General features: G+C 38.4%; 3 protein-coding genes and 1 long non-coding RNA gene across 8 annotated transcripts; 2 read left to right on the top strand and 2 right to left on the bottom strand.

Moving 5' to 3' along the window:
- Positions 1 to 3,212: 3,212 nt before the first annotated feature.
- On the bottom strand, positions 3,213 to 58,843 carry cfap74 (cilia and flagella associated protein 74). Of its 5 annotated transcripts, none has more exons than XM_028013107.1 (40): positions 58,749 to 58,843; positions 58,609 to 58,634; positions 58,293 to 58,390; positions 57,929 to 58,031; positions 55,947 to 56,129; positions 54,994 to 55,092; positions 54,674 to 54,778; positions 54,115 to 54,288; positions 53,835 to 53,945; positions 52,590 to 52,692; positions 52,139 to 52,296; positions 51,781 to 51,985; positions 50,661 to 50,828; positions 48,003 to 48,140; positions 47,761 to 47,879; positions 43,214 to 43,280; positions 42,699 to 42,788; positions 41,785 to 41,970; positions 41,001 to 41,097; positions 38,787 to 38,869; positions 37,306 to 37,428; positions 37,079 to 37,200; positions 30,078 to 30,206; positions 20,972 to 21,059; positions 17,620 to 17,793; positions 16,678 to 16,811; positions 16,319 to 16,580; positions 14,735 to 14,869; positions 13,292 to 13,410; positions 12,003 to 12,131; positions 11,596 to 11,705; positions 11,341 to 11,396; positions 9,606 to 9,725; positions 9,350 to 9,505; positions 8,367 to 8,505; positions 7,898 to 8,052; positions 7,598 to 7,730; positions 6,547 to 6,674; positions 6,074 to 6,208; positions 3,213 to 5,067 (listed from the first exon to the last, which is right to left on the bottom strand). In XM_028013107.1, exons 3-40 carry the CDS (start codon positions 58,384 to 58,386, stop codon positions 4,963 to 4,965), a joined length of 4,935 nt encoding a protein of 1,644 aa, XP_027868908.1. In that variant the 5' UTR covers positions 58,387 to 58,390; positions 58,609 to 58,634; positions 58,749 to 58,843; the 3' UTR covers positions 3,213 to 4,962. The 5 variants fall into 5 exon arrangements, with proteins under 5 accessions (XP_027868908.1, XP_027870492.1, XP_027869687.1 ...); XM_028014691.1 differs by having other exon boundaries at positions 58,293 to 58,424; positions 58,609 to 58,642; positions 58,749 to 58,832; XM_028013886.1 differs by lacking the exon at positions 58,609 to 58,634 and having other exon boundaries at positions 58,293 to 58,424; positions 58,749 to 58,841.
- Positions 58,844 to 64,346: 5,503 nt separating this feature from the next.
- Positions 64,347 to 89,004, top strand: gabrd (gamma-aminobutyric acid type A receptor subunit delta). Its single transcript, XM_028017959.1, has 9 exons — positions 64,347 to 64,414; positions 79,058 to 79,173; positions 81,937 to 82,004; positions 83,238 to 83,458; positions 83,607 to 83,689; positions 84,372 to 84,509; positions 84,934 to 85,089; positions 86,457 to 86,668; positions 88,033 to 89,004. Exons 1-9 carry the CDS (start codon positions 64,347 to 64,349, stop codon positions 88,354 to 88,356), a joined length of 1,386 nt encoding a protein of 461 aa, XP_027873760.1. The 3' UTR covers positions 88,357 to 89,004.
- On the bottom strand, positions 79,172 to 89,380 carry LOC114144789 (uncharacterized). The gene is made up of 3 exons (XR_003595541.1): positions 89,370 to 89,380; positions 83,736 to 83,741; positions 79,172 to 80,467 (listed from the first exon to the last, which is right to left on the bottom strand). It is a non-coding gene; the product is annotated as an uncharacterized LOC114144789 (long non-coding RNA).
- A 3,722-nt stretch (positions 89,381 to 93,102) lies between these two features.
- On the top strand, positions 93,103 to 98,962 carry LOC114145528 (transmembrane protein 26). Its single transcript, XM_028019157.1, has 5 exons — positions 93,103 to 93,296; positions 95,040 to 95,184; positions 96,888 to 97,179; positions 97,333 to 97,436; positions 98,906 to 98,962. The coding sequence occupies exons 1-5, from the start codon at positions 93,103 to 93,105 to the stop codon at positions 98,960 to 98,962; spliced, it is 792 nt and encodes a 263-aa protein (XP_027874958.1).
- The last annotated feature ends 25,021 nt before the right edge of the window (positions 98,963 to 123,983 follow it).

Genomic DNA, 123,983 nt, shown 5'->3' with positions numbered 1-123,983 from the left:
GTTTTCAAAGAACTCAGAAATATATTTGCTGCATGAATGGAAAAGTGGAAGATTATAAAATGGTAAATTGTTACCTCTTTTTATATGGTGTAAAAAATTTAACAATGAGAAATAATTTTGTCCTGTACAATTCAACTCAAAAATAAACCATTTAGTCTGAGAAAGAAACAACAACAACACCAAAAAATGCTGCAATAATCTGATTTCATTTCAACTTTATTTATAAATCAAATTAAACAACCAGTATAGGACTAAATGTTGTACAGTTAAATAGGCTAAAAACAAGCAACAAACACTAAAGCAAAAAGTACAAAAGTAAACAGCCCTTTATAAATGCATATATTATAACAACAGCATACTTATGAATGCATAAGTATTCAAATCCTTCATCTAATGCTTTGCCAAACCAACTTTTTTCATTTCATCGCTTATTCAGTCTTCAACACGAGTTAAAGACTCAATATTTGCCCTCTCTACCTTGCATCCACTATGACAAAAAGTCTTGTTCCATATGTTGATGCTACCACCATCATGTTTCAGGGTGGGCATAGTGTTGTTTTGGAGATGTTGCAGTACCAATTTTGTGCCAAACCTACAAGTTGTGCTCTTCAGAAACAGGAGGACAGTTGGACAGTTGTCCTCCTGTTTCTCCATATGTAATGGAGTGGTTATTATCAGACTTTTGTTAGTATCCTTGTCCTTTTCTGTTCTGTCTTTATCCATTATGGAGAAATATCAAGTTTTAGTAATTATCTATCTATCTATCTATCTATCTATCTATCTATCTATCTATCTATCTATCTATCTATCTATCTATCTATCTATCTGAACACGATTTCAGGGTTCGTAAGAGATAGATATCTATCTACTGTATCTATCTGATTTTGGGTTTACTCAATGTTTTCTTTCTTTTCAAATACTTATTTTTATCAATGCATTTTTTTAAAATCAGAGACACAAAATGTTGGAGACAAAATGTGTCTCACAAAAAGACATTTTGTGAGACATAAAAAGATAAAAGTACATTTTACGTTAGAATTTTAATTAATTGAGTGCGTGACAGCAAGTTACTTTTTATGTGCGATATGAAAATTGCGGTACGCTGAACTGCTACCTCAGAAAAACCGGCGCAGTTTCATTTGAAATTCAAAGCAGACGGGCCAGCTTTCCCCACACACATGCTGTCAGCCAGGAGAGTCTTTCCGAGAGTATGGAAAAATAAAAGTATTGAGTTCTAATTTGTTACAACAGTACATTCCCACAGATTTGCTTTATTTCATTTTGATCATTTTCTATTATTCACAGTCTCAGAATAAGCAGTTATGTAAACAAGCGTGCCTATGAATTGTATTTATCTGATATTACTCGTGTCAGTCTTTTTATTTAACAGATTAATGTGTCTGTGCTTTTGTTTTGGATAAAGTAATCACTGGGGATTTATGTCCTGTGAGTGGGCCATCACTGAAACACAGAGAGGACTTAATCATTATTACCGGTTCCTTCAGGCAGCATGCTCAGAGGAGGAGCTAATGCTCGGTGGGTTAAGGCGTTACTTGGAGACATGGAACACTTTGTGGTCCTCCGAGGCAACAAAGTGTGCTTTGGGTCCAGTCCAATGGGGGACGAGAGCAGCAGCAACAGGCTCGGTTTTGTAAGAAGAATGTTCTTGAATGTTCCTGATAAGTCTACCTTCATGCACTATATGAATAACACTAAATAAGAATAATACAAAAATTGGAGACTGATACTATTTCTTAAAATATTATGTTGCATATTTGGGTCACTTCTGTTTTTATCAGAAAAGTGAGATTTTCTCACATATAAATAATCAAAATGACATCTACCGGCATATAGGGACACCTCCTCCAAGAAGAAAACGTTAACACGAAGAAGAACATACACTTGTGTAAAGAAAAAAAACAAAAAAACCCCCACAAAAGCAAATATACGCGTCCCTGTGGAGGTATGCGAAGGAGTACCATCGTTTGATGTTCTGTTTTAATTGCAGTGATGCATAACATAGTTAGATTTTAAAAATAATAATAGTAATAAAAAAACATATATTAAAGAAAAGTTCAAGAGATACAGGGTTGAGTGTGGATTTCTAGTGGGACTCATCCGCCCAGGTTAATGCCGCTAAGATTCAGTTGTCCATGGATACGCCCCACGCCTGTTTGCATACGTGTGTTGTGGAGGGTCTTTAGCACAGCTATAAAACCCCAGGGTCTTAATTCAGTTACAACACATCCAGTTTTTGAACTGTGTTACTATGACGACCCTCATCGGCTAACACAGGCTGCATAATTTCAGCCTGTGTTAGCCGATAAATAAAAACTTTGCAAGCTGACATTGTTGCGACATTTTTTTCTAATCTTGTTGCACACAGTTAAGTTCTAGAGGATGTCTGTGTTTTGGTTTGGATTGTCTACATTCGTAGGGACACTGTTAAGAAGCATATCATTTGTGTGTGTTTTAAGACATTTCTGTTCACATTCATATTTACAGAGATACATTTCCTAGTTAGCCTGAGTGTGCAGCGTAAGTAGCACTATCTTAGCGTATTAGGAAGAGATCAGGGGAGAAATCAGATTAAGAAAAAAAAGAGAGGCAAAACAGCAACACAAATATCGTCTCATATAATCTAATAGATTTCATAAAACGAGTGACATTACACGAGGCTAAGCTCTTAATGACCTTGCTTTTTATAGGCAGGTTAGGATACAGTAATCTGATTTATTATAATCTCCAACAATCTCTGATAAATGCTTACTGCATGCATCTCAGACAGAGGTCAGCTCCTATTGGTCCATTACAGGGCATTAGTGACATCTGCTGTTCAGATGTGCAGGGCCCTTATTAAACAAGTTGAACACGCTTTCAGGGTTCGTAAGAGAGGATTTGATATAAATGTAATATATAATTCTGAACAATTCTGGGCTAAAATTTCTGCCAGACCTGCTGGGCACCTCAGAGTCCCGGAGACAAATACAAAGAACGTGTATGTATTACAGGAAATGACAGAGTACAATCCATATTGCATGTTTCCACCCTAGGAGGATTGTAAAAACTGAGCTGCCAAACAATTATCCGAAGAGGTTCTTAGAAGCAGCAATACTTCACTAAAACTTTAAAAGTGATGTGTTAGGGAAACACATGGTTTGTGTTAGTAAGTAACAAGCAAGAATAAGCTTTTAATAGTAGCGACTCACATCTGATGCACCACGTCATGTTTAATTGTGATTAATTACAGCCTTAAAGCATACTGATGCGCCATGTGCACCAAGAAAGATAACTATTTATTATGTTCACTATGTACATCTTCAAAATGTTGGCTTAGCATTCCTTCTTTATATTGTCAATTGAACTTCAACTACAATTCTCACCAGAATAACTGATCTTGTGAGAAATTGATCACAAGGCATTTTTTAAAAAAAACCCATTTCTTACAATGACTAGATTGTGAGTTAGATATCTCTGAATATTTTTCAACCACAACAGTTGATCTTTGCTCATCTTCTGTGAGTAGCTAAAAATAAACAGACCTTTCTGGCATATTAAATGCATTTAAAAAAAAACAGCTTGAGATACGTCTGTCAATTTAAACACATTGGAATAATAACAATTGCAGCACCAGTGTTTCTTAACATGGGATTCATTTCTACTCTAAATATTTGCACTCAAATAAGATGTGGATTTTTCTAAACTTAGTCTAAGAACGAGCTGCTGCTATAAAATTGTTTATTTTAAGACTCTTTTCACATGCTTTTAAAAGGAACTTCAGTAATTGTGAGAGGCACTGCTTTTGAGTTTCTAAAATGTAGAGCACACACACAACATTATGCATAATGGAGTTTTAGATCCACTTACTTCTGAGAAGGTCCATCACCACTGAAAGTAAAAGCTAAAAAAAAACAGTGTGGATAAATTTTTAAAAGTAGCCTGAAGCGGCCAACCCAGCCCCTAATGATTCAGCACTGTCTACATGTTGCCCGTGTTTCCATATAGATTTTTCTCTAAAGTTTCTGTTTATTAGTGAAATATTAATACTATCTATTTTTAATACACAACTTTGGTTTTACATGCCATAAGCAAGAATATGCCCTTGCAGCTGCACAAGTAAATAAACTTAAAATCAACCTTTTGAAACAACAGTTTTCAGATGGCAAACAATGCTATTCTTTTTTCACCAATTAAACCTGCATTTAATGCAAATATTTAAAAAAAAAAAAAAAAGAAGTAATTGCTGATATTTAAACTAAAAACGTCTCCAAAATGGCTTTTGGCTTCCTGGCTTCATCAGTATGACGCCCACTCAGCACACTTGATTTATTTTGTCTATCAGAACTGTTCATTTGGTACTATAAGCTCCCTCTAGTGGTGGAAATCACTTCTACAGTCTTTTGCTGTACTTCACAGTCAAAACATAGTGATAGTTTTCTTTCCCACTCCATGATGTACTTTACTGTAGTCATTCCCAACTATTATTCTAGGAAATCATTTGCATTTTTTATGGCATTCACTCATTATTCAGATTTTTTTATTTCTTTTTGTATACATTTAAACCAGACAAACATTGCTTTATAGTGTTTTTATATGAAAAGCTTTATAACAGAGGTACAGTTACAGCCTCAGCTGTTCTCATGTTGGGAATTTATTAAACTAAAATAGTTCAAATGACTTTGTGCAAAATCATTTTTTTCTGCACATACTGTTTAGTTCTTATGGTTCAATTTTTATATGGCAGCACTTTTACGACCACAACAGCAAATCCTTACAGTACTTCTGCTTTGTTTGTTTTTCCAATCCTAAATTTGTGCATCATCCGTGTCTTGACTCTCCAAACGACGCACAATTTTTGCTAACCACAAATAGCAAAAGAAAAAGAAAAAGAAAAAAAGGTTTAACTACCTGGAAATCAAAATAATAAAAACAGCAAAAATCTGCATCCATTTCCTGTATTGGTCAGTGAGCAGCAGATGAGACAAAGGCCATCAACGTCACTTTGTAAGACGTGGTCTCATCGCTCTTCACCGTGAGGGGGACGCACACCTGGACCACCTCAAGGGGCTGAAATAATAATCACATATTTACCACATAAATTCAAGACATTTTCTGCCAGAATAGAAATTCTCTATGTAACCAACCCACAGGCAGGGATTATTCAATTCACATAAAACAATATCTGCTTATACTTATATTGTTGATATATTGGTAATCACCAGGTTGTATTGTCTGGATAAAATATTTTAACCTCGAAACCACTGAAACTTAACATACAAAGAAATCTTCCGTACCCATCTTCCTACGATGAGTTTTTGTGTAAAACTCATTGGCCCAAATTCTTAGGACTATAAACAATATTTAAGTATTTGCATGAATTATGAAGTTATAGTCAATTTCTTTGGGAACAACAAGAATTCTTTTGGCACGGAATAACACTACCATGCAACAGTTCATACCTGCTGACTACCTATTAGTGTACCGCAGTTTGCATTAAATAAAGCAATTTTCTTTAGTGGATGCGGCAACAAACTCTCTCCAGCCTAATAAATATGTTTATTTTATATTTAGTAAAATTTAAGTTACTTACAATATCAAATTTATGTATATATTTTTTGTATAAATGTTATGCAGCTTATGGTTATACTGTAGTTGTATTTACCAATATTTAACACTTTGGATGGAGTAGCTGTCAGTATATAAATAATTTCCCCTTGGGGATCAATAAAGGATATTCTATTGTATTCTATTACGAGACTTTTTGATTGTTTTTCACCAACTTGAAAGAGGTTTTTTTGAGTGTCCTGAAAATTGAACTAAATTCTTTGTTACGTGAATTATAGACCCAACTACCAAAGGGATCTGATTGGTAAGCCTTCAGTTTTATGCAGAACACATGAGGTAGATTTGTAGGAGAAATCTTTTTATATATTTCTTTAAGTTTGAAAAATAGATTTATATGGAAAAAAAAAATACTGGCAACCAAAAAAATGGAAAGATTTTTTTTTGTGTGTGAATATTATTGCATCCCTCTCCTGTTGAAAGTAGTTATGCCAACTGATCTGAGCTTCACCTTGTATATACTTTGGGGCATCCATGTGATGGTGACAGAACAGCTGCTTCCTGCCTCCACTACGCCTTTAGCAGGTTCCACTTGAAAGCCCTGCTGCTGCACAGCTGCCAGGTCGTCCCAGTGAAACTCACCACTCTGGAGAAACACATAACACACAATTAGGAAGTAAGTAAGTAAACTTTATTTCTATAGCGCTTTTCACAGACCAGGGTCACAAAGTGCTGCACAAAGTGTAAAAAAAAAATAAATTAAAAGCAACATACAAAACAATAAAACACAGTATTAAGCTAAAAAGCAAGTTTAAAAATGTGGGTCTTAAGTTGTTTCCTAAAAGTGTCTATACAATCCAGACCAGTGGTAACTCCTTTAGTCATCTTTGCACAGCAACGTTTGAAGAAATGTTTCTCCCCTGCAGCTGATGAAACATAACATGTGTAAGTCATCGTTGGCGTGTTCTGCCAACATCCCGGTACCTTCTTATTGGAATGTGGGGAGCTGATGCAGCCCACCCGCAGTTCCCTGACAGCAGGCCTGATGACCCCTGCTTTGCAGCTGGCCACCAGAGTGACGAGGAGTGGGATATACGGCTTCTCCTCCGCCTCTGTTAGTGGAAGGAAGATTACAACTTCAGTCTTTCACATATATATACACTGCTCAAAAAAATAAAGGGAACACTTAAACAGGTGTTTAACACTTAAAGTGTTCCCTTTATTTTTTTGAGCAGTATATATATATATATATATATATATATATGTATATATATATATATATATATATATATAGCACCTCTCTTTACACACATCCAAGCTGATTCTGTGTAATCTACCTCAAATTGTTAATTTCCTGTACCTTCCAAAAGTAGTCACTCCCCCACCCTTTAATCCTTCCACATTCCGTCACGTCATAGCAATGTAATTTATTTACCGCCACTGAGTAGTTGTTTTGTCAACCGATTCTCTCACCTGAGCTTAGGATTTCTGCAGCTCCTCCAGAGTTACTAAAGGCGCCCTATCATCTAGCTTGTCGATTTAAATAGCTGTTGTGGGATAGTCTTTCAATTTTTGGCTTACAGATTGAAACATTAGATTGAGTTACACACTGGTGGATTTTATTAAGAGGTATCAGAGCAAACATGGTCCTGACAGAAAAGCAATTTCAACGTATTGGTGAAAAAGTTGAAAACCGCACATCATATTCAATCTACTTTTTCTTTATTACACCATGCTTAATAAAATCCCATTAAAGTTTGTGGCTGTAAGGTGTAAAAAAAAATTGTGAAGAAGTTCAAGGGACATGAATACTTTTTCAAGGCTCCCGAAGATGTCACGATGCTACGTTCAGCTTCCTATGACCGGCATAGATGATTTCATGGCAATGGCCAAATTCATCCTTTTTTATTGATAAATCACAGACTGTCTGGAAGACAGCCATCGCATTTATAACATTTTCCTCTAATAAAATACAACTTTCATCAGATCATATGCAGTCACCCTCAGGAAGAGACACAGACTGAGGCCTTGATACCTGTGAGATGAGGATGAAGTGGAGTGAAGACAGGAAGAAGAGAATCAATGGGTACTGTTAAAGGATCCACTCCACACAGATACATATTACGTGAAGGAACTGCACCCTTCAGATCTATCTCACAGACTTTACACTGTAAAACAGGCACATGGTTAAAGTAGTAACATCATGACGGCTACAGTGTAAGTAGGACTCAGGGCCATAGAAAAGTTTAAGTCAACCACTTCAAAAGAAAAGATCTGATTTTAAAAACAGAAAATGTGCTTATATGTCTGTGAATGTGTTTGCAGTTCTGCTCACCTTATTTAGCAGCTCTATGGTGAGTCTGTCTGTGTAGTAGAGGGAAGAATGGTCAGGCTGAAAAGTGATGGCGATGTCTTGTTTCTTTCCAGGAGCAAGGCTGCCCTCTAGTGGCAGTACACTGAAGACACTTAGCCCTCTGTAGTTCTGTGTTCCTGTTCAAGAAGGAGAGTTTAAAGTGGCATCAGGCAATCTTGCAGATCAGATTTATGATAGAAAAAGCTGAGATCAGAGAGTCAAACATGGCTTCAACATCTCAAGTTTGAATGACAATGATAATTTAAACCCTGAATCATCCATCAATTACTCTTTTTTACTCACTGGAAGGTTTATTCACCTTTTACTCATCAAATTAATACATCTGACACTGTTTTGATGGGCAAACAAAAGACAATAATTTCTCTTTACTTCTGAAAATGTAATTTTTAAACTTGTCAAGTTACACAGCCAATAATTTTTCACATCTTACCCACAGCTGGGTGGATCTGGGTGTCTCTATGTCCATCCAGCAGCAAGGTTACCCTGTCAGCTCCGTGCTGAGGACTGTTCAGAGAGTGACTGGCCAGCATCACTCTGTAATCCACGGTCTCAGCTGAGCGGTTCGTTAGCTGTTGGAGAGAAAAACAGAGGAACCACATTGACAAATTTCATAAGATCACAACGTCAGCAACTTTCGTATCTTAGTCTTAAGGCCCTCTAAACAAATAGAATATGCTTAGTTATTTTATTTTTTTCTTTCCTTTCCCACTTGTGCATATGTCTCACCCCTTTTTAAGACCTTTTGTTCACCCCAACCACACATCATAAGGTCACATTCACGTCAAAACATTTAAAATGGCTGGATATAAATACTAAATGTTCCCTACCTGTTCTTTAGAGCAGCTTCTTTTTGTGTGTGTTTGACTGGGTGAGATCAGGTTTGGTTCTTTCTCTTTGTGTTGTTTAAATAAAAATAGTAATTGTGTAAAAAGCCTCTGATTATTCAGGAACACTGGGGAAACTGCTGCGGTTGGAGATTTCTTTAACCTCATTTTTCTCTCCAGATTTCAGATATATAAATTTCAACACACATCTGCTTTGCCTGAATGACATGTTTACTAGTTTTTCCTATATCCAACAGTGGTTATGTCAAAGTCACAATATAAAACTGCCTCAGTTACATTTATTTTACAAGAATTGTTATCAGTGTGATTAATTTCGGCACCAAATTTCTTTAAAAAAATCTTCAAACTAGAATATTTTTTTCCCTCACTGAATAAAAGTACTCATTTTAAAGGCTGTGATTTATTTTATTTTATTTTTTTTACATTTTATAGGGAGAATTTGCTGCGGCATTAAGATGAATCCATTTCAATAAAGAAAAAAACAAACAAAAAGAACCTACTGTGTAGCTTTTGAATGAAATTAAACATGTTAAACAAAACTGTTCCGAACTAAAATGTGACAACTCACCTTGAAGTGTTGGGAGACGATGTCTTTCTCCAACGCGTAGACAACGTCAGGGAGATTTCCAGAGTGAGACGAAGAGACAAAAGGAAGCGCACCCTCCCCTCGAAGAATGATTTCCAAAACCATTTTCGGGGTTCGCACGTGGAGTATTTCACAATACTGAGGAAAAATAAAAGGCAGGGTGGGTAATGTACAGCTACCAATTCGTAATGGAATGCTGTTTATTTAAGTAGACTCAAGTTATCTTAAATTAACTCACCTTTTTATCCAAGGTTGGACTGAAAGCCAGGACCAAAGTATGTTTTTCTCCAGGATTTAAGCCTCTCATAGCATTGACCAGGGAAAAAGGACCATGTAAGTCCAACAATGATGATGTTAGCTTGCAAATGGTTAAAGAAAAGAAGTTGACAGAAAATATACAGTACAGACCAAAAGTTTGGACACACCTTCTAATTTAATGGGTTTCCTTTATTTTCATGACTATTTATAAGGCAAGAAATCCCACTTATTAACCTGACAGGGCAGGTTGACCTATGAAATGAAAACCATTTCAGGTCACTACCTCTTGAAGCTCATCAAGAAAATGCAGAGTGTGTGCAAAGCAGTAATCACAGCAAAAGGTTGCTACTTTGAAGAAACTAGAATATAAGGGGTATTTTCAGTTGTTTTACACTGTTTTGTTTAGTGCATATTTCCACATGTGTTATTCATAGTTTTGATGCCTTCAGTGTGAATCTACAATGTCAATAGTCATGAAAATAAAGGAAACTCATTGAATTAAAAGGTGTGTCCAAACTTTTGCTCTGTACTGTATATATTTTTAAAAACAAAATATTTCTGCATTATGTTTGAATTAAATTAAGGGCAACAAAGCATGATCCTTTCGTCTGCAGTTCTAACACCTGTCAGGACTTATTTTGGAGTTTTACTAGGTCAGGGGGCAAGTGTTGACCGCCAAACATTGAGTTTCAAGAAGTAAACAGGAATTTGCCAGTGGGCGTATTAAAACAACATCCCATTTTTACCACTGTGGTTGAGTACTAATGAGGTTTTATAAAATTGGTAGGGAGTAAATGATAAAGATCAGATATGACGAGGGGACAGATATGGTGAAACACACGGTGATATTTTAGATATGGATGTTCAGACCAGTCGGTTTTCATTCCAGTTAAATAAGAACATATTCACTGAGGCCGCCTCTTAGCGACCTGTGGCTCGGGAGCCACAGCCGGCTCTCTCTCCCTTACACAATGGCTCTTAAAGATTTCGACTAAAAATGATGAAGAAACAACTTATGTTTTAAAATTAGATATAACATCCAATGCAAACTATTTATTACATATTCAAGCTATTTTCTTTTAATAAAAAAAAAAAAAGAATAGTTCCATTTAATCTCCACAACACAAAATGACACTTAAAGTATCTGTCATTTTTATTTAGATCTCATTAAGCAGGAAACGAGGCACAAATATCGACATTCCACATAAGAAAATGTAGCCATCATCTTTAAACAAAAAAAAGTTTTATTTTTTATATGTTAAAACCTGAAAATAGGAATAAAATGGTTGCTCTTCAAAAATTTCAGCAAATTTTCTGCTATACTATTTATTAAAAATTACAAAATGTCTTATATAAAGGTAATATATGCGGCTTTAAAGCATCTTTATTTGACTAGACTTAGGGTAAAAGTGGCACTTTGAATAGTAGAAAATGCAGACTCCTGCTCTAATATCAAATTTACAGTGACAGGAGTTGTCCTCTCCTAAATAACACTATTTATATAATGCAGTTTAAACAGTTTTTATAAATGACATTTTCAAGAATATAAGCAAAAAGCTGTTGAGTGACTGAAGTGCTAAGAGACTGGCTTAAAAATGTAAATGCAAAAGTAAAAATGGATTATTTTATATTTCATTTAAAGCATATTTGCTCACCAGCATTTAGTAAAATCTGACTTTAATAAGCATGTTTACATTTTCCTGGAGAAAGGATACTTCCACAGGCTCCTCTGAAATGTTCTGAATTGTAAACCTTTCAACCACTCTGCTTCCTACAGATGAAACCAAAAACACAACATAGTATGTAAGGACAAAAAAGAAAAAAAAAACAGGAAAAAGGATGTTGGCGTACTTCAGATAAACATCCATCCATCGTTTTATCTTATCGCCCTCCAGGAGCCATTTCCATTTGGCGAGAGGCAGGCTACACGGATAAAAAGGCATATCTTACAAGATCAAACCATTTCTCACCTATGTAAACTTGACGGAAATCTAAGACGTTATTGCCATTGCCAGAAATCACCAGCAGAGGGGGCTGTATAGCGGGGCATTCCAGCTTCAGGTGGAGAGTGTTTATGGGACTAGAGATCAAAACAGGCATGAATAAGAACGAGAAACGTTAGTTTGAAACTTTGGTGGATGAATTCATTTTGGTTCATAAACTAGCAAAAAAAAAAAAACTTTTCAAAAGAAAACAAGAAGGCAAAACATGAATGTTTATTTGAAGCGTACCATACATTATGTTACTGTCTAGAACTGCAATTTCTATTACTTTATGTAATCTAATAGATACTCTGCAGAAATGAACCTTCTTTTTCTTTCTTAAGCACTCATTCACTCATTGAATCACAAACTATGAAAGCTTACAGTTGTATTACCTCCATGTTGGCTGGACATTTGCCTCTGGAGGATCTCCATCTGACACAAAGCAGCGAACGATGTACTCTTTGTAGTATCGGGTAAAGGAGCGCAGCAACGAGTCCCTGGCCTTCCCATACAGTTCACATCTTTAAAAAAAGTAAACATTACTATGTGAATAAGGAGACTTTTACTGGGTCTCATGTTTTATGTTTCTGCTAGATATTTTTTTAACTAGGGTAATTAACTTTCCAATAAAAAAACAAAAAAAACAAACTTCTTTTAGCCTGGAAATTTATTAGGATCATACTAATAAAAAATACAAAAAATATTTTGTGAGAATAAAGAAAAAAAAAAGGAAATAATACGAGGATAGTCGTAATATTATGTGAAGAAAGTTGTAATATTCTGACTTCATTCAAGTATTTTTCTTTTTTTATTCACCAATTAGTGTGTATACGATAAACATTACAAACTGACAAGAAGCAAGAAGGGGTATTGATCTACAAAATAATTGACCAGATAATGGAACGAGTCACAGCCGTAACAATAACATAACCAAACAAACAAACAAAACCAAAAGACAAAAAAAAGGAAGCAAACAAACAAGGAGGTATACATTAAAATTAATACGTTCTAAACAAGAATGAAACATAGAACATAATAAATTGGTGTCACAACAAAAATTAAATAGATTAATATGTGGATTAGGATATCCGTTTTTCTTTTACTCCTGGCAGTTATTTTTTAATTTGAATAATTTTTTTGTTCTCTCATTGATTAACTTAGTGTCACAGATAATTACAAACAAATAGAGAAATAAATAAACATATATGCTGGAACAAAGAATAAATAAAGGATAACTTAAAAAAAACAACCCAAAAACACTGTGACCTTATTATTAGGCTCTCCTATTTTCCCTCTCCTCCCCTCTTTACTTCTGCAGTGACATTAACTTCGAATATTATTTAAATTTCATTCTTTTATGACTTTATTATTCTTGTACTATGACTCTATTCTCATAATATTTTGACTTGATTCTCGTACAAGTTCATTCTCGTAATATCAAGACTTGATGCTAGTTATTTTCTGACTTTTTTCTCATTATTTTCTGACTTTATTCTCATTATTTTATTTTTCATATTTCCTTAAAGTGGCCCTAACACTACGTCATAGACACTTAACTCTCTTCCCAAAATAACGATTTCCTTTTTATTGGTTATTCCTTTATATGTAGTGACTGAATACTTATTTAATGCAGCTAAATAACATTAAAAGTGAAACAAAATCTTTCAGGTAGCAAACTCACCCTGGATTCAAGGCAACTCGATCAGCTAATTTGGAGGAGGGAAAGGACGTCTCCCTCCTCTTTGCATACCCAGGTGTCCTCCTCCCTCTGTTGGATTCAGCAGCAGTGTCTCTTTTCATCTTGGACAACACAACAAAGACGTAAGACAAGGAATACCGAAAGGCTCTGCTGGCGTGACACAGAGACAAGTTCAGAAGACGTAACCACCAACAACAGCAGGCGGTTCCTTTAGGTTGTATGACGCCATTGATCTGCCTGCAAGACTTACAACCACAGACAGAGATAAACAAATAATGAATAAGTGATCATTGGATGCAGATGATTAAAGCGAACAAGGCCAAAGGCCTTGCGAGAGCGACAGCGGCATCAACGCCTGCAGATAAAACCCCAATTAAAGCAAATTACTTTCGAACTTTACGACCTGTTTAGGATACAACAGGTGAAACGAGGACAGTGGCGGTTGGGTCTGGTATGAACAATTCTTCTGAGAACTGCTGCTTGTTAAATGCATTATGAACAGTGTAGTAAAGGTTAGCATATCCCTGAAATAAACACATGCCACAATAACCTAAAATCTTCCCACATTCCTTAAATACTGGAGACATAAGGTATTTTTTTTAAACATTTCAGATAGTGTCAGCAATCTGTTTCAACATTGTTAGTTTCTTTTTGTCGTCATCTTGGTTTTCTGTAATTTTTCTCTTCATGTTGAAGAGAAAGCATGAAACGAGCTCTTCATGTTGGAGCTTATTTCATTTAGATAAATTCAACAGAGCCTGACACAGGGACAGCTTCATGTGTTATCCGAACAGCTACATTAGTCCAAGTTATGTTTCAGTTCTTAAGGATAAAATCTCAACTCTCTGTTTAGTGTGTAATTCATTGCAACAGCTGCAACTATTTTCAATTTATTACATATTCAGGCTAATATTGAGTGAAAAACGTTAGTGAAAATGACCACATAGCAGCTGGAGGCAGAACTCTACAAGTGATGCACAGGGTCAGAGGTCAGGGCACTATGGGGGTCAGCAGTAGAACGGCTCTCTGACAGATAAACATAAGAGTTGTTGCCAGTTCCTAACTTCTTCCATTTTCACAATATTTCATAACACTCACACAGATGGTATTTGCTCCGTGTTTTTCTGCTTTCCTTGCCTCTTTCTTTGCAAACAAACCAAATAAACATTATCAAGATATTACGTGTCTTTGTTCAGCTGGTTGTTGTGTGCATGGCTTTTTCCCCCCGCCCCAACAGAATCACTCCCTCTTAAAGGTATACTCAAATATAGTTACTGTGATATATCAAAAATAATAAATGACTGTTATTTAATTATTGATGATGAATAAACACCAGTGTGACCTGCTATTTAATCCATTTTCCACCAGTTTGTTTTACATTTGTTAAGGTAAAAGAGGGGAACCGACGCAGGTGTTCAGCTGTACCTCCTGTTCAGTGAGCCTGCTCACATCTGGCTCCTTCTCGCCGGTCAACTTGGTGCTATGTTGCAGACGGAGAGCCTCCTCAGCGATCATTTTCTCCAGAAGAACAGGTCTGAACATCACCTGAACTAGACATCTCTGGAACACAGGAGGTAGAGACACGATCATTTCCCATCTGTTTTTGGTGAAATGGTGAAAAAGCTCGGTTTGCTTAAGGAGGATAAACTTTCTACTCGCTATATTAAGCTACATTGTTATCCTTATTCGTGAGCAGAAAAAAACTAAAAGAAAATTAATTGATTGTTTTAAGCTCTGTGACAGATTACAACCACAAATTTTAAAATATTTGATGTGGAGTAGTGCATCGCAAAGTGCAAGGAAACGATGGAGTGTTTTTCAAGAATTTTTACAAATAAAAATCAGTAAAATTTTCTGTGCATCACTAATCAACCTCATGAGTCAAAGTCTTTTTTTTCCTTACAACCACCATTCTGTTGTGGTATGTCGCTAACAGTTCTGCACATTTAGAGACTACATTTCTTTTCCTCGTTCTTATTTTCAAAAATAGCTAAAGCTCAGTGGAAATAACGTTTAAGTATTTTTTGCCAGGATTTTACCAAAACAAGAATGAACTTTGAATTATTTTATTGTAGCTTTAGCTGCATGATTAGGGCCATTGTCCTGCTGGAAGGTAAACCTCCATGCCAGTCCTGAGTCTTTTTCAGCCTCTACCAGGTTTTCTTTCATGATTGCTCGAAATTTACCTCCGTCAATCTTCCCATCGACTTGAGCCAAGTTTCCAGTTTCTGTTAGAGAAAAGCAACCTACAGAATAACACTGCCATCTCCACGGGTGTAGTGATGGGTATTCATGTTCATGTATACTTTTAGTATTCTGCCATACACACTAGATTTGCAAGGAAATGTGGGAACAAAAACTTAAAGGGATAATTCCTTTTGTAAACTGGCAAAAGTAGTTATTCTGTTAACTAATGGAAAATAAAAGCTCATCACCTAAAATTAAATTGAGATTAGTGCAAACAAAATTGTCTTTCATTTTCATCAAGTCTCCAGCAGAGGGCATCAACAGACTACAGAAGCGTCTGGCTTTGCAGCAGTTAAGACTGTTGCACTTTAATGGTGCAAAACTGTTTACAACTGTGTTGTGGCAAGATTACCAGAATCATCTTCCACAGACTGAAAATTATTATGATAAAATCAAAATACAAGTTCTTCTGAAAGGCTTGGTTTTCTTGGTGAGTAAAATGAGAGGTTAGACTGAAAAGCATGTCTTGCTGCATTTTTCAGCAGCTTCTTTTTTTTCTATCATGAACTAAAATCCATACCAAAATCATTTTAAAAAGAAGACAACGCTGCAAATCAATTCGGCATTGCCTCACGAATGTAAACTTATACCATTGCTTATGGGCCAAAGTTCATTGTATGCAGAAGTCCTAAAGGGGATGCCGATATGCACCTAAACCTTTGCATTACATGGATCTGCTCTCTTTGAGAGGAGAAAAAATTCTCCTCTCACCTAAAACATCCTTTACATTTACAGACAAACATAACAGATAATCTCATCCACCTCTCCAGGGAGAAGGCGTCCTACTGCAGGAGTTATGCTGATGTCGGAATCCTTTGGTAAGTTGAAGCAGAACAACCTCGGAGCTTCGACCGCTGAGACAACTTTGATGAGTCGAGTTGCAGCTTCTTTATCTTGGTAGTTAGTCAGGTAAATTGTGGCAGTGGATTTGTCGCCTACTGCCGTAGGTCTGAACTGAATCAGAGAGTGGGAAAGCACCAGCGGTGGATGAAAACCCACACCTCGACAAGGCAGCACAAAGTCTCTGATGAAACATAAAAAAAAAAAACAAAGACATTTATCATTCTATGAGCAAACATGTGGGACACTCACTCAAAATCAGAAAGGGAGTAAAAATGAACCTGTCAATTCCAGATTTGCAGCGGAGTTGGAAATCGTATTTTATAGGTTTTTTAGGGCTGAAAATCAGATCGATCTCCAGGGTCTCTTGAGGAAGCAGAGTGCCAAAGCCATCGTAAGGCTGGACCTCAATATACTGTAGAAACAGAAGCAAGAACTCAGACTGAATGAGTTGAAAGCGTCTACATTTCATTAATTGGAATAAGAGTCTAAAATTACGATAAAGATGTTTGCTTTCAAAGGAGGGAATCTACATGCATGTTTTTCATAAATTGGTTATAGCTAACTCTTTTGTACCGTCTAATAATACTAAGCGTTCCTTGAACCACCATCTTTACATAAATAAAGTGGTGCATTTAGAAAGGGAGGTTTTTACTTTGGTTTGTTATGTCAAAAAAAGAAAAAAATATCTTAAATACATGTGTCTTATTCTTATTTAAAATTTAAAATGTCCAGAATACTAACAGAAAAGTCAGTAGAAATTAGAGTTCTGACAGTTCTGCACATTTAACATTCCGTAACCTGAGAATCCAATATGGCCGACTTACGTGTGAAACAGCATGAAACAGCAAGATGTTTTTTAACTCATTAAATCTTTCACACAAACACAGCCAATCAGAATCTCCTTTGCAGAACAAGTTGGAACTATGTTTAAATGTACAGTTTGCAGAGAAGTACATTGCTTTTAGCTGGAATCTGTAACAATAATTAACATGGTCTCTGATGATATCAGAGATTCACCAGATTTCAAACAACAAATATCTTTCCCAAATCACAACGTAAGAAACCAATAGAACCGTAGTTCACTGTCATCCACTACATTATGTTAATCTAGCAAATTGTTATTAATTTTTATTTTTTGCATCAGTCAGAGCAATCTGGGGTCTCACTAGTGGTATTTGTTTCACGGCTTCAGAAGCAACAAGACATTTAAACTAACATACCTCAGGAACCGCCACAAAACCAAAGTCTTGAGGCAGGATGGACATGTTGGTGAGGCAAACAGTGGTTCTGACAAAATGGCAGATAGAACAGTGACCAAAGTCCACCTCGGTATGGTCAAACTGCAGGTCTGAAGATGTGACAATAGCATGTATTGTGTATTGAGCTGGACGCACCTAAAAAATAAATGCAAAAGCCTCCTTTTTAGTTATGGTAAACATGGTGTCACTTTACTTTGACTGGAACAATTCAGCATCGCTCGAGTCAACACATTTTCATTCCAGTTTCTTCTTTTGGATCTTTAGTTCATTTCACCATCATGCAAATGTTAATATACGGTATCTCAATACAGTTGGACTTGCAGGAAACAAATTCTTTGACTGTCCTTGAACTTGTATCACTTTTCAAGTCTTGTTCATGAATTTTTAATAGCATGGAATTAATGAAACATGGACAGACAGCACACATAATGAACAGAAGTTTCGTATTTAAATAAATACACACAGTATCCAGTGAAATCATGTTTAACTTTAGTCTTTCAGCTTAAGATAAATCTTTTTAATTCATTTTATTAATGTCTGCCATAATCGGGCTACAACATAACGTGTGTGGGTTTTTTCTGTGAGTGTATTAAACGTACAGTACTAGCTTAAAGTGAGTTATGAAAATTTAAATATAAGCACCAGATTACAGGGACCTTATTTTTTGCCTCCAGGCTTTTGTTACCCAATATTTTCCAATGCTCTAATCAAATTAGAATACAGGATATAATATTTAAGTCTAACAATACTAAAAGTTTTGCAAGAGCATTTACAGTGCTGTAAAAATGTGTAGCCTCTTACAGATTTATTTTGTTTTTGTATTTTTGGAACACTGACATGTTGAGATCACACAAATTTAAGTATTTAATTCTTCAAACAAAATACTGCAAAATTAATATTTATCTCATCAAGGAAAAAAAATCTATGCAAACTAACCTAACCCGATGTTAAAAACTAACGCCCTTATGTCAAAGGTCGCCTCCCAGCGTCTCCATCGGATTTAGGTTAAGACTTTGACTGCACCACTCAAAAAAGGTAAGGTCAGTGTTCCAAGAAGCATATGGTCAGCATTACAGAAATATATTGATTCAACTTTTTTCTGTCTCATAAGTGGGGGAATAATTATACATATGCTCGGGACTATTCTAGGAGGAGGATTAATAGAGATTGTTTGCCCCTGTAAATAGCAAACACAGCAGAATTAGAAAATAAATTCCACAGCATGTTGGCAAAAATGAATCACTGTGCAACATGGTGTGACATTGAAGCCTGAAAAACCTGATTGTTTTGGGTTTAATCAATAACAGAGCTCTAAAGCACTAAACTGTGGTCATCCTTAAAACAGATTTTTTTTTTTTTATAATTAGTAAGAATAATTAAACAAGTAAAGTTAACAAAAGGTCTTTATTCTCCTTGTTTTGACTCAAGATGGCATCCTCCTGAGTCATGTCAGTACTCAGCAGAGGACAGTGTCACTGTGGCATTTCTTGCCAGCTGCTGTGTTGTCTGCCGACCAAACGGTGAGTGTATGAATGTGTGCGACTGTTTCTGACGGTTTAATGCCAGGAACTCAGGGCCTGAGGCTGGGGGCAACAGCTTTGATGCTTCACAGGAACATCCTGGCTGAGTTTTTGGCTCCTCTTCGGTGCCACACACACCTCAGACCTCAGTCTTTTTGCCCTTGTAGAGAAATGGACCATTGGTTGGCTGGCAAATGAGAGCAAGGTGACGGTTTGGCAAGAAATGGAACCAGATTTAGATTTGCTCAAAAAAAAGAAGAAAAAAAGAAAAAGAAAGCTGGCAGAAGCAGTGCACAAATGTTTCAACGGCTGTTCTGGGCTCTTTTTTTATATCAAGGCTGCAGTTCACAAATTTCGAAATACCAGACAAAACCTAATATAAAAATTTGACTAGAGTTTCAACTTTATAACTTTTAAATATCCACCACAATCTTCAATAACTCTTTTTTAATTAACGAGTTACAGCATTAATTAATGTTGTAATGATCCTCTGTGATTATTAAAGTATTTTTGAATTGAATTGAATTGAAATTGTGTCTATATAAAAGACATATTTAGACCTACAAATGAAAAGGTTTAGTAAGTAGGCAGATTCATAACCACATTATGTAGCCTATGCCATGCCAATCAAAACCAGAAGGCTGTAGTTAGTATAATAATCTTTGCACTCTGCAGTCAGAAAGAGAACAGTTGTTAGGGCAACCTGCAGAGTTCTGAATTCAGACTGCATGCTCTGCTTTCCTGCATTATTCCAAGCAGAATATATAATTAGTATCAAAATCAAACAAATTTAGACAGAAATTTAAAGAGATTCAATCCAGTTTCAGAAGATAATCATTGCTAGTGTCATATTTGCCTCAGCTTCACTCACTAGTGCAGTATGCATCATGTATTAAAATTAAACAAATTACATTGATCATGTTGCAACTCAAATTAAACTTGAATACTTTTGAATTCATGCCAAAATCAACCAACTCACTCGTCCACCATAATATTTGCTGCTGCCAGCTGATCAGCTTGTGATGTCAAGCACCTGCTATATTTAGTTGTCATTTTTCTTCAGAGTGGTACTCAGTGCATTTTTTGTTACATGCTTTTGTTGAAATCCGTACTGCATGATCCAGCTGTGTTTTTTATTCTCAGTGTGTATTTACTAGCAAAAAAGAACCTTAACTGTACATTATCTCTAGCGATCAGAGACTCAAACTCCAGTAATGTACTTTTCTCTCTTTCCTTTAAAGACTGTCACAGATAGCACAGCAGAATAAATCAAGCTAAGAAATCAAGTAACTATGTTACTTTCAGTTGTTATAAAAATGCTGCATGTATTAAACATGACTTAGCAGAAATTTAACTTCACGGTTTGATGCCTTGAAATTGTCCTCTGTCACTTTAAGAAGCTCCTGCTCTCTCCGACACTGCCTTCAGCACGTCATCATAGCAACGCTATTATAAACGTTCAGCCTTCTGTCATTATCAGCCTTTTTAAAAAGAAGAAACTAATGCATTTGGCTGCTGCATGCCCATATGAAGCAAATGAAGTCATTTTCAGTGAAACAATGTGGGGTAACCTTTATGCTTGGCTTATTAGCGCCTGTGGAGTAACTGGGCCTTGAGGGCGTGAGATAATTTTAGCCTGTTACCAGCAAAATAGGTTACAACCTTCAGTGATGCTGCTTCTGTCAAAAAGTAGGACTCAAGCACCACCACACTTACATGGGAAGTGCACTTTCCTCAGGATCACAAGGAGGCTTCCTGTGAAATGAGTAGAACATGTAAAATATGATACAAACCTGTCCTGCTACTTGCACTGTCATTGGAACCTCCAGGACGCCTGTGTTACTGTCAAAATAATTCTGAGCATCTTTGGACAGGGATTGTCTAAGGAGAAGGCAGAGAAAGGAAAAAAAAAAAAACAACAGTGTGAGAACAGAGTCGTTTATATAAAGCAACGCTTTTTATAGTCACGAGCGAAGCAGTGCAAGAATCTAAAAAAAAATGCTCTAACAATATAGGTGCAACACTAACTTTCCCAAAATATGATTTTCTTTACAGATGCCAGATCTCAAAAGTCAAAAAGCCAAGAGCCGCTCGAAGGCTTTGTCAGGGTTAGATTCAGATTCAGACCCTGAAGACCCATTAAGTTACTGTAACCCACGACTGTTAAGATCGGATTGCCAGAGAAAGCAGGGGAGAGATGAAGAGTGCGCCTCCACACTACTGTAGGTTGTAGCCATGGTGATGAGAGACGTAAGTATGATTCAAAGAGGACACAGGCTTATGTAAAACTCCTTTCCCTCAATATCAGCAGGAGTTGAGTGCTGCTCTCATGATAACATGTACACTGGATATGTATTTATAATGTTTGCCTTACATTTATCCACCAACTCCCTTTCTTTTTAACTTGAATAAATTGTTTATTTTCAGAATTTTTATTAATACAAAAGTGACAACAGACAGATATACAGTAAGAGTAAGACAGCACTAACATACTACCAACCAGTGGTACGTCATATTAGCATGTAACAAACCAAATGTCGGAAGAAAACAAAGACAGGTGCGATTTATACAAAACACGATGTACATATTCTGGTGTATCACATCGATATCATGGCACCCTTATCTCATAGTAACAGAGCAGTATAATGCTACTCTGTGAATGATATTGTATTCAAAATGGGTGACCAGATTCTACAGTTTTTGCTGAACCTCATAGGCTACATCTAAATTATTCCATTTTGTAAGTGATTCATTATGTCTCTCATCGGACAAAAGGCGAGGGTTCATAATCCTTCCAGGTCAAGAGTATCACCCTGTATCAGTGAAGCAAAGGAATAATATTAGACTAGTAACATGTTCTCGTTACTAAATGTTAGCGTATAGCAACAACATGGTTGTTAAGTGAGCAGATGTGCACTCATTTTTGATGAAGGCAAAGAAATTATCGTATGAATTGCTAGTTTGTAGTTTGTTTGGCTTGGTTTTAGTGAAATCTAAAAAACCAATCAATCAATAAATCAAATTTTATTTGTATAGCACATTTCAGCAGCAAGGCATTTCAAAGTGCTTTACATCATATCAAACACAGAAACACAAAGTCATCAAGTGGGGGGTTCTTGCTTTTGCATCCATAAAAGGTTTACCGGTTACACTCCTACTGTGTTATATGGAACAAAATACCTAATGGTATTTTTATTCCCACTCACAATCACACAGTTTAAAATGATGTAAACAGCCTTTCAACGGGCTTCCGGCATGAGGCTCCGTACACCTCTTTCACAGAATTTCGAGCCGGGTCGTCCCTCACGGATTTTTGTGCAATTCTATGGTACCTGTTAGTGTCTGGAATTTACAGCAGAAATTAACTTATCAGACATGTATGTAATTGCTAAATTGGCTTTTGTAAAAATTTCAAAAATTCTCTATTCAGTTACTTGAATCCCTCCAAGGATAATGAAATGTGCATAGTTCCTCTGTGAATAAATAAATAAAAAAGTATAACAGTATAACCGAATAGAGGTAAAGCCAAATCTTTTTGTTGGGACACCAAAAATCGCAATGAATGGATATATTACAGACATGAAACATCTTTGCCAATTTGGCTCTAAGTAAATTAGAATGGTGAAGCCTTTAAACTGTATTAGGCAGTGACGTACAAATAGTGGATGAGTGAATACGATTGATGCAAGACTCCCAGATCTTGTCAGTAACCTGTATTCCCAAATCATCTTTCCAAGTCCTCCCAGGGAGTGAGAGAGACTAGCATGAAGCAAGGAATTGTATATTTGTGAAATTTGCCCCTTAGTCGTTGACCGAGCTTGCAAGCAATCCAATATTAAGAGTTCCCTTTGTGCTCTTCATTCTGTCTGAAGTCTTGAAAACTGTTAAATGTTTCAGAGATATCCACCCGGCATTACTGTCATACAAAGCAGCACCTTTACAGTCGCATGGACAGGTTTCTGTCTCACATTTTCCATTCCTCACCAATATTGCAAACCTGTTCAACAACAACAACAACAGCACCGCAAAGCCAATAAGACCACTGCCTCTCCCGGCAAAATGAAATCTCTGCAATTACGCAGTGATTTTTTTCCCTTCTCTCTTTCATAACTTGACAAATGAGCACAGAGGGTACATTTAAAGAGGCACCGTTGTTCTGCCTACTAATAGTGTCGCTGCTGGAGAGTCACTCTTGAATTAGCTTGGCAGGGCCGAGTGGAAAAGCCTGGTGGGGCGTCACCAGGCCCATATGTTCGGAGAGAATTTGTGCTACAGATTTGCCCGGTGTCCTGCACAGATCTGTCTTGCGTGCTCCTCTTCTTGATTCCCAGATTATCCGCATCAAGTCTCGGGTTTTTCAGTCTTTGGATGATATGTTTAAGATTTGTGGAGGACACAAGTGGAGAGAAATACAATAACTGGAATTTCAGAAGCACAAAACAAAAACATGTCTCCCAAGTGTTTCACAGAAAACCATAAAATATCCATGTTTCTCAGCAAAATCCTGTGTAATCCGAAAGGTTAGGACCATTTGTGATGCATAATAAAAATTAAAATAAGCATTTATCAGAATTGTACCTCTTTTCATGTCATTTAAATAATACTGAAATTTATTTTACCATTAAAAAATTGATTAGGAAGAGGATTATAAACAGATTATGATCATTGCTTGATTGAGGGTTAGAAATGACAAAAAATAATGAATAGTTAATGCCATTAATAAACAAACTAGCCATTTTGGTTGTGTCTTTCTATCTTCTAAGCCCTCTAAAAGTTTCTAGTAGTGACGTAAGCAGTGTGCCAGTGGCAAACAGCACAGGGGAGAGTCGTTCGCCGTAATCTGTAATAAATCATCCTTGTAATCTCCCTTTTATCAGCTGGAACCGCCGGGGTTGGCCCCGCTGCTTGCTCTTCAGAGATTACACCTAAACCGCTCAGACAAGCAATCCCATTCAAAGGATCCCGTCATCAGGTTTACAGAGCAAAAATAAGGAAACAGCGATCTCTTCATGCATTAGATTGGGTAGTTGTTTTCGAACCAGAAATCCGGGATCAAAGGAGTTGGATCACATGGGGAGGAAATAAAGCAGACAGGCTGAAAAAAATACAGTGGCTTACATAGAAAAATCAAGTCTACTGAACTTTTTTTTTTTTACAATGGAATCTAATTGTTATAGACCAACATAAAAGAGTGTATCACAGGGAAGTTAAAGAGGTTTGTTAGAAAAAGTGAGTGAACAAACAGCATTATGAAGACCAAGAGACACAGCAAACAGGTCAGGCATAGAGTTGTGTTGAAGTTGAACTTAAGGTATTTTAATGGGAAGAATAGGCAAAACTATTAACCTCTAAGTATAAAAAAGCGGTAGATGCACACCCTCCTTTCCCCTCCTAAAGACCTGTATCTTTCATTGCAACAAAAGGTGGTTATACAAATCATTGACCAAATAGAGTTGCATGTAAAAGCACATTTTCAGAATTTCATTTGGGAATATTTTGAAATTCCCAAATTTCAAAGGTGCTTTCCTTCCACCTTACAATTATTTACCTCTCTATGTTTGTGTATTGTTTTAAATCCCCCCAAAAGTACTGCAATTTTGGAATCTGCTTTTGTAAAAGGACAAGATGCAGCAAGGTTAAAGATACAAAGTATCTGCAGGTTTTAGCATGTCAAATTAAGACTTTTTAAGACCTTAATCAATATTACCTTGAGTGAAATTAAAGCAGAAAAACCCATAAATGTAGAGGACAGTTGATCGCGCTGCATAACAAATAAGAACAGCAAAAATTGAAATTTCTGGGTTCTCTTGGCAGCGGTTTTCTGCTTCTGACACTGCATATGGCTCTCTAGAGCTTTATCCAATGTAGTGTTGTCGTATTGGATGGCCACTTAAGTGAGCCAGTGGCAAAAACGAATGTTGTCCAGGCAACCAAAGAAAAATTTTGATAGATGCAAAAAAGCTAGCTAATTTACTGGGGTATTTTAGCAGCTACCAGTAGCCTTCAGTATCTTATTCAGAAGATACTGAATAAGTGGTGTATTTACATGTATTTGAGTATGTAAATTTGATAGTAAGGTATTGTATTTACACTTAGAAACATGAAAGTCTTTATTATTATTATGGAGTTTTTTTGTTGGTGAAATGTCTGAAATAAATTATCATCATCATCATCATCATCATCATCATCAAGATGTCTGCATACAACTCAAACTTTTGACTGACAGAAAAGTCCAGACCATCAGTTCCTAAAACCATACCTAAAAAACCTCGTTAAAGTGCACAGGAAGTCAGCGCAAACTCTGCCGGACCGTGGTAAAAAACATGTGGGGTCCAAATGACCCCATCTCTTAAGACCGAGGGAGAGTTAATGAAGTTTAAGAGAAAGATGATTCATTCTCCTTAACAAAAACAAAGAAAAAAAAAGAAGTCCATAAAGTATCAGCAACAGCTGCTCCACACAGCAATAAAAAATCGACAATTTAATGATAAAATTATAATGAAACACACAGCGATTCAATCAAAATCCTAGCAGGGAATAGCAGCATGTGAGATGGTACTCTGGATACTATGAAGAAGAAATTATGTAGTGCACATAATGCTTTGGATGTGTGAGGAAAAAGTGTGGGCTGGCTGGTGACAAATAAAAGTGGAGGAAGACAGGGAGAGAAGGGATGAGGCAAGAGAAGGCAGCTGAACGATGTGGGTAGCTTGAGCACAAACCCCTCACAGGAGGAAACAAGAGTGTGTTCACTCTCTCCCAGAAGCCTGAGGAGGGCAGAGAAGGCGCAAACACCTGTGTGAAGAATGAAAGCTATGAGTCATTTCAGAATCCAGATTTAACAGTGTGCGTGTGTGTGTGGAAGTGTGTGAGCGTGGATGTGACAGTGAGTGGAACCAGTGCAGATAATGAGGATTTGGAAATCCAATCGTGCTCCGGCTGGGAGAAATGGTGGTGCCATTTTAAATGACACACTGCCTCTGCATAAAACAAAAGCAAAGCGAGAAAAAATTAACAGATCGGAACAGAAGATCCAACCATGACAGAGGGAAAGGAGGGACACAGCAGGCTGATGTGCTGAACACATTATTTATTTTCTCTTCTCAGACTGTGTGGTGCCAAATTCTATTTTGGGTAAAGGATGCTCTTTTGGTTCATGAAGGTCCTCTTTTAAAAAATTGTTTCTAAATCTAATCCAAATTTGTTGTTTCTCACTATCGTCCTTACTGCTGAACTGCAGACTGAAGCTTTTATGTTTCTGATCTCCGAGCTGATTAAGAGGCCGTATGCCCTCAACATATGGAGACAGGCACACTCATATGTTCTTTCAGGTCTTAATGGGTCCATGACCCACAAGATCCCTCAGCATAACTTACTGCCTTGTTTTCTCAAGCCCTAAAAGACTTTAACCTTTTAATCTGGATTAAGAAAAAAAAACATCCTTACCATTACTTTCCATCCCTGTGGGTTGATGTACGATCTGGGAATTTAAGTAATCAGCCTCCAACATTATCCACCAAGAAAATGCAGTCAATCAAGTTTTGCACAGCCAATCTTTCTTAAATCATGGACTATTTTTGCAGCTTGCAAAATATTTTGAGTCATGCCATCAAGTGGTTGATCTATCACAGGAAATTACCTTCATGGTGAAAGTGAGACTGAATTCATTTAAAAACAGAGGGCAGATACATTAGCGTTAGCTTATCATTACACAAAAACCTTTTCAGTAGAGGAAGCTGCGCGTCTTTTTAAGAATGTAGCCGTTTGTGTCAAGTCTTAGATTTCTGGATGAAAATTACAAAGCTATGCATGTTTCAGGTGAACACTGCAGTAGCTTTCCTGGCCCTGATAGAGAAGGCTACGAGGCTGTCCTGCAGCAGTTGATATTTTGTGAGGAGAAGTTATACACCGTGGTCAAGAAAAACAGATGAGAGTTGCCATACTCTCCCCAAGCATGTGTGGGTTTTCACCAGGTTCCCTGCAGTCAAAAAATCATGTAAATTAAGTAGATTGGCCACTAGAAACTTTGTGGGACTGTGTACATGCATGATGGTTTGTTATGTGTCACTCTGATGATCTGTTAGGATTTTGGAGTAAAGCAAGAAAACATTGATAGGCAAGTAATCTCTGAACTACTCTGCTAAGTGTTTCATAAGTGAGCATAAAGATCTTTTTGTTCTATTCAGACATATAGTGCTTTAGTGATGTTGCAACCACAAGCTTTAATGTACTGGGATTGTATTTGATAAACTAACACAATGCTTGAAATGGAGGGACAATGATCAGTGGTTTTTAAAGCTTTTACAAATAGATAAAGTGGGATGTCAATTTATACTAAATTCTCTTTATTTTAATACCCCTGAAAAAAGTAATCAGAGGCTACCACTCTGTAATAATTAGCTAAGCTTCCTATTAAATCACTTTATAAAATACTATCTATGGCATTTCTTGTTCAAGACAACTTCAGATATTATAAAAGGCCAACAGTTGCCAGAACAACAACTAAGTGCAGTGAAGTGGGTCTGGAGACTTAGATTACATAAGCAGAATCAGCGCCAGCAAAAAAAACAAACTGTGGTGGATGGCTGAATGCTATGAGAAGTTTCATAAAAACAGGGAGGGACACAATGAATATGGAGAAGTAAAGGAGCTAACACACAGAGAAAGAAACCCAAAAAGTACAGTTAAGGGTGAGAGGCCAAGAAAAAGACAAGCATGAGAGTGTGAGAGAGTGGGAGAAGACAACGCAGGAGGCAAAGGCAGCCAGAGTGAAAAAAGTGTGATGCACAGGGAGTAGGGAGGGGGTGGAAGCTGTAGTTATGTTGGAAAGACGCACCATCACAGCAAAAGCAACAGTAGCAGCAGCAGCAGCACGAGTAAAGCTGTCCTCTAATCCTCGTATTAAAACCTCTGCTGATTCAATATGACAGATTACTGACATTTTTCCACTTTCCTCTTGAGTTCCCCTGCTATTTGACGACTGGCGCGTGCCGCTGACATTCTGTTTGAAGTGGAGGGAAAATTTTCTCATTGTTTCCAAAAAACACATCAGCCCAGCTATTGACATACAAAGCTGCCTAACTATGAAGAGAGGGGAAAAAAATAAAGAGGGTGGGCAGAGGAGCGCCCACGCAGAGGTTTTTACATATTGCACGCCTCTCACATTCACCCTGGGGGTCCCCTGTCCGCTCTCCTGGCTTTCAAACTCCTGCCACTCCATCTATATATAGAGCCTGGATTGTTGTTGAAAGAATTAGCAGGTCCTTCAAAGTCATTAGACACCATTATCAGAAGCCTTGATGGCTCTGCTGTGATGAAGTCACTTTTATATCCCCTGTCTGTCGGTTAGATACAAATGTATGCACTTTAAAAACTGAAAAAAGTTTCATAACGTCATGGTATGAACATAAAATATGAAAACAACAGTACACAACATGATCTCTGGTTCCAGAATAGTCGGTCTGACTTGGAAAGTACAGTAAATTCAGTCCAGCTTTCTTTTAGCCAGCTGACTCTTAGTTTACACTTTACAGCAGGCGTGTCCAAAGTCGGTCCTCAAGGGCCGGCATCCTGCATGTTTTTGTTCTCTCCCTGGTTGTAGTAACAACCTTCTCAGCTTGTCAATGTTCTCCTAAGGCCTCTAATGAGCCATCATTGGATCCAGGTGCGTTAAACCAGGGAGAGAACTAAAACACACAGGATGGCGGCCCTCCAGGACCGACTTTGGACACCCCTGCTTTACAGCAACAGGTGGGGGAGGGGCAGCAATGTGTAATTAAATGCTCCATGAAACCTGTGGAGAATTGATCCGTTCTCCCTGCTAAGTTCTTGATGTATGCGGTTGAAGAAGAGTCAGTGAGTTGAATTCATGAATTCCATTTAATAATACCAAAATACAGCTGGTCCATTTCTCATGCTACCGTTAGGAGTTAGCAGGACAAAATGGCGACAAGCAACAGTTGGTAACTACCTTTGTTAGCCTCTGTCTAAGCTACCCTCTAGAGAGGGCGTTCCATGTCATATCCTCTACCCTTAGCTTTGAGAGCGTTTCCTAACATGTCATTTCCTTTAGCTTTAGCTTCGCAACTAGCGAATAGAGATAGAAGGAAAAACGCAGAATTATTTATTCTCAACAAACCCAATTAAAACTCAAGTACTTTCTTTGGTACCCCATTAAAAGTACTTTAGAGATGGTACGACATTAAATTTGAAAGGTTTTGAAACTTGTTTATTTTCGATAACCCCAGGTCTACTAGCCAAAACCAGCAAAGTAGATTAACATCGGATTCCCATGGCCTTTGATTAACTTCTAATTAGTGGAAATCTTTCTTTATGTTTTTTAGCCTGGAAAAAAAATGCATAGCTTGAAATTAGCCTAAACAACAACAATAATTAGTTTAGCTAGCCATTTTTCAACCACAATTTTGACATCTTGTTTTTAAGTGGAAGGTTGCTAATCTTTTACTTTTTATAACCATTTTTACATGTTATTTGGATGAAAGACAGCATCAACACTTTATGGTGATCATTTGAAGGATTTTTAAAAATATATTTATCAAAATTAAAGCTATTGTACTTAGAACCTGAGATTAAAGTAACAACTCAAGAGTCTTTTGGCAAAGAAAATCAAAAGTTGACAAATAGCTACATTTTAAGATTTAAAATTTAAAGGTTTACAATTTTACAACCATTTTTTTTTTTGATCGCCCAAAACAAAAAAACTTTAAAAATCTCAAAGAATCAAAGCCTGAGGACTGACGCCCGAGTTTCCTCTGAAGAGCAAAACACTTTGCACTTTAATAGAAGGTCAACAGAATCTCAGCAACTTCCCTTTACAATAAGATTATCCGTGCTTCAATGGTTCCATTAACATTGCATCCTCTGTGTGTCCTTCCTTACCTTGGGATGAATTTCAGCTGGGCCTTAAAAGTTGACAGAGCCTGGATGAAGCCACGTTTTGGTATAATCTCCAGGTGCTTCCTCATCTCCGGGCACAGATCAAAGGTCAGTTTAAAAGCTCTGTTTTCTCTGTCATGCAAAAAGTGTACAGTCTCATTAGACGGCTGCAAAAAAAAGGTGCTTTCAGGTGAGAGACTGATTATATATGACAATCTATGTAGTTTATGAAATCTTTAAAATTACATAAATAGAAATAAAACATCTAAGTGGTTTATGAAATTTAAAAAAAACACAGAACTAGAGGTCAAACATCTGCCAAAGTAAATATATATAATATTACATGAGGTGGTATGTACCTCATGGTCAAAAATCAAATAATTAAATGAATGTCTTTTATGATTGGAGCATACTATAAGGATTTATTTAAAAAAATCTTTTATAGGTTTATGCATTGAACCTGTGAAAGGTTTACAGGTTGACAATCGTTTTCTTGATTGGCACCAATGTGCGTTGCCTTGTAAAGAATATAATCTTCAAGTTCAAATCATTTTCAGATGTTCAAACAGACGGCCGCAATAATTCAAATGTCTCTTCATTTTAAGAATTCGCAAAGACATCCAACTAGGGAGAACTGTTTTGTGAAGGCGGGATTTGTACAACAGCACATTTGTGTCTGCTTTCATCTTCAATGACACACAGATGAGAGAGGAACCCCAGAATACACCAACAGAGGTTTCCGTTTTTGACTCCCCTCCCTCAACTGAACTGACCCACTTAAACGGTCGGGTCAGCCAGATGCTTGCTTCCCCGAGGCAAGGGCTAAGAGGGACACTTGGGAGGTATTAAGTCTCGGTTTGTGCTCCATCTAAATGACAACCTTCAAATAAACCCTTGGTGGAATATTTATGGCAACATAATCAGTTTGGCCATTGAGCCATTCCAATTAACAGGATCATTTGGCTGATCTGTAGTTTTTACTTGCAGAGTGTGATAATTTTATTTCCAAGTCAATGCCAAATTTATATAACAGTGTGTTAGTTCTGATGAAACATTTGGCAATATAAATATCTGAAATACAAATGGTAATTTCTCAACATGTGTGTTTTTACCCTACTATTCAATAGAAGGTAGTAATAATAATAATTCATTGAAATAAATTGATATTTTAGATACCAGTCAAATTCGCAGAAACAACTTCAAGAAGTTTTGTGTGTTTTACTGCTAAATACTAGTTTAGAATTTAAATTTTATTATTTAAATTTAAATTTATGATTTAAATTTATGATAAATCATTTTTATGATTTATAAATCATAAAAATCCTGTCACATGTAAAAAATACAGAAGAACCCTTCTTATAATTATTCAATGGGGAAAATAATCCTACATTATAGTTATTTGGTTTTTAACAGTTCTCTGTACCACAATTATTGGCAACCCTTCTACTAAAACTTGGTACAACTCTCTTTTGTCGATAAGACAGAACTTAAACTTCTACTATAACATTTTCAAAGGTCCAGTTCCTCTGTTATGCTCTCTTTCCAAAGATTTCTTTTAAAAAACAAAAGGGATCTGTGGGCTGAAACAGCCATGGAAGAAGATTGATGTTATGTCTGCTGTGCATTTTCTTTGTATTTTATTGAATCTTTATCCTGCTAAGAAACCAAATGAAAATTCTTCTTTGCCAAAGGCCGCAAGATTTTTATTGTAAATGCCCTGGTGTTTCAAAGACTGTCCCCATGGAGTCATTGCAAGAGAAATAGCCCAGAAATATCAGGTGTGTTCGCACATGAAATCTAATCTTAGTCTGCTCTGACTGAGCTGGTTCAGTGTAAAATGTCTCAATAGCATCTACTAACTTCCACACAGTATGCTTGACATGTGAGAACAAAAAAAAAAGCTTTTTTTTGCAGCACAACTGCTTGGGGTGTAGATAACATCCAGTGGTTGTTATGGAGACTCCAGACATACTCTGCTGCGGTTCTCTAGCAGTGAGCTTTAGAGATTTTTTTTTAACCTTCCTTGCCATCTGCTTGACTGTGTGTGGTGGCAAAATAAGCAGCCTGTCTAGTGGCAACTGGCTAAGAAAATTGGACCCTTGTGTAAGAAAGCTAAATTAATTTATATAGCACTTTTAATGCAGAGGATTTGCAGCGCTTTTGTAATTTAATTACAAGCATATCTACAATATAAAAAGAAATACTGCAAACAAGTGCAAGTGTCAGAAACTCTGATCAATTTAAAGTGAAAAAATGTTTCAGTTACATTTATTTTCTGAGTATCTAAGCGTTATACATACGTTTGGCATTAGCAATTTTTTTTGTGAAAAAAATCAAAAAACAAACAATTATTGCTTAAGTTAGGATTTTTATCCCGCTTGAAAACAATGTACTCAAATTAAAGTTAAAAATATTCAACTGCAATAAAAGATGAATTTCTTGTCTTTTTACACGTTCTTACCAAAGTCACCAATGAATATGATTTGCACCTTTCCTTTCTTAAATGACAATCTCCTGTGAACATGCAAGAAAAAAATGCATCCTGAAAGTCCTCCAAAAACAATTAGGAAAAGTTTTTAATCTGAATATTCTCTTAAAATGTATCCTTACAATATCACTTAAAATGTTAGAGGTTCTTCCTGGAGTAAGCATGGATCTCAACCACCTCATTGGTCCTTTAATTAGGTTGTAGCTGTGGAGTAATTTTGGGAAACCAACCGCTCTCTATTTGAGCATAACAGCTTTCACTGTGGCTTGAATTCTACTGTCTTGAAATGGTTTTGTTTCCCTTTCCAGGCTGACAAAATATACATTCTTTAACTGTTCATGAAATTTCTTTTGAGTGGGGCATGCTGTGTTGCTTTTCTGAAATCATTTAGTTGACTCGGCGTTCCTTGGTAGGTTCTCTCAAAGGAAAATCTTTATTTCTTACTTGTGCAGGTCAGACAGTCATTTAACTCTTCCGCACAAACATAAAAATCCTACCTACTTATGTTTTATACCTGTGTGAGGGGGTACATCCAACTTAGATTGTGCACAAAGAAATTAACAATTATTTAGGATTAAACAAGGAGTACAGTTATATTTCACACAGAGCCTTGTTGATTTACGTAGCTTTTTAAACTTAATAAATCAATTATCATTTGCTTTTAGTGTCTTTTGAGGATGACAAAAAAGCAGTAATAGAAGAAAGCTGAAAGGGAGCAGATCAAAGCTGTGCATTGTACTCCATGTCATTGGATTGGGAGACATAATCTGCACTTTAGGGAACTAGTTAACACTCTCATGCTTTAATTTGAGCTCTAATTTGAATTAAGTTTCGCATATCATTAAATAAGCAACTCAAGAAGCAGGATTTTTTTTTATTAGCAACAGTTTACTGTTGCACCAGCAACACATTGATCCTACTCCAGAAAGCTATTTAAACAGGCCTCAGGATGCCTCAAGATGAGGTGTAGCACGGTCACTACAAACGCAATAAAAAGACAGAAACCAAGAATTTGTAGAAGAAAAAAAACCAAACAAGATTGTTTATTTTTTGAAGGCCTTAGTTTGGGCAGGAATGTTTAACCCCCGAACTGGTGCCAGCAGAGGAGGCGCCAGTTTCAATGTTTTCTGTTTCAATGTTTGAAACAGAAAAGACAAACTCTGCCAACTGTGCTTGGAATATTCAAATCACTGGTTCACAGGCAAAAGTCAAACACTGCATATCTTAAAGCCTCTTAAAATTCGTCCAATTCGTTAGAGAGACATTCAAATCTCTGGCACACAGGCTGGGTAGACATATTCAATCTTGCTTTGTGTTGCTCTCTTAACTAATCTGTCACAAGCTAAAGACTACTTGTGGGATGGTTATCTATTTAGTGGGGGAGCGAGTGACAATTTTAAATAATGAAAGCAGCGGCTCTCTCATTGTTCATCCCAAAAGCCTGCCAAGCTATTTTGTATTCAGATTATTGTCTTGGAGGCAGAGTGACATACTGCATAGTTTGCTGGTCCAAGCATTAGCATTTCTTTACTTGAAAAGCTGCACTTCATACTGACACTGTCATCATCATGTTGTCACATGTGCTGGTGTGCCAGCGCACCAGATGGCAGTTGTCACAAATCCCTAACCCTCACACACATACACACACACACACACACACACACACACACACACACTCCCTCCCCCACAGTGACATGACACAATGACTGTAGAGGTGATGGACCACTCTTCTGCAAATGGCACTGCCCCTGGTGCATTCTTAACCTTTGCTGTGCATCACAATGCATCATATCCATAATCAGAAAGGCTTTGTTTGAGTTCTGCGCTGCCGTGAAGAAAATCAAAGAGGATGTGAGCTTCCAGCTTACATTATCCCTAATTTCTGAACATTTATAAGCAGCTTCTACTTTTTTTGTTTTTGTTTTTATCTAATCCACGCATTGTTATAATGCCTTATCGTGGTTCTTTGGTACTAATGAATGTTAGAGTTTTTTTGTGTTGTGTTAAAATGTGTTGTGCTGTAATCAGTGGATTGCTGGTTCGATCTCTGGTTTCTGTAGTTAGCACTGAGAGAAGGCAGAGGAGTTTGATTTGTCACAAATGATCTGTCTCATTCTGTGTGTATGATGTAGAAGAACTTGACATATTCCTGACCTAAGTCAGTAGAAAATGTTTGGGATGAGTTAGAATGGAGATTGTGAACCAGACCAGAATATTAGTATCTGACCTCACAAATAAGCTTCAAGAAAATTCTAAAAAATTCTGAAAAACCTTTTCAAGAGTTTTGACCAGATATCATATTAAAGTCTTTGGATTAAGAATGGAATGTCGTTCAAGTTCGTTTGTGTATGAGGGCACCAGCAAATTCTTTTGCTGATATACTTCATGTTCAGGAGTTTATGTTTTGGGGATTTTGTGTATATTCTCTTTGATTTTATAATTTGCTCCTCAGTACCCCAGTAAAGGACTGGAAAGTCGTCTAGGGTGTATCCTACTTCTCTTGCTGACTCCAGGAGAAAGGCAGCAGCCCCCTGACAACCTGAACAGGATTAAATTGGTACAGAAAATGGTTGGATGGATGTAAGGTTGTCCCACTTGCAGCTTTGCAAAAACAATGTTTTCTTTTTTTTTTTAAATTTTAGTTAAAAATGTCTGAAAAGTGCTGACATTCTCTCTCAGGGCTCAGTGCCTCTTAAACTCTCTCCCACATGCTTGTCTAACAGCTGTGAATTAGACAGTGTTTAAAACAGACCTGTAATAGTCTAAGCCTGTTTTGTTACATAAAACTTGATTTATTGCAGACACGGTGCAAGTTTTGAAAGAAAAAAGTGCATGTTCAGTGTGAATGCTGAGAGGGTTGGAAGTGGAAAACAATAAGTATTCTGAGATTACACATCGAGGTGCAGAGAACATTATGTTTGGGAAATAAAGTGAAGTTACATTTATTTTTATATAAACATGACTACTGTTTTATTGTATTAATTACTAGCTTCACTTAAAGATGCAAAACTTTAAAACGGTTTAGTATTAAAATCAACTTGCTTATTTAGCGTATGACGATTTTCTTTAATTCAAAAATTACCTCATGAAGTATTTCACATTTTAGAACCACCAACTTCAATACATTTTCTAATTTTCTAATAATTTATATGACAGACCAAGACAACAGTAACACACACAACTCACACAGTGCAGGATTGGAACGCTGAAGGAAAATGATACGAGGTTTTCCACATTTTCTTTACCTATGTCTCCATCAACTTCGCATATATTGAGACAAAACATTGCTTAAACATATTCCTGTTGGATGGAAGGCATGTGTGTACATCAATTTTCAAGTCTTGTAATAGATTCTCAATTCGATTTAGCTCTGGACTTTGACTGGGCCATTCTAACACATGGATATTCTTTGAGCTCATCAGTTCCATTGTAGCTGTGGCTGTACGTTTAGAAAAGCTGTCCTGTTGAAAGGTGAAACTCCAACCAAGTCATGTCTTCAGCAGCCGCTGGAACAACATTTACACTGAGCATTGATCGTCCATTCTAGCCAAAATCTTTCCTTGTGAAAAGAAATCTCTGGTTGTGACCTTGAATATGTAGTCTTTTAGAGGGTCACATTCACTGACCACCAGTTTAGCTCTCATCCTACAACAAATATTAAGGAGAGTTAGAAACTTTTCTGGCATAACTATGCTGTTTAGCCGTTGCTGCAACCGGAGTCGAATTATCATCCTCTTTAGACCACACATTAGCGCTTTCATGACTGTCTGCTTTTCCTCATCCTCCTGTCTCTCTTTCTTGGATCTGAGTCTAATGTTAAGCTCGTTAACTCCTGTAACTTGCTGTCCAATTACTGCCGGACAGCTTTCTCTGCCAAACACAGCTTTTTTGCTCTCATCTGATCTGAGCTGAGCAGCTCAAGGAGAGCAAGCGTTTAGGCAACACTGAATGGTTGCCACGGGAGATTAAATGATTCCTCAAACATGGATGAAAAAAAATCAAAGCAACATTCCTGGTTTCTATTTGATGAGGAAATAACATTATAGCATAATGTAAAGCTCAAAAAAGTAAATTTTACATAATGTTGCCTCTTTACAAGCCCCACAAACCTTCACAGAACAGCTGTATTTGAACTAAGATTAAATGAACAGCTGAAATCTGTTTAGTAATTAGGCATTTTGTTAAGGTACATATTTGTGCTGGATTTTGTTAGTTGTATCAGGGATACCGCTTGCTATCTATAAGTTTATAACAAGTGATTCAGATCTTTTTTTATATAAAATAAAAAAAACAACAACTGAAAACCACGTATCATGTTATTTCCACTACACAATCATGCTCTACTTGTCTGCACGCCACATAAAATCCCAGTGAAATACATTAATGCATGAAATCATGATGAAGTATGAAAAGGCCCAAAGTCACTGTTTAGACTGCACCGCTGTCTTTTGTTTACAGGTAAAAAAAAAAAAGTTCAGTTGTTATGTTTTCAACTTTGTCTGTCTTTTGGACCCACCTGCTCTGAAGGACGATGGTGTATTGATAAAGGCAGTCAAAGGTGCAGATCTTCAGGTCAATGCTGGGATGAATAACCCATACAGGGTTGCTGACCGCCACGCCGCTGACATGGATGGGTATCTGTGTGAACAGGTCGTCAACCGAGACATACATTTTCATCAATAATCATTTGATTATATAATATTCTGCTAAATTCCCATGACATAACATCCACCAATAACATACTGGTTTTGTGTTTGTGTCGGAGAATCTGATGTAGAAGTCCATTATGGTCTCTCCAGGAATGGTTGGCTTGAATAAAATTTCCAGCTTGACACTTTGAAAGGGTCCAATTTCTCCTCCTCTTACCTAAAAAAAGTACACAACACAGCAGGCCCAAAAAAAAAAGGAAACAAATGTTTTTTTTAAAACTAATTTCAACAAAACATTTCTAAACAGATGTGGGGATTCTTCATAAATCTCCTAATCCCATTTTTCACTTGAATTTCAACAAAGGCTAACATAAGCATAACTTAATTTTGGTTTTAAGTCTAAGTTCAGCTTTGTCCAAGCACCAGTGCGCGTGAACTGGTTTAGTACACTGACATAGGTTTTAGCTCCCGTGTTCACAGATTAAAGCCCCAGACTGGAGCATGTCACACATGTCTGAGCTACAGTTGGAGCCATGAGCCATCTGCAGTTTTGTCCTGGTGCCTATTTGTTACATGGGAACTATGTGTCGGAAAAGCTGTTGTCAACAAAACACTCAATTAAAACACATATTATTTGATTTATGTCAACTGATCAGCAATCACCGTTGACTGTAATGTTAGTGTTTAATCTAACAGGATGTATATTCAAAAAAAAAAAAAAAAATCTAAATCCTCTTTGAAGTCCATTAAGAGGATAAGGAAGAGTTGCGTGCAGGTGAAAGGCTGGGCACTCCTCCATGTAACGTCAGTACATTGAGAACAATAAAAACATGCAGCGAGTGACTCAATGTTTTAATGGATAATCCACAATTTAAGATGCTGCCTTTAACCATTTGATGAGCACATATCTGTCAAAATGACAACAAAGCTGAAGGCATGCAGGCGCGTGCAACACACAGTCACAAAAAGCACAGAGGGAGAGGTGATGCACCATTAGACCCCCTCTAGAAAGATGTAATGAACCCTGATTGGCTTCACAGCTTCGTCTGGGCCACAAGGCATAAGCAGCATCATGGTTAGAACAAGAAAAGGAGCGCAGAGTCTTCAGTAGCACTGTAGTCAAGAAAATCAATCTTTGCACGCAGAATAGATCATACGTCGTGAAGCAGATCGTAGACAAAAGAACTAAACAAACGCATCTGTAGCTAAGAAAAATGCTCAGAAAATCCTCACTCGAGAGTGAGGGTAAATCCGTTTCTCGTGAGCTCATTGCTTCTCCTCTCCAATCACTACTGAAGAATCCACAGTGAAAACACATTCCTTGTTTCAAAATAACCTCACACAGCAGAATGAAATAAAAGTTTGAAAGCTTCAGACCATGAGAAGTATTATAAACCCAAAGCAGTTCTCCCACAGTATAAAAACATCATTTATATCAGGTTGTACAACTCATGCAGATACAGGCACACAGTTAGCAGCATGTGCTTTAAAAGCATTCCCCCACAACAATGTTCATTAAAGTTAGTTTTACATATTTTATTGCAATTCAAGTACGTGATACTATTCTACACTTACATTTCCAAGTATAATATCGCAGTAGTCCACCAAGGTCAGGTTTACGCGTGTGCCCACATCAGAGGAAAGGTGAGGCTTTATTTCTGTATAATATAAGAACACATTACAGAAGAACAGTGCAGGGTGACGATGCGTTGTGTTTTGGGGGAACAAACCGATCTATACATACAGACAAAATCAACCAAGTAACGGTGATAGAACAAAAAAACAGGCATAGTGCTGATCGGTACCTTCGGTTTCTCAACGTGAAGATTTAACAAACTGAAAACATAAAGTTTGGCACATTTGTATTTAAAGCAATGTTTTAATTTGACCAGCATGTTTTCACTGACTGGCAGCAATATTTACAGTTTGATAAATAGGGTAATGATGATAAAGACTGGAAGCTCATGAGAAAAGATGAATGGTTACCAATGTTAGTGGAAACACGCAAACGCTTGTGAGCAATTTTCTGAAGCATTTGGTTGTAATGCCAGCAAAATGTTTTACACTGAATTTTGAGAAGGGCTTAAGTAATTTTTCAACATTCAATAATTCATTAAAGTGTAATAGAGTAGATTTTGTTTTAGCAATAACAGCCCTAGAACATTGTCTTATTAAGTTATTATGCAGTTTAGGGACATGCACTGACATTCCCAACTAAAAACCATTTTTAAAAAATAACTTTAAATCTAAATATGGTGGAAGTATGAATAATCCAGTGTTTAACTTTATATGTAATGATGCAAAAGTGTGGATCTTGTTAGGATTCCTGTTTTTTTTTTTTCAGAGAAACCATTGAAAATAATTTCATAATTTTTCCCTTTAATGTGACAAATGACAATATGCGACTTTTTCCTTTAAAAAAGGAGCAAAACAAAAAGTCACAATTTCCCATGCCTGCTGCACATCACTTTAAATATTACTATATTCAGAGTGATGTAGCTCTGTTGTTTTATTACTTTGTGAGGCGGAAGCTCAGCTGGGAACTGATGCATTGCATAAGCAAGTGTTAATGCTCTTATTTGCCATAGAGGAGTCAAGGATTTCTCAAACATGCATGAAATAATCAAAGCAACATTATAACATGGAATAACAGGGAATAACATTATAACATGATATAAAGCTCAAAAAAGTCCTTCAAAGTCCTCCTTTAAGTATTAAAAACTCAGTATTTTAACAGAAGTGTGAATGTATACTACACATTTAAAAGCAAGTATATACTGTAATACCACAGATAAATAAAAAAAGTCACTAAAATAGCACTGCTTCCATGTTCTACACTCAGAAAAACATGACAAATTGTGAACTACTGACTTTCTGAAAATGTAATTAATTTCATGTGATTGACCAACGGAGAAGAAAGAGAGAAGAAAAAATGGAGATGCAGCAACACAACAGCCAAAGCCTGTAGAGCAGAAGAAAAAAAGCCCTGACTTGCTTATCAAAAGATTCAGCTGTGGAGAGTGCTGAGCACAGCGATGAAGACTTTAGATGTGCGAGGACACAAAAGAGGAGATGCATCCTTGTCGCCAGTAGGGAGAGCAAGGTGAACCCTGCGCTTTTACCGAGTCCTCCTTTAGGTTTTTGTTCCCACAAAGACCAGATGTCCCAGCACTGATGAAGAGATAAAGCCTCTGCTCTCGTCCTTCATTCTACAATCAGTGTTATGTAAACTCTCGGAGTGGAGCTACACAAAACATTTTTCAAATACAACTAATCTGCGTAGCGATTCCGGATTTAGACTCAACAGTACGCTGAGCATACATGCTAATATGCTGCTAATGTTTGCCATCTGCTAAACTAAAACGGTGCCCATTTCCGACACCTTTCACTCCTGCCAAACGCTTGGTGGTGCAAAATGAAAAGTGACAATTTCCAACTCTGCAGTGTCAGTCTGTTTGAATGCATACTGGAACAAATATGCACATGCCTGCTGCACTTTTGAGATTTCTAGTTGTAAGAACTTTGTGCAGTTTTAGCCTGCTAATTTTCAACATTTTTTTTGGCTAATTTTCTGAGTATCGGAACAAATTTAGGAGTATCTACATGAAATACACCAAATTTGAGGCTGTAAAGTGATCGGGTATGGAGACATTAAAGTTTAAATACTTTTGCCAGGCACTCTGCAATTTATCTCCGAAAGGAATCTTTTACATATTTAATAAGATCCTCCATAAGTCTTGTACTTGTTAAGCACTGTCATTCGTCTTGTACGCACTGCAGTATTTTTACCAGATTCCGTTGGAAGACTCTGCTGCTTTGGATGGACCTCCTCTAAACCCAGCGAATAAGAACTCTGGCTCCTGGAATAAGTTATGTTTTCACTTCCCTACAAGCACAAAAAAAAAGAGAAACACTTGTTCATTACTCATTCATTTTGTGCATGAAGGATTACACTGTAACTTCCCACTTTAAGTTAGAATAATGCTGAACTATTTGAGTCCTTTTACACAATAATTCATTTTACTTTGACTTACTTTTATTACTTATAGTTTCAATGTAATACATAAAAGGGGAGAAAATTTTCGCAACTTGTGACACAAAAATCCGTGACCTGCTGTAATAAATCTTTCTTTGAGTCAGAAAACAAAATCTTACCTGGTATTTTTGGTGTAGTTTCTAGTGCAAATATGCTTAGTACACTTGAAATATGGCAAAACTAACTCAGAAGTACATTTTCAGCACCACACAGAGGCTTGTTTTAAGTCAATAATTCTTTAATATTGATGAAAAGTAATATTTCAGAGGCAGATTATTTCACTTGTTAAATGGGAAAAATGTCTTTCTATAAATGAAATAATTTCCCAGTGGGACGAGTACTTTTTAAAATCAATGTTAAGAAATCATTCACTTAAAAGAAGCTCCTATAACTTACTGAAAAGTGACTTGTAAGTTAGTTTTGTCTTATTTCAAGTGTGCACTGATGTCTGCACTAGACACTAGACCAAAAATACTTCATAAGGTTTTGTGTTTTTGCAGTGTAGAGCAACTTCTGAGTTTTATACTGATGGCTGACCGGATCTGTGTTGGCAGAATCCTGGGATGGCATCTGGGCATGCTTCCTTGCCGGAGAGAGATGCATGGAGGTGCCCATGCTGAAGAAGCTGGCCAGCGCTCCGTTGTTGGTCAGGGTTATAGTCCGTGAAACACTCTGGCCGACAACGTGCGAACCAAAGTCAATAGACTTGCAGTCAACCTCCGGCTAGACAGAAAATATCCACAGATAAACACTGTTTAGTCAGATGAGTTAATTGCCAATTACTGACAAGCTGCCACCTCATGTTCACAAATGTTTTGATGCATTAACAAATAAACCGATTAAAGAAGGTGAGCTTAATTAAACTGGTGTACCAACTTAGTCATGAAGTGCTGTTCCTATGAAACAAGATGAAAAGAATACAGTGACTAATAGTTCAGTATCCTCCTTTTTCCTGTTCCTCTTCTGTTCCTTTGGACAGTGCTATGAAGTTTCACCTGTGAGTAAACATCTCTCCTGTGTGTATCTCTACCATATGTGCTTGTTTTTTCCTGTGCCAGGTTGTACTCGGCTCCACTGTTCTCTCGAGTGTATAGCCTTTTTTTTTTTTTGATGCTTCTTAGTTTTTATGCCCACGAGATTTAGGCTTGTTTGGACTGAGGTGCCGTGTACCAAACCTGTGAAGTTATCACTCGCATTTTTTATGTCGTCTCCAAGAGTACAACTGAGACTTGCCTGTGTCATTATTATTTTATATTTATTTATTTTATTATTTCATGTAACAGACACATATCTAAGTACTAGATGCACACTGTACATGTGTGGTAGAGTCAATACAAATGGACAAAAAAATATTGCATAAAAGAAAAAGGAGAAAATTAACCAAATCAGATTAGAAGGCTAATTAAACAACAGGTAAAAGCAATCTTTTGGTTTTTAATGAGTCTACTCACGTTGCATTTCTTTATGGTGCATCTGACCGGCACAGAGAAGGGACCAAAGGTTGATTCAAAATAACATTCTCCCTCCAGGTCTTCATTAATCTGCAGCGATCAGATAAGTGAAATTGGGTTCTGACATAAGAGGAAATAAACATTTCATTTCACTAAGCTTTTGCCCGTTTACTTTTTTGGGGTAAAAATGTATGTATTAGCTTAAATTTGTAGTTCGCATGTACGTTCAACCCAACAATATGGACCCACATGGCAAATGGTTTGGAACCACTTCAGTGTGAAAGATAACTCTGTTCTAACAAACAGAAGATATTATTTTAGTACCAAACTACTAGTTTAAAAAAATGATTTAAAAAAAAGGAAAGGCAAGACAAGACACTAAAAGACCTTACAAAGCAACAACAGTCATTACTTTGCATGTTTACAAGTGCGTCATAGAAAGTGTGTCCCAATATGCAGGACATTTTATGTTTTTCAGCCTCTTGGTGTCTGAATAAAGTGCTCACAGGACTTACCAAAGGATGGAATATAACCAGCATTTCACAAGACATCCCAGTAGATAAAGAACCAGGAGGCTGAAACCTGAAACAAATAAAAGATAGATTTTTAGACAACTTACCGAACAAGTAATGTTCTCATTCCAAATATGAACTACAGTCATTGTAAAAGGTTCTAGGGTTTAAATGTTTAAAGGATCTCACTTTCACCTGGTTCAAAAATGGTTTCTTCAAGAGTACAAAAACCCCACAGAACCCCATGATTTACTAAACAAGGATAGAGTCAAAATAAAAAAGTCTATGACCCAGAAACCTACATACGTAGTACAGTCTGGCAAATATGTAAAATAACAAAATAAAAAAGGGTCTACTCACTATTCCCAAATCTGGAAAAGTGTGATTTATTATAGATGTTCGCGTTTATTTTCATTCACAGCACAGAAAATTTTGATGGAACCTGAGTCAACGTATAATTCTGCAAACGGTCCAGTCAATTTCCAGACCTTAATCAAATCAAGAATCTGTGGCAAGACCTAATTGAAAATGACACTCTGCCTCACCTAACTTACTACTACTTCTCTGCAGAAAAACGAGGAAACATTTTTAAAATCATAAATTATATAAATTGCTTCGCATTAAAATTTATGCATCAAAGGTTTTGGTTGTAACGTGAGAAAACGTGAAAACATTTAGTGGACATTAACACTTCGAAAAACGTTTGTTCAAGTTAAATTTGCATAAAATAAATGGCCATGCCTAATTTGACAATCTGTAAAATCAACACACAGTCTGAATATCTTTCTGTACTTACAGAAAAGTACAGTAAGCAAATGGACCAGTACGGTAGGTTTATTTTGGCCTCCCATTTGAAGCTGTTGGTTCAGTCCTCAGTTGGGGAACTTGGGGCGGATACAGAGTTTACTGCTGTGAAATGGAAATGTATGAAAGGATCCCACCTGGTCACTAGGTGGTAAGTGGAAAACGTCTTATTGTACCTCATAAGCATTTCCCTTTTCATCTGCGGGTAAAAAAAAAAAATAACCAGTGCTTTTGCTATTTTCTAACTTCAAGACAGGTGGCATGAAAAGACATGCGAAGAAAAATAGAGCAGTTCACTTGGGATTAAATGCTGAGCGAGGCAGTGTTTGAAAAAGCCTGCTACAGCCCTATATAAACTGCTGCGAATGAGGCCAGCGTGTCCGCTGCAGAGGACTGAAACCATGAGGCTGAAAAATGTGGTTTTACAGTACCAGTGACAATCCTGTGTGTTGAATTACACAGTTGTAGCAATACCCCTCGGCTTCACCCACAGTAAATCGATAAGCAATCTACTCAAAAGCCACAGCTAGAGATCCTCGTACACATTCACAGCCACTTCTAAAACTAATCTACAGCAGCTTCAAAACTGTGTCGGATGTGTCTAAACATCTGAAATAAAACGTATTTCCAAAATACTCTCTATCCTACGTTAAATTAGTTCTTTTAGAGGGGGAAAAAACAGCTGAAGAGCTAAAAGAGTAACTTTTAGATGTTTTTCTTCCAACTCTAGAGATCCTTCTTGAGGCCAAATATTGCAATATTAATTTGATCAGAATTGACAATGAAACTACTCAACAGATTTTGCTGTTGAAATAAACATGACCCCAGAAGAAAACACTTAAACTCAGAATCCATCGTAAACAAGTGTACTAAAACAACAAACAGATCTAAGCATCAAATGGTTTTCTACTGTAAGTAAAATTAATCATACCTCATTTCAAGTATTTGGGCATACAAAAAAAAATAAACAAATCTTGTCTGTTTGCACATTTCAGAATTACACAAATAAGCCCTTGCATACAAATCTTGTGCATTAACGAGGAGCGCACCATTTACGGTCAATGAGAACATTTCAACACCTCATTAATTATTCAGTTCTTTACTAGGAAATGCTTAAATATATAAATGTAAAATTCTTGCAGGAAAAGTGATTTAAGTACACGTAAACAAACAAATTAACCCAATTTTACCCAATAAGAAAGAAGACATTTAGTTTGAACAACCTGCGTCCAGCAGGTTATCTCCTTTGGCTGAAATAACTTCAGTGAAATGCTTTTAGAAACATAGACCAGTCCCTGAGGAAATTTAGTTTAGATCTTTCAATGTTCCTTGGAGTATATTAAAAAAACCTGGGTTAATGTTTTAAACTTGTGAAAGTATTTATTGCCAAGATATACAATAAAGTGCTAATGTTTGTATAATTTTCAAGTATTCTTAACTTGGACTAGATGAAAAAAAAAAAATGTTATTATGTACTCAGATTTTTGCTCCAGCACTTCCTCTACAGGTTTATTTGTTATCTCACATCTGAGTTCAGGAACACACACAACCCAGAAGGATGTTTTCCGCTCAGACCCCCATTTCTAACACGTGCTAGGAAGAGTCACTAAACGCAGCATCTACACTGTGGCTTTTTACCAAATCTGGCAGAAACCAGGCTTTCCCGGTTTGTGTCTCAGTAGAGAAACGATGAAGTGGAGCCCACTCTGAAATGGGTGTTGGAGGGGAGGAAGCCATTTTTAGAAATTCAGGGGGCGTAGAGGAAACCATGGGCTGATGAGAAAAAGCCTCGTTTGTGTTGTTCTATGTGGTCATCACGACTGATCTCAGTATTGTAGGTTTGAATGTGTGACTAACCGGGGTTTTACACACTAGTACACATGAATAATCAAAGGTAGGTGTAAAACAAGATAATTACCTTCCCTGCAATTATAACCAGTTCTGGTTTTTTTACAATTAACAATCGTATTTCTGTGCTGTTTATCATGTTCTCTGGCTTTGATGTTGTACTGCGATTGGTTGTATGCTGCTTCCTGAAGTGATGTGTAAACATTATATTTCACCAGAGAATATTACTGCAAGAGAATCCATCTTGCCAGGCGCCAAGTTATGCCTTTGTGGCCACGGCAACGCTGTTTAAGCCACTTAACAGTGAGAAAAACGGCCCCTAAAGAGGAAAGTGTAAAATCTCAATAGTAAATAATTATACTAGAAATCTGCTGGGGGTTTTTTCTGAATTGATAGAAATAATGGTAAAGTGTCCTCAGAAAGTATTCACACCCCCAGGTTCCCACATTTGCACCCACAAGCTTCAATGTATATTGTCAAAATAATGTTATTGACAAAGTAGAACAAAGTCCAGAGGAAAAAGGTGAATGCGAAGAATGTAAAAGGTGTGGCAGACAAGCTAATTTAAACAGCTGCTCTACTGAGAATTTGTCAAAGTTGGTGTGTGGGTCGACTTCTTTTGCTAAAACACAACAAATTCTGCAGCATGTTAATGTTGTCAAAGTCAAGCTAGCTTAATTGACCTACTTCCCTCTCCCTCTGCATTTTTTTTATTAAAACTGTTTTCTGACCTTGTTATTTAGTTGGTTTGATAATTAGTAGCAAAGCACTGTGTCCAATTTTTAGAAATATATATATAACATGCAAAGACTTAAGATTTAGCGTGTTATGTTGACACCAAGACAGCTACAACCAATGTAGCTGGGATCTTTTGCGTGTTAGTTTCCAAATGTGGCCAGAAGTTCATGTCTGTTACATGTGAGTAAGGAATGGAGAACTAGAAGGTGATACATTCAGACAAGTGATCCCGCACCCGCGCTCCATAACAGTGTCAGTAGTTTCCAACTGACCCTTCCATAGCCTACAAGACTCTTCATCCAGTCAGGCAGAATGAGGAGAGAAGTCTCCACATCAAGCCATGAAAGACCTATTGGGAAAGCGATCCTCAGAGAGTGACCTGGAGAACAATGCATCTCTGCTTGGTCTGTGAGCTGCTGGCAGGCATCACAGAGAGGAGATAGAAGAAACATCGACTGACTCATTTGTCGGGGACTCATAAGAGGAGCTGTGCGCGTGGTGATCCAAGCCGGCGTCCATATGTGGGAGGACAGGCTTTGCGTTCACGCATATTCCATCATTTTTTTAAAAAATGACAAATGGTGGCAGGGTTTCTATCTGCTCATGGAAGAGAGAGTGCTAATAATAAGTGTTCTGAAGGCTTTTAACAGATGATGCCCATTTTTCCACATGTTAATTTAGGAGGCCACTATATCACAATTATGCTGCATTTCTGGAGCAAATTCAACACTCTAAAGATTACTAACTCTATAAAGTTTTAATAGCTAATAATAATAATGTAACACATGGAGCACGGTTGACTAAATATGATAAAAGTTATATGAGGTGAGCAGTGCTGTTGATTTGTGTTTCTTTCATCCACTGTATAAAAGAGGAACAGTACATTTTTCATCAGATTCAGTTTGTTGTAACTGTAATGGTAAACTATGTTGTTTTATTAACTTTCTTCAATTCAAGTCACTCTTTTATGCCTTTTTAAAACAGACAGTTAAACAAAAAAAATATTATTTTTTTTGGTTGAATGTTTGAATATTCAACCAAACTTGAGTATAAACTTCGTCAAGCATTACTGAAGCTAAGGGGAGCTTCTTAGTTAAACCAACTAAGAACAGCAAACAGCAAGCTACAGTTTCAGACAAACTATTTACTCTTTCGCTTACTTGACAGAGATGAACTCCATAAGCTCTGCAGAGATTCTGATAAACTTGCAAACACTAATAGTGTAGGAGATGTTTGTCAGGACAATTTTCTTCTTATACCTCTTCCCAACGTCAAAATCCTAAAACAGATCGCTTATATCAGTCAGCAGAAAAAAACGTAAAATTCCACATTGCACGATTAATTAACTGCTGTTATACATTGTGTATGTTTTTTGGGGGGGCACTTTTACTAAAGTTAGTACCTTAAAGAGGACGACTTCTGGCTTACTGGAGAATGGCGGCTGTTTCAGAATCCTTCTGCCAGTCGCATTTAACATCCCGCTGTCCATGCTGGATTCAGCTTCCTTAACTTCTGACTTTGCAGAAGATAAGACGGGCTTCTGTGACCACGAAGCAGAAGAAAAGCTATTGAAAACACATTCCACACTAGATGTCTACATAAACTGTAGAAACAGACAAATAATCTCTTTTTGCAGTCTGTCTAACATTACATGAGATTACATATTTCAGGTCCTTCATCTTTCGGTCATATTATTAGAAAAAATCATGCTCACAATACAACAGCAGCTGTACAGTATATGGAGCTCATTCCCCAAAATATGACAAAAAGGTCATGTAATAATTCAAATTACATCTAAAACTGTGTGGTCTGGTATCCTAGTATTTGGAGTTTTGTTTTTTTCAAACTACTGCAAACACTTTGTTACAAAGAGAACATCTAATCGCCATCCTCCTTCCCCACGATTCACCTCGTTAGCTTTGCTGTTTTGTTGTATTTGACTGCTGTACTGGACTGTAGCCTTTAATGAGGGCATCAGTCTGATCTGTATGTTCGCAGGAGAGATCCCTTCCACTTGACTTGTCACACGCTCAGATCTCTGAGCTGTAACGCTGTGTTCGCTCTGAAGCCTCAAAGGAACCAACGCAATGGGAAGCGAAGCCTGTCGCCCTTCATTTCAACTACTTTAGGATGCTGAATAAGACAGTGAGTCAACTCACCTCTGTGGCAGTGAGCTAATTCAGAGACACTCCTACTCTTGTTGTTCTTTCTAAACTTTTGGTGATTGCTGAAAAGTACATATAATAGTTAATAGTTACTTTAAGGAGTTCTTTAAGCGTAGTTCCACGAGATATTCTCTTGCTACCTACAGTTGAATTGATTTAAAAGTTTGAAAGGATGGTTTAAAGGTGACTGGGGATTTTCTACAAATAACAACCCTGAATCTTTTTCTTCTATTGTTAAATGTTACAGTACATCCAATGCTGCACTGGGTATTTGCGTCTGGTACATAAATATTTCATATGTTCCTTTTTCCAGTCCAGGAGCTCAGTAAAATTTTCGTAATGTTTCTGTTGCCTAAAGAAAAGGTTCCCAAAGTATTTATTTTAATTACCACCTCAGTTTATTATCAAGTTTTCAAAAAAAAAAGAAAAAAAAGAAACAAGTTGGCAGAACGGACACATTTTGGACACACTGATAACTAGGTTTGCTAGCATTTTTATTTTTCTGCTGTTTAAGTTTCCCTATCTCCTGTACATTTTGAATCTTTCTCATGAAAGATTAATGTTATGTTTGGTAATGTTATGTTTGGATACTGTTCTACAGTTCTACTGTAGAACTGTTCTACTGTTCTACAGTTTGTAGTCTGACTTTCTATTTCTGTTCTTCCATTCATTCCCTTTCATTCCCTCCATCACTGATCTTCTTCCTCAGCTGCTCTCAATCGGGTTGTTTCCCACATGTTCCTGTTTCACAGTTACCAGTCTGTGTTTTGGGGATTTATTTCAATTGCATGCCTGCACTTCTTGCCTTAGATTTTTTTTATATTATCTTGGCCCTGGACTTAGTTCTCCATGTGTATTACATCAATCTTTGCCTGGGTGCTTGAGTAATACAATAACAACATCTGTCAGTGAACAGACATGCAACATTGCATATTAATATCTGCGCAAAACTTTAACAGTTATAATCTGTAGTAGTGATGGAACCCAATAAACTTTTGTTTTGAAGATAAGAACTGAAACCTATATCTTTGGAAAATATAATCTCCCCTGTACGTGGAAAGAACAAGTGCAGGTTTAATCACCTACCTTGTTATCCCATGTCTGTGCTTTAATTCTCGATGTTTAGGTCTATTGTATTCTTAGAAAAATAATAAAAATACATTTAAAAATAAGCTTTAGCATAATTTGAGTAATTAAATAACCATTGTGTTTGTTATCGTCATCATTTTAGACAGAGATTTACAAAAGTAAAGTAGAAGTAGAAGCTGTTCCTAAATATAACACCGAAGCTGGCAGGTGGATATTATTGTCACTTACGAATAGTGTGTGTGTCAGTCGAAATGTGTGCCATCATCACAAAGTGTGCTCTTGGTGACACTGTAAATGTGATGTTATATTTATCCATCTGTTTTTTGACACACTGTGTCAACAGAAAAATACCAAAACTCTAGCATACACAGTGCCTAAACTTTACAGGTATGTATTTTCGATCAAGCTGGAGTCCTTCAGAGGAATGATTTTTGTAATGTGAACACACCTGAAATTTACTGATTAAGTTTGGTCTCCTGGGAGATGTCTATCCATGTGGGCAAGCATCTCAGATACTTTAGCTGAGTTTCACACAGGTTTGTGCTACCTGACCTGACAGATCGTGTTATTCTATGTCTCTTCACCTGCCAGAAATAAGATTCACTGTAAGCATGAGGTGGTTCATATGATATACCATCCTGATCCCAACACCTCAATAAAAACCTCTCCACCAAGCATTTGGAGCCTTTGCTGCTCCCTGCAGAATATTTACGTGGCTGCTGAATAGTACATGATTTATGGCTCTTTATATTTAGCAGTTCAGATGAATTTGCTTTAGACTGAAAGGTTGTGGTGTTTTAGCGCACCTTGCATTCTTGTTCCCACAGCCCGGAAAATTCCGGCTCTACGAGGAAGTCAGCAGGGGTGGTGTAGTCAGTGCGTTTGTGAACAATTTCCTCCATTTCCATTTCAAAGTTTTCGCCGTCAGAGGAGGTTGAAGAAGACTCGTAGATGGTACTGTACTCTCTCTTATGCTGGGAAAATGTAAAGAAACACATTTGTGACCTCACATACAAACATTGTCGTGCCAAGGTTCCATAATACCCCTTGAACCTTTTCACATTTTGTCACGGAACAGCTCATTTATTGTATCACGCTCCCATTTTACGTGTTAAACCAACCCATTGCTATGGCTTTGTGTTTAGAATTGCTGTCCTGCTGGAAGGCGAGCCTTCACACCAGTGTAAAGTCTTTTGTGACGTCTAAAGCTGAGCTTACACAGCATGACTCTTACAGTAGCTGTCTATAGCTCCAACTCAAACTGTACGACTACATCGCAGGGTTTAATAATTCACAGTTCACAAATGATAACTTCTCACATATTAGGGGCGTCGTACTCTTGAAATCAGAACCGCAAAGAACAAGAAGAAGAACATTTTGCAAATAAGGAAATGCTCGCCTGAGAATGAGAGGATCCTCCACAAAATCAAATGATTCCCAATCCTTACCATTCTGTGCGGTAAAAAGTGTAAAAGACATTCTTTTTGACTTCCACTTCCGTGTTGGCGTACGCACAGTGTGAGAGGTTCAGAGTTCGTTTTGAAGCGGACTGAACAGGGCTGGTGTGAATGCACCCTTAAAACTCTCTTTCATCAACCAAAACAGCTGTATTTGTACTGAGGCAGAGTGTATTTAGAAACAAGGCATTTGAGTTTCTAAAGGCGTATCTATTTAAGGGTATCTGAGAAAACATACCTAAATGCAAATGCACACCACACTTCTCAGACTATTTGTCATTGTTAAGAGGATGTTCAAATATTATCCTCTTTTCTTCTGTTAGTCACTATTTTCTGCTGTCAATCATATAAAATCCCAGGAAAAAGTATTGAACTTTGGCAGTTATTAAATGCCAAAATGTGAAAAACTTCTAGGTGTGTTAATACTTAATGGGACACAATAGCATCATAGACGCTGAGGCCTTCTCACCAATATTGTTGATGGAGGGGCTGATGGAGGCTTAGGCTCCAACTGAGACAGGAGCACCTCTTTTCCTTGCCTCAAAGATGAGAACTTGTCATGAGATGAGAGATTGGGAGGCGGTGCCTTGCTCCTCTTCTTGACCAGCTGTTCCTCCTGAAGCATTTTTGCAACAATCTCCAGTCTCTTTGACTTCTGGCTCTCTTCGAATTCCCTTAGAGGTGTAAATCAACAACACTGCATTATGCTGAAATGGGGTCATGTATTCCTCAGCACACAGAGAGAAAGCACCCACACGCTGCTGCGCAGAGTGGGAGTAGAGGACATACATGTAGCTAAGGAAAGAAGAGGAGAGAAGAGGACATACTGTTGTTTTTGTTTTGCCTCCTCTAGCTGTCTCTTCAGGTACACATGTTTGAAACCGTTGAAGCCTTGAGCCTCCAGGGAAGCTTTTAGTTGTCTTTCGTCTTGTTCTTTCTTCAGGACTTTTTTTTTGGCTCTTTTTTGCTGACCACGTAAACTCTCCTAAAGTAACAGAGCTAAGTTAGGAGTGATATATTTGACAGAAGCATAATTATCTTTAATTGGAAAATACATACGTCAGGGGAAGTATGTATCATTCACACAGGCTGCATGCCATATGCATGCATAATAAAAAACAAACATTTCATTAAAACAGACAAAATGTTTTCAATGTTGTTGTTCCTTTTAATAACTCTAAAATGACAACGTATAAATAGGCCTCATAAGGCATCTGCAGGAAAAAAAAAAAATCTGAAACAAAAAATAAAACACTTAGGTTCTGTTCTGCTGCTTACTTGATTGGCTGCTATGTTAGACTTTAGAGATTCAACAGCCTGTATCCTCCTTTCGATAAACTCCCTGTTCTGCTGCTCCTTCTCCGCCACTTGCTGATGTAACCTAGAAATAAAATGCACACAAACAGCGGCGTAGAGGTGTAGAGAAAACATGAGTGCGTTTGCTGTTTGGCAGAGGAGCAAACTCCACACGCAGCACAAAGCCTTAGACCTGAGATGTGATTTGACAAAGCTATCCGTTCTTTATTTTTACGTCTTGTGACTGTTTTGGTGATATAGGTTCTTGCACACTGAAAAGATGTGAATTTCAACACTTTAAATAAACACTCTAATTGTTATCACACTTGCCCTATAATGAATGTACTGGAACTGTCAAAAATGTTGCTTACCATTCCTAACTAAACAGCTGATGCAGACAAAGCAGCTACAAAGAAAGGTAAGCAAAGCTTATTCATACAGTAGCAACACAGTGTCTGCTTTTGAGTTTGTGGTAAATTTTTATTTGACCAGTTGTAAAAATCCTATGCTCCTTACAAACTAATGTCAATCTACCACAATTAGGTCCAGGGTTTGACCCATCTATATTTTGCATTTTCTGTCAGTGAGATAGTCTGATACCAAAAGAAAAACATTGAAACATCTCCTTTTTTGGATTCCGTAATACAGTACGGTTTTCATAAACCTGAACTTGCGTCGTAAATAATTCTCCATTTTGCATTATCCAGTTTGAATGATCCAGTTTGCATTTTAGCAATCTAACTATTTCAGATTTTAAACTAGAGATGATTAATTGTAGTGAAGAAAACAGCTAAATAACTCTTTAGTACTGCGTAGCAACATGAAAATTAGAAGCCAGTTGAGTCATTATTCAATGACTCAACTCATTTCTTACCGTACTTACACAGTGGACAACACAGAAAGGGCCTGTTTCCCATTGATGATATATGCAAATAAGCAATAAAAATCTTGTACGGGGCACAAGTGACAGATCAGTTTTATTTTTTAAAGTGGACAGAAGCCACGATGCCCATATTATGAACTAGTACCAGATTTTGATCCCTTTCGTTCTCATCTACAACACTGGTGTTGGAATCAAAGCACTTACATATGTCCTGTCTATTTTCCGTTTAATGCACTGACGCTGCACCAGTGAACAATCAATAGGACAGACCGACTCTCCTAAAAGTCATAGACAGTGACTGTCTTGTTGCGACGTAACTCTGTTTGGGGTTTATTGAGGATTACCTTTTATTGCTCTGCCTCAAGTACTTGGCAGCTATCTTTCGGTTTGCTCGAAACTCTTCAGTCTTCCTTTGACATTCGATCTCCTCCTTCCTCAGCTTGGCTGCCTGTTCACTATCAGAACACAAACAAGATTTCAAAACATTAAGGAAATGTGTTTTCCTTACTCCTATATGCCTGGAAAACAAAAGGGTTTGATCAATTGAGAAACAAAGATCAGGAAATGATAACGTATGCATTCTGTTTCAGTGTGATGAACGACGCAAGCTGTCGTTGGCCCTACTCCATGAAAAGCTTTATCCTGCGTTGACGGTTTTGGCTGACTTTCCTCTCCTGCTCCAACCTTGTTACCGCCTTCTGTGCTTTAAGGACCTCGAAGAGCTGCTCATCTTCCTCCATCTCTTGGTGGACTTTGGAGATGTTGCCAAGCTGCACCTCAATCATATTCAGCTCCATTCTTAGGAGAGGAGAAATTTGGAAGTAAGCAGAACAAAATGTACCGACGTCTTGTTGATGCGGGATTTAGTCTAGCTCTTAACATGGGACTGCAGATAGGAGTCTGCAAGGCTTTATCAAACATCAAAACTGAAAAATAGTTTTGCAATGTTTGGAAATAAAAACCAACTTCAATTTATCTACAACTCAGCAATAATAACATAAGAAACTCTCGACAGTAAAGTCCTTCTCTTGGTTGCGTCGTATTTCTCATTCCTTTTTGTTTACTTCCTCAAAGCAGAGGCAGTGGGCAAATCAGAGCTAATGAGAGAACTGCCCTTTTCATGCAATTGGAGTGCCTGTCAAACCATGTTGGAACAAACAAACCGTCTTCACGTTGAACCCACTCTTGTTGCCTCAGTTTGGTGTGGATTTGGCCTTCCAGCTTTTCTTCATTCTGCAGGTTTTGACACAACAACTCATGCTGGGTTCTCAGTCGAAACACCGCCACACTGTTAAATAAGAACAGGAATGAGTGAAGAAAATGCCATCTATAACCTTTTTTTTAGATAACTGTATAGCTGAGACTGCATGGCACAGCATTCGTAGCCTCACAGACACAAATACTGTTCTATTTGAAATAGGCTTCTTCAGGATGCTACTTACTTAAAGAACTGCAGTAAATGCCCACCCCTGGTGCAGATGAGTTTATTTATTTTATATTCACCTGTTGTCGTTTGCCTTCTGCTGCTCTATTTCCCACTCCAGTTGGTCCTTCTGCTCCAAGCAGCATTTTATATTATGACAGCAAATGTTCAGCTTTTCTCTAAAAAGAAAAAAAAAAAGTTGAAAAATGAAAAGCTACACTGGTGAAAGTTTTCTTTTTCATTTTACATCTTGACATGTTAAATCCACAAACTTGAATATACACAAACGTCCTTATTTTTTTTTGAAATGTGGCAAAATGTGCAACGGTTGAATCCTAAAAAAAAATAAACTAATTTAGTCAGTATATTCTGGAAGTTGAAAAATTTATTTTGATTGGTGTAAAATGCTGAAATTATTACTTGTTTTCTTCAGGGAGGGAAAAAAAAAGCTACATTCTGTGACTGATGGAAAATGCTCCTGATAGAGGAAACCGATGTAGACTGTAACATAACAGATGAAGACCGTTTGAAAGCCAGCTGTGCTTATGTTCCATAAAACCGATGCTTAGTCAGAGAGCACTAAAGCTCCACACTGACCACTGCTGCTTTGTGCTGAATGATGATGACTGACATTTCTATGGAGACTGCATCACAGTTCATCAGGTGCTTAATGGCTTGCCATGGAGACAAATAAAAACAGGAAAGAAAAGTGAAGGGAGAGGTCATTACTAGAAATGTTCGCTCTCTGGCAGGAATGATTTCCCACAAATTGCTGAATCAATTGGTCCAAAAATTATTTCCCCCATGTGATAAGGGCAACAGAGCGAAGATTATGGAAAACAGGAAAAACAAAACAAAACAAAGGGACCAACCTGTACAAAGCCTCAAACCTCAACACAAACCATTTGAGACAATGAGACCGGCGTGGATGTGTAATGTGGAGGTGTTTGCCAATTCCAGAGAGGCACATGCAACTTGATCCGGGCTAAACAGGAAAGTTAGCTCTAGAGGTCGATGAGTGGCAGGTCCAGACCTGGTTTTCTGCACGTCATGCTCCTTCTGTCGATAAAACGAGTCAATCTGGTCCAGGTTTCGTTTCAGCTTGAACATCCGTGCTATCTCGGCAAAAGTCCTCTGCTTGCTATTGTTGGCCACAGGTGCAAAGTCGCCGGCGCCATCGCCATGGCCCTCGCCCTCGTCCTCGCCCTCGTTCTCACTTGGGAATGACGAAGAAGGACACGAGGAAAATGTATTGCATAGTTAATGTACATCCTGGATGTGAGTTATGTAAATATAAGAATTTACGGTGCTGGCCACAGTTTTTGGTGCAACTGTGGCCTGGTTTACTGCAGTTACAGATTCTCACAATGAAAACTGTTAAGTAATCCAAGCTTTAATTAAGCAGATTTATCAAGTGGGGAGGGGGGACATCTAATGTGATGAAATAATACATTTTAGCTAAATTAACTGTATGTATGTATGACATTAAGGTGGAATATTCAGACAAGGAGACCTTAGAGTTGATTGGCAGAGGCAACAAAGATCCACCACAAAACTTTACAGCAGGCATGAGGTGCTTTTCCACATAATCGTCCTTGGTTTCATGCCAAATTCTAGCACAGAGTTCAAGTTAAAGTTCCAACTCCGTGTTTACATTAGTTACTGCTTCTTTTCTGGCAGAACTCCCCCAAAAAACAGCTTGGCATGTGGATAGCATTTAATGATTGTAAGGGAGACTTTGTGATCTGCAGATTTCATTGGTTTCCTTGGTTGGGATTATTATGTATTTTCCAAGCACACAATGCCATTATGTAGCACAATCGAGAAACGGTTAATTTGAGTTGCTGTAAGAATGCTATTTATATGTAATATAACTTAAAAGAAATTTGATTTCACAATTTAAAGCCTTGAAATTGGGCCTTTATCTTTTTAAGAACTCCTGTTCGTTCTGAAAATCCGCCTTCAGAAAGTCATCACACATCGCTCCTCTGTTGACCCTTAAAGGACATTTTTACCAAGGTTGCAGTGAGATTAGCTCCTATAGAGAGCTATAGTGAGCTCAGCAGATGCAGTTGTTTGCTGATTGCTGCTGGCTAGTCTGAGGGAGCTGAGCGGGGAGCCACGGGGGGAGAGCTGCCCAGTGAGGCGGATGCTCGGAAACTGCAGCTCCAAGGGGGGAGCTGAGCCTCAAAGGCAACGTTTGGTCCACCGAGGCATTTTCCACTGCTGAATGGTTGCCACGGGAGATTGAAGGACTTTCCACAAACATGCATGAAACAATCAAGGAAACACTCCAGGTATGTTTATGGTGGAAGAATCACATAACAAGCTCAAAAAAGTTGATTCTACCTAACACTGCCCCTTTAAGAATCAAATCTCTACCAGTAAGTATCAGCTACTTTTTATTCCCTTTCCATTCTGCTCACATGGTTGCACAATTAATATGAGACCTTATACAGACTAATAGCCACAGGATAAAGGAAACCGCCCTCAGTTTCTTGTTATATTTCTACTCCAAGGACACAATACAGTCAGTTAATAGTCACTAACTGAGATCCTAGAAATGCGTATCAAACAGTAAAAATAAATACATAATATTCACAGCAAATATATTGGGAGTGGAACCATTATCCCATAATTTAACTAAGCCACCTGTGGTTTTGATAAAAACAAAATAAACCAAATTAAAGATTGGATTGTTCTTCACAATGAGATTAGGCTACTGCAATAAAAGAGGGATTTGTTTTTTTTTTGGTTTGTTTGTTTTTTACAGCTCTTTAACTGGCCGTGCCAATAATTTTGTCTGGCACTGCACTTACTGCAGTTATTCTTGGAGAGTCTGGTTGCACTCTGAGCATATAATGGCGAAAATAGAAGCTGTCAGTGCTTGATAAACTAGATAATATAGTGTTTGATGTCAAACAGTTCCATACTGGGACCACTGTAACAGAGAGAAGTGGCAAGGTGCAGAACTGGATAAATATTAGTAAATCAATGAATAATAGAAATACTTACTCAGATAATTCCTCCACCCAGTCCAAATCAGGAGGAGGGGCTGGCTCTTCATGAAAATATACATCCTCCACCTCCACCACCTCTTCCTCTGCCTCTTCCTCCTCTGATTTTGAAGACATTAATAAAAGATAAATCTTTGACATATCCTTTCTCTCATTATTGTGACATTTAGCAAGCAGAAATATATATATATATTTTTGGTAAATCCGACTAAATCTGACCTAAAACAAGACAAGTTTGGTTTGATTTAACTTCAGACAAGGAGGGGAAAAAAATGAGTCTTTTAATTCTGCGTATGTACTTCAGTGTGTGTTGTTATTTTTTTCCATATAGCTTTAGCCTGAAGCCCGAAGCTGCTTCTTACCCTCTGTTTCATCAAAACTGCGGAGGATCACATCGAAGAGTCCAGACTTCAGAGACCCGCCTTCAGGTGCGCACTCGAACTCCTCAAAGTCCATCAAGCTTTGATTAAGATTCAACAGTCAAACCTATCGAACTGATAACATTGTGGCTTTCAATGAACAATCAAAATGAGCCAAATTAAGGAAAGTGTTGACAGAAGCAAAACAAACACAAAAGAGCCACATTATTATTTTTTATTATTGTTATTATTTTAAAACAACGCTAGTTCCAAAGTTCACAGAAACAAAGAATACCTGAGCAGACGGTGAGTGCTTTACCTGACAGGTGCTGCTAACTCGGAATGCTAGAAAGCTTAAAAAAACAAACAAACTAGTGTAGCATATGGCTATTTTTTAAAATGCTTCACGTTTAAAATAGCAAACACTTCAACAACTAGCAAAAAATACGAACCAAATACCTGTCTTAGTGAGGCTTTTCCTCACTGTTTCACCAAACAACCTTTTATGATGCAAGTTTTATCCTCGCTTACTGTCGCTGTTTCCAAGGAGACGAGTCGCAAGGGGGCGGGGCTTAACCCTGAAGTTGAAATGAAAAAAAAAAAAAAAACCCAAACAAATAAAACACCCTGTCATTTTCGCTCATGAAATTGAACCCCCGCTGAGAGGACGTTGCTGGCGTTTTGGTTAGAACATGCTTTTTTTTTTTTTTCATACTTCCTGTAAAGGCAAGAAATTATAATCCTAGAGAGATAAATCCGTTTGTCCTGCAGTGTTTTTGCCACGCACAAGAGTGGATGAGTTCCCACTAGATACCTACAGTGGTGGTTGACAACTATTTTATTAGCAATGCAGATTTTATTATTGTTGCAAAGGTAAATTTGGTTGACTGACTGCAAAAAAAAAAAGTTTGTACATTTTTCTTCCGCCAACTTTTCTGCAAATACATCTCTAAAGAAGGAGCCGACCGTAAAGCCATTTGTTCAGTTCAGTTCTAAAGAATGAATTTGTAAAAATCAGATGGTTACTTTGAAGCAATGCAAAGGGAGGATAAACGACAACTTTGATTGAAAATCTTTATTGATTTTTTAAACTCTTCTGCAATTAAAAATGTCTTAAAAATGAATATTTTCTTTGTGTTTCTTGTGACATTTTTCATGTCTGCAGGGAAAAGGTCAAAACAATTTTTTTTATTTAAAAAAACAGGAGAGATATACATAATTTATGAAACTAAAGAAAAAGGATTGATTTATAATTTTCCTCTGGCATTAATAACATATTTTTGAATTTGAAACTATAAACATTTATACTGATCTTTTCATTTTTTCAGAGCTGTAATCAAGCTACATTGTTGTATTTTTGCATACGTATATTCTGCTCTTGCTTTGTTGATAGTACACCTTGCTGTTTTTATCTAAAGAAAAACAAAATATCTTGTTCATCCCGGAGTCCCAGTGGATATTCCAGGATGTGCGAAAGGATTTGAATCACCAGTCTTTTTTTTTTTTCTCTCACAGCAGGGCGGGTGCTTCCTGCATTCACACAGAACCACTCTGACCACATGAAAAAGGAAGCCTTTCATGAATAAAATGCAAAAGGCATTTAGACAGAAAGTGAGACATAAGCAGTGGACATTAAAAACGCCTGCACACCCATGTTAAAATGCCAGATTTTTAAAGTGTACAATAAGGGAGCAAGACAGTTATTTTCTCAGCCTTTCCGGATATTGCAGTGAAAATGTATCCTGTGTTTATTCACCAGACAAACTGGTCTGATACAAAAAACAAAAATATACAATTACTTGGTTCCCTAATTGTACACAGCTTCTAACTTTCAATTTGTTGAACTTTTGATTTAGCTTTACCATTCAATCCTCATGGTTCACGCCTCCTATCAGCTATACTGAATCTCATTAACCAGGAAATAAGATTCAGTTGTCCTGGTGGCTTATAGTTTTAACATTGTGTCCAATTGCTTAAGCCATATTTTCAAGTACTTTACAAATCATCAAAAATAATCCTGTTATCAGTGAGGAGAAAGGGACAACTAAGTATACTTCATGGGATAACGGTGACCTCAACAGTGACGTTGCTGTACTGCCTGCACTGTATTATACTATATTATATTATATGTATTATATTATTGGAACTGTGTTCCAAATTATTATGCAAATTGGACTAAAGTGTCATAAAGATAATTTTTTTTGTTGTGCTATTAAATGTATAGATGGTATTGTGCATCAGGGCTCTTTGAATCACTATAATTAATTTCAGAGAGCTGGTTGATTAGTTTGTCTGGTGAGCTCAATGAAAGGAAATCTAGTTAAGAAGGATGTTCCACATTATTAAGCAGGCCACAGGTTTCAAGCAATATAGGAAAGAGAAAGGATCTCTGCTGACCTAAATCATCAGATAGTGTAGTGCCGTATGACAAGGTATGAAAACATTAGATATTTAACTAAAACTGAAGCGTTGTTGTTCTGTGAAGAGATTTGTGGCTGATTCAGAACAAAGATGGGTTTGTACAGATAAAGGCAAAATGAGGAAGGTTTCTGTTAGACAAATTCATCAAATTAAGAGAGCAGCTGTTAAAATGCCCTTACAAAGCAGCAAACAGTTATTTGAAGCTGCTGGAGCCTCTGGAACCTCAAGGTGGAGGATCCTCCAGAGGCTTGTGGTGCATCAACCTACTATTGGGCCCCTAACCAGAGCTCACAAGCAGAACCGGTCCCAGTGGGCCCAGCCGTACATGAAGATTAATTTTCAAACAGAAAATTAAAATTAAAATCATTGTTCACTGATGACTGCTGTGGAACCCTGGATGGTCCAGATGGACGCAGTAGTGGATTGGTGGTGGACGGCCACCACGTCCCAACACGGCTGTGACGTCAGCAAGGAGGTGGTGGAGTCATGCTTTGGGCCGAAGTCACATTGGTGAATCATTGGTGGAGAATCATTGGTCGGCCCCTTCAGAGTCCCTGAAGGTGTGAAAATGACCTCAGCAAAGTATATGGACTTTCTGACTGATCACTTTCTTTCATGGTTCAAAAAGAAGAACCGTATCTTCAGTAGCAAAATCATCTTCATCATGACAATGAATGCTGGAAGGAATACCACTGTGTCATTGGCTGCTATGAGAAACTCATGGTGTGGTCACCATCCTCCTCTGACCTCTGACCTATTGAAAACCTTTGGAGTTTCCTCAAGCAGAAGATCTGAATGCAGTTCATATCAAACCAGCAGCTCTGGGAAGGTTTTCTGACATCCTGCAAAGAAATTCAAGCAGAAACTTTCCACAAACTCACAAGTTCAATGGATCAAGAATTGTGCTGTGATATCAAAGAAGGTCCTATGTTAACATGTAACTCGGTCTGTTAAGATGTTTTTGATTGAAATAGCTTTTGATTTTAGTACATGTGAACACTTAATGCTGCACATTCAAAGAATGACTGTTTGCAGTTCTTTATAATCCATAAAATGTTTAGAAAATCTTCTGTGCATAATAATTTGGAACATTTTGCATTTTGAGTTTTCTATTTTTGAACAACTACTGTTCTCATGGGGAGCTTTGTTCAGTAAAAATTGATTTATACTGTAATAGTTCAGGACTTGAAAATTATACTGACCATCATTTGCATTGACCATTTAAGAAAATCAGAGAAAATATCACTTGCATAATAATGTGGAACACGATGTAAAGTCTAGACTAAGGAGAAGGAATGAAAGGCAGAAGCAATTTTCTTCTGAACAAAATGTCCAAGGCATTCTAAGCTCTCCCACAGTCTTGAATGTTTTATGGTCTACTACTATTACTAGTACTACTACTTCTTCCTAGTAGTTATCTGAAAATAGCTACTAGGAAGTTAAAAATGAATAAGAATTTTTTTTTTTTTAGAATCACAATGAGTTTAAATCAACCAAACCGTGGCTTTAAAGGAAGAAAGCAAAGGCCTCTTTTTGTTTTTGAGCAAGGTATTGTGAGTAAATATTTTTCAGTCATGATGTGTGACCCTGAGCAACTGTGAAACAAAAGCAATACAGTGAAAGCGTGAGGAAAATAGTGAAAATGTATGTGTGACATGTAATATTAGTTTGAGGAAGAAGGCATGTTATGGATATCTACTCCTTGGAAATGTTAACTTCTGAAGGTTTAAGCTAAATCATAATCAGTTTCCTGTGACCATGTCAAAGTTCCAAAAGAACTGAAATCGTCTAAGGTTCTGTGGAAGGATAAAATGTTACGCAGTTCGGAACGAGTCAATTAACCTGCTCTCCTTGCTCTCAGCAGCAGGCAGGGGTCAATCTCCATTGACCACAATGGAATGGAAGGAATAGAAAATTTGTTCATGGCATAAATGATACCTAAGATATGTTTTCTGATCCATATGCGACCCCTGATTAAATGCTGCCCTGGATGACTGCCACTATGGGATCATTTAAAAAAAAAAAAAAAACACACACAGCTATTCTTCTCTAACTTTTAAAAGCAGCTGTGTATTTACATTGTGGCTCACTTTAGGAAGATACAACATGGCCGAAATATTGCCAGAGACATACAGCGCATTGGATTTATTCAGTGTGCTCCATTTGGATCATTTGTGTAAGCATGTTTCCCTCTAGCATTTATTGCTGCTAGTTTGAAAGTGTTTTGTTTGCTTTTACAATAAATACACATCACATCCCACTTTTACCATTTAAAATAGCTTTTCTTTTCTTTTTTTTTTGTTGGGTGAAGCCAGAAATAGGGTGAAGAGAGAGATTTTCCAAAGTTGAGCCATGAAGATCTCCAGCTTTAGACACAGTGCGAGCTTGATCCTAACCTCCTATATCCTTTAATATGATTTCTTTTAATGCTGTCTGGGGTGTTCTTTTTCTTTCTTTTTTTTTTTTACTGTACTGACATCTAATCTTTGATCACTTCCTCTGAGATTACCATAAATCTGGTAAAACTAGGGTCTTTGATCAGTGTTTTAATACTGTCTGTCATGTCTGATGTTTTCCGTGCCAGAACTGAATTACATAACACCCTGGAATCATGCAATAGATATAAAAACGACCACAGTTAGGTCATGCTCCAGACCTGTCTGTGGTGTGGAGCACAGATAGGTCTGGAAAGCAGTTCACCTTATTTATCAAAAGCAACTTTAAGTTATTTTTGGCTTAAAGGGGTCCAGCAAGAAACTGTACATTTTCTACATCAATGCTGAGAGACGAAGTATACGAGATATACTTAGAGACTGTTCTCACAGAGTTAGTTCTGTGAGAACATTTTCTAAACATGGGCAGCTTTCAAACTCCAAAAGCTTTAATAACATAAAATATTAAAATGATCTCTTTTTTTTCATATGGTGAGGGATCTGTGATCCTGAGAGCCAAGTGCCTGTAGAACCTTTGTTAAGTTGCTTTGCATCATTGAGGCTTTGATTTCACTGGTTCTAAGAGGGTCTTTTGGCAAAACACGAACCACAACGGAAATATTGACATTGGATTCACTTCCGTACAAAAATAAATGCTCAACTTAAAATGTGATCGCTATTATTATTACTACTATTAATTAATTTGAAGGCTTTTCACATCATGGAGGACCATATTGTGACCTGCCGTCCTTGTGCCCACGGATTGCCTGTGATGTTTAGCGGCCAAGCAAGAAAGGATCGACAGATTAGAGAGTTTCGCATCTCTCTCTCTCTCTCTCTCTCTCACTCTCTCTCTCTCTCTCTCTCTCTGGATGACAGGCGGCAGCAGCAGCGGTGGATCGGCTCGTCAGTGCGCTCGGAGAGATTTCTTTGCTATTTCTTTTGTGCGCTCTGCTTTGGTGAACTCGGGGGAGATCAGGTGGGGATTCCAGGATGGGGTCCAACCCACCACGACCACCATCACCATCATCATCATCATCATCATCATCGTCAACGGCTCTAGACTTTACTTTGTTCTCCGCTGCGCCGGATAACGAGGAGAGCGCACTGAAATAAAACCAACGTTTCGATTAAAACTCATCGGCTTCCGACAAGGGAAACTTTCTTTTAAATAGATTTGGGTTTATTCTAAGGGCGGGTTGGAATGGAGGTCCAAACTTTCCTGCTGTCCGGTCTTGCTGTGCTCTTCTTCGGAGGGGATATTTTCACCAGGTGAGAGTGTTTTTGCCTTTCTTGCAGGTGTTCTGTTCTTGTTTGCAACCGAGCGCTCAAGCATTTTCTTTTTTCATAATAACAGGTTGAGATTAGGTTTGAACTAATAGAAAACTAGAGACGACCACTTGTCAAACTGTGGCAGAACGGAGATACATGACATCCAGATGGTTTTAATTAAAAACATCCCTTGCAGTGAGTCATATATTAATATTTTAAGGAATTAAACAAAGACATCCTTTGCTTAACTTAAAATCCCCATGATAATATCTGTTTATTTTCCGCTTTGCCTTTGGCACAGCAATCTATTGTAATGTTTACATAATGCATATGTTTTCCCTTTATAAATGGTGGTAAGTAGCAGGTGAGTGGGTGGTGTCTGTGTGCAGCAGGTAATGGCAGCACCAGGCTCCCAGGCACAGGAGAGGCACATTATGTCAGACAGTACAGAGATACAAGGGATTAAGGGAGGCCTCCCTGTCCAGGCATTCCTCAGTAGGGAAACATTTGAATGCTCATGTTTTAGGAGTTAAGGGGAAAGAAAGGATGATGTTTTGAAATAAAAATCAGGACTAGCCGGCCAAATGATCATTTTACGTTGAAGCTGTAACGCGTAAACTTCTGACAATTGAATCTGTCACAATTAAATCACTTTCAGAAATTGATCTCTTAATCTGTGCATCTAAGCAAAATCAGGTGTTTTAGTCCTTTTGAAAATGTACCTTTATAGCAGGGGTCTCAAACTCCAGTCCTCGAGGGCCGCTGTCCTGCAACTTTTAGATGTGCCTCTGCTGCACCACACCTGAATAGAATAATTAGGTCATTAGCAAGGCTCTGAAGAACTGATCTACACAAGGAGGAGGTCATTAAGCCATTTCGTTCCAGGGTTTTGGAATGAAATGGCTAAAAACTGCAGGACAGCGGCCCTCGAGGACTGGAGTTTGAGACTCCTGCTTTATAGGAATATTCTCCACTCTTCAACCCATATATTAGCCCTAATCTCTCCCAATAAAAGCAACCATAATCAAGCTCTTCTGAGTCCCCTATAGCGCTTTGCTTCTGGGTGAATCCAGTGTAAAAAGGACAAAATGTGACTCCATAGCTTAGCTGTGGGTGAGATTTGGGGCAAATCTCTGCTGTTTTCCCTTCTGGCTCCTCCGCCAGCAGAGGGAGTAACCACTGCTGTAATTGGATTTTCCTGCCTCCAGTCACCACTGCTGTTGTTATTATTTAGCTCTTGATACAATGCAGCGTTGCCTTTTTTTTTTCTTGGCACCTCGTTATGTGTCAGCTTTCTCTCTCTCTCTCTTTAAGACACACACGCACACACACACACACACACACACACACACACACACACACACACACACACACACACACACACACACACACACACGCCTTTACACATATTGCTGTTCTGCTTTTTGTAGATGAAAGTAGCTTTGTTTCCCTGCACCCCCTCCGTCTCACTCGGACCAGAATTATTCAGATTCTCCTTTTAGCTCCCCGTTTATCTGTTTCACTATTTGTTGCTTAGCTAAGTTATTCCTAACCACCGTTGGTGTTGCGTGAGTTTCACAGCTTTTCTCTCCAGCTGAGGTGTCTCTTATGCTTTGCTGTAATGAACACTGCCTTCACCTAGAACGCCTTGCAAAAACATTCATAGATTCCACTTTGACACATTACATCCACAGACTTTTTATGTGCTATTGAGATTTATTTAACTTAGCAGACCAACACAAAGTAGCACACAATTATGAAATGGAAGGGAACATGACACTGGGTTTTGAAAGTGTTTAAGAAATGAAAAGGGTGACGTGTATTCATTGTCACCCCCCTTCACTCTGATACCCCTAAATAAAACCAGCTCCAACCAATTTGCCTTTGAAAGTACTATGATTTGGAATGTAATCCCACTACAAATGTCCTATGAAGTCCTCGGATGAGTGTTGGAAAACATTATAGATGACAAAGGAAGATGGTATACAGGATACAGTTGTGGAGATGTCTAAAACAGAGCTAGGTTATTAAAAATACCATAGGTTTTGAATATTTGACAACTGAAAATGATTAACAGCAGACCTACCAAGACATGACCATCCCCTTTATTTGACAGGCAAAGTAAGACTTCATCAGAGAAGCAGCCAAGAAGCTCATAGTAACTCTAGAGGAGTTGCTCATGTGGGAAAATTTGTTGAAAGAACACCATATGAGGCACAGCAACCATGTAGAAGAAAGTGATCTAGTGAAGTAAAACCAAAATGGAAGGTTTTAGCTGATGCAACCTGCTATGTGTGGAAGCAAACTAACACTGCGTCCTGTCCTCACACAATCTTGTTAATGGAACATGGTGGTGGCAGCGTCATGCCCTGGGGCATGTAACAGGACAGCTGGTCATAGTTGACGGGAAGATGAATGGGGCTAAACATTGAACAATCCTGGAAGAAAAGCCTGTTAGAAAACATGGGTCTGCGGCAGAGCCTAACATGCACTCAGATCTAGTATCAATTAGTAAAGATTTGAGCTTATTAATGTACTTGAATGGCCCAGTCAAAGTCCATACCTAAATCTATTTTGGAATCTGTGACAAGGCTTAGAAAAAAAAAAAAAAAGTTCACAGAGACTCTGCATCAAATCTGACTGAGGTGGAAATATTTTGCAGGAAAAATCATCAAAATTTTGAGTCTCTTTAAAGCTGAAAAAGTCATGTGATAGTAATGATGGGCCACATACTGTAGAGATCATTTTATCTAACATGAGCCTTTCAGCTAATTTTGACCTAAAACCTTTAATGAACAAACTGATAGAGTGTGTGGGCAATCATGTTATTGCATAAACTGCTATGCTGTGGATAGCAGTTTAGCTAATATGCTAATGAAAGCTAAAATTTAGTATGTTACAGTAGGCCAACATGCTTCTAATAGTCTACTTACTATCCTTAGTAATTTTGCTAGCTTTAGCTTTGTAGCCAATTTGACCTCAATGAAGCAATATGCCATCACCATGTGGCTAATTTTTAATTAGCCACTTAGGCTAGCTAATTACTTTGCTAACTACTTCCATGGGAATCCCAACTTCAGCACAGAGCTACACACAAGCTGGGAATCCAGAGAACAGTTTGGATTCTCACTTCTCTAAAAGAACTCAATAACTATCAGCACAATGGATTTTGGATTTGTTTTGTTCTTGCATGGACAATACTGAACTAACTCTGTGGAGATACTCACACACAGAACCTGGCCAGATAGAAAAGAAAGGAAGCCTGCTCAGCACTGATTTCAGTCGCACATATGAAGTAATCCCATGATGTTTCTGCTATCTTCTCTCAAACGCACATAAGCACAAACTGAACTGACATGGTCATTGTGGGGTTTTTTTGCGTGCATGGGGAACAATTAATAATTTCATTAGGATGCATTTCCTCTTATTCTCACATGTCAAACTGTTCAACATTAAACAGGAGGGATTTTAATGATGTATATTACTTACAGCTGTGCTTGGTAGACAAGAAAGCAAACCAAGACATGAAACACAGAATCTTTGAAACTCCCATGTTCCAACTCTTCTTAGAGTATAACTTAATTAATAACCACCACTATCCCCAACCTTTTATCCTTATTAGCTGTAGGTGCAGAAAAACATAGTTTCTCTCATGAGTTTATCCACTAGAGCTCTCATGTGCAGTAGTAATTCAAAGTGTTGAGTCTGCACTCCTTTTAATAAGTGGACTGATTGCAGCTGGTAGCTCAGCACTAAGGCTGGTATCTGGTCACGCAGGCAGAACCTGGTTAGTGAATCTAAACTTTAAGTAGGACAGACTTGCACCAGACGTCATTTAGCACACAGAAGCATGATTGCATTGTTGAAGTGAACAGTGTGAGAACTTAACAGATATTCATGGCATGAAGGTCATTTTTATTCAGAGCTCTAATGATGTATGAAATAAAACAAGGGGTGCTGTAGTGGCACAGGGGCAGAGCGCAGCCCACCAAGGCCCAGGGCCTTGGTCCTCAGCGCGCCCATCGCAGGTTTGAGTCCCGACCTGGTGACATTTGCCGTGTGTCTTCCCCTTCTCTCTTTGCTCACTTGCCTGTCTGACCACTTTCAAATACAGGCCACCAGAGCCAACAAAACCTAAAAAAACCCCAACAGGATTGGGTACAAAAGATGGAATTTATTGCAGATGGTCTAATCCACACAGGATCTAAATTATAGAAGCAAATATGTGTCAAATGTACAGAGCTCACTTTCAGCAACTCTTTCTTGCTCTTTATCCTGTTGATACACCAAATTGTCTAACTATTGATTTGAGCTGAAGTTTTCCTTCTCTATAATGAATTATGATTAATCCTAATGTAAAACAGCTAATTATGGCTGCATCAAAATGTGGAAACAAACAGCTTTAGCATAAGAGTCACTTGGGTAGAACAAAATGAGTCTGTAATTTTACTCTATTTGTGACATGGCATTAAGATATTACACAGAATATACTGGGAACTGCTGGCTGCTCCATAATATTTCATTTTTGTATTTTTTCTCAGTGTTTCTTTTACTCAACCAATAAACTTGTCTCCACAAGACATTTGGATGTGACATATTCAGATGTCAGAGATTTACCAATTCCCCAAATGGTGTTGTATTTGGAGGCCTTCTGACACATTGTTAATGACATTGTAATTTATTTCTCACCAAAACCAGAGAGAAGCAAGCAAGGAAACGTGTGCTTTTGCTTTCATGCACATGTTGTACATAAAACCTGGCTGCTGGATGTGATTCCAGAGGCTTTTATCCCAGGCACTTAGTGCTGATCATCCTGGTCTGTCAAACTTGTCCTTTAAACATGCACCTAGGTGACTCTCCTGTCCCGGCTAATCTGTATGAGAGGCTGAGTCAGCAGATAAATCCCTGCTACCATACCAGAGAGAACACATCCCAATAACACGGGGATTTGCTCGTGTTGCTCTGACTGCATGAACTGCCTCTACAAAGCCCCGATCTCTGCGAAGGCTTCAGGGTTAGTTGGTGCAGCCACGTCTCAGTGCCTCTAAAAGTCTCCCACTCAAACGAAGCCAACGCGTCACACTTCAAATGGGAAGCAGTTTACGGGAGTAATTTGTTTTGTGTGCACCGGTGGCTTCTGAATGACTAAATGCGTGCTAATTATTTTATTTGGCATAACGTAAAATGCAGAAAATCTATCAAGTTCTCTTTTAGGTCGTAAAATAGGCGGTGAATTTGCGTAGTGAAAATGTCTTAATATGACAAGGCCAGCAGTTTTTAATTTGCACCCCGTCTCATCCTAACCCTAAATGTCCCTGCAGGGTTGATTTCCTGAAATGTGGAAAAAGTAGTGACAATGGTAAATTATTTATTCAACACCCAAAATGGGTTCTGCTTTATGAGATCTGGCAAAGGAAGACATTTGGTGTGCTTTCCATGGTGAAATCTGCTATATCACCACTGAAATGATCACATGTATTTTGCCTGTTTACTTACTGAATAAGTAAAACTTAATTGAAATGGGATCTGGTTCTGTAGATTCTTTAAAAGCCACAGAACAATAGCTGGTTGCATGTGAGGCCTGCGGCACAAATTGATCTAGTTTCCAACAGAATCTCTGTTGCAGCCCAATCATCTGAAAAACTTGTTTTAGCATTAAGAACAAGCAGGATAGTTTGGGGAAACCAAGAACTGGCCTCAGATAAATGATTAGCTGGACACAATATCCAACTTTTTTGATGTACACAAGGACCACTGGGAAAAAATGGGATGTATAGTGCTGTTTATATACGACTTTTACTTTTGTGGATAATCCTTTCTTTTTTTTTTAAAGCATTAAGCTTTCAATATAGACTTAATGGATTTCTAAGTGTGTTTTAGAAAATTATTTTGTGAAAAATGATCCAGATCAAGTTGGAGCTGATTATTTTAGATTCTGAACTTGAGATGACCAAGTGTAGCCCAGATTCCAGAAAAACTGTAAAATGCACCTTTAATTTATTGCCCAGTCGGATGTTTGAAAACCTGACTCTAACTTCAGTTTCATAATATACCCTATATAGAAGCAATATTTTCTCAGAGTTTTTACACTGAACACAGCACAAACTGCACCCCAGCAGGAAGCTGTATCACCCTGTGTGGTGAGCCGCAACAAAATGTAACTTATATTTCCTCAAGTAAGCACATAGAGAAAAAAAAAAAGGTCATTAGTTGATCTCGATGCAAATAGTAAAAATGTGCCGCCTCAAACACATGCAGCAGAAAAGATTAAATGAGAATTAAAAATAGAACTCACTATAACTTTTAAATTATTATAATGTAACATGTAACATTTGCATTTATAAACCCAGCCTGTGTAAATTGAGGTGCCTCAGGTTCCCAAGCAGGTAGGAAGCCCTCAACACTTTGGGTCACGGCTGGGCTGGCGTTTATTTTCATTACGAGGGGTACGCCTCGGACAGGTCAGCAGGTCATCACATGGCGCTTGGTTCTAGTTGCATCTAAAAGGGTTTGGCTCTAAAATGCAGTTAGTGATACCCTTAGATTTATCCAGTCGCCTGTAGATGGCCAGTAACTGGCAAAACATATTGTTTATTTCAGCAGAATATAGATGAGTAAAGAGGGTCTGAATAGTTAGCCAAGATTCAAGAGACAATATTTTCTGTTGTTTTTTTAGTTTAAAAAAATTTGCAAATCCATTTGAATAAAACAAAATAAACATATACGTTTTATTGATCAGAAAGTCCCCTGTTTATGGAAAATGAAGAAACGCTTGTATACGTACAGTCTTATGAAAAAAAAGAAAAGAGGTTGAACTAAAAAATATATACTTTTTATCTCATTAGTACCAAAGACAAAAACCCATTACAGTCTTTGAGCAAAATTATTAAGGGCCCCTTTGGTGAAAAGAGTCAAATGCAGCTTTGCAACTGCAGGTTGCAGACCCTGATGTGTAGAAGTAAGAGGAATAAATAAAGAGAAGAATATTTTATTAATGGGTCCTGAGTTTATGCATCACCCATTGTCCCTGTCATAATGAAACTCCAGGAAGGACGACCATCTGCACTAAGCAGCTGTGGGGTGAGAGGGAAAGGACGCAAACAAACACAGACTCACCAGGCCAGAAATACCAGTAAGAGGAAAAGAAAGAGAAAAACATGAAGTGTATTACTGCAATAACAGAACATTTCCTAATGTTAGACTGCATTTGCATTTACTGTATTTTGCTGATGTCTTGTTGATAGGCATCAACAAAATAGGCATATAAAAAATGCTCATTTTCGGTTGATCCACTCGAAAAAATCAACAAATCTTTTGGCAAAAGTAATACAGTCAGTGTGTGTGCAGTTGTGCACGACATTAAAACACACATTAATTACTGCGAAACTGCGAGGGAAAAAGCAGACTGAGTAAAAATCAGGGAGAGGCAAAAACTTGGAGGCTTGGATCATACGAGGCCGAACTCAGAGCATCCTCATCTCCAAACTGCTGAGTTGGCGTGGCTCCGCAAAGTCCACAGCATGCAGACAAGATTTAAGGGGCTTGATTTCTTTTAAACATGTAGGCAGAGTCATTTATTCATACTTATGTTCTCTGTGCATGTACATCCGACAGCCAACTCAAATGCATATTTAACATATGATTTCTTTTAACCGTAAATAGTAACATCTGCTCAGGTGAAGCCGTCTCTACATTGCCGTTGAATCATTCCGTTTGGACTTTTATGTGACACGGCGACGCAGAGTAGTGCAAACAGTAAATGTGAAGTGGACAGGAAATAACGGATGGTTTTCTCAGCAACACTTAGAAGTGTTTCACGGTAGATCCCTAAAAGCTTGGCACAGCTACGAAGTGACGTTTTTGTCCTCTTTTTCTTTTTTTTTTTAAAGCTAAATCTCCCTCACAGTGGATGTTGTGACCTGTGACCAAAAATCGAAACGACTCTTGGCTCTATTTAAAAATGTAGCACAAATTGACCAGTCTAAGAGAGAAATATACGTTTTTGTTTGGATCCGAACATTTTAATCTGCAGCTCTGGTTGTATGTTCGCTGACGACGTCCGGCCGAATCTCCTGTGTCCTGTGTTTAAATCCGTCCATCTCACCCAACTACTCTGTTCAAATTCCCTGCTGAAGAAAACCATCCCCATAGCATGATACTGCCACCGCCTTATTTCACAGCATTCCCTCCTTTCACCTACAATTATATACTTCCTTGTGCTGGTCTATTACTTGAGACATGTGACATTTGAAACATGTTCCAGAACATGTCTGCACACTCTCCACATTTGTGAAGAAGTATTTTTGAAAGAAGTGACATGAATAATCAAGGGTTCCTGAAACTCTTGAAAGCTGAATGGATATAGTGGCAATTTGCATCTATCTGATGGTTGAATAAGTTAAATAAAAGATTAAGAACAATATATATCTTTGTAGTTGAGCTCATATGTCTATTTATTCAATAATTTAACAGCAAAAAGAGTTTTTGAAAGGAAGATGTTGCTTATTTTGTCAATATATAGTTTTTGATTAAATTGTGATTAGTTGCGATTAATTACAGACCCCTCCACTAACTTGATTAAAAATTTTAACTGACTTCCAGCACTTCCTAAAATGCAGGTAAAGCCAGTGCTTTGCAAAAGTATTCATACTCACTTTACATTTTTGCAACAACCACAAAGTTCCGCTTGCTTAATTGAGATTGTTTTGTTTACAGATTAATCTCTGTTAATCTCATGTTTAATGAGCAAAACAAAAAGTTTTAATCTGTATCTACAATAGAATTACTTTCTATTTCAGAGGTGAAAAATAGAGATTATGCATCATTATGGGAACATTCTTCAGTTAAACACTAAATATTTAATAGGATGCCCTCATTTTTTCCCCCCACACAACTATATATTTGCTTTCTGTTGATAAAAAAAAGCACATTAAAAAAAATCCCACAATAAATTGCAGTGCAAGAACACCTTCTTTAATTTATGTTTTGGTACAATTGGGGGGCTAGTAACTGTAGGGGGGCTGACGCTCCACTCGTGTTCATCTAACTATTAGTGCCAGTGTATAAAACTAATTAGCTCACCAGCGCGTGAGGCACTTTACGTTCCCAAGCAAACTCCATAAATTTGAGAGAGGCTGCCACTCTTTGCGCCTTGCAACTCCCCCCACAGTCTCCCGGTCTGTTTAATGTTAGCTCGTAAACAGATGGCGCTTTGAGATGGGAGCGAGACATTTAATGAAAATAAAATAAAAAAGCAGGAGCATCTGCAACTGAACATTCGCCACTGTTTGCTGGTGAAGCGCTTCAAATATTTAGTGAGCCCCAAAAGCAATCATATTTGCAACCTGTGTGTGCCTCGTAGCAGAATACACGGACATTTCATTGTCTTTCAGAATACCGAGGCTGAAAACTTCCCACTTTATTTCCTCGCACAAAACAGCAGACTAAAAATTTGAGAGATAAATCTTTAATTAAATCAATACTGTGCATGAAATTTTGATAAATAGCTAATTTCTCACGATATGTTACGATTTGCCTCTGTAGTAGTTAGAGCTGCAGAGGCTACAGACCTTGATGCGGCCACACCGAGTTCGACTCCCTTCCTCGGCACCTTTGCTGCATGTCTGCCCCCTTCCCGACGGATTACTATTTTATAAAGGCCTCTAGTGCCCAAAAGATTCTTCAAGCAAAAAATAGCTAATCTGGTCCAAAGGAATGTGCAACTGGGTAGACTAATTAAAAAATATATTCAAAATGTGTGTAAAGACAAACTACGTATTTTTTAACAACAGCAAACGTGCAGATACCAGCATAAGTTTTATGGAATGTAAATTGTGAATATGTGTTGAAATACACATATTTAAGTGAACACTTATTGATTCTAACAGTTTCTGGTCCTCCTGAGGAACTGATGCTCTGATCGTTTCTATAGAGCGCGTCAGTCTCAGTGCTTATGAGAGTCCACTGTATATAAGCCACATAGAAACATGAAAGTCCTCTTCAAGGATTCACTCTCCTTACACTTTTTTATGCTATGTCATGTTTCAACCCCGGTTTTTGAAATGAGACCAAACACAGACTTCAGTATTTACTGTCATAAATATTTTCTGTAATAGATTACCACAAAGCTTTGAGTATTTGCCTAATAGAAAGAAAGCTACAAATGGTTTTCAAACTATTTCACAAAAAAAAATTCTGAAGCTGTCCAGTGCGTTTGTATTCTGTCTGGTTCCGGTGGCGGAGGCAAAAGAAGTTTTCATAGAAGTGACCAGGCTGGAATCATTGCATGCTCACTCGTACAGCCCATTATAATAGATAACATTTCAAGTACATGTCAATTTAGACCAGAGGAATACTTACAAATGATGCATAGCAAAGCTCTCCTTGCTTTGTGACTGAATAGGCAAATATTTCTGTGCTTAGATGTGGAACTGTAATTCAGGGAAAGTGTGCTCTACAACATATTCACTCACAGGGATTTAATATAAACGCACACCACACTTTTAAGATTTTTATTTGTTAAAATGTTTGGAAACTGCATCAGAGGTTTCTTCCACTTCACAACCATGACCTCCATTGTGTCATTATCACATGAGTTCCTCATAAAATGCAGTGAAGGTTGTAGCTGGAATGTGACAAAGTCTTTTCCAAGACACTGCACTGTGTAAAGTTGATGAGCGCAGGAAATAAACGGCTTTAATAGAATGTTTAAGGTCTAGTGAATAAACATGTTGTTTTCCAATTGCAGTGTGGCAGGTTTCAGCGAAATTCTGGGAGTCACAATATGTTTTGTCTCTTAGAGGCCCCCCCCCTCCACACACACACACTTCCAGTGCCCGGTGTTTTTGTTTTTTTTACAGAGGCATGTTTGACCTTGGCATGCAGAACATTTCTTGAAGGAAAAGCTCTTAATTTCCTGATTTAGAAGCAACCAATTAGTGAACCCCCCCCCCAAAAAAACAGGAGTCACAGAGTGATTAATTAGCTCATGAGTGCTCCTGTTTTCACTCTGATTGCCAGGCTATAAATATCTGGTACTACAGAGTGAAGCCTCAGAGAACAATCTTAATGACAAGACAAAAAATATTGTACTGTATATTTCCACAATGCTCCCGTTTTATTGCGGGTTTTCTATGGTGCTTAGCTCCCCTATGTGCTGCCTCAAACTTCTCTCACCTTCCCTAAAAATGTCCATTGCTATTTTAAAGGTCACCAAATGGCTTTTCACTGTTTGTCAATAAGATCACCTTTGATAAAGCGCCCCCTGTGGGGCCTATTTTCAAGACAATGCCAGGACTGGCCTTTGTGGCTTTAAATGTCAGGGAAACTTGTATTCACTGCATTCGTTTAGTCCACAACTGCTGGTTGTTTGCGTCGAAAAGACAGAATTGTGTGTATAATGTGATTCCTCAACTCAGTGTTTATATAAGTAATACCAGTACAGTCAGAGAGAGAGAGAGCGTGTGTCCTTAATGCATTCCTCTCTTGGTCTTTTGGAGTACAAACCTGCCACCTAGTGGCTTTGAGATGTGAATGTGAAATGCTGGTAGCTCTGTTAGAACTGTTTGCCTACTGTATATGGGCCTCAAGGAGGGGCGGGGACCTTTAAACCATTTAAAAATGTTAATTTCACCCTTAGTCCCTTTCTGGTTCATTTGCAGAGGAGATAAAATGTGCGGGGCACAGCTTGTGTTAATGTCTGAGTGTGTGGCATTTGAAAGCTTCAGTTTCTGCAGCAGCCTCGGCATGGACACATGTACGCAGTGAGAAAAGATACAGACATAAAATGGGCTTTAATGAATGGGACTTTTGGATATAAATTCAGTGACTTAAGATGAGGTATTGCTCAGTTTCAAAAGATCAACGCAGACACAAATCGTGATATTATTCTTTCCCCCCATGACGCAGTTAAGTTAAATATTTTAATGTTTTATTGCTTTGTAAAGCTGCAGAAGTCTGCTGTAATGTCTGCTGAAAATTTAACCTGCTTGTATCCGGAGTAAGTGAGAAACCAAATTACTACAAATGTGTTTGTAGTATAGCATAATGTCCTGATTCACCGATTTTCACAATTTTTTTACGATGTAACGTCTGCAGCAGGGCTCTCCAACCGGCACCTTCGGACCCGGCATTGGATCTAAGTACATTTTGCAATAGCTCTTTGTGACTTTGGGAAAAATGATGAAAAGCAAACTAATGCTTTTCGATAAAGATGGAATATTTAATGCAGACTTTGACAGTTTTTCAGTTTTTTACGTAATCATTACATTAATTCCTATTACACAATGAGACTAAAAGCAGAATATTCAATAATATCAATAGTATTTTTTTTATTGATTTTTCTTCTAATTAGGTTAGAAACTATATCCTTTTTTAACCTTTTCCAACAGATATCTAAAGTACATAGAAGCAAATGTTTAAAAAATGTGCTTCTTTAGTTTAATACATAAATACAGAAACAAACTGGTGGTTCTTTAAAAATGACAGCACATTAAATTTAGCAGATATTTAAAAAAAAATAATATAAGTTGTCTTTTTTCCAAAGGTCAAAGCACAATTCTGCCTCTAAATGAGTTTTATTTCACTGGACTGATGGCAAAAATGCAAAGGTTGCAGATTCCTGTTCTATACAGAAGCATCTGTAGTTAGTATTATAATTCAGACCAAATTTGACCAATCTATGCGCTGTGCTTTACATACACAAGCTGGTGGTTCTAATGCCAAATATGCCAAAAGAAGAATTGGGAAGTGTCCTTTTTTATTAAAACACAGGAGCTCGTGAGTTTATAAACAATAAGCCTCTTTTCATTGTTTAATAATGCAGCTACTGTTTTTTCAGTACTAAATATTGACGGATAGACAGACAGACAAAGAAATTTGTTTGAAGTAGGTTTTGAACTCTTTTAAAAACACAGAAGTATTTGTGTAATTTAATGTAAACTTTAATTTAGAAGCTTGCCTAAAAAACATATTGTCACCTTTCTAAAATAATGACCCGAGTCATTTTTTTGCCAAAAGTGATTTTTTGTTTTTGCCTAAAATATCTTTGGAAAGTAAGAGTTAAGCTGATCTTTTTTATCTTTTTGCCAAAATTATTGTGGCAAAAACAAACAAAACAAACTTGTTATTTTAGGAAGGTGATGATAGTAAGGTCTAAGTGACCGAAAAATTAATTGTACAATTTTTTTTTATGACTTCATGAATTTATGCCTACATTGTACTGTAGAAGCCTCCGGGACCTGAAACGCTGGGTGGAGAGTCAGATTGTCCACATCAATGCTGCATGGTCTTTTAACAAAACACACACACACACACACACACTCTTACACATGCATACATGAGAACAGAGTCAAGATAGCTGTACAAATATTACAAAAAAAATCTACACGTATGGCGACTCAACAAACCCTACAGCCACTTTGTCCTCTCCAACAACTTTTAGTTTCATTTTGAGTTTCCTATCATAATGAAAATATTCATGCTAAACTCCAATGAAGATGGAAAATGTCAAAAAGCAAAAGAACAACAGGCTATTCTAGCTTCGCTCGAGGACAGAATGAGAGAGACTGTCGGTTGGGAGGCCAAAAGCATCAGCTTCAACAGCCTTCAATCTTGCACTCTTTGAGCCAGTTACGTTTGAAGGCTGCACAGGGCATAAAATGCAGAAGAAAAAAGGATCTTTATTGATTTGAAATGCTGGAAACCAGGGCATATTTGGTTGGCATACGTGTTGCATCACCTCTTTCACAAAAACACACTCCGTAAGCGCTCTGGGTCTCTGTAATGTCTGTAGCTCTGAATGATAAAAGATTTTATTTTATTTTTTTTAAGTTCTTTGTGTGTTTTTGTTTGTTTTGTTTAATAATGCACCAACTGCAGCAGCTTCAAACACTTGGAGATTTGGACAGATTGCTGCATTCGGTATTATTCGTCGCTCCATTTAAAAACCTGCATATACATTTATAATTTAGTATTTTTGTTGCAACTACTGATGTTTAAATGAACGTGTGGTGCTGAGTTTGTGTAATGATGGAAAAGATGGAGAAGTTAGTCTAATAGAGTCCTTATTTGCACTGTGGTTTTGATTTTTTATGCCACTTTGGGGGGACTTTAAAAATATTTACCCACTTTTTGTATGCATGCTTCAGATTTATTAGATTACTCTCTATACTTTATTATATTTTCACCATCATAGTGATATTTCACTGTCATCACACTATTTCTTGGAGTACTAAACCTTTGCCTTCCTTTGCTTTCAAAGCCTCTCCAGCTTGCTGCCTTTAGTGCCCACTCATGTCTTGACCTTTTGTGCAATTAATTGCGAAATGTTCCTGTGGTTCTATTTAATTAGCTTTACTTTTTTCAGCCATTTGTTTATCTTTTCTCAACCGTTTGGAGTTGAGGGGAGATATCTGCAGGTTGCACCCAAGTCCCAAGCAAATGATCATTCAAAGGGAGGCTGAACGGTGGACGTGCTCCTGGGTTAGCCGAATCCGCTTACTGCTTGTGAAATATTCAGTGTTATTGATGCCCTGACTAAGGAGTGAAAGTGTTTATTTCTGACCTGTTTCCATGACTGTACCTGATATTTTGACCTTTTTCTTTCGATTCTGAATCTGATGTGTTTGCTGTTTGTCTCTTCAGGGCCATGCTGAGTGACATTGGGGACTATGTAGGTACAGACATTCAAATATCCTGGTTGCCTAACCTGGATGATTTAATGAAAGGCTATGCCAGAAATTTTCGCCCTGGGATAGGAGGTGAGTATGAGATCTAGGGCTTGTGGTGTTGGGTTGCAGTTCACCCCCTCACATTTACCGCCATCCTTAGCATAACCCAAGCAACAGAGGACGGATGTTTGCGTTTGATTTTCCGATTGAACCGTGTCCTTCTTTTACGCATTTTTCTTGCTCCACATTAAAGCAACGCTATGTTTACTTCATGCAAATATACCTGCTGTAGTTTTCCTAAAAGGCAAATCGTCGGTTAAGGACACAAATTCATTTGGTATGAGAGGCTTTGCTAAAGGGATTATGGAGGATGACGGCCCTCAAGGACAAGCTGCAGAGCAGTGGGGAGGGGTTGGGGGTGGCACGAGCGTCGCAAACCCCTCTGGAGACGTTGCTAAGAATGGCTGCTAAATGTGAAACATCCAACGACCACAACGATAGATTTCTCAATCTCACAGCTTAACTCAGCTGAGCCGAGAGTTGAAAGTGTGGGCGAGGAGAGCTGCTGGGACCACATACACCGTCCTGTGCACCGCACGTCTGCGGAGACCCGCATGCCGTCTCCACGTTTATATTAATGTGAGATCATCGATGTGCCGAAAAAGTTAATCCAAACGCAAGGGCTGCCTTGACCATGGAGGAATCATGTCTGTTAATCGTGCCGATCCCCTTCATTCAACTCCACTCCCAGCGAGGAGTCATGTCTGTAGTGGAAACATGAGTGCGAAAAGAATTCGTAATGTTTTGCAACTGGAAGGACATTTCCAAGAAATTTGTTTTGGAAAGCAAGCCCGTCTTTGGACTGTTTAGGAAATGAAGTGCTGACAAAGAAATTCTTCAGCAGATATCTTCAATTTACTAAATTCTGTTGTGCTGGTTTGAGTGACTGTAATTTGAGCCAAAAGTTTACTTTAACAAAAAAAGAAGAAAAACACTCCTCATTCTTTCTTTGCAAAACATTTGTGAATCACATTTACTCATTTGTCCCACTGTCTTTATTTATGTGTGTTGCCTCCATTTCAGAAGCTGTTTTGGGGGAAAAGTGTGTCACCTGCAAATGTGCAGCATAAACTTGCTAAACTAGGGCTGGACAATAAATCAATAACAATTTATATTGTGATAGACACGTGATCATTATCAATAGACAATAGATCAGATAGAATTTTCAATATATAGAATATTCACTGAAATCCGATACAGAATCTCACAGCATTCTGGGAGATGTAGGCAGAGAAAGTTTGTTAGCTGATGCTCAACCTCTCATGATGAGGTATGCAAGGTTGGTGGCATCCACTAACTCACTCACGCTTTGGTTACCTAGCAACTCAGTCTGAGCTCAGCTGGAGGAACCGACAGTGGACTCGAGTGGTTGCTTGCAGATATCTGCCATTTTAAACAAAAAGCAAACCCCAATTCAAGCAAATATTATTTACTGCTTGGGTCAGGATTTCTTGTAAGCTTCTTCATCAAAATGTTGAACTGACCTCCAACACCAGTCACTTCTACTCAGAATATTTCTTTCCTTAAACATAAATAGACACATCTCCTTCTATATAGTCCCAGAAATGTTGCCATAAAAGCTCTCTGCTCAAACCCAGAAAGGATTTCTCTTCTGGTAGATATTATTTATTGGACTTGCATAGCTGGATTTCCTGTGACTAGTCTTTAAGCAGAATAAAAAAAAGTACTTCAAAACACTCTCTGTCAACATGGGTACAAACTGACACATGGTCAGCATGAAAACATTGTCAGACCCTTTTTGTACTCAGAACATGTAGAGATGAAACTGGGAAGAGGCGAAACGATCAGCCACCCCAACAATGCAGCTGGAGGGTGGCAATAAAATCTACCGCAAAAGATTTTAAATGACAAAAGAGCAAAGCGAGACAGAGGCAGAAAGCAACGGAAACGGCTCCATTACTGTCGGGCTTTGCGGCACATTAAGCAACAAAGGTCAGTGCCTCTGCCTAAAATATCCAGGTCATGTAGATACACAACTAACATAAATGTCTTTTTTTTTAATCTCTGCTATGAAAGTGTTCATAAAAATCTCAGTTTTTATCATAAAAAATAAAGTTTGTGTGTAGGTTGTGAAATATATATATGTGCTGGTGTGCTAAGCACTCCAGACAGAATGACTCTTACATAACACGGATCTTACGCTATAATAATTACAATAAAAAAAAAAAATTGCATTATCTCAGCTACCTCTAGTTACTTTGCCGTACTATTAAGCTGTATTAAGTCACCTCAGATTAATACTCCTGATTATGGCCGACAGATACTAGAACTTTGTAGAAATGACTTTGGGAAGGTGTTGAATGATGTGGAAAAGCACTGTATGATTCCTTAATGTTCAGCGTAAGCAGCCTTAGCGCTCTGCATCAGTGAGCCCCCACCCCCTGCAGCTTTCGCGTCTGATCACTGAGACACACTCCACACTAATCACATGGCGAGCTGTTTAGTGAAAACACAACGCCGCACATGTGCTTGCGTGTGTGCAGGCGTGCGTAGGCGTGTGCTTGTGATGTGAATGTTGTCTGAAGCTCGCTCTGTGCAGATCCATGAGAGCTCCGTGCTGTTTGTAAATGCCCACAGTGTGATGCGCTGCTTAGCGTGGCTAAACTGGATGATGCTTAATCTTCAATGCTCCGTAGGAGCGCTCGAGATGCGGGAGGGCAAATGAAGTGAGGATGTGAGGAAGCACATGGAGTCGGGCTGAGCAGAGAAGGCGTGTGTGTGGGTGTGTGATTGAGGTGGGTGTGCCTTGTTTTCTCACTTTTTGCTCTGCAGGTCCACCGGTGAACGTGGCCATGGCTATCGAAGTGGCCAGCATTGATCACATCTCTGAGGCCAACATGGTAAACTACAGAATATCTTCCATCTTTCCACACCGGCTTTTCAAATAGCCACAAAAACCGGCTGTTTTATTTGGTCTACTTCTTCTAGACCAGAGGTTTTCTAGTCACTCCCAGATATTTCCTCTTCTTAATCAACTGTGCCTGTTGTCTGTCTCACTCTGTGGAATAGCATTGGAGGAGTTTGGGTGCACATCTGTGCATTGATTAAAGAGCATAAAATTGCATCTAAATTTTTCATGGTTCACATTAAAGAGTCTGTCAGTGGATTGGTTAACTAATTTTGCAATTCCAGTTAACTAAAACCACTATGACAATTGTTGTGGATGGCGAATCTCCTTTGTTCTTGACCTCTTGGCCTCAGATTAGCTATTGGCTTCACTGGAGCCTCTAAAAGACAAACACAGTCAGTGTTATCTACTTTAATTAAGACATAAAGTGCTTATAGGTGCAACCGCCTCCTTTTGTTAAATGTTTTGAAATACATCTTAAGGTTTTGGTATGACCATTATTTGTAACACAGGTTCATTAGTTTCCTTTTCTCTATTTTTTTATTGTTGTTTTTTTCTGTTTTTATGTTACAGTGAGTTTGTACAAGAAATTATTATGTTTAAGGGTTTGAGAAGACCATCGCTTGGGTTGGAAAACAATCAGAAAAAAGATTAAAAGAATAATTAATCCTAGAAATCACACTAGAGTCGCACAATAATACATTTGAGCATTCAGCCAAGTACCAAAACAAACCAAAACTACTTCTGTAAGTCTTTTTTTTTTTCATTTAATGGCATCTCAAGAATAGCGGAGATTCATTAATAATTACTGTATTCCACTTGAGAATGTTCTCTCTTTTTCTTAGGATACTGCTTTACTTTCATGATTTACTTCACTCATTTTTTATTAATCCTCCCCCTGTGCTGTCCTCTTGTAAAAAGTTTAAAGAACTTGTTGAAAGAGATCTAAACTCGCACATACACAGTCATATGAGGAATAATAATTATATATAGGTAAATAAAAAAAAATCATTGAGTATACTTCAGTTTTTAATTCATGTAGGTTTCTGATTAGTCCTAAGCTACAGCAAATCTCATGACAAAGGGAAATACATCACATATAAAATATGTGTAAAACCCCGCAATTTAATAATTTAGCTTTTTTTCTTACCTTTTTTTTTTAACACAAAGTTGATATTTTAAAAAAAAGAAAGTGTCTCCCATACCTTTCTGTTTGTGCTGGTAGGAATACACCATGACAGTGTTCTTGCGGCAGAGCTGGCACGATGACCGCCTGTCCTACAACCACACCAACAAGACTCTGGGACTGGACAGCCGGTTTGTGGACAAGCTGTGGCTACCCGACACTTTCATCGTCAACGCCAAATCTGCCTGGTTCCACGATGTGACGGTGGAGAACAAGCTGATCCGCCTGCAGCCCAACGGAGTCATTCTGTACAGCAGCCGGTAAAATAAAACAATAATAATAATAATAATGAAAAAAGAGTTCTTTAATTTCTCAGCCTGAACTCTGCCTTCTCTGTTGAATTCCTACCTTTGATTTCTAGCATGCAGGTTGTGACTAGGATGAAGAAATGTTTTGTTCTGTCCCTAGAATCACTTCAACAGTAGCGTGTGACATGGATCTAACCAAGTACCCCATGGATGAACAGGAGTGTATGCTGGACTTAGAAAGCTGTAAGTTCACGTCTACATGTCCTCGCAAAGGAAAACTAAATACGACAAACCTCTTTGTATTTTATTATGATTTTAGGTAATAAACTAACACAATGAAAAATGCTATACGTTATAAAAAGTGTGGCGTTCATTTGTATCTAGTAACTAATTGAGATAAATGCAAATTTGTAGTAATATACAGCAGTCAAATCTCAAATACAATTTGTAAGGCTTCAAAACTGTTGTCCGTAGACTCTCCTGCAAATTAGGTTCAGCTTTAGCTGTTTTGCAGAAGCGTACGGGGAAAAACATCAGACTAAAGACGTATCTCTGACAGATTTGACCAGCCAAAAACCTTCAGTGGTAACCGCAACTGAAATTGTTGCTTGGATCCAAATCCATACCGGATTTTCCAGAATGTTTGCCAAAATAAAAGTTAGGAAACAACGCATGTCTTTCATGCACAACTTTGTGTTATTCTATCACACAAAAATAATCATAAGACCAACTGAAGATTGTGTCTGTGACTTGACAAAATGCTAAAAAATAAAAATTAAGATGGATGGATACAATACTTATCTTAAAGAATGCAATCTTGTTCAAAGACCATTGTTAGGAAAATAACACTCGACATTTTAAAATGCCTCACGCTAAGACAACCTCACATTTCATGCCTGTTTGCCACGTGTTCCTTTTGTTCAAGATGGTTACTCCTCAGAGGACATTGTGTATCACTGGTCGGACAGTCAGAGGCACATTCATGGACTGGACAAACTGGAGCTCTCCCAGTTCACCATCACAGACTACCGCTTTGTCACAGAAATTATGAACTTCAAATCAGGTGAGAATTTCGTTCCGTTGTCAAGGTTATGTCTGGCCTTTTGAATTTCTGGTTTTTGGCTAACTACTTGTGTCTGAAAACTCTGCCGAGTCTTTCAGAAGTCAGATTTATCTATTTTTTTTTTTCAAAACTCACTCACCTCTGTGGTCATATTCAATGCATTGAAGGAATAAATGAAGACAGACTTGCTGCTGAGCTTTGAAGGAGATTTTTAAAAATCTCCTGGAGTTTCTGCCAGGAAAATTCAGTCTGTTGCATTTTATGTCTGACAACTGCAAGCCATCCGACTCTGGGCTCCAGCCAACAGACAAGCCTTCCCTATCAGCCCTGCTGCCTGTGAAGAACAATAGAGACTTTCCGCGATGGATAATTAATTCCTCCAGTTCTGCAATTAAATGAGGGTGTTTTGTTTTCTGTTTCCCAGCGGGACGTTTTCCAAGGCTCAGCCTTCGCTTCCAGCTGAGACGTAATAGAGGTGTCTACATCATCCAGTCTTACATGCCTTCCATACTGCTGGTTGCAATGTCTTGGGTGTCCTTTTGGATCAGCCAATCGGCAGTTCCAGCTCGGGTAACGCTAGGTGGGTGTAGAGGCCTATTTAAATTTTTAAGCGTTAATTTGAGCTACAGTTTTACTGATGTTTGTTTCTGGAACATCAGCTGGTCCACGTGACATTTTTTTTATTTTTTACTCCATGTTTTACAGCTTTAGCAAATCCGCAACAGAAAATCTACAGCTATCCCATGCCAGAGGAATAAAAAAAAAACAAAAGTGTGTTTTCTTTATTTTTTAACATGAGGTACTGATCATCTGTTAGGGCAGATCATATTGATAAAATTCATCACCAAAACTGTTCAAGTATTAACTACCAGCAGTCTCTGCAATCAGTGAGTGCTTCTTAACATAAATAATTTGGAACGACTTTTCTAATTGATGTAATTGGCAGCATGCAGATAAAGCCTGCTGTGATTTGATTGATTAAAAAACAACAACAAAACAATTTAAGCACACAACTGTTTGTTGACGCTTCTTTTTATGTGTTCCTCAAGAGTCTAGGCCCAAATAAAAAGCTACGGCAATGTGTTACGGTCCTGTTGAATCTAAATCAATGTAGATTCAACAATGCAAATACAAATTTTGCTCAGTAATGTACAGTACAGACCAAAAGTTTGGACACACCTTTTAATTCAATGAGTTTCCTTTATTTCCATGACTACTGACATTGTAGATTCACACCAAAGGCATCAAAACTATGAATAACATGTGGAAATATGCACTAAACAAAAAAGTGTAAAACAACTGAAAATACCCCTTATATTCTAGTTTCTTCAAAGTAGCAACCTTTTGCTGTGATTACTGCTTTGCACACACTCTGCATTTTCTTGATGAGCTTCAAGAGGTCGTCACCTGAAATGGTTTTCACTTCATAGGTCAACCTGCCCTGTCAGGTTAATAAGTGGGATTTCTTGCCTTATAAATAGTCATGAAAATAAAGAAAACCCATTGAATGAGAAGGTGTGTAAAAAAACTTTTGCTCAGTAATGTATGTATGTGGTTAATCTGGATTCTATGTCATAACCCTAATACAATCGGTTTGGTGTATAAAGTGGAAGAAAAATGACAATTTTCAAAGTATTTTGCAAATAAAAATCTAAAATAAAATGTCCCATTTATTTGGCATTGAAGCCCCTGAGTAGACACGTTGCACAACCAGCTTTCACCCCGACTGCAGCTGCACCTATTTTGGATTATGTATTTACAAGCTTTGGACATTTCCCCCCCTCCCTGCAGACAAGCACAAGCATAGTGAGGATAACAGAGTTTGGGAAGTTTAAAAACTTTGCTTCACGTTACTTTTTTAATGCGTTTGGACAGCCTGTTCTCCAGGTCAGGGCCTCAAAAACTCAATATCTTAGCTTTAAATCTAAGTCTGTTTTTTTCCAACAGGGATCACAACCGTTCTCACCATGACTACCCTGATGGTGAGCGCTCGCTCCTCCTTGCCTCGGGCGTCAGCCATCAAGGCACTGGATGTCTACTTCTGGATCTGCTACGTGTTTGTGTTTGCGGCCCTCATCGAATATGCCTTCGCTCACTACAACGCTGACTACCGGCTCAAAGAGAAGGCCAAGGTGAAGGCAAACAAGCTCAGCTCCGAGGTAAGGAAACACTCTCGTCATGTTGTCCCATCAGAGGAAGATAACAATGCCTGCTTTAGGAGGGTTTTGACAGTAATGAGCACGTCTTTCAAACACAGACTCTGGCGGGCGGCTAACCTCACTGCCGACAAGCATCCATCCCGCTGACCTTCAGCAAGACAAGGAATCTCTGTAGAGCAGAATTGGAAAATAGATGATTTCCCTACAGAGATTAGCAGTGATCCTCATCTTACTGTCAGCTTCTTTTGTCACAGATGACTTACAGTACTTACAGAGTAGCAAACACCACTTTGTGGAAATTCCTTATGAATACAGATTACTTGTATTTGAGATGAGAGATGAGATGACGAGAGAACCAAATTAAACAGTCTGAGGCGCTTGCTTATTGTCTCGTCATCAAAACTGAGCTAATCGTTTGTTAATTAACCATTAGACTGAGTCAATTTAAACAGAGGACTATTTATCATAAATAGAAAGAAATGTAAAACAATTATTGCAAATTGTTAAGGACCACGTGTGTTCATTACAAATTTAGTCAAAAAAGCCACAAAAAAATCAATAAAAACCAGAAGAAAAACAATATATACAGACTGAGTCTTTGGATTCATGTGTTGATTTTTGCTATGTTACTTTAATATAGGTCAATTATTTCTGTTAATTGGGTGCACTGTAGTGTAGGTCTTGCTTTAATATTGTCAATTAACAGAAACCCAGAGACAAACAGGTGAAACTGTGCTGGTAATGTTTGTAGAATATAGGAAATGTAATGTATGACCCCTATCTATGCATAGATAGTATTTCCTTTAAGTACATCCTCTGGTGCCAAGAACACTTAGTGCTGTGAAAAGTCCCCCAGCACCATCTATCCGATTACATCTGCTCTCTTTCACACAATCAAACAAATTTTAATACCAGACAACAACAACAACCCGAGTACAAATACGTTTTTCAATGAATGATTCCTTGTTTTAAGAAAACGTGGAAAACGTCTGCTTCCGGCTTCTGCAATTTCATGACTTCATCAAAAGGGAAAATTTACTTTTCCGCGTATTGCCATGGACTCGCGGGCTGATCAAATGGCAATATATGACAACCTAACACACAACACCCTCTTTTAGCTATTTGCTTCAGCTTACGACATGTAAAGCATGACGTGTGCTTTGCATGTAAAATATCAGTGCAGCACATTTTGTGTTGCCCATTGGAATTTACAAAATCCATCAGTGAAGAAGAGAAGCAGCAGAGTTGAGTCAAGCTGTAAATGAAGGTCATGGAGGTGAAATGTATTCTTTTTGCCTGATTGTTAAAAACACACTTGTTTCCGAAACAACCTCTCCCCCCCCCCTCCCCCCTTCTCTTTACAGTCGATAGTAAAGAATGGCAAGCAGGCGATGGTTCTGTTTTCCCTCTCGGTTACCGGGATGAATCAGGGAGTTGTCATTTCCAACCGCCAGGGCCGAACGCAGCGCTCCGGCAGCGAAATCCCTGGGGAGGGCGCCACAGAGGAGCCGGCGCCAAGTAGGAGACGGTCGAGGCCAGCGGAGGAGAGCAAGGAGGACAAAAAGTGTTGCTCCAAGTGCGTCTGCAAGCCCATTGACGCAGACACCATCGACATCTACGCCAGGGCGGTGTTCCCTTTCACTTTTGCCATGGTGAACGTGATCTACTGGGTGGCGTACACGATGTGAGGGGGTGGCAGAATGTCGGGGGGCCTGCCGTCGGAAGCTGTACATAGGAAACTGCTGAAGTAGTGACATTAAAATGCTGGCAGAGTGTGCAGCTGACGTCCACCGCAGGCTTCAGCAAGAAAGAAACTTCAAATGAAAGGAAGTGCATACTGTAAGCGCCTGTGAATATAGAAATATGGTACGTAGTGGGAGTAGTGAAGAGTTTAAACTGTTAGAAGGACACAAAAAATGCTTCGTTATAAAGACAGCTAAGGAAAGTTTAAAGGCACGTTGCTTAGTTGCCCGTTGAAGGTTCACAAACATATTAAGATTTGCATCCTGCTAGATGAACCCACTAAATACCATAAGTTGTCCTCCAAACAATCACAGTTACCCTGTCCCTCTTTCATGAGCCATCTGCCATCTCAACAACTAAAACACCTCTGAGGCAAGAGGACGACAAGATGAGGTGCATTGCTATTCTGCATGGCTGATAACTCATTCCCACGCCTCCCCATCACTACCCCCCACCCCACGCTTTCTTTTTCTATATCCCCTCCACCCATTTCTTTTTTAGTTCATTTCCACATTTAGGACACAGTCTGGAGTGTCTTATCTCCTCCTGCCAGTTCTGCCTGTTTCCTTGTTATTAAAGGACTTCCACCGCTACCACGTGCGTTCGTCTCAATCTCTCTCCTCGCTACAGATAATCACATGGTTGTTAAAGGAATTGTTGTCGGATGTGATTTGAGAAACAAATTAAAATCATTCCTGGTAGATGTACACTTGCACAACTCAAAAAAAACAACAAAAAAAAAACCCAGCTACTTCTTTGGGATTGTGAATAAATCACTTTTAGATGATTACAGGTCATGGTTGTTGTTCTGTTACACACTTTCTATCCATGTCTTTCCATTGAGGGAACTGGGAAATTGATTTGAGGAAATTCTTGGATGAGAAAGCGCCACTTGTCTTAGGCCAATTGCGACATTCTTTGAAAGCCATAAGCTACGCACAGTAATTTCCATAAATACTGAGTAACTTACAGCTGGAGCGCTGAAACGGCTTAATAAACATTATATATCAGTGGGGTAAATATCAGTAAAAAGTCATGCAAAACAAAAATAAACCATTTAATGTTATAATGTTTTGGGTGTTGGGAGAAAAATTGGTGAAGTCTCTTCATTACCCTGCGTTCAGTTGCTATGCTAAACAATTGTTGTGCCAGGAAAAGGGTAGTGGTGTGCGTCACTATTTGACGATACCTGATGCTGTGTCCCAACAGGAGTTTCTGCAGGACACTCATGTGTTGGACACGTACAGCTAGTTTTCACTTACTTGTACTGGCAGTGTTTTGTTGTATTTGGCTGGGCTAATGGCTAGCATATCAAAATAACTGAAAACGTTCTCCTGCTTCATAAACAACTAGAACCTTAGCTTTCTTTGGTGGCTACAGTGATTCATGTATGAGATCTAAATAGCTAAAATATTCATAGTTAAATCACAAGTAATAAGTTTAGCAGTCATAGCGAAGAAGCAGGAGCAGCCACTCCAGTGTCTCTTTTAACGTAGATGTCATTGTCAATGGCTAAAATTCCAGACTTGTTAGATCAATAATGTAGTATGCCCAAAACAGGTTGCAATGAAAAAAGAATTGCAGCTAAAGTTGCATCTAACTAAGTGGCATGGTGACATAAAAATGACAGAATGTAAAACAACTAGGAGTAATTTAGCTTCTGATCATTTCAGGACACCTTTATGATACTTAGTATCTAACCAGATAATCCCTAAAGAGCACATTTCTAGAAGTAAAAGATTCATTTAATTAATTTATCACTGGGCTTGAAACAACAACCACAATGACAGGAAGCATTTTTATCTTCTCAATGCCTCCTACAAGTGACAAACACTCTTACCAAAGAGAAACACTGTTGAGCTGGAAATAAATAAATGGTAAAATACTAAAAACTATTTGTGTTCATTTTGGTCTATGTTGCTTTGGGTGCTTTTAAAAGCCTCTCCAAGGCTAAAACACTGGGTTGTTGTTTTTTTTTATATTATAGAACCTGTCATTCAGCGTTACACATCCAACAATTGCACTTCTTTTTATTGTTGTGGCAGACTTCTCAGGATCTTCCTTCAAATGCAACAGCTACAACATTTCCACACATGACCTCGGTGATTACACGGGGAAACCATCTCCACATCTTTTCCCTCTTGTGGTCCCATATTCCCGTGTGCACAGACCGAGGCAGTTATCAGGCCGAGCAGTGTGGCGGCGGATCAGGGTGGCTGGGAGCAGAGTGTCTGGGGCGGGGCGCGGTGCTGTCTGAACAAGCGACAGCTTGGTTCTCCCAAGCTGATAACTTTGTTCTGGGCCAGTTCAGAAGACATCATGACGGACGGTAATGAAGATGTTGGCGCGGGGGGCAGGAAGTCTTATCTCCTACGACGGCACCATGATGTTGGGAGGGCTGGGTGGATGGGGGTTAAGATGGCCGAGCACACCCTTGTAGTTCACGCTACGGCACACTGATGCTTCACTTCGGTTGACTTGAATGGCAGTCACTCCCCACTTCGCTCTCTCTCTCTCAAACACGCACACACACACACACACACACACACACACACACACACACACACACACAGATCTGACATGATGTCTCCTGAAGCTGAAAGAGGTGGCGGTCATATTAAAGGCCGAGCCAGCCAGCCAGCCAGCCAGAGGCCTGGTCACTGTGTGTGACTATCATTTCTTAGCACTACAGAGAATTTGCAGGAATTCACCGTGGACGCTTGTCAACCAGACGTCTGACTTCAGGTTTGTGCTGCATGCAAATCCAGAGTCTCACTTGTTTAATCAGTTTAGCAGAAATAACTTTTAGCTAGCATAAAAAAAACGTTATGTTAACTTCAAACTCATGTTCCATTCAGTAGTAAAAAAAAAAAGCTTTAGCTTATTGTTTTCCTTTTTTACTTTTCTCTGGTGCATTTCAAGAAAAATATTTTTCTAATATGTTCCTATGTAGCAATGTTTGGGAGTTACATAGTTTGTGGAAACTCCGTTTGGTACATAGTTGTGTTAGAAACAATCTACTTGGACTATAGTTTATCTATATTCCGTGGTTATCCTTACTTCTTGTGACTACTAGAAGTATTGTCACAGATTTTTTGAATGTAATTATGCGACTTACTATTCTATGACTGCTAAGAAAGGGCAAAAAATATACCAATTGCATCTAATTAAAAATACATTTAGTTCAGTATATTTTAGATGTAGTTAAATTTTTGCAAAGGTTTTGGAATTAAACAGACACTAGCAATGAAATAAAGTGTATATTGTACAATTAATAATATAGTAACCCTGAATAAGTATGATCTTCAAAAATTGTTTTAACTACATTGCAAGTATGAATATGTTAATATATTACATGTTATCTGCATTTTTCACAAAAAAGTAATGAGGTAGCATAACAAAGAATACGTTCAGTTTTTTATTTTTATTTTAGAGCACTCCCACTTCATTGGAAGTGTCCCAGTATCTACTTTTAAGTCTATTTAAGTCTACAAGTCTATTTTCTTTCCCTGTTTCCTTGTTTCCCAGAAACAAATGGGACATCTTAAGGGTGAGGTGAGGTGCAAGGGGATTTTTCTTTTATAAGGTGCCTTTATAGTGCTGTTGGCTTTTAAAAGCACTCTTAAGAGTGTACACCATATTCTCAAACACAACAATCAGTAAAGTGGGGGCAATATAAGGGACAAGGGCAACTTAATGCCAACAGCAAAATGCCAAACTTTCAAATGATGGACTGCGTCTCTTTATTTGAGCTCAAAAACGGGAGAAGCATTAAAGAACAAGCTATAAAAATGGTTTAGTTTAAGAAAATACATTAAATAAATTGCCAACAAGAATCACTTTGCACTCTTTTGATTTTCTTACAAGATTTTTCCCTTCATTGATGATAATGTACAGTCAGTCAGTTATCAGCCAAACTGTAGACAAAACCAGGCTATGTAAACATGGTGAGAAGAGGACATCAAGAATGTCGCCTTTTTGGCACAGTTTCCAAGTCAATAAATCATAAGACCCGGGGAAAGCCTCCCGAGTCATTTAATATTGACTGCAAATCAGTTTGTTTAACTCCTGATCACTAATCACAGCTCACTCAGAGTCAACCCCAATGATCTAGGGCTCTCATCCCATCTGTTTGTACACTGATGCAACTTCCAAAAGTTACAAATAATGAAAGCTGAACTGGGTTTTGGACTGAAATGCTCTTGAGTGCTTGTGTTTATTTGATGCCGTCACATTTTCAACATGCAGTGTGGGTGTTACAGTATTGCTTGAATTTATGGGAAATGTATTCACACCATTCTTAACCCCACAAAACACATTGTTATGTTGACAATGTGCTGTTGACAAGCATATTTTTGTTAGAGTCTGATGTTTATTCATGAAAAAGGATGATTAAGTAAAGTTTTTTTTTAAAATTTCGTTTCATATAATGTATGTATTTATTTATTTATTTTTACCAAGATGTCAAAGATACTTCAACATTCATTAGCTTTGAAAACTATGTTTTTAAGCTATGCTATACATTATCCCATGGTGAAAAGAAGTTTGAGTAAACTAATTACATGCAATGGCAGCTAAACACGTACAACACTTTAAGTGTGTATTGTGATTTTTATGGCTTGTAAACAAATTATTATTGAAAATAAACAGATTTTACAGCTGATGTTTGTGCAGGGATTCCTTGCTGCGTCATGTGTCGCCTCTTGAACATCTTCCTGGCTCTGCTGAGTCGTTTCCTGTTCGCTGCCCATGGAGTTGTTACGGTGTGGCAAGTGGTGACCGTTAAAGGGGAGCCCCTCTACTGGCTGCTGCTTTCAGGTGTTGCCCTGCTGAGCGTGGAAATGGCCCTCACCCTCAAATGCACCCGCAATGCAGAGTGGAAATGGTAATGTTTCAATAAAATACAACGTCACAATTACATCAAGGAACAGTGTTGGTGTCAGAATCAGAAGGTGTGAAGCTTTAGTAAACAAGACCTCACATAATAGTGTTTATAGAGTCATTCACTTTAATAGTCTGGTAACGCTGAAGAAAGCAGCGGTAAACAAAGTAGATCAATATCAGCTTTGGTAGTAAGAGCAGGTTCATGAGAGGCTGAAAGGTAAATATTTGTTTGGAGCCGTTCTGACTCAGAAGTGAGCTGTAAATGACTTATTTACATCAACTACGGCCAAATATACAGCTGATTCTAAGCAAAGACATAAATGACAAGAGCTGAAACTAAATCACTGCTTACTGGTTATTTACAAGCCAGCGTTAGCATTGCTAATTACAAAAGCAGCACTTTAAACACTCACGAGCAATTGAGTCATAAATAAGAATCAACTTTTTTTATGCGTTTTGGTGCATATTATTCATACACAGAGAAAAATGTAAAGCAACGTTTGGTGTTTAGATAACTAACTGTTGTAAGACATACAAATAAAATTGTAGTTATTACAAAATAGTGACATGAAAGTCAAAGTAGAATTGCTATGCTTAGAAGTGAATAAAAAAGTAGACACACAGGCACCACTTGTCTTGTGTTGGAAGGACAAAGGACAAAGGTATTACAGGAATGAAAGACCTTCGTTTGCAGCTGTGGTTTTGCACCCAGCCACAACCTTGAGAATAAGAAGGTTATCTCCCTTTAACCAACCTGACCCTAATTGCCATTGTTGATTCCAAGATTAAACCAGACTTGAAGGACTTCCCAAACTGAAAGCAGACATTTTGGAATATTATCAGACACAAAAGGTTTTTTTTTTTAGAAAGAACTCCCCTCTTCTCGGTAGCCGTGGGATAAATTGGCAAGAGAAAATAAAACAAAGGGGATTCCACAATGTCTTGTCATTTTTTAAAGGCTTGATGGGAGGTTTTAGGCACAATTTACAATGTGTTTTGTATGGGGCGGTATTAAATTAAAACTTGGGACTTGCCTTTGAGCAACTTGTAATCCATCTACTCAGAGCCATGAAAAATTGCTGAAATTGTCAACCTGTTCTCAGAAGCTCGTTGCCCGTCTTTGCTGTCTAGCAAAAGCAAACCTTGTCATTTGTTGTGCCGTTGCTCCGTTTTACACTGTTGCTAATGTTGCAGGACACGCTACCACATCCCTGTCAGAGTCTGCATGTGTAGTCACGGGGCAAGCCTCTCCAGCCAGCCTGAGTCATTTCTGATCCACTAGCTTTCAAATACATTTATAAATATATGCATATATAAGAGGCTTGAGTCAACATAAACTGACTAAACCCTTTTAACATGAGCCTCAAATGGATACGAGCATTTAGTGTCACACCTCATTCAACGGCAGGTTATATTTCATTCAAAAGCTGTAGCTTTTAGGCACATCCAGACTGAACATCCCCAGACACCAGCTTTCTTCAGGCCTCTGCCTTTCTCGCTGATTCCTACTTTGAAGTTCTCTCCTCATGAAGGCTTTGCTCTGTCAAGTGGGATTTGCATATACGATGAGAATAATTGCCTGTCTGAAATTTGATGCTTCTTTTGGGGGAAATAGGCACCCTTTCTTCTTTAGTGGGTGGTAAAAAGAAAAGACCAAAAAAAAAAAAAAGAGCGTTGCTAAAAATATCGTACTATCACCTTCTTAACCCAACGATCCTCTCCTTCGGTGTCCCCTTTTTTTTAGGTTCTCCCCTATGGTTTTCCTCTACCTCAGTACTGTCATCCCATCCATTTGGTTTCTGGAGCTGAGCCTATTACAGTCCAAGTTGCCCGTCAACGATTCCTCCAGCCATGAGCTTCATTTGCTGGCCCACATCCCCATCACAGTGGTAAGCATCCCATCGCTAAACTGCCCTGCCCGCCTCGCGCCCCGTGTGGCCACATTAAAGCAACACCTGATAGCAGATAAGATTTAAATCTAGAAAAAAGACAGATAAACTATTAATAACAGGAAAAGGGTAGTAGGCACAGTGAAATAACGCATGGATAGTGTGCTGCTTGAAGGCTCAGATCTCCCTCGTGGGATGGTTTTAGTTTGGTTTCTTTCATGTGGGATTTTTTTTTCTGCGCAGAAGGACATGAAAACTTAAGCCATATTGTTTTCAAACTGAGGAAGCTTAAAAGTTACTGTGACAATATAATTTGAAAGATCAACAGCATAAGAAGCTGATCTACACTTTATTCTTCCCTATTAAAAATAGAAAGGATAGATTTTGATTTAAGGGTTTAAGCAAATGTTTTTTATTTATTTATTGGAATCTAATATGATGGACCAACACAAAAAACTGTAAAGTGAAATGAAAAGACCAGGGGAATCTGGGGGTTGGGGTAGGGTTAGGGTAAGGGTAGAAAATAACATTTTATTTTATAACATTTTAAAACCATCTGGGACACAGATGGTTTTAGTAATGAAAATCGGTATAGTGTGGAATGGCCTCTGATATTCCTAAATAAAATCGTAATTAGTAAATACCACTCTGATTTATTCTCTACATAAAACCAGTTTTTCTGTGAATTCTAACATCAATGTGTTAGAATGGCCCAGTCAAAGTCCAGACCTAAATCCGACTTACAAATGTTGGCAAGGCTTGAAAATAATTGTTCATGGACACATTTAAGCTATCCAGACTGAGTTTGACCTATTTTGCATGGAGAATGGGCATAAATGTCATTCTATAGATCTGCAAAGATGTTAGAGATGTTCTGAAAAGACTTGCAGTGGTAACTGCAGCAAAGTATGTTCCTACAAAGCTGACTGAAATAAAAAAGGTTTTCCAGATATCTTAGAGTTTTATATTTATAAGAAAAGGGTAGTTTACAATTTTGCTGTCATTTAGAAGTACAAACTGCTCTGTGTCAGTCTATCACTACAGTTTGTAGTTTTTTTTCTGCAATAAATTCAAGGTGTACTTGTGGACAATGTGGACATTTACAGTTTGAAATTATGAGAAATTTTTGCTCAAGCTGCATCTTTAAAATTATGTTCAACATAGCAGGCATACAAAAATAAAATCCACATAAAAAATATAAATAAAGTAAAAGAAATCATATAAAATAATAAAAACAAACATTATCAACATCCTTCTAGACATTAAGACATGGTCGTTCTGAGATGATCATGTATTTGTTACTGTGCAAATGATGATCAAGAAGAGGTTAGACCATTTGTTCTCAAATCCAGACCTAGTGGGCCAGTCTCCTGCAACTTTTAAATCTATCTCTGCTTCAACACACCTTAGTCAAATAATGAGGACTGCATACTGAGGAGGTATACATGCATCCACCCATTTTCTAACACCCTTGTCCCTAGTGGGGTCGTGAGGGGTGCTAGTGCCCATCTCCAGCAAACGTTTCGGGCGAGAGGCGGGGTCAACCTGGACAGGTCGCCAGTCCATCGCTGACTGAGGAGGTAATTTGGCAATTAGATTCAGGTGTGTTGGAACAGGGACACATACAAAGTTGCAGGACACCTTGTCCTCAAGGCCTGGACTTGAGGACCCCTGGATTAGACTGTGGTATTTCTTTCCCACAGGACATTGAAGAACTTGGACCAGAGAACTGGGTGGCAGGACTGGAGCAGACTATGCTTATTGTGCTGGTTCTGGGCCGCTGGCTGATGCCCAAAGGGGACATGTCACGGGACCAGCTCTCTCAGCTCCTCATGGTATATGTTGGACTGGGTGCTGACATCCTAGACATCTTTGATACTTTCAAGGAACCTGAAGTCAAAGGCAACCGGGTGGTCATCATCGTAGGCCTTGCTCTCTTCTCTTGGGCGCTCATGCAGTTTCCACTGGTTCTCACCCAGACGCGAGCCTCTCAGGGTGACGTTCCTAGGAGCTGGAATAGCCTCCCTTGCTGTCATCAACCCTCATCATCATTACCTTCTTGCTGCTTCAACGAAATATGGAGTTTGTTGCTTACTGTGGGGCTCCAAGATGCACCGTTCCTGGTTTATCGTCTATACCTCATAATAGAAGAGCAAGTCCAGAACCAGCTGATGATTTTCTTCACCTGCAAGAACTTACTTATTGTCCTTTTGGAGCTTTACAGAATCTTCGTGGTGCAGTTTGAACAGCAGGTACAGGAGTCAGTGCTGGAAAGATGTGAGGCCCTGACAACCTATTGTCAAACCCTTGGAGGCAGTGAAGTAGAGTTGGGTGAAGAAGGAAGGCGTAAAATGGGGTGTAGTGAAGAGCAGAGCCATTGTATGGACATGGACATGGAAATCGAAAGAGAGGAAGATCATAGCGTGTCTACGTAAAGAAAAAGCAGCAAGTGTCGCGAGACATTACTTTGACCCCTTGGGAGACAGGAATGGGGCTGCTTTCACTTTTCAAGATGAAAGCTGAATGTGTCAACCATCCCTTGCATCTCAGCCTCATTCGAAGACAGTCTCAGCTCTCAGGAGGTTCGGGAACAAGATATAGAACACAAAAGAAGAGTCTGTCCCCACAAAGGCAGATCAGACAGGATTTCTTGCTGCTCTCTTTGATAAAACCAAAGAAAACTCTCATACAAAAAAAAAGATCATGTCAACACTCTGACCCAAGAGATGTTAGTTTCTCATTCACATAAAGCAGTTAGTAATGACGACGGACAACAACACAGCAGTCCTCTGTTTTGCATTCAACTTGTTTTAGCTGCATTGGAAACAGAAAGATTTGATTAAGGTCTGTGTGAGCATTCATGATGGCCTTCACTATCATAACAAAAAAATCAGTATGAGAGATGAAACATTTTCAATTGTGTTTTTAATTGTTAATAAACATTTTCTAATAAAGGCATTTTAAAAAACGTAATTAAAATAACACGTGGATGTTTATTTTACTTTGCTTGCCATGAGATGGCAGTGTTGCCAAGTCAACCGAAACACAAACACTTCTCTGGAATGAAACATACATGATAGTCGAAAGGGAAGCATTGGATGAGTTTGAACTCCAGCATGTGTTTTCTTCTGGAATGAAAAATCTCCTCTATCCGTCTTGTTCTCAAGGCGATAACCACAGAGTGTGTGCAACTCTAAATTAGAATTGAATTAGAACCTTTTTACTCACCTCCATGCATTTGTTTTGCAATTAATGATCAAATGTAATCAGCCTAAAGACACCTCATGATAAACGGGAGGCGAGTGAAGAGTTCTGCCTCTCCCTTCTCAGGTTATTTCCCTCCTGAGCACAATCAGCTCACCACAGCCCGCTTCAGAACTCGCTGCATTTTCATAATGGCTGAAAAAGCACACTTGTGATTATGAGGGATTTGCTCTCTTTTGAAAGTCGGGAAAGGTGCTTTTGAGAGATTCCTCCACATGGCCACAAAAGCAAGAGACTCTTAAAACAGCCTATGAGGACTGGGGGTGGGAGAAACGTTTGATCTGAAGCCCAGAGTCTTAAGGTTTCAAGCTACTTCAAGGTTGGGACAAACAGCCGTGGCACAGCTCCTCCTCTCAGCCCCTCAATCCGCACAATAACTCTCCTGTCAGATGGAGGCTTGGATACAGCCCTCCTGCATTTATGGATGACCCTCTTTGCTGTGCGTCTCCCGCTTCAGTGTCGAGGCAGGCGGCGGCTGAAGAGCGCCAAAGGCAGCGAGTTTCAATTCAATTAGGGGTCTTTCTAAGACTGCCCTGTATCTGTGTCCATCAAATTGCTGCACTTCACCTGGCCTTCACTGTAATGACAGGAGCTGTGGTTGCTGAAGAAGGCTGGACTCTATTCCCTCTCGTTGAAAACAAAGAGAGGAAAGAGAAGAAGGATGTGTGCAAGGTTCCCGCGCGGTCTAGAAATGTGTGGGAATCGCGTGGAATTTGGGATTTTCAGTACTTTCCAGGACCAGAGAAAGCAGCTGTATGGAACAAATATATTAATTCAAATAAGAAAATACCTCATTGATCCAAAAGAGAAATTAAATTATGTTTAAATTATTTCATTAATAAGTTATGACTGTTGGCAGGAACAATCTCCTGTAGTGGTCTGAATTACAGGACTTAAGACACAGTGTCAAATATCTGTGTTTCCAGACTTTCTTCCTATATTGCCTAAAAGTTATGTCCTTCCTTGCTCCTTGTGTCATTCATTTGTTTTATCCTTCAATCCTTCCTTTGTTTTCATCTATCTTTGCTTGTGTCCTTCCTATTTTGTCTTCTTCCTTCATTAATTTTTTCTTTCCTACCTTGCCTTCTTGTCAGTCATCCCTTAATTTCATTCCTCTCGTCTTTTTTGTACCCGACCTTCCTCCTACATTCCTTGTGTCTTTCACTTGCTTGCTTTCTCTCTCTCTCAAGGATCCATATTCTCTTTCTTTCCTTGTGTATACTTCATTCTTTGTTTCCTGTTGTTTACAACCAAGAGAGTAAAGACACCCTTTCAAGTGCCCTTCCTTTTCTTTTCCGTTTCTCCTTCCAAATCTTTCATTTTCTTGTGTCCCTTCTCCTGTTTATGGCTGCACATTTAAGGCCACATTCATGGCAGGCATTTCCACGGGCAGAAATACCTGCCATAAATTCTAAGCTAATTTCAGCCTTTTTAAGATTTTACAATGAACACAAAGGAACATGAACTCTTAAATATACAAACCCTCCGTGTGTATTTTTCCTGCCCTGTCCAAGTATAAAACGGCTCGTATTATAGGCAAAATTTTCTAAGACAATGACTCTAGGCTACCTCTAAAGGGCTTCTTTTGAGAGCACTACTGTGTTTCTACAGTCGCCTGAATAATTAATGGGAGAGTCATCTTTTAAGAGCAATAAAAGAAAAAAAAAAAAGAATCACAGAACGTTCCCTCTTAGCTGGCAGTTCTTGCATTCAAATAATCCTCGTAGAGCTCGGATCAGTTCACAAAGTCACTCACAGGCGCGTTGCATCACATGGGGCCATTTTGGGGCCACAACTTTTCCCATATAGGCACAAGAGTTTTGGGAGAATCCGACGTTCATGTGACATAACCATGTAGGCAATACAATGGGTTGATGAAAGCACGGCTTGCTTGTGAAGAGAGTCCTTTTCCTCTTCAGATTAACTGCATGCTTTAACAAGATTGTGTGGGCATGTGGGAAGATGGGGATGTCAGCTGATCCACGGGCTGCCCTACATAGATAGAGAAGAAGAGAGCGTGGAAGCTCAAAGCAACTAACGCAACGGCACACAAATAAAAAAAAAAAAAAGAAAGATGCTGGGCCTTAAAAGTCCTCCGCTGTAATTATCTGCACATCAACTCATTAAGCTCTATAAAAACTGCCGTTTATGGTTGTGATATAATTTTCGAGTAAATCATCATGTCCCCATGAATGAGGTGGAGTGGCTGATCATGTCATTTAGTTGACTGCTGCTCTAAAAAGCAGGGACTCAGGTGTTTAGTAGAAGTCTTGAATTCATCCATCTGGTTGTAATTTGCAGCAAAGATACTCTTTGCAAAAAAGGTGGGACTTTTTCCACCGTCCAACTGCTGCATCTGGGCAGTTAAACCAATTTATTATGTGTCTTTTCCCAACAGTGCATCGGATTGCAAATGTGAACAAATTCAAGCTTGCTCACCTTTATATCAGCCTGATTATAAATATTCCTGTATTTAATCAGGTAAACCCCGTTGAGATCTAGATCTCATTTTCAAGAGGGACCTGAAATAAAGGAGGCTACGCTATGAAGCTTACCAGAAATTGCATCTGCTGTAAACAACCATCCCCCCATTGGTTGGGGGGATGGTTGTTGCTGGGATGAATGTCGTCTTTGCAAGGAATAAAACATCTTAAGCATTCCTCTTGGTCCAACTTTAATCACTCAATGTTTTGGAGCGTAGCCACCACCGACTGAACGGCTTTGTCCACTTCTTTCGCTAAACCCACAGGCAGACTACGATTCTATAAAAGAATCGTAGTCTGCCTGACTACGATCCTTTTGTTCGCTGATTGGCCTGGACGAAATGCATCCTGAGAAATCGAGCTCAGTGGGAAAAATTCCAGATGAAGCATTGTAGGAAGATGAGAATCCAGCAGAATAATTGAGTGGGAGGCCAGTGACCAAGTTAGCTGACATGCAGCAAAAAATTCAGTTATCGGATAAAATGTCTTGACCTGGGGAAATACCCCGTACCCCCTTGCTGTGTAAGACTGAGCAGGGTAAGAAAATGCATAGTGATGATAGTTAGATAAAGAAAGGTAGATATAGAAATGAAGAGAGATGTATAAAGTTGTTTACGAGAAAGGTAGAGCACATCTTCATGTTTCTTTTTCCTTGGGAATATTTTGTTAAATATATAGACTCATTAAAGACATGTTCACATTCTTCTTCAAAAACTAATAAATGTATTTTCTTTGTCTTAATAGTCAGTTTGTATAAAAATTAATTGATTACAGCAATCAATGGTTCTACAGCAAGACTGCTGTTGTCAAAAGAAAGTAGGGATGCACCGACTGCAGTTTTCCGGCCGATCACCGATCTATAAAGTGCTTGATCGGCTGATTCCAATTAGGCATATTTTTGCTGTGCTAAATATTGCAAAAAGGTTGCTAACATGGCAACAGTGGGGTGATTATTTTTAACCACGCACCGTGCAGATGTGATCTGGTGTCAGTCACCCCCTCTCTCATGGCAGAACCAAAGGGACAGTGATCTCAGACCCTTGCGGAGGTAGATAAGATCGGTGGATAAGATAAGTTTCAAATCTTCCAATCACTCAAAATTGAAGAAATCTTCTGATCAATCAGTGTACGCCTAAAGAAAGTGATGGAAAAAATGACTGGTTTAAGTGTTTGTTGTTTTCCATCCCTTTAGGATTCATTGGGAGAAAGAAACTGCACTGTATGTTTAACATCTTCCTCTGTGAATCCGACCCTCTCCATCCCAGATTGCCTTTTGTCAGGTGTAATATTAAAAACAAACTTTTCATAAAAAGTCAGAACTACGGAGATCCAGGCTCTGTCAGAGTGACATTTGTTCAATCTGAGAAGGCTGTATTTTCCGTTAGAGCGAGAAACACCCTCACCACATGCCACATTTTTCGTGTTTTGTGTGGACTGATTAGGAAAGTCCAAACACAGCGAAGTGAGAACCACCGGCCTCGATTCCTACAGATAAACCCATCAACCTGCCACCGGAACGTTGGAGCTGCAGCGGAAACGTGAAGAAACAAAAGCAAACTTCAAATGAACCCCACAACTTTCTGACAGGCAGCTGAGGATCCAGCTCGCGCCGCCTCGTGTGCCGCCATGGATGGAAACTAATGAGCTTTACTTCACTGTGTGTGTGGATCAGAGACGCTGAATGACTGACTTGTTTTCTCACCGTGGAGGATTTCAAGATGGAATAGACCCCCATAGCATACAGGATCTTTATGACCGACAATACATCACCCCCGGAAGAGTTTCATGCCTTCTCCTATACACAGTCATTGCAAAGGGAAAGCCTTTTTTTTTTAAAGGATTTTCTAATAGCCTCTCATACTTTTAAGCGCTTTTCTTTGGACCATGGCTACTTTTAAGCACATGCTAGCAAAGCATTTGATCAAAAATGTTCAGTCCAGACTTTTCGTCAAGAATAAAATGCAGGTCCTACACAAAAACCGCTTCATTTATAAAAGAAAGTCACACAATTATTTGCTGGTTTTTGTTTTTAATGTGTCTAACAAAAATCATCACATTTGATACATGAGGACAAACTTTTGGAGTCTCTTCAGAAATTTACTGACCATGACATTAGAAGATTAAAACTCGGGGGTGCTGTGGTGGCACAAGGGCAAAGCACGACCCATGTATTGAGGCCTTAGTCCTCGTGGCGGTGGTCGTAGGTTCGATTCCCGGCCTGGCGACATTTGCCGCATGTCTTCCCCCTCTCTCATTACCCTCCTTCTGGTTGAAATACCTTCAAATAAAGGTCACTAGAGCCAACAAAGCCTTAAAAAAAGAAGATTGAAACTCTTGATTTTGACATAGATACATATCATTAAAAAGTGTCATCAAACCTGTTGCAAATGAAATCTATAGGAATAAAACTCTTTTTTTACAAGTTGTCAATGCATCCAAATGTATCAGATTAGGTCCACATCAGATTTTCTGTCCAGTTAGCTGCTTGCTGGCCGGGTTAAAAAATAAATAAAGCCAGAAAAAAAAAAAAAAAAACTACAGTCAGCAAATATGCACAACCTAAGCTCTACCAACCTCTGCTATTGGATACAATTAATTGTTAAATATTACAATTGTACAGTATGCAGGTTAGTTTTCCAGTAGTCCAGCTAGTGACAGTAAATTAAGTAGACATTAAAGTGTTTCTCTCTTCGCTACAACAAGGAGTTGTTCTCAAAGGTCATCGTAACTCTAGACATGCAGAGTAGCCGTTCACCAGGGAAGCCGTGGCGATGCTGCAGGGCTGTTGTGTCCTTATCATGATCCAGTTGAAGGTCACACCATGTGTGGAGACACAAACGCTTGCCTCTCGCTTCGTTTTCTCAACCTCAGTGTGAAACTTTGTTTCTTTTCTTGAATGGAAAGTAGAATATTCCACTATTTTTTTTTAAATAAGTTTGTAACATAGTTAGAGAATGACCCAGTTAATTTTACACCTTTAGATACTCAAAACAGTTGCATTTACCTTCCTAAAGTAAAGACTCAAGTCAATTTTGCCATAAGCGATTTTGACAAAAAAAAAAAAAAAAGAGAGAGAGCGACTCAGGCCATTATTTTACCAGGTGACAACATGTATAATAATTGACATTTGGGAGACTTCTTGTGTTTCTGATCAGGCGACTTGAGCTACAGACAGAGATTTTGAAATCTCTTTTGTATGCTGTGAAAAGTGTTGAAGCTGTGAAAATATCACAGTTTCCTGTGCCTTAAAAAGTATTGAACATTTTAACAAACTGCACTATTTTTTGTGGAATAGATGAAACATAAAGAAGTCCAAAGTTGTCAAGCAGGAAATAAAAAAGATGTTTTCAAAATTATTTACAAATGAAAATCTGAAAATTGAGGCACCCATTTTACGGATGCTTGGTCTTCATAACTGTTTGTGAAAACCTTTGAAAACAATGTAGCAGTTTCCTCTCACTTCCCCATTGCAAACTTCGTCATTGGTCCGTGATATAAAGTCCCAGAAAAGTAGATTTTGATGATTCTATGATAAAAAAAATGAAACAGTTCAAGGGGTTGGAAAACTTGTGAAACAACCTGGATGTTTCCTGCCAAATTTAAGTTGTCTGATAAGTACCTTGTAAGATATGTTGTAAGGTTGACCAAATGATAGAAACTAATGGTTTATTAATTTGAATCTATGTATAATCTTTTTTTTTTATTATTATAACACTTAATGGCTAAAATAGTCAGCAGATTTCAGTTCGTACAGAAATCTTGCTGCTTTCTTAAATAAACTAGCGAATCAACTTTGTTTTGGAACTTTTAGCTCCTTAGGACATTTGTCCTCATTGATGACCCACATTCAAAACATTGTAATAATGTAGTAATGGTTGTAGTGCTTTTAGGTCACTCATGTAGGACATCACTGCATGTTCCGTCTTTGTCTCCTCAATCCATCCCGTCTTACTTTGCGTTGCTGTCAAGTCAAAGCCGTCAGTTTCACATTTCTGCTCAGCCTTATTCCTATTCATTGCACACGTTCTGCAGTGTTAATTGCCTCTGTAACAGATTTATACACAGAATGCAGAAGTAAGCAATAAATGTGAAATCCCCCCTCCAAACAGAGCAGTCTGGATTCCTACCCACATAGCAGTTTTTAGAGATAACCTCTCTGACAGCTTGCAGTTTAGTCAGTCAATCTCAGGCCAGAGACGATGCATTGTTGAAATATTTACTGGCCAGCCTTATTTGCCCCCTGCCCCCCCTCTCAATCTCCAGTCTTCCACTCCGTCTGAGCTGGGAGAGCTGCCATTTTCCCCCCCATTTCTAATCTCTGGCATCGCCTGTGGTCATGGGGGCCGGGGCCTCATCGAGACCCTCCCTCTAACAGGGAGATGCTGTCGATCGTCTGACTGGAGCGCTTAATTGGGACAGATGTGTGCGTCCCCCTGAACAAACAATTTTGAATCCGGCTCAAGTGGTGTTTGACTCACATGCTTTATTTTATCCCCACAATGTGGCTCTTAATGCCCTAAATCTACTCGGTGCTCGATTATCAGGATGGCTGATTTCTGACTCACTGCCATTGTCTCGCGACTGCAAGCTGCAGCTTTGAGTCGTTGGAGCTCTGGTCCCGTCACGTTCAAAGCCCAGCTGGGGGTTTTCAACTGAACTGAAATCTAGTTGTTAAGCAGAAATAAATCACACAGAGAAACTCGAGGTTTTTGGAACAGAGAGAAAAATGTCAAATGAGGTGTTTTTATATTGTTTTTCTCAAGATTGGTGTGTGGCGTGCTTTGTACAATCCCTCTGATGATTTTTATTCATAGTTAAGCTGATAAAACACAACAGCGTGTGCATCACGGTGTCATTTTCTTCCTTCAAGTTCATTAATTGCAACAGAAAAACCAGGAGTTACTCAAAAAATCAAAGCTGTTCTAAAATGCAATAGAAAATCAGCAGGATGTGTGCAGACATACACATTTTAGAAAAGCTTTGACTTTTTGAGTAACTCCTGTTTTTTCTAATATAGTTTACATTCAGCAGGCTAGCAGTAAGAATAAGGGAAAAAAAAGCAAACATAAATTAATTCGGAAAGTGTTTAAACCAATAATGCCAGGCACATCTGAAGAGTCATGCTGGTTACCACCTCTGTATAAAAATTATACACAAAGTCTGATCATGGTGTTCATTTAATTTGTGTTTATTTCCTGCAAAGTAAGGCCTTTCTCCTGGTGTTGAAGAGAAAACAAGGTAAAGGAAATGATTGATTTGAAGGTTGTGGCATGATTGCTGCCATGCAGCTTAAAAGAGTGCGAAGATAGCGGGAGAGATGTTGAAAAGTGATGAAGCGATAGTTTATTGCTCCCCTACAAGTGATATAATTATACGTAATTATAGCGAGGCAAAACTTGTGTGGGTTTTTAACTTCTGTGTCCTATTCACTTTTATTTGAATGGAAAACACAGGCGTAAAACACACCACGTCCTGCGGCTCTATGGGGAAATTTAATGGACAAAATGTCTGCAGCAAAAACTGATGGACTTGGATTTTTTTTTTTCTTTAAAGTTCTATTATTGCAATAGAAAAGAGTCGGTATTCTGGCACTTTTGAATTACTGTACACGTCTTTCCTAAACATTCAAAGATGCATGTTTGTTCTTTTGCAAACTATAAAAACAAAATATTGAGGTTCTCTTTTCCAAGCTGTCACAAACAACAACCGAACCTTGAGATGGTGGGCAACTGTGCTAAAAAAAAAAAAAAAAAAAAAGGAGAGAGGACTGTGTATGCAGCATCTTGAAGACAGGTGTGTTTGCAGTGAACATTAAGATGAAAATGACAGCTGCCAGTCAGACAGGAGGAGAAATCCTATGGCATAACTCCACACATCCATAGCTGCAGTTCAGTCTTCTTTACTGGTTGTTCTTGGAAGCGGACGGCCGAAGCGTTAAATCAGATGAAGCAATTTGCACATTTTCTGCAGCTGTAAACACTGCGGAGCGTAAGGGAATATAGCACTCGCGATGAAAAGTCAATAAAACTTGGAGAGGGGGGATGAAGATTAAAACAAGAAAGTTTATGTATGTTGTCAATTTTTATAATCTTACTCCAAAATAAAACAGAAATGGGAAATAAAATCTACCTGTCCATTAAGATGTTGGACTATGAAAAGAAAACTTTACAAATTGCACCAAAATAATCAATCTGGTAATTTAATAAATTGGGATTATACATTACAATTATGGATGTGAATGAGTTCGAGGGATGTGACTTGCTTGTGAAAGCAGTCACTTTAAAGCTTTTGAAACCATAACAACATGTTATTTACAAGGATGCAAGGTTTTTACTTGCATAATTGCATTCCATTATTTGATAACTGTGTCAATGTTCTAAGCTTATCATTGCGCTGCTGCGAAGCCGAAGCGTAACGTCCTGCCTGTCCTATTGATCTTTGAAATACTCTGAACTGTTTCTGTGACTCATTACCACTTGTTACCATCATCTTGCCAATTCTCTTTATAAACTGAACTGCTCGGTAGGGCAGGGGGTGAAATTCCTGTTTTTTTAATGCTGCCTATAAACGTCGGGCTGGAGAATGGCTTCCTCTGCCGTCAGAGAAGCCATAAACTGTAAAACACTGCACCTATTAGACCTGCCAAGCAAACGCCTTGTCAGTGATTAGTGGGTGTTTAAATAAACAAAACAAAAACAACAACAAAGCAATCCTGATGAAGCATCTTTATCGATCCAGCCAAAAAAAAAGTTTGAATTTCAGAGCCTCACCTTAGAGATGGAAATGTGGAAAAACCGAAGCTGCAAAACCCCCAGGACAAAAAGTCAGTTTTCTACAGCAAGTGAGGCTCTAAAACCGAAACAACAAAAAATGAAATGATGAGGATAGGTTTAAGAATAATGAATAAGCTTTGTTGTTCAAAAATAATTACAAAAAAAAAAAAAATTTAGTTTTACTAGCCACAGTTATTTCTGATTACTGCTTCACCTATAGAAAGACAAAGAAGAGATGATTGATGTAGGACCTCTCAGGCAACATGAAGTAGGCTCTAATGTCAACGACATTATAAATGTAAAACCAACATTTCTAATGCTTTGGGGTTTTGAGGAACCACAGTGAGAGCCATTATCCACAAATAGAGAAATAAATGCATCAGTGGGCAACTTTTGCAGGAAATTGCGTCTCCATGGAGACACGACTTAGTCTCCAAGGAGTAAAATTCTTAAAATCTAGAATTCTTAAAATTTGAAAAGAATTTAAAATTGCTCAAGTTATGTTTAAGGGATCTAATAAACTAATACCTGAGCTTATACAGAGCATGTTTTTGAAAGAGATGGTGGATATAACTCAGAGGGTTACTCAGACTTAAGGATTCGTACTTTACAAACAGCAAGAAAGAGCTTTTGTTTTTCTAGTCATGGGGTAAAGTTATGGAACAAGTTAAATGAGGAGTTAAAACATAGTCACAATTTTATACAATTTAAAAGGAAATATAAGAAGGTAATTTTTACAAGATATAGAAGTATGGGTGAGAGTTAGCTCTAATGTGTTTCTGTAAATTGAGGCTAACGCAAATGAGTGTGCGGGTATGGATGTATTCACTTAGACATATGTAAACCCAGAACAAATGGAAAATTAACTAACCCATTTATTTTTATTTTTGTTTTGATTTATTAATGAGGGTCCATCTGAAAATATTGTATGAGTTCATGAGATAGGAGTTCATACGTTTCTTATTTATTCCTACTCCTTTTCGAGCATGTTAAGATTACTGTGGTACAAAAATATGTGTCTTTTCCATTCCTTGTTCTTGTGCATAGTTTTATACTACTACCATGTTCGAAATAAATAATTTAATATTTAAAACACTTAAACTCCTCCATGGATGAGTCATCCAGGAGGTTGAAAAGAACCAAGAACAACATCTAAAGCACTGCAGACCTGACTTGTGTCAATTAAGGTCTGTGTTCTTTGTTCTACAATAAGAAAAAGACTTGAGGAAATGGCATCAGTGGGAGCGTTCCAAGGCGAAACTGTTGCTAACCAAAGAAATCCCACCTTGTCTCACATTTTCCTCAATAAAATAGTCTGCCGACTGGGACAAAGGTGGAGTTCGATGAAGTTTGTGTCTAGCGTAAAACTAATACTGTCCAACATGACGTTGGGGCGATCAAGTCTGCTTCAGCATCTGGACAAGCTGATGCAATCGATAGAACCATGACTGTTCAGTTTAAGAGAAAGAAAAGTTAATGTCATTTCCCGCCTGATTAAATGTTGCTTTAATGGCACAAATTGTCCCAAACTGAATCCATAAAACCAATGGAGACATCCACAGTGACTCTTTCCGCTTTGATACACGTTTGTGCATCTATATTTCCCCCCCAAATGATCGACTCTCATTGATTGTGTGGTATGATTTTTTTAAAATTTTTATTCTCTTGGTTTGGTTTACATAATTACATTATGTAGGACATGGGCAGCTAGAAGCGTTTTTCTTTTTTTTCCTTCTCTTTGGAAGACTTCAGAGAGTGAATGGAGTGGATCTATTTCAGGAAGTGGGTTAGTTGTGAGGGGAAGAGGTTTGATTCACAGAATAAACACATATTTTACACATTAACATATTTGTTGTTGTACCGCACACCCTCTGGTGTCTGTCAGTCTGTACATGGTGTCATGTACCATCTCTGCTTGGATAAAGCTTCCCTGCACTTTATTCTGTTGACTTTAAATCTCAGCCTAAAGGAAAACATTATAACCTCCGGGGGAAAAGCACAAGTATTTGTCTTTGAAGCGTACCTTTTTTCATTTAATTCACAATGTCTATCAGTGCCGATGCTTATGCACTGTGCTCCATTGTTGCCATTCATATTGACATAGCTGAGCTCTACAGTTGCAGCACAAAGAGTTTCCAGACAAATATAGGAGACTGTGAGATGATTAATGGGGCATGGAGGAGAAAAGAAAAATCTAATTTCTTCTTTCCGAGCTTTTTCTTGTTTTTGCAGATGCTTTTACCTCTGCAGGCCTTATACCGCTTAGGGAATAACAGGGTAAATATCTCTTCGAACTGCAACATACTAAAGCATAGACACCCAGCTTGACTTTTTTTTTTTTTTTTTTTGTAGAAGGAGACGGTGCTTTTTGTGTTTTTATGCAGATATAACCACTAATTGCTCCAATCAAAAAAGCAGCAGAGCAAAAAGGGAGTAAACCGAACAGAATAAAGAAGGAAATAATTGGAAAACACTTCAGTGCTATTAAAACATGTCTCTGAAGTAAAAAGCACTTGACTAAAGAAACATTGTTTTCTTTAAAATGTCTGTCGAATCTTAACATTTTACTGAATGGATGAGTAGAAAAAAATGTCCTCTAACAGCTTCGTCTACAAAAATATTCAAATTCCAGAAGATGTTGTCTTCAAAAGTGTGAAGATTTTTAAAGATGAAATTGATGAAGATGTTAATGGAAACATTGGTATGTTTCCATTAAGCAAATTTATTTTCAAAATGTCAAATTGCGCAATTGGATAGTCAGCGTAAATGCAGTTAATGGCCGTCTGCTGGACATATGTTGAGCCGGCGTTTAGCCTGTTGACCCAGACAGGAAGTGAGCGATTAGCTGATTCAGGTGCGACACCATGTGTTTTCAGTTGTTTACCTTTTGTTCAAAAAATTGTTTGTTTTTCACTATCGGTAAGCCATAATCATGAAATCTATAATAATAAAAAAAAAGACTTAAAATGTTTCACAAATACTGAACAATTTTGCAATATTCAAATCTTTTTTGGCATACCTGTATTATTACCACTACCATGTAAATAAGATAATAAAAATATATATCTATAGTTAGTGGGTTCTGGTTCTGTGGGGCAGTACCTTGCTGTTTTGTTTTGTATTTCCATTTACAGTTTTTTATAGCTTAGTTTATTATTTGCCTCTTTGTTTTTGCTGTAGTGATTTGTATGTTTAATTATTTGATCTGCACATTGCTTATTTCAGTCCAGCATGCCGTCAGCCCCCACCGACTCTTGCTTCCTGATGAACACACCTGTTGTTAACTTCTGATTACCTCCCTCCGTGTTTATTTTTCCTGCTGGGTTTTCATTGTTCACTGTCACCGTATGTATTTGTGTATTTCATTATTTTTATTTCTGCCTTTTGGTTCCCTCTCGCAATGCAACAACTAAGACTTTTTTTCACTTTGCAGTTTTGCCAACTCTTCGGTAAGAAAAGTAGTGATTGGCTGTCAAAGTTAAAAGTCACAAAAATGATATTGATGCTTAATTTTTATAATTTGTGCAACAGACAAAACTGAGTACAATGTTTAGAAGAGATGTTAACTTCCATCTAATCTTTGTTCATTTCTTTTAAATGTCAATCTTCATTGTCATAATTCCAATCTTCTTCCCATCTATCAAACTGGGGGTGGAAAAAATGACATTGTGTCGTCAGCTACTCTTGGTTTTTCTTCTTTTGATTTTATTGGTGTTTGGAGTTTAGTGCTCTGGCTGAAAGGAGTTCATTTCTGATTAAGGTGCTGTTCATTATTGAACAAGGAGCAGCTGGCGGATTGGAAACTGGATGCAGCTGCGAGGTAAAGAATTGAAGCTGAACTGAACACATGGGAGAAATGACTGACACTGAGGATGTGGGAAACAAGAAAGCAGAACGAGCCAGAGACAGAGCCCCGTATCTGGATTCTTGGAGGATAGATCAGCCAGCATATACAATAAGATTATTTTACTTCTGAAGGCAACTGGACTATTTAGTCGAATCTGTTAGTTTTTTTTTTCCATCCTGCCCATTTTCTAAATCCACTTCCAGTGTAGTGGTGGTGGTAATACACTAAAATTAACCACCATTAAATATAAAGAAGAAAAAGAGACATGACCCAAAATAGAAAATGATTAAGATTCAAACAAAAAGAAAATACAGAAGCAACACGGAAACTAGTAAAGAGAAAAGACAGGTTAAGATGGATGGACGTATTGTTAAAGACGTAGGGCTTTTGGGAAAGGAAATATTTTTGTTGTTTTGTTTTTAGAACTACAGACCTGGAAAATACCCATACTTTACTTGTGTAGGACTGCCCACACTGAACTCAAGCCAGAAATGGATCTGCCAGTGATGGGTTCACAAACTCCCCACAACCTCCAGGAATATAGTTGGGTCACATTCCCAACCCTGAAACTTTTGCTGCATGTCTTTTCCCCTTCTCTCTTTTTCTGTCCATTTCCTGTAAATATTGCAAATAAAGGCCACTAGTGCCACAAAACTCTTGAAAAACAGCCATGATCTACTAGTGTTTGTGTTTCGGTTCTCTTCTGTGTTTCGGTTCTGATTATTTTCTGGGTTTGTGATTGCTATTGAGAGCATTTAGGTTAGCAGTATCCCGTTCATTTTTCTGTTTTATTCTCCAGATGTTATTACCCTACCAGTTCGTTCCTTTGTGTTTTGTTTCCAAGTTTATTCATGTCTTTTGTTCTTTCAGCATTAGAATTTAGTTTCCTTGGATGAGTGCTGACCTTCTCCCATTGGTTTACTGCAGAGGTGCCTAAGGTCAGTGCCCAAGAGCTAACACCGCGCAACCTTTAGAGGCAGCTCTTCTCCAACACACCTGAATCAAATGAACTGGTCATTATCAGGCCTCTGCAGAGCTGAATGACTGCTGATGAGGAAGTTCTGCTATTTGGACTCATGGTCTCTCATATCATCATGTCATGTGAATGTCTCATATCCTATTTTTTCATGTTTCAAGATTTGTAAGTGTAACCCCCATAAACTATGCTGATCTGTCTGTATATTTAATGTGTTTGTTTGTTAGTTCTTAGAATGTCCTGTAGAGGGCACTAGACCCACATTTCTCCTGTGTCGGTACGAGAAGAAGAGTAAAGAAGAGGGAAGAAGAAAAAAGAAATGGCAGATTATGCAGACTAAGCACATTTCAGCAGAAGTAGAGAAGTTACTATGCATAAGTGCTGCTGTGATACGAAAGAAATCTGTTTATTTTGAACTGGATAATGTACATTCTGTTCTGGGATTTCTCCGGTGAGTCTGTTGTCTTATTTTCAGCTGCTTACTTACGCCCCCCAAATCTTTTTTTTATTCCACAAACTATTTGTTCATGAACATTTTCATAACGGACAACTTATGTGCACATTGACTGAACTGACTGACCGAACTGTTATATTGAAGGACTAACTGGAATATGTAATTTATTTTGTTGGAATAAGCTTTAAAGCTACTGTTAAAAAAAATACCCTCAATTTTTTATATATTAATTTATATTTTTATATAAGGGTGGACAATTTAAGTTTTATACCTTAATTTTATTAAGGTAATTAGTGTTACCTGGATTATTATTTTTTGTGGGGAAAGAAAAATAAACTTGAGTTGTTAAAACTTGTATGCTTATCATCCTCCTGTGTGACCCTAGAACAAAAGTAACTTTCCTACTGAATTTATTGCTAATTAAATTAAGTAGTGGTTACAGCAGTAACAGCAGTCCTTGGCCGAATCACACCTGGTCGAGCTCCTCCTCTTGCCCACATCCACGCCCAAGTCCAAATGCAGGAAATATCTGAATCCTGAGGTAGGATAAAATGCAATGCGGTCCCGAACAAAGAACATGAAACAGTCTGCCTACTCTCAGCAAGTCCACATGAATCGCACAAAAATGTAGCAATTGACAGATATACAAATTTTTTCTATGTTTTGTGCCACCCCTCCTTAGTGCTGCCCTGGGAGACCGCCAGTGTGTCTTGTTTTGATCTGGGAAATAAAAAGGACAAAGAAAACCTGATGGTAAATTCAACAAGGAAGCAAATAAACATAACACAGCTGTGGCAGTCGTAAACAGAAATTCAGTGTGAATCTTTACATATGAAATATACACAAGGTCTGAAGGAAGAACATGCAGGGTGTGAAATCTCAAAAGAAAGAGTACACAATCCTATGAGCAATAATTGATGAGGACTGTACACCAAAGCGAGAGAAAATACTTTCATACAGATTTCACATGGGGAAATTTTAGAGCGAGGCTGTTTTAATCCTGCCTCTGGTTTGAAGCGTGGCGCTCACTGTCATGCCCAAAGAAGCTTCATTGGCAGTTCTCTTGGCGAGACAGCCATTGCAGACATTCTGTGGAAAAAAGCAGATACTGTGTATGTATATATATATATATATATATGTAAACATAGCAATATTCTTGTGATTTTTGGGCCAAAAAAAAGCAACCTTGTCAAACAATGAAACCATCAAAATGAACTCAAATTGTTAGGAGAATGTCCTCATCAAGTGAAACCCAAATACTCTGTTTGCATTCATTTAGCCAGACCTATCTTAATGTGCTGCTGAAGTATTATTGGACTTGTCCTTGAAACCCACTTAGTGTGAATTGATAAAACCTATTCTCTTTTATGCCCCACTCACAGAGCCTCCCACGCAATTGCAGACCGGGCTGCGACCTCATTTCCATTTCCTTTGCATGATAACAGCCTCGCCTCACTCTTGGCGAACGACAGGCGAGGATAAAAAGCAAAATCAAAGCCCGTCCTAAACAATCTGACAACCTAATGGACTTGAAGAACTCATGTTCTATTCCAAATTTTCTTAAATTTGCCATCGTGCGTCGAGCTGCACTCAGATCCACCACTAACCAGATCAGCTGTGATGTAATCTCCCCCCGGTTGGGTCACACTGCACGCTATTTAGCGCCTAGCCGAGGATCCAGGAGCACGCTAAACGGCATCCTTTGAAGGTTCTCCAGCATGCCCCACAGTGTGCTCATCAGGAACAGCCAGCAGAGACACGGCTGAGGGGAGTAGTAGATCTATCACACCCACAAAATGGAGGGGCAAGAAAAAAGACAAAAAGGCCTCATATGTCACTGTCAGTAGTGGCCCACATGAATCCAATATGTGCAGCGATGAGGGAGTCTGCTCACATGGATAACAAGCAAAGGCCTGTACAGTGTATGTGTGTGATTTAACCTGCACAGTACAATTCATTTTACAAACAGAAAATACAACAAACAGGTGGAAGAAAAGAAAAAACCTCTCAGATTGACTCACGAGTTGAATTGTTTTCTCAAAGGACTTGCTGTTATACGTTTCCTAGTGGGAGCAAAGAAAGAAAAAAAAGATTTCACCCATGGCAGAATCCTTTTTGTTGTTTTTTTTTTTTTAAACAAATAATTGTTTTCACCCACCCATTGCCTTTTGGCTAGAAGGGATGGAAGGACAGTGATGTTTGTATGTGTTTGAGCGAGATTGTTTCACATTGGTCAGATTTATTACTAGCAGCAAAGACAGAGGCAATATCAGGGTTTATCGTTAACATTTTAACTGACTTAATCTCTCAAGTCACAAACCCAGAGCCTTGGGTGATATGGAGCTGACGTCACCAGAAGAATTCATTCCTTACATTTTTCTTTGTTCATTTGATTCAAAGGCAGATGGGTGAAAACCAGCAGCACAGCTGTTTTAGCGTCAGCTTTCTTAATGCGGTGCAGCCATTTAAAAGGCATCTAAAGTACATCGTAATTTTTGCTTATTATGAAGTGTTATTCACTATATTTGCATAGACAATTTAGTGTATCATCTTGGTTGCTAGATTTCTGGTCAGAAATTTGTATTTGTCTTAGTTCATGAATTATGGCTGTTTTTCACTGATATCATTTTAAGTCCAATTTAAAAAACATTTTTTTGGAACAATGAGCAGCCAAACAGAATATTTCAGATTGCATTAGGAAATGAACTGGCTAAAAATATATTTTGTTAGTTGGATTATGCCAACAGAAAGCTGCTGAGTTTGTTGGTTCTGTGCTGCTGTCTGAAGGATATAGTGTCACTTTTTTCATCTGCATTAGAGGGTTGAACATTGTGTAGCAACAAAGAGAAATTGTAAATGTCACATTACATGTACTGTGATGTATTCGGACAATAAAGTTATATAATCATAGACCAAATCATCCAGCCTAAAGTAAAGCACAAGTCAAACTTTGGCCCAGTTAGAGAAACTACTTTACCATCTTTCCATTCTTTATTGTTAAGAATATGAATGCCGGAGGTCCAAAGCGTGGCTCTTTTATTGTTCAACTGCTCAATGCATGACCGTATGAAACACAAGCACAGAGGAGTGCATGATTTTAGTTATGTTAATTTCACCATGTCAATACGGGACGATTCACCTACGGCAAGAAGAGACGATGGAATTAGGTTCCAGCTGCTATAGCGATATTCACTGTTTAAAACTTAATCACGAAAACAATGCAGAGAAAACACACTGTGATGTGCCTATCGAAAGGCGTTTTGCTGTTTGTGAAGCAGAGTTGAGTGAAATTAAAGGCTTGGAAATATTTTTTTGCCTCCTTCGCTTTGTGGTTTGCTTTCTTGCATTCTGTGCTAATTGTAACCTGCACAGCTGCTGCTAATTGCATGATCAGGCACATCATTTCCCTGTTGTTTTGGCTTCATTGTTTGCCAACTGTTGTCAGGCTGAAAAGGGAAGAGGAGGAAAATCCTGTTTTTTTTTTTTTTTGTTTCCTTCCTTCCATTCTGTTTTTCTCACGGTATGATGATATCAAACTGTTTAAAAGGCAACCTGGTAATGCAGTCACTTAACCCGAAATGTACACGGTTTGAAGTCCTTTTCTTTTTTTTCTTTTTGTCAAGTACCCTATTTGATTTATGCAGTGCGGACTTCAATGGCACTGAGAAACAATATCATTTTATTTCAGGAAACACAAACGGCAGCGAGAGACACTCCTGCTTGCGGGTGATGGGTTCAGCTTGCTCCCAGGGGCTACATAATGTCTGTCCAACACTAGATAACGGTAATGTGTCATCACATATCCTGTTATCGCGGTGGACTTGTTACTCAACAGATACCGAAGTCCAATATTCACTTCTGTTTAGCTCTGTTTGTGATCTCTATCTGTTCCTCAGGGAAATATCCTGTTCTTAAGGTGTTTAATGGCCCTCTCTAATATGTTCACCAGCTAGTCTCTCACAGACACTGGGTGCTGTTTGCTGCTGTGCACACAGGGTTTTAAAGCCTTTTTAGATAATAAGACACATAAATCTCCTCCAGGGAAAAAAAAAAAGACGCTATGACACTGATGTTTGGGGGAATCCCTGGCAGGTTGGACCAACAAATAAAGTATAAAATGGTGCAAATGTGATTTTTCATTCTAATTTCCAAATGTGTTCTAATTTTACTTTACAACATTCACACAAAAGAAAAAGCATCTGAACTTACACCAATTGGTGTAAATTTGAAGCCAGTCAGTACAGAAGACAAATAAACCGCTAACAAAATTAAATGGCAAGCAGTGCAATAAGAGAAAATACGGCTCAGTGTGATTATAGAATCAAAACATTTCTCGATATAGAGGGAGCAAGTAACAAAAAAATAAACCAATACACCCTACAGGGATTTTATTTATAGATAGCCTATGTATATGCATCAGAATCACAGATGATGTATGAAACATTGATAATTTCTCTGGCTTGTTTTCAATTTGAAGTCAGGAATAAGAGGAGAAAAGCAACATAAATAGGATGTGAGCATGTTTACCACTGTGTTGCATCACTCTGTGTTTAAACAGCACTGCAGACATTTGGGAGCTGAAGACACTTGTAGCTGCAAGTTTTTAAAGAGAACTGCTTTCCCATTTGACATTCAGTCAAGTTATCTGGTGCCACTGGGAGTAAATATGACCAAATGCTCACAGAAACATGTCTCTTTCTGCGTCGTCAAACGGTTAAAACCACACGCTTACGGCCAAGTCAATGTGAGAACGCCAATTAAATCGCTGTCATAGAACCAGCAGCCAGCTGTTTAAGGGACTGAAAGAAAATATGACCTCAGCAGGACGGCACTTTGGCGGCGTTGAGAGTTTTCATGAAGAGCCGGTCAGACGACCGAGCTTCAAAGTGGGAGAGATTTGCCTGAGATGCCCTTCTCAAAGAATCCTGTCGCTTCGTCGCACACAGTGACGCTCCCTTAGTAGATGATCTAGTGTAACACTTAAAAGTTGGTCAACCAATTTTATAACCACATTAATCATTGTTGCTCCCACGCGCTCTACAAAAAAAGACTCAGCTGCTCACGGAGGGGGAAGCTGTCAGGAGAGGCTGCTCATGAATCTAAGGGCCGAGCAGATCGGACGGCGGTCACTTGCAAATCCAGCTATAATTTTCCCTGAGCTGTCCGGCTCTGAAGCTTAAGCTTGCAGACTGACGTGGCTTTGAGTAGAAAAATGAGAATTAAAAAAAAACAAAAGTCTGGTGTGACGTTGCTGTTTAGGGTTTTGATTTTCTTCCTTATTTCTGTTTAGCTCTTGTCATATTCTGTTTTGATCCCTGCATTTATTGTAGTACAAAAGAACCTTTCTAAGTTAGTACTCTATGCAGTTTCTCCATTTTCACTTAAGTCTTGCTCTGTACTCCGGACCCTTAAACCACAAACATGACAGATTTGGCACATTGCAATTTATAATACATTCATCAGTTTTAGCTGTTTATGTAGAATTGACGAATCGGTCGTCATCTGAAAGTTCAAAGAGTATAGCACAACTTTGATCAAAACAGACCAGTGATGACTCTGGAGGAGCTGCAGAGCTTTGCAGATGAAATGTGAAATGTATTCATTTATTTGACACGGACAGTTTACTCTGATTAACATTTCTGTAAATGCACCAGAATTAGCCAAAAGCTCATTTTTCATCTGCGGTCCCTCGACAAAGAGTAATTTGCTTCACTAAAAACGAAGGTAACACCGAACAAGGTTAAACTGACTTAACCATACCGTTATTGTCAGTATACAAATAGTGCAAACAGTAACAAACAAGATAAATTACAACACAATATTAAAATAAAATATAAGAATCTATTAAAACTAATTTAATCCATCTAGACGGCAAAACACAAGTGGAGCAAAAGGAAGAAATTATTCACATGACAGTTAATCATACACTCCAACTAGCTCGGCAGAGTGGCGATGAGAAAGATATTGTTAAAATGAAAAGCTGTTCGGATTCGGAGTTGATGGGAAGATGGGATCCGTCACAGTCATGACCACAACAAGGAAACGGGATCATATCACAATCGTCCTCAACTCACTGCATCAGCTTCCTGTTTGTAAATGGATAAAGATTCAATATTTTATAATCTGATGTGATTCAGTGAATGGTCTTTGGCCCAAAGTTGTTAGTCAGGTGTGACCCAGAATTACCTATAGTTTTCTGTCTGTTATATTTGCTCCTTTTGTCACCTTGAACTGAGAAAATATGGAAAGTTCCAAGGAGTATTAATAGTTGTTCACTGCACTATGGTTATTCCTAATTTGTTTGCCAGTTTAAAATGACAATAATGTCATTTTCTGTACTATTTAATCGCAAACGCTCGTTCTGTTTTTTAACCCTGTAAAGCCCACACCATGAAATAACTGACAGAAAATTCCAATTCTTTGAAACTGGAGCCTTTATTGGTCCCTCTGAACAAACAAAAAAAATTTTTTTCAAATATCATTTTCCATATATGAGTTTCATTTTGTATCATATTTGATACATCGGGTCACAATGCTCAAAGATTATTTTTTCTTGAACAAACAAAAACATAATAAAACACAAATAAGTTAGATAAATTGTTAATTCCAAACATAAAAAGTGCTACAACAATGCAGCAATAACAAATCCACCAATGGAACTGGCAGGGTGGCAGTCTCGAGAACATAACATTTCAATTATTTTCTAGACATATTGTGGCTCACAACCTTTTTATTTTGCATTATGATAGGCTTGGAAACAGTTTCTGTCCTTCTTCAGACAAAGATGCACTCTGCATTTCTTACAGAACACATGGGCAAAGTGGCCCACACAGTGCTTGCATGTCTGTCGGGTTCCCCATGTTGGGAAATTATTGAGGCCATCCTTTCTCACATCAGGGGGCAACTCAGTGGTTTTCCTCCTCCTAGGAGGGGTTGGCGTTGCTTCCGGAGAGGACAAAGGACTGCCACACTTTTTGACCTTTCGTGCACTTGTGAGGGCAGTGGCAACAGAGGCCTGAAACCTTCGCAGGGGCAGGTGTTTCTGCCTGGGATGCAGTTTCTCCAGGTTTCTTCTGTAGCAGATCCATGCATTGATTACTGCCACTGTGATGGTGTGCCACCAAATGTAGATGTACCATCTTCGAGATCTGAAGCTGAACTTGTACAGTGCAGAAAGCAGATCAAGAAGGTCAATGCCTCCCATGAACCTGTTGTAAGTGTCAACAATGGCCGGTCTGGGAACCATTATGTGGGTTTTGGCTTTTCAATCCCAACGCTTCACACTGCCCAGTGGTTCAACACCAACAAAAGAAGGGAGCAGGTTCACAGCTTTGTTGTCATACCATCTCACAATGATGTTGTTTTCCTGGTTTACTCTGAAATCCAGTGACCCTCTTCCGTTTTTCTTCAGTTCTTTCTCATCCATCAGTTGGCAATTCTTCACCCTGTTCATTCGGACTGTGCCTATGTAGTAGATTCCTCTTTGTTTCAAGTGCTCTACCAATAGAACTGACATAAAGAAATTGTCAGCAAAAACTTTGTGATTCTTTCCTGCTGGAAGGGTTGAGGTCATTTTCAGGACAACATCTCCTGTAGCACCAACATCAGATTTCTCTTGGTCAAGATTTCCTGCCCTTTGGCACACATCAAAGTCATATAGATAGCCACTTTGCCCACCACGTCCCCACATCTTGAACCCCCACTTGTGAGGTTTTCCTGGCATGTAGCACCGTAGATGTGATTTTCCTTTGAAAGGCACCATGATTTCGTCAACAGCGTGACATTCTTCAGGTGGTCATCATCGCCGCTATCTGGGTGTTCCTCAATCCTTGCAGGAGTCCATTCATCATCCTCATCCTCCCCTAGCTGCTCAATGTCACTTGAATTCCCATCCATAATCATATTCAGAATATCTTCAACAGTGTATGTATTTGCCATCTAAAAAAAACACAGGCACAAAAAAGTGTGTTTATTTTATCTTTGAATTGGTCAGTTTTCATTGAAAATAAGCAAAAGGTGCAAGTTGCATATCTATTTTTAAGCTATAAATGTACCAAAATTATGAACATGCAAACATGTCATTAGTTTATATGAAAAAAGACTGTACATTGCTTCACATGATGTAAAATACACGAAGTACAATAAAAGACAATTGACTGATTTTTCGAGTTAACTGACCCACTGTATCAAATTTGATACATCACTTTTCAACACGGTTTTACAAATAAATTATGATAAAATACTAAGTAATTTTACATTGCATCAACTCAGTAAGTGTTCCTATTGATAGTTCACCCCAAAACAATTTTTTTTTCTTACCTTAGCCTTCTAAAATTGGCAAAGTTTTCCTGCTGAAAACGCATGTGTCCCAGTCCTTTGCCATGGCAGTCTTGTAGTATCAGTGGAAAGGCCTCTGGTGAGAAAGTTACTACCCCCTGTTGGATTATCAGTGCACTACATGTGTCTAATTGTATACATCGGGTTTTTTAGGGAAAAAAATGTCACACTGCTAATTTGGAGGTCTCAAAAACTCATGTATCATATATGATACGTTTGGCGTTATAGGGTTAAAGAGTAAAAAATATAAGGGGGGCTTTTTCCATTTTATAAGCAGAGTCCACATGTTGCCATATATATATATATATATATATATATATAAGTATGTGTGTGTATGTATTGTACCCTTGCATAAACTGACAAGCTTGGAGTCATTCTGATCAGCACTTAAACCGACTGATCTGTGTGGTTTGTAGATAACTCACCTTTAATGTGTCTCTGAGTGGATTGAAACATTTAAAGGGATGATTGAAAACCACATTTAAACAGCAGTTGTTGACCCACGGGGGGATTGCATCTGTTTCTGTGTGACATATGCTTCCTTTATGTACCTCTCTTTGTTCTGCCGCTGCGCTCTGAGAAGAAGCCGTCGACCCACCTGAGATCCCTGCTCGGTGCAGGCATCTGTGTGTTGCTCCCACAATGTGAAGCAAACCCTCATGTCTGTCTTGAGCACAAACATCCCTCATTGTGCTCTGTGTGGACTCAAAGCCTCAACCGGCTGATTGGCACCTCATTTATTCAGCCTAATGGAAAGAGGTGGGCCCTTGGGTGGAAAAGAAGCACACAGACACGCAGGGTGAGTGACAGACCTGCCTCCTTGTTACAGACAGTCCCCTGGCCTCGACTTTGTTGCATTCAAGACGCCAGCTCAAACAAGGTGGAAATAAAAAGAGTCAGACGGGAAAGCTGCGAGGGGTGGAGTCACTTTATGCGAGTTGTCATGCTTGCCCTTCTATTGTTATCTGCACTCAGCGGCTTGAAAGTGGGTCAAAGAGCACGTTAAATGACACAAACCTCTTAGCATTTATGAGGGTACGAGAAGCCATTTTGGACTCAAAGACCAAAAAAAAAATACAAGTACATACATTCATTATTTAATTGTTAAGCTGATGTCATCTCGCTTCTTTTTCTTTTCGTGTATGTTGCTGTAAATTAAAACTCCCTTCATGTGGCTCGTAATGTGAAGATATGTAGAGAACTGTGTGGAACATCAGGTTCTGTCAAATTGTTAAGTATGTTTCAGAAGCTGTTCTGATTGACCAAAAAAATGATTGAAATTTGCTTAATGGAAGCCTGCCGATTAAAAAGCAAAAACTCGTGTTTTGACAGAAAGTGTTTGCACTAAGACGAGGTGGTTTTTCATTTATGACATTTATGTATTTCACAAAGCTGCAGTGGAAAACACTTTTTCTGCCAGTTTATCTAAGCAGAAACGCACTTATTTATAGGAACTGGCCTCCTGGGCTCCACCAGTCCTCTCACAACATCGTGCAAAAGTTGAGTTTGTCATTCATAAAGTGTTGAATCAATAACTCGTCCATAAAATCACCCACTACAATTTCCCAAAAGCGGTGCACACACATGGGGCTTGTCGCTGCATCACCTAAATAAGACGTTGACGTCTTCTCCAATTGGCTGATGATGAACGTTAGAGCCACGGCTGATATAGATATATCTCATATCTTTACATCTGTTCCCGACACGATTTAATGATTTATCACATGAACGCATGTTGAAAGGCGCCACATTGCTTTTACTATGTGATCATATTCGTTTTTAATTTCTTTTATGCTTTTTTTTAGCACTGTTCAGAGACATATACACAGCTTTCACTGCCTTTTCGGCAGAAAAAATGGAAAACCCAGCACACCATCAGGCAGATGATGGTCATAATGTTATGCCTGATCAATGTATGTGTGTTCACGAACTCAAAGTGAACGTTATCTCTATCTAATTTGTTCGCTGTCTGAGAGGAAACACTTCACTTTGCTTTTCTACTCGACTCTCTGACCTGCAGACAGAGAGAACTGTCTGCTCCTCACAACAAAGTTGAACTGAACCAATTACAGAGGGAAAGTTAGCATGAAGAAGGAAGCTCAGAGGTATCAGCTGTGGAGCCGAATGACTATACAGCAAAAGGCAACGATGCACACACACGCCAACATATATTTACACACACGTCGTACGGTACATCGGGCTGTCTCCTGGCTGCAAGTGTGGAAGAGAAGCTCTCCTTGCTTCGATATTTGTCCATTTCTTCACAGACTCAGTCCCATGGCCATACCACTGTGCAAGTATAACACATTTAATGTTATGATTAAATTTCAATAATGCAATTTGTGAAGATGTTAAAAAAAAAAACAGACCACCACTCGTGCTGCTCTCTGCTAAAAAGCCTGACTGTGTCATCTCACAAATGCTCTGCCTAAACATGCCATACTGCCGGGGAGCGGGTGGGAAAAAAAGCTTTTCTGACAGTTCATCCTCTCCTTTTAAAATTACCTCTTGCTTTCATCCCCTTGTGTGATTTCAGCTCTGTGGCCTCCTTGCCTGCGTGCGTCACAAACACACACTCGGACACAATTTATGTATTTATTCATTTTCTCTGCAGCTTGTTCAAAGTGATGTACACATCACCATCTCTTGACGTGAGAAGCTCAGG

The sequence above is a fragment of the Xiphophorus couchianus genome, chromosome 1, assembly GCF_001444195.1.
Source record: "Xiphophorus couchianus chromosome 1, X_couchianus-1.0, whole genome shotgun sequence".
NCBI classification, from domain to species: domain Eukaryota; kingdom Metazoa; phylum Chordata; class Actinopteri; order Cyprinodontiformes; family Poeciliidae; genus Xiphophorus; species Xiphophorus couchianus.
This window is presented reverse-complemented; position numbering and strand designations above follow the sequence as displayed.

Bases quoted from the DNA above. Each gene is read 5' to 3' on its own strand.
- cfap74 (XM_028013107.1), bottom strand. From the start codon at position 58,386: ATGGACTTTGAGGAGTTCGAGTGCGCACCTGAAGGCGGGTCTCTGAAG. The intron at 42,789-43,213 runs GTAAGTCCTGTG...TGATCGCTGCAG, and splicing joins TGGTTATATTCCATCCTTTG to ATTAATGAAGACCTGGAGGG. The intron at 30,207-37,078 runs GTGGGTCCAAAA...TTTGCATGACAG, and splicing joins ACCATCGTCCTTCAGAGCAG to AGAAAACAGAGCTTTTAAAC.
- gabrd (XM_028017959.1), top strand. From the start codon at position 64,347: ATGGAGGTCCAAACTTTCCTGCTGTCCGGTCTTGCTGTGCTCTTCTTC. The intron at 79,174-81,936 runs GTGAGTATGAGA...TTTGCTCTGCAG, and splicing joins TTTTCGCCCTGGGATAGGAG to GTCCACCGGTGAACGTGGCC. The intron at 83,690-84,371 runs GTAAGTTCACGT...CTTTTGTTCAAG, and splicing joins TATGCTGGACTTAGAAAGCT to ATGGTTACTCCTCAGAGGAC.
- LOC114145528 (XM_028019157.1), top strand. From the start codon at position 93,103: ATGTGTCGCCTCTTGAACATCTTCCTGGCTCTGCTGAGTCGTTTCCTG. The intron at 95,185-96,887 runs GTAAGCATCCCA...TCTTTCCCACAG, and splicing joins CCCACATCCCCATCACAGTG to GACATTGAAGAACTTGGACC. The intron at 97,437-98,905 runs GTACAGGAGTCA...CTCCCGCTTCAG, and splicing joins TGGTGCAGTTTGAACAGCAG to TGTCGAGGCAGGCGGCGGCT.